General features: G+C 48.1%; 5 protein-coding genes, 1 long non-coding RNA gene and 2 pseudogenes across 8 annotated transcripts; 6 read left to right on the top strand and 2 right to left on the bottom strand.

The window, feature by feature from the left end:
• Positions 1-218: 218 nt before the first annotated feature.
• Positions 219-4396, top strand: LOC141407365 (uncharacterized; annotated as a pseudogene).
• Positions 4397-8925: 4529 nt separating this feature from the next.
• LOC102123665 (uncharacterized) lies at positions 8926-16476 on the bottom strand. Its single transcript, XM_065547574.1, has 9 exons — positions 16429-16476; positions 14936-15016; positions 14642-14770; positions 13500-13550; positions 13319-13412; positions 13117-13223; positions 11666-11724; positions 11195-11336; positions 8926-10870 (listed from the first exon to the last, which is right to left on the bottom strand). Exons 1-9 carry the CDS (start codon positions 16474-16476, stop codon positions 8930-8932), a joined length of 2652 nt encoding a protein of 883 aa, XP_065403646.1. The 3' UTR covers positions 8926-8929.
• Positions 16477-23398: 6922 nt separating this feature from the next.
• Positions 23399-48068, top strand: LOC135971759 (E3 ubiquitin-protein ligase HERC2-like). 2 transcript variants are annotated; one of them, XM_065547684.1, is made up of 8 exons: positions 23399-23528; positions 24087-24187; positions 42512-42621; positions 43217-43306; positions 44328-44501; positions 46610-46798; positions 47430-47528; positions 47642-48068. In XM_065547684.1, exons 2-8 carry the CDS (start codon positions 24166-24168, stop codon positions 47735-47737), a joined length of 780 nt encoding a protein of 259 aa, XP_065403756.1. In that variant the 5' UTR covers positions 23399-23528; positions 24087-24165; the 3' UTR covers positions 47738-48068. The 2 variants fall into 2 exon arrangements, with proteins under 2 accessions (XP_065403756.1, XP_065403757.1); XM_065547685.1 differs by lacking the exons at positions 23399-23528; positions 24087-24187 and having other exon boundaries at positions 42584-42621; positions 43134-43306.
• A 4829-nt stretch (positions 48069-52897) lies between these two features.
• LOC135971758 (uncharacterized) lies at positions 52898-55593 on the bottom strand. The gene has a single exon (XM_073995408.1). It carries the CDS (start codon positions 54800-54802, stop codon positions 52976-52978), a length of 1827 nt encoding a protein of 608 aa, XP_073851509.1. The 5' UTR covers positions 54803-55593; the 3' UTR covers positions 52898-52975.
• Positions 55594-56613: 1020 nt separating this feature from the next.
• On the top strand, positions 56614-60982 carry LOC141407165 (uncharacterized). The gene is made up of 2 exons (XR_012414727.1): positions 56614-57429; positions 58501-60982. It is a non-coding gene; the product is annotated as an uncharacterized lncRNA (long non-coding RNA).
• Positions 60983-64687: 3705 nt separating this feature from the next.
• On the top strand, positions 64688-84450 carry LOC123566800 (uncharacterized). The gene is made up of 5 exons (XM_065547573.1): positions 64688-64741; positions 66912-67233; positions 68091-68195; positions 77149-77290; positions 80936-84450. The coding sequence occupies exons 1-5, from the start codon at positions 64688-64690 to the stop codon at positions 81048-81050; spliced, it is 738 nt and encodes a 245-aa protein (XP_065403645.1). The 3' UTR covers positions 81051-84450.
• A 4819-nt stretch (positions 84451-89269) lies between these two features.
• LOC135971757 (E3 ubiquitin-protein ligase HERC2-like) lies at positions 89270-95233 on the top strand. 2 transcript variants are annotated; one of them, XM_065547682.2, is made up of 6 exons: positions 89270-89968; positions 90482-90654; positions 91676-91849; positions 93965-94153; positions 94785-94883; positions 94995-95233. In XM_065547682.2, the coding sequence occupies exons 2-6, from the start codon at positions 90547-90549 to the stop codon at positions 95088-95090; spliced, it is 666 nt and encodes a 221-aa protein (XP_065403754.1). In that variant the 5' UTR covers positions 89270-89968; positions 90482-90546; the 3' UTR covers positions 95091-95233. The 2 variants fall into 2 exon arrangements, with proteins under 2 accessions (XP_065403754.1, XP_065403752.1); XM_065547680.2 differs by having other exon boundaries at positions 89726-89968; positions 90565-90654.
• A 17185-nt stretch (positions 95234-112418) lies between these two features.
• LOC141407364 (uncharacterized) lies at positions 112419-118635 on the top strand (annotated as a pseudogene).
• Positions 118636-121896: the final 3261 nt, after the last annotated feature.

The raw sequence follows: 121896 nt of genomic DNA, 5'->3' as shown, positions 1-121896 counted from the left end.
ACAGGCGCCCGCCACCTCGCCCGGCTAGTTTTTTGTATTTTTTAGTAGAGACGGGGTTTCACCGTGTTAGCCAGGATGGTCTCGATCTTCTGACCTAGTGATCCACCCGTCTCGGCCTCCCAAAGTACTGGGATTACAGGCTTGAGCCACCGCGCCCGGCCAGTGTTGTTGTTTTTAAAGACCATCTGTCTGTCTAGATGCCAGATGATAGCAAAAGGATGTCGAGGGAGCGATATGAAAGCAAGCCTGAGAGTCCTGGAGAGAAGGTGGCCGAGCTGCTCTTTGAAGGTGGTCACTCCCTCAGACCCTGCCCTTCCTGCCTTGTTCCTCCAGTTGTCAGATTTGCTATTGGGGCCCTCACGGGGGAGGAGGTGAGGCTGGACTGGGAGGGAGATGGAGAAGCTGCCAGGTGCCCTTTTGGATCCAGAATGGAGGCAGCAGTTCCAGCCAGGTCGGAAGGTGGGGGCTGGCCCCAGCCCCCAAGGGAATGGTACTGATTCCAAAACGTGGCGAGAACTCCCTGGTCGGGAAAAGGAGGTGCTTGCTCCCTTGAATCACCTGAGCCCAGGCTGGAAGGCCCAAGGGGGAGGATGAGGCCAGCTCACTCCAGCTCCATCCCCTCCCCTTAACCCTGAGCTACTCACCCTCTCAGATTGCAGTCCCTTTTCCTAAGTGCCCTCCCTGCAAAGTGTGCACAGAGCAGCACTCCCTTGTGCCAGCTCACCCCACACTGTCCTTTCTGTCAGCAACCCCATGGGTATGAACTTGACATGATTCATTTTCCTAAAAGCCTCTTTGGGCTGAGGGAAGGTGTGGGTGGCTCCACGAGGTCTGGACTGGGGCTTCCTCTTCTCAGAGCCACTGTAAGGGCCAGGGCCACCTTCCCTGGTGGGTGTCTGTGGCCTGGGCAGCGGTGCTGGATGGCACCAGTTTTGCAGGCAGCCCGGGTCATCCCCAGCAGTCTGGGAGGCTGGCGCTGCACCGGCCCCCACTCCTGATAGGGCCGAGGCTCCTTTCTCACCTAAGAGCTGACTGTCTTGAAAAGTGGGCACAGAGGAGCCGGCAACCTGGGCGGTGTAGGCACCTGGGAGAACATCTGCAGCTCAGTCTCAGAGAGAAGTCTCCTCCAACACAGCTATTGTAGAGATGGGGAAACGAGGCTGAGAGGGAAGGGGGCGTGCCCAAATCACCAGGCCTGGAATGTTTTGAGCTTTGGGGGTGGATCTCCCAGGAAACGTGTTTTATGGCACCACCGCCTCTGGTCACCCACCCCGAGGTATGGTGGGCCTGGACAGCCAGCTTGACTGAGGGCCGGGCTGGTGAAGTCAAACCTACCACTCAGGAAGGAGACCCAGACCTTCTCCAGAGTTGAAATGTGAGGACTCCCTTCTTTGGGCCTCAATTTCCCCGCCTGAATTCCAAAGACCCTTCTAGCTCCTACACTCTGGGCCAAGCTTTTTCTCTGAGCCCCAATCAGTCTAGAGGACCAGGGCTACATCTTCCTTGGACAGAGACCCACCATAGGGGCAGCAGGAGGTAGGGGTGGGGGTGGGCAAGGTTCCTGTAGGGAGGTGGAGCTGTCATCAGAGATGGTGTCCGCAGGCAGTGGGTGTGTCGTGGCTCTGCTACTACTTGCTGGGTGACCCTGTGCCATTTCTTTCCCCACTCTGGACCTCAGTTTTCCTATCTGTTCTATGGAGATGAGATGCCTGCCTACGTATTTGGGGACTTGGATGTGTGTGTGGGGCAGTTGCAGTGTTTCTTGGGTGTGGTCCTGGGGCAGCCTGCACCACCCCATAGAGATTTCCGGGCCCCACCCTAGGCTCACAGGACCAGAGTCTCTGGGAATGAAGCCTGGGAACTTGCATTTACACAGGCATCCGGGTGATTCTGACATGATTGAAAAAGCACTCATAGTATGTGGCAAGTTCTTTATAAAAGGTAAATTCATAGCTGCCTTTTTTTTTTTTTTTTGAGACGGAGTCTCGCTCTGTCGCCCAGGCTGGACTGCAGTGGCGCAATCTCGGCTCACTGCAAGCTCCGCCTCCCGGGTTCACGCCATTCTCCTGCCTCAGCCTCCCGAGTAGCTGGGACTACAGGCGCCCGCCCCTGCGCCCGGCTAATTTTTTCTGTTTTTAGTAGAGACGGGGTTTCACCATGGTCTCGATCTCCTGACCTTGTGATCCGCCCACCTCGGCCTCCCAAAGTGCTGGGATTACAGGCGTGAGCCACCATGCCCGGCCCATAGCTGCCTTTTACTAAGCATAAATCTCACCTTCCCTTCCTCAGTGAAGGACACACACCCCAGTTGAAAGTCACTGTGCCTTTCCAGATGCAGAATCTGACCTTTCCAATAAGATTCTGTTAACTGTTGCTTTCTGTAGTTTGTATTCCAAAACAAGGGGAATAGCTTTCCATTTTTTCAATATAAATGTTGAAGTCGGATATGCTTTTTCAAACTAGACACACACTCACACAGTTTAGAATTTCAGCTACGGCTTCCTCTCAAATTATCAGCCCATTTCTGCCAGGGAGCAGTTTTTCCAGACAAGACCCTGGACAGAGGCTGGGGGGGGGGGCCCTCCTCATCAGAATCACTGGATCATGACTGACCCCTAGAGGCGACTTCTCTGCTTAACTGTCAGCCCGTGGGCTGGGATGTGACCCCCAAAGCTGCAGCAGAAGCTTCCACCCATCCTGGGCCTCCCTGTCATCTGTGGGGAAAGGCCTGTTCCTTGTCTTCTGAGCCCAGCCGGCCTCCCAGTCATTCCGCAGATTCCAGGTGAAGCATGTGCTGTGCTTGGCTGGGCTCTCCTGCGCTCCTTTTTGGGGTGAGGCGGAGTGCATTCCAGCCCCAGCATCCCTGCCGTTTATTCCCACTCCTCATCCCCACGCTCATACACACTCACAAGTACAAACACAGGCACAGTCATGGGCACACACCGCCCTGGACAGCACCATTTCCAGCCTCGGCGGGGCAGTCTCCTTACAGGGAAGTTAATGAGGCACTAAAAAAGGCCAGGGGACAGGGAGAATCTCTGTTGAGAAGAGGTTCCTAGACCCGGTTCTGCCTCTGACTTGCTGGGGGTCCTTGAGAAAGTTGCTTCCCCTCTCTGGTCTCAGTTTCCTCAGCTGAGAAATGTGGCGGGCGGGGCGGGGCGGGGGGGCAGGCGGCAAATGGTCTAAGGTTCTGGGAACCTGTAAGTCAGAGCCCGTAGCTGGTGGTCAAGATGAGGGAGAGGCCCTCAGGGTCAGCTGAATGCCAGAGAGGCAGGACAGGCCCAAAGGTGAGCAACCTGAGCACATCAGGTGGGCTCAGAGCTGGCGCATGAGCCCCACAGCCTGCAGAGCAGGCCTGGACTTGGGAACCTGCTCGCACCAGCCCGGGGGGACTTCAGAGATGTGGGTCCAGCCTCTCCTACTATTGCAGGGCTGGGGCCCGGGAGCTGCAGATTCTGTCCCCACAGCTGCCTTGGACATGCCAGATGGGCTGGGGCAAGACACACCCCTCTCTACGAAATGAGCAGTCAGTCCAAATAGATGCACTAAAGAAGGGCTGTGGGATGGACCCAGCTGTAGCCCGGGCTACAGACAGGCTCCCAGGATACTCAAGCAGCTGGCCTCTGGGGTAGCAGCCCCGGGTGTGAGAGGCAGGACTCAGAATCTAGGCCAAGCCTTCACAGGAATCCCCTCTGGAGAGCCCGGGCACTCTGCAGGAGGGGCAGCAGGCAGCAGGTGCACCAGGAGCACGTTTCACAAGGTGCCCAATATTGCATCTGTTCAGATAGACAGCGAGTTGGAAAGTGGACGCAGTAGGCAGGGTGGCGGCTGCTCCCCACAGCCAGGAGTCCAGCCCAGCACCCACCTGAGTCTGCCTCAGTCCTGCTCAGTTGGGTCATCCGTGCTCTGGGCCCTCTGGTCCCAGCCACAGAGGGAGGGCTTTGGGGCGACCAGGTGAGCTGGCCCTTGTGGGAGGATGTAACTGACTCCTGAGCCTGGCGAGCCAGGCAGCCCCTTGCCAGCATCCCTACCCCCACCTCTCCAGCCCCCTCATTCCCTGATCCTCCCATCCGCTCCCCTGCCCCAGCAGTTTCCTCTACTCACGCTCATCTCTTTTTCTGCTCCCAGGCTCGCCTGGTCATGTGTCCTTCACTCTCCTCTGAGTCTCCCTCTTTCCAAGCCGCCTCCACTCTACTTGACACATTCTCCATTAAGACACCAGAGTACACAAGCTCAAGTCCCTGCACCTCACCTTTACTCCCAGACATGGGAGGGAGATGACATGAAGAACCAAACGCCACTTGGCAAGGGCTCTGGGGTACACAGAGGGGCAGATCTGAGGCTGTGGAAGCTCCAGGGGCTCCCTGCAGGAGGCTGCATTTCAGCTGGCTATTGAATGTGGCTCTGAGCTGACACCTCTCCTTGAAGCTCCAGACCAGGAGCCAGCTGACAGCTGGACCCTGCATTTGGTGTCTCGGAGAAACCTTGCACTCTGTAGGTCTAACTCTGAACCCAGAACATCTCCCCATCTCAGTCCTGTCTCTTCTTAGGGAAAGCACCACCTCAGACCCAGTTCAGCACCAAACCCACATTTGAGTCAGGGGCTCCTGCCCCGCACTGTGAGCGCTCTGGAGAAGCCAGTGCCGAGGGGGAAAGAGCTCTGAATGTCAAACCATGAGTTTCAACTCCACCTCCAGCTCTGAGAGCTGTGGGCAGGGAAGGGCGCTAGTCCAGTGTGCTGTAGAAAGACCAGTCTGCCACTGTATGGCACATGGATGGCGGGGACAGAGTGCAGGTGGAGAGAACAGAAGGTGGACAGGGCAGGGGAGGCAGGGACATGGCTGTAGCCGTGGAGATGGGAGGACAGACAGGACTTGGTGGCCACTTGGATGAACCGATGGAGGAGTCTGGAAGAGACACCCAGTTTCATATCAGATGTGTAGAGCGTGGGATGCTGTTCACTGATCGAGGGAGGAGGAGGAGGAAGAGGTGTGGCATGGGAGGAGGTAACTGAGCTATTAATGAATGAATAACCATTCATGAATGTCATTTGAAGTCCCCAGGGAGAGCCAGAACCCCAGCACCTTCACTGCTTCAGCCGGTCCTCAGGGTGCCTGTACTCCTGGCTCTCTCAGTTCCCACTTTGTAGCTGTCAGCTGCAGTGGGGGACAGTTGCACAAGGGCCCAGCATGTCTGTGTTCTTAGCCAGGGGACTGCCGCGTGGCCCATGCTGAGCAGAAGCTGATGGATGACCCTCTGAACAAAACCCATTACAACATCCTGATCCACCCAGCCACCAACTCCTCACAGCTCATCTCCATCGAGACGGAGCTGTCCCTGGCCCAGTGCATCAGTTGGTAGGTGCAGAGGACACCTGTGGCTCAGGCTCAGGTGAAGAAGCAGCTCATGCCCAAGCCCCAGGCAATCAGTGTCCAGAGGAATGAAATGACTAGAGTTGACTTAGACTCACCAATACATGGCGGGGAGGCTGGAGGAGGGTCCATGAGGTTTATAGGTTTCCAATATTTAATGCGGTCATGGTTTTGTTAACAAAGAAGAAACGAGGGTGGGAGCGGGATCACCACTGGCTAGGCAGCCAATGGGCCTGCATAGACTCTGCTCTGCTGAGTCTCCAGCACGACCATAAGCTTCTCCTCCTCATCCTCCCAGCCCCACCCTACTCTCTCCCCCAGCTTGCTCAGCAGGTGACCTTACAGGCTCCCTAGTTGTTGGGGGAAATAAGAACCAGACTGGGGGAACTGATGGGTACAGAGGCCCAGGTGTAGGGGCAGGACCCCAGGCAGTGCAGCCTCTACTGAGCCAGGTGGGTGAGGGTCTGGAGAGTGGGCATGGCTGCTGCAGGCATGGAAAGGAGGCACAGATGGCAGCACTCCCAGGGACCACCATTGGGGTCTCTATATGTGGATGTGTGCAGAGGTAGGTGCTGAGGGAGGAGGTGTAGGGAATTTCTCATCTTCTCTCCACTGCCTCTGAGTTGGAGATGTCAGAGGGAGCCATGGCCCACTGTAAACTAACACAGTGTCCCCACCCACAGTGTTATTACCCCTCCCCTGGAAGCGGCTCTGAGGGGAGCAGTCACATGTGGAGAGTGCAGGGCACTGTGTCCAGCCAGGGGAAGGAGGTCACCAAGGGGGTTGACTCTCCTCTGGCCAGGTGGCTGCCTTCTGACACACCAGCCTCTCTCTCTAGCACGGTGGCCCCCACACACCCAGCCTGTCAAACCTACAGCCCTCAAGAAGGCTTTGGCCAAATGAATGAACAGCTCCGTCTCCCAGGAGGAAGCACAGCTGAAGGATGCGGAGGGCAGTAGAGTTGTGGATGCTCCCCCCGCCCCTCCACAGTCGGACCGGAAAGAAGGGGGCTTTCAGCCAGGCTCACCCAGGCTGGGGTCTGAGTGTCACTGTCCAGCTATTGGCCTCTTGCTTAACAGGTGAGCCCAGCTGCTCCGGTGCACCTGCCACCCTAGTGAGGGTGAACCAGCAGGCGAGTGACATGTCTGATAGTTTGGGGTTACAGGAAAGATTAGGTTGTGGGCTGCTGGGCCAGGAAGGGGTGTTTATTTTCAGGGTTTATCTACTGACTTGACCAGGGAGGGTTATAGGTACAACCAGTTTAAAGATGGAAATCTTGAGAGAGCAGGCAGGGACTTAGTGCTGGGTAAGGCAAGCAGGCTTGTCAAAGCAGCTCTTTTGGGGAGGCCAGAATCCTGTACCAATGTCGTCAGCACGTTCATCAGCTGCTGGGGGAGTGCCGGACAGGGTTAAAGCACAGGAGAACCTTCTGGATGATAGGAATGTTCTATATCTTCAAAGGAGGTGGGATACATGGGTAATGCATTTGTTGAAATTCATCAAAATATATACCAGATCTGTGCATTTCACTGAAGATAAATTATACCTCAAATTAAAAACATTTTTTAAAAGACAGATGGGCCGGACGCAGTGACTCACGCCTGTAATCCCAGCACTTTGGGAGGCCGAGGCGGGTAGATCACCTGAGTCAGGAGCTCGAGAGCAGCCTGGAAAACATGGTTAAATCCTGTCTCTATTAAAAATACAAAAATTAGCCAGGCATGGGGACACAGGCCTGTAGTCCCAGCTGCTCGGGAGGCTGAGGCAGGAGAATTGCTTGAACCCAGTAGGCGGAGGTTACAGTGAGCAGAGATCACGCCACTGTACTGGAGCCTGGGCAACAGAGCGAGACTCCATCTCAAAAGAAAACAAAAAAACCAGACAGATGAAGGTTCTCAACTTTCACTAAAGGCAGAGTAGCTTGTTATAGATTAGCCTGCCCCCAAAAGCAGTTAGAGAAACTGGACAAAAATGTGCCCCCACCACCAAAAACAACTGTTTGAAGGTAATTGGAGACCTCAGTCAGGACTTGAGTGACCAGGCCTAGGAGGTGACCTTGACAGTCTGTAGTGCTTTTCCGACATTTGGTGATTGGTAAACACTAGAGGGCTAAGAGGTTAAGAAACTGAGTCTGAAGTGGTGGTTAAGAGGCTGGAGAGCCTAGCTGAATGTGTGGCACTCACAGGGCTGAAATGACCTCATGAGAATTTGGGTCCCAGTAAGGAGATGGGACCTTGGTGGGAACGCTGGAAGGGTCACCCCTAGGAGTCCAAATGAATAAAAAATAGACCAGCCCTCACAAAAACTAAAACCTGCTTTGAACCAGCTTAGTTCCAAACTAGATGAAGGTGATCTGCGCTTACTCCAATTGTGTGCCATAAAGTCAAAGTCAATACTCTCTGGAGGCAGATAAAATTTTACTAGCAATGCCATAAGACAAGACAAGACTAAATGAGAAAGAACAAGAAAAAAAAACAATAGAAACATACAAGAAAAAAACCAATAGAAACATACATGTAAGGAAGATAAGGAAGAAATTTTTTTTGTTATTTTTGTTTGTTTGTTTTTTTGTTTTGTTTTTTTTTTTTGGAGACGGAGTCTCGCTCTGTCACCCAGGCTTGAGTGCAGTGGCACGATCTCAGCTCACTGCAACCTCTGCCTCCCAGGTTCGAGCGATTCTCCTGCCTCAGCCTCCCAAGTAGCTGGGATTACAGGCATGCGCCACCATGCCCGGCTAATTTTTGTATTGGCCAGGCTGGTCTGGAACTCTTGACCTCAGGTGGTCCATTCACCTCAGTCTCCCAAATTGCTGGGATTACAGGCATGAACCACTGTGCCTGACCAGTATTTTGCCTCAATTTAAAATAAATAATTTTTTTTTTTTTTTCAGGTTTGGGCTCAGACTATATTCTAAACAGTCACATGGCAGCTGACTCTTCTCCAGGCCTTGCTGCCGGGTTTTACATGTTTATTGTTTTTGCCTTCTTGTCATGTGCTCGGTAGATGGCAGCTTCCAGGTGCTCCTAAGGGGCCAGAAAAGAGAGTGAGAAGGCACGGAGGCTGCCAGGTCATCCCCCTCGGGGCCTCACCCTCATCAACTCCCTCAACTGGGTCTCCTGCAACTATTGGGGGGCTACCTCGGCCACCGCTTTGCCCTGAGCTTCCTGCTGCTGCAGCTGGGCAGAGCCTCCTTCTCAGAGGCCAGCTGCTGATAGGCGGCCAGGTACTGCTGCAGTGGACCCAGGGAATGGTCTCGCTGCTGCTGCAGACTCTGAGCCTCTTGGCTCTTCAGCTCCACCTGCAGGATAGGTGTCAGGGTAGGCAGTGGCTGGCTTCCAGATTCTGGGCCCATAAACAGGGTGGCGAGGGCACAGTGGGGCTCTGTTATCTGCCCAGGCCCCTGGCCCCTGGCCCCTTCCTCCAGGCCTAAGTCACTGCCTCCCTTGCCTAGAGGCCCATGCCTCCCTCCCCAGCCTCAAATCTCAAGCCCTTCTTCCCACCATTGAAGCTGTACGCCACAGACTGATGGAAAAGCAGAGGGAGCCAACCACTATCTGCTAAGTTGTGGTGAGGGCGTTCTGTATGATCTCCAGGGTTTGCACCCACCTCCGCCTGCTCCCCCAGAGTTTGGCCTTCCGCCCCAGCTCCCCCAGCCTCTCCTCCAGCTCCTGCAGCCTCACCTCCTGCTTCTGCATCTTCTCCTCCTGCTGCCACAGCCTCGTTTCCTGCTCCCGCATCTTCTCCTCCTGCCTCTGCATCTTCTCCTCCTTCTCCCGCATCTTCTCCTCCTGCCTCCGCATCTTCTCCTCCTGCTCACGTATCTTTTGCTCCTTCTCCCATATCACCTCTTCCTGCTTCCACATCTTCTCCTCCTGCTCCCACATCTTCTTCTCCTGCTCCCGCATCATCTCCTCCTGCCTCCACATCTTCTCCTCCTGCTCCCCTAGCTTCTTCTCTTGCCTCCACATCTTTTCCTCCTGCTCCCACATCTTCTTCTCCTGCTCCCACAGCTTTTCTTCCTGCTCCCGCAGCATATCCTCCTTCTCCCCCAGCTTCTCCTCCTGCTCACACATCTTCTCCTCCTGCTCCCACAGCATATCTTCCTTCTCCCCCAGCTTCTCCTCCTGCTCACACATCTTCTCCTCCTGCTCCCGCATCACCTCATCCTGCTCCCGTATTATCTCCTTCTGCTCCCGTATCTTCTCCTCCTGCCTCCATATCTTCTCCTCCTGCTCCCGCCGCTTCTCCTCATGCTCCCGTATCTTCTCCTCCTGCCTCCATATCTTCTCCTCCTGCTCCCGTAGCTTCTCCTCTTGCCTCCGCATCTTCTCCTCCTGCTCCTGCCTCTTCTTCTCCTGCTCCCATATATTCTCCTCCTGCTTGTGTATCTTATCCTCCTGCTCCCGTATCTTCTTCTCCTGATTGTGCATATTCTCCTTCTGCTCCTGTATCTTCTCCTCCTGCCTCCACATCTCCTGCTCCCGTATCTTCTCCTCCTGCTCCCGTATCTTCTCTTCCTGCTCCTGTATCTTCTCCTCCTGCTCATGCATCTTCACCTCCTGCCTCCAAATCTTCTCCGCCTGCTCCCACATCTTCTCTTCCTGCTCCCGCCTCTTCTCCTCCTTCTCCTGTGTCTTCTCCTCCTGCTCATGCATCTTCTCCTCCTTCTCCTCCTGCTCCTGCCTCTTCTTCTCCTGCTCTTGTATCTTCTTCTCCTGCTCCTGTATCTTCTCCTCCTGCTTGTGCATCTTCTCCTCCTGCTCCCTTATCTTCTCCTCCTGCTCATGCATCTTCTCCTCCTGCTCCCGTATCTTCTCTTCCTGCCTCCACATCTTCTCCTCCTGCTCCTGCCTCTTCTTCTCCTGCTCCCGTATCTTCTCCTCCTGCTTGTGCATCTTCTCCTCCTGCTCCCTTATCGTCTCCTCCTGCTCATGTATCTTCTCCTCCTGCTCCCTTATCGTCTCCTCCTGCTCATGTATCTTCTCCTCCTGCTCCTGTATCTTCTCCTCCTGATCGTGCATCTTCTCCTCCTGCTCCTGTATCTTCTCCTCTTGCCTCCAAATCTTCTCTTCCTGCTCCTGCCTCCTCTTCTCCTGCTCCCATATGTTCTCCTCCTGCTCATGCATCTTCTCCTCCTGCTCATGCATCTTCTCCTGCCTCCACATCTTCTTCTCCTGCTCCTGCCTCTTCTTCTCCTGCTCCCGTATCTTCTCCTCCTGCTCCCGTATCTTCTCCTCCTGCCTCCACATCTTCTCCTCCTGCTCCCGCCTCTTCTCTTCCTGCTTCTGTATCTTCTCCTCCTGCTCTTGCCTCTTCTCCTCCTGCTCCCGTATCTTCTCTTCCTGCTCCTGTATCTTCTCTTCCTGCCTCCACATCTTCTCTTCCTGTTGCTGGTACAGGTGGTTCCACAACTTGTTCTCTTCCACCTGGGCTTGGAGCTTCGCGGACACACTCTGCAGCTCCTTACCCAGGTGGTCAGCCTCCTCCTGCAGCTGCTGCTGGAACAGTGAAAGTGTTGGTTTGAACCTCAGAAGGAAACAGACTCATGGGATAGTCATATAAATGTAATCTATCAAACAATGGTTTTCACGCATGATCCTTTAAAATATATATTTTTAAGCCCTAACTCTGAGATTCTGATTCCCCAGGCAGGGCCCCACTTTGTAGATTTTTAGCACACTCTAGAGGATTCTATGGTGGGACCAGAACAAGGGCCCAAATTTTCCAGCTCTTGACTGGAGCCTCCCCATAGCCTGCATGATCCTAGACCATGGTCCCAGCCGGACGGGGATCCCACAACCCCCGGGGCTGTAGCTGCTTGCCTGTGGCAGCAGGAGCTTGGCCTTCTCCAGCTTCCTTTCTAGCTCCTTTACATTGAGCTGGATCTCAGACTTCTCAGATTCTACAAGTCGAAGTTTTTCTTGTAGTTCGGCATTTTTCTCCTTCAGCTCATCATCGGTTATGCTACAACCAGAGGCAGTAGATAAAGGAATGAACAAAGAACAGAAAGGACCGCTGTGGTGATCAACCCTCTGCTTTCACCCCACAACCACAGAACCGTGGCATTGGATGGGACCCCAGGAATTTAAAGCCCCACGTGGCAGGCCAGAGAGAAGACATGAGTTGCCTGAGGCTACCCCATGAGTCAGTGGCACAGCCGGCACTAGAGCTTCCCTGTGCACACATGAAAACCTGTATGAGCCTCTCACCATGCTCACCTGTACCCCCACCTCCCAGCACACCCCCCACGCTACGAACCCCCAGACCTCCCATCCCACGATCCCCCATCCTACGTGTTCCTGTACAGTTCCAGACTCAGGGCATCCCTCTCCTTTGTTAACTCCTCGATGTACTGCAAATAGAGAAAGGTGAAGTCAGGATAGAGCAGGCAGAGGAGCGGCTGGCCGACCAGGAACAACAGCCACCGTGACCACTCCACACACCACTCCCCACTCCCAGTCACACCTGACATGCTCTCAAGGCACTTCCAAGCCCAGGGTCTCCTTTGGTTTTCTTTTTTGTTTTGTTTTGTTTCTTTCTTTCTTACTTTTTCTTTTTCTTCAGGCAGAGTTTGACTCTTGTTGCCCTGACTGGAGTGCAATGGCGCAATCTCAGCTCACCACAACCTCCGCCTCCCGGGTTCAAGCAATTCTCCTGCCTCAGCCTCCTGATTAGCTGGGATTATAGGCATGTGCCACCACACCCGGCTAACTTTATATTTTTAGTAGAGATGGGGTTTCTCCATGTCCGTCAGTGTAGTCTTGAACTCCCAACCTCAGGTGATCCGCCAGCCTCGGCTTCCCAAAGTGCTGGCATTACAGGCATGAGCCAGAGCACCTGGCCCTCATTTGTCTTTCAAAGAACTCAGTAAAGGTGGAAGGGACAGGGAAAGAGACTGAATTCATAGCTGGCTAACAGGGGCCCAGAGAGATCAGATAATATTGCTATTGTTCTTACTGTTACTACTACCACTGTTGGAACCTTTACTGACTGCTTCACCAGGCACTGCGCTAACAATCCCATTTAATCCTCACAACCTCCACAGGAGACGGTTACCATTATTACCTCTATCGTATAGATGAAAAACATGGGGTATTAAGGGTGAAGTGCTTGCCTAAGATCACGTAGAGCTGGGATTTCAACACCCAGGTATATCTGATTCTCTAAGCCCATTCTTTCACTGGGGGTAGGGGCAAAGATAAGAAGGAGGAAATTAATCATTTGTTGACATTTTGAACGGATGATACATTTGAATCGTCCAAAACTCAGAAAGTACAGAAGGGAAACATCTCCCCCCAACACTGTTCCTCTCTCCTGAGATGTTTATGAATCCTTACAAACATATTTATTGTATATTCCCATAATACACACACACACACACACACACACAGGCTCCCTCTCTCAACACAAATAATAACATACTCAAGCTACTCTTCTGTACCTTTATGGTACAAGTATCCTAACCGCCACTTAGGACTTGGCCAAGTCCACAGTGAAATATGGGCAGGGCGGGCACTTGGCCTGTGAGCTCTATGTCCGGTGCTCACTCCCCACGGCGCCCCCCAACTCACCCACAGCAGCTGACTCAGCCCCTGTCAGCCTCTAACCACCACACACAAAAGCAGCAAGAAATGGCCATGCTGTTTTCTGGGCAGGACACTCCATCCTGCAGAAGGGACTTTTAGGCTCACTCCTCCATCTGTGAAGCCGGGCTCCCAGGGGATGGGGCAGGTGGTGGACTCACCCTGTCAGCCTTCTTCTTCTGTGTAGCAACAGCAGAGAGATCCCGCTCTAAATCTCTTGCAAAATTCCATGAATCATGCAGGCGGCCGACCAGATGCCTGCACTCTCCTGGAATGAGAGACATTCAGATGCGGCCCAAAGGACTCCCCATAAAGGCCTGTCAAAGTGCCAGGTTGAAGGATGATGGGGTACCAGATTCCCACCTTGCAACTGCTGGACAGCACGCTGGCTGTAATAGAGTGCCGTCTGAAGCTCAGTTTTCTCACATGTAAGGATTCGTATGGTATGAACCTGGGCCTTTGGGGAAAAAAAAAGCAAGTGCTGAAAGAGAAGCAAAGAAACCTTCTCCAGAGGACAGGAGGGAACTTCACACCCTCCACTCACCTCTAGCTCCCTCCTTAGGGCATCCTGATGTTGGTGGCTTGCCTTCTTTTCCTATAGAAAGAGGAAGACAGAGCTCTTACTAGGGGGAAACAGAGATGGCACAGCAAGAGACATGCCCCCAGAACGGCACCACTGCCCCAGGACAGGCCCACCCATGGGACCAGGTTATCAGGAACCCTGTGGGGACGGGGTGGGATCTGGGGGGTGAGCCTTCTTCCCCAGGCTGGGAGTGGGCAAGAGGAGACTGGGGCCTCTACTGCTGAGTGCTTCTAAAACCCAGCAGTCATGTCATGATCAAACAAAGAAATCACGTCACTTCTTCCAGCTGGGCTCGGTTCTGCTGTTTCTGTGGGGAGAATCAAAGGAAGGTGACTGAGGGTGGCCCCTTTGACTCTATTCCCCAGGCCAGGAAGCGGTAGGCAGGGGCCAGGGATGGATTTTAAAGGTAAAGTTCTCAGACCCAATGGGAACACAAACTGGTAAACTCTCCTCAACTCCCAAAGAAAAAGGACTTGGGTCTTTGTTGGTTTGTGCCCACAGCCACAGAACTCAAATTATGAAACTAGATTCTCTCGAAAAGACAGTCACAGAAACCTTCAGAGATGGAGTGTGAGAAAAGCCCACCCTTCTGCCAGCCTGTGATTTAGAAAGGTGCCTTCATTCAACAGACATTGACTGAGCACATACGGGCCAGAGACGGTTCTTCACAGCGGGAGAACAGGATGGAAAAGGCAGACAGAAACCCTCGGTCCCGAGGTTTCCATTCTAGTGGGCCTTTAACTCTCCGACTCTCAGAGCTAACAGACACCTCTGATACTCTCTAACTCTACCTCAGGAAACACAAGCCGAGAAGGAGACTTTACAGTAGGCTGTGGACTAGGGATTAACATAAAAACAACAATGATAAATCTCATTTAAACTTCACCAATGTAGGTAAAACCACACCACTCCTATTTTACAGATGTGAGAAGAGAGGCTCAAAGAGCTCAAGGAATTTGCCTCTATCATATCCCCAGTAGATGGAGAGGATTCAAACCCAGAATTCTTAAGCAGTGCCTGGGAGTTCTTCCACAATCTTAACAATTACCCTCCACCACCCCTTGGGCCCTCTGTCCCCAGGAGCCTGGCCAGCCAAGACTCACATCCTCAGGAGAGTGGCAACCACCAGAAGTGGTTGTCTCAGGGTTAGCGCCGTTATTTATGTTCTTCTTTTTGGTGTCGCTTGCTCCTGTACCAACACTAGGGTTGGCCTGGGGATGGTAGTCTCTCAACTGTGGAAAGGAAGAGCAGTGATATTCATGAGAACTACAAGCTCCTATAGTCACATCCTGCTTTACAGTTTCTACAAAATACTCTTATGCACCATCTGATTTAATGCCACCAACAACTGTAGGAAGTGTTGTCACAATCACTTAGTGACTGAGAGGGATTGATACCATGGCTGAACAGAAGGCACTAATGGAACTGAAACTCAGTCTTCTGACTCTGAGCTCGGGGATTTTGCCACAAGTCAGCAGCTGCCAGGGACCAAAATCAGAGGCAAAGGCAGAAAAGCAAATATCAGGTAGGCAGGAACTGTACACTGTGTGGTTTAGAGTCATACACCCTCACACGTCTGTTAATGTGAAGAAGTGCACCAGTACTTCTCAAAATTTATATTAATGTATCTTCATGGCAGAAGGCAGCCTTTCTGTGAAATCTGGGAATTTAACACAAAGAGGACAACCCAACCCTCATTTCAGAGAGAAGTCTTGTATATTCTTATACATCTATGTGACTGTCACCCCTAAGTACATTAATGTTTTGTCTCTCGGTAGAATCAAGGGAAACTGATGCTTCAGAAAGATGCCCCACATTTATCCTGTGGCACTCAAAGTACCCCAGGTGGAGATGAGATGAGGAAGAGTGAAGCTGTCAAGTTCAGTTTCCCAAGATCTGTTCCACAGAAGATAGGCAGATCTCACTCCAGCAACCACTGACTGAGGGGCACTCTGGTCCCAGAACAATGGAGAATTCAAGTCTGAGGTGGAGAACTCAGAAACAATGTTCGAGTCTCTCTGGAGAGTAGAAGCCTGGGAGAAAATCAAACTAAACCCGTTCTCCCATTGCCACCCAGAACACCGTCAATGTGTTGAGCTCATGGGGGAGGTGCAGGCTTTTCACACTGTCAACGTCTGTGTTAAGGAAGTAAGGCAGCCTGAAACCTCTCTCTCCTACGTCCCACAGTCCCCAATCTCCTTCCAGCTGGAAACCTGTGCTACAACCAGAGGAACCAGAAATGGGCAAGAACACTTAGGGGACTGGGTCCTAAGACCAAAGACCGGTCTCGTGGCAGTAATGACAGTTCCTAGAGGGACTGCGACATCACTACATTCCACTCCTCGGTGGAGTGGTGGGGGGGGACACAGGAGTGCAATGCCCAAGTTGCCGCTTTGAGATTGGGGAGTGGGGGTCACAGGATTGGGACCCAGGTCCTTGGAGATGGAAGCCCAAAGAGCCCAGGGAGGTCAGGCTTTGGGTGGCGGGAGGTGAGGGCCGAGTATGGAGCGGGGAGCCCCAGGAGTCACCTGTCCAAAGTGACCAGGGGACAACTGGTGAGGGCAGGTTCTAGGGCACCCAGGTCCTTGGAGACGTGAGCCCAAAGAGCCCAAGAAGGTCGGGTTTGGGGTAGCAGGAGGTAAGGGCAGAGTATGGAGTGGGAAGCCCTGGGAGTCACCAGCTCAAAGTCACCCTGGGGTGGCTGGTGAGGGCAGAGGCAGGACTCACGAGGGGGTTGGGCTGGCTCACAAGATTTTGGTGTGGGGAGCCCAGGGGCACTGGGGGGTTCCCAGCCTAGTGTGCCTCAGCAGTGGCACAGACTCTGGCAGCAGCTTGACTGTCAGAGGGCGCCTGGGGCTGGGTTGGGGTGCCACAACCTGGTGCATTTTACCTTTTCCTTGGCCTTGGCCAATTTGATCGGTTGGGTCTCTTTGGACATCATGGGATGGGTAGGGCGGTGGGGTTGGGGCCACATCAGCACAATCCAGGCGAGGACAACTATACACCTCCAGTCACCTACCAGGTAGCTGTGTGACTGAGCCAGAGGAGGCGTAACCAGGGCCACACTAGAATGCAGAATGGGGCGTGGCCTTAATGCTTCAAGCCTATTGGTCAATGAGAAAGATGCAAGGGAAAGGAGGCGTGGCCAGACAGCAGCCTGTCCTGAAGAACCTGTGATGTCACAAGGAAAGCTGCCATGTAACCTCTGTCCCCGCCCACTCCAGGATAGGGGCGGGGCTGGCTTTCACTTTAAAGACTTTAAAACTGGATTACCTCAATTGAGGTACAAATCCTATTAAAATGGAAATTTTATAGTGTGCTTGATGATTGATAAAGCAGACTATATTATCCAACATTCCACTAAGATAAATAATCACAATGATTTCTCTTTTTTGGAAAACCTTTCTCTTATTCTCCTACATTATTGTTAAGGGTTTTTTGTTTTTCTAAAAATACAAAACAAAACAACAAAAAAGAAAACAAGAAACATGTCTAATATCTTTAAAAACATAAAGCTTGTGAGCCAGGTGTGGTGGCTCACGCCTGCAATCCCAGCACTTTGGGATGCTGGGGTGGGTGGGTCACCTGAGTTCAGGAGTTCAAAATCAGCTTGGCTAACATGATGAAACCCTGTCTCTATTAAAAATACAAAACTAGCTGGGCATGGTGGCAGGTGTCTGTAATCCCAGCTACTTGGGAGGCTGAGGGAGGAGAATCCCTTGAACCTGGGAGGCAGAGGTTGCAGTGAGCCAAAATCATGCCACTGCACTTCAGCCTGGGCTACAGAACAAGACTCTGTCTCTAAATACACACACACACACACACACGGACACACACACACATACACACACACACACGGACACACACACACATACACACACACACACACACATACACACACATACACACACACACGCACACACACACTCACAGAAAGCTTTCCATTTAATAAGCACTCAAAGTTCTTTACAAGTTTAAAACAAATACAGGACCCTCTAAAGTAAGGCTAAATGCTAAGTGATGGGGGAGTGAAAAAGGACATAAATAACTCCTACTCTCATGAGGTTAATCACTAAATCCTATTTTTCTAGAATCACCTGGCCTCTCTAATCCCTGAAAATGAAACTGAATTTCTCACTTGATACTTGGCTATGACTTGCAATCATGAAAACCAAGAGTTGTGTTCTGTCACTGTGTAGTGCTTGCTACCTGGGATCAAGGATTGACTTTTTCATGATTTGCTCCATTACCTGTGTGCTTCTTATCCCAGACCAAAGTAAGCTTTTTTCTAAAGTTCTACAATTTACAGTTAGTACATAAGAGTGATTCTCAAAAATATAGTCTCTGAACCAGGAGCACTTGGGAATGTCTTATAGATGTAAATTCTCAGGCCCCTCCCTAGACTTGATGAATCAGAAACTCTGGAGTGGGGCCCAGCAATCCAGGCTGCAATAAGCCCTCCAGGTGTTCAGGAACCGCTGGCATACAGCAGGTAGAAAAATGTGTTTCCTTCTGTAGGTCCAAAGCCAGGGATACTATATGTTCTGTCTCGATACGAAGCAATGACATGCAATTAAAAGACATAAATCTCCTTCCTACTTCCACCCTCCAGCCAATGTGTTTTATTTTTACAAGTTCAAAAGAAACCGAATGGCAATCAGAGATTCATCTAAAAAGTATGTTTACAAGTATCAGTTCTCATCCAGCCTGATCTCATCTAGTACCATTTATATCCTCTTATATGTAATATTGTAGAAAAGGATCTTCACAATGTAAGACTCGGGCACACTAGAAGTTCTATGATAAAAGACCAACTAGATCTGAATGTCCAAACTTACTAGAGAAGAAAAGTGGAATCACTCGATCTCCTGACCTCGTCCTCTGCCCGCCTTGGCCTCCCAAAGTGCTGGGATTACAGGCATGAGCCACGGCGCGTGGCCTTATTTTGTTTCGAGGAGTGCCTTTTGGTAAGGGTGCCCAGGAGGAGGATGACTGTGGAGATGGGCAGGTGCCCTCCCTGCTGTGCAACTGGCTGACGTCCTGGCCCGGGGCTCTGCCCAGGACTGCCGTGTGCCCTTTTTGCAGTTCCCTTGGCGGTGGGTGAGCCCAGTTCTCTCCACCAGCTGAGGCCCAGGCTGCAGTGGTGCTGGCCAGAGAGAACGGAGTTAGCGGCCCGGGACCTGCGGCAATCCACAGCAGGAGTCAGAGCCTGACTTTCCTGTCTGGGGAGTGAGACGGTGGATCTCGTGGTTTTCAAGGATTCATCCAGCTCTGTTTTCCTGGGCCAAGGGTTTGTCCCAAGACCTGTGGCTGATGCCCTGGGCTCCAGCCTCTCTATCCAAGGGAGCAGGGCCAAGCTGAAGTCGGCCTCCACATGCCTGGCTTTTCATCCCCATCCTGAGCTGCCTGTCTCTGGCTTCCCCATCAGTGCTGGTGCCCCTTGAGGAGAAGCCTCCCAGAGGAAGAGTTGGCCAAAAGGGGTGTTTATGTGTGACTTGGAAGGCAGAAGGAAAGAGACAGCAGTGGCTGTCTGGAAGCGGCCGTGGCTGTCCAGCGTCACTGGCCAGGTCGAGGTCCATTCTGCCTGTACACAGCAAATCTATCACTGCGACACGGGTTTTGCAAAAGAAAAAAGATTCACAAGACCGCCAAGTGAGGAGGTGGGAGAACAGCACTCAAATCCTTATCTCCCTGGAGATAAGGCTGAGGGCTGTTTCTAGGTTAGGGAAGTGTGATGGTCTAAAATGTGGGGGGAGGTGATTGGCAGTGGGGAAAAATGAAGTAACAGGTTCATTTTGTGCAAGTGTTATCAGGCAGCTGGCCGAACTCGGTGGCTCATGCCTGTAATCCCAACACTTTGGGAGGCAAAGGCGGGCAGATCACCTGAGATCAGGAGTGTGAGACCAGCCTGGCCAACATGGTGAAACCCCGTCTCTACTAAAAATACAAAAATTAGGCTGGACACGATGGCTCATGCCTGTAATCCCAGCACTTTGGGAGGCCGAGGCAGGTGGATCAGGAGGTCAGGAGATCGAGACCATCCTGGCTAAAACAGTGAAACCCCATCTCTACTAAAAAAAAAACAAACAAACAAACAAAAAAAAAAAATTAGCCAGGCATGGTGGTGGGCACCTACAGTCCCAGCTACTCGGGAAGCTGAGGCAGGAGAATGGTGCGAACCCACGAGGCGGAGCTTGCAGTGAGCTAAGATAGCACCACTGCACTCCAGCCTGGGTGACAGAGCAAGACTCTGTCTCAGAAAAAAAAAAAAAAAATACAAAAATTAGCTGGGCGTGGTGGTGTGCACCTGTAATCCCAGCTACTCGGGAGGCTGAGGTGGGAGAAGTGCTTGAACTCAGGCGGCAGAGGTTGCAGTGAGCTGAGATCGCGCCACTGCACTCCAGCCTGGGCGACCGAGCCAGACTGTCGAAAAAAACCCAAAAAGCCTGGGTGCGGTGGCTCATGCCTGTAATCTCAGCATTTTGGGAGGCCGAGGCGGGCTGATCACCTGAGGTTGGGAGTTTGAGATCAGCCTGACCAACATGGAGAAACCCCATCCCTACTAAAAATACAAAATTAGCCAGGCGTGGTGGTGCATGACTGTAATCCCAGCTAGTTGGGAGGCTGAGGCAGGAGAATCGCTTGAACCCAGGAGGCGGAGGTTGCGGTGAGCTGAGTCACACCATTGCACTCCAGCCTGGGCAACAAGAGCCAAACTCCATCTCAAACAACCAACCAACCGAACGAAAAACAAAACAAAAGAAAAAACACAGTGTAACAAGTTATTATAAAGTCACTGCTCAGGGACCAGCTTGCCCGTCCTGTGCCTTTAGAGGGAAGCTCCCGCCCACTGTTCTTCAGTTTTATATCTTAAGTACAGGAGTCACCAAACTAGGCCTATGCACCACAGCTGGCACCCAGGCTTTATTTATTTATTTTTTGAGATGGAGTCTCTGTCCCCCAGGTTGCAGTGGAGTGGCACGATCTCTGCTCACTGCAACCTCCGCCTCCTGGGTTCAAGCAATTCTCCTGACTCAGCCTCCCAAGTAGCTGGGATGACAGGTGCATGCCACCACGCCTAGCTAATGTTTGTATTTTTGGTAGAGATGGGCGTTGGCCTCTCAAAGTGCTGGGATTACAGGCATGAGCCATGATGCCTGACCCAGCCTTTTTGAAAATGAAGGTTTTGGCCAGCACAGTGGCTCACGTCTGTAATCCCAGCACTTTGGGAGGCCAAGGCAGGCGGATAACCTGAGGTCAGGAGTTCGAACCCAGCCTGGCCAACAAGATGAAACCCCGTCTCTACCAAAAATACAAAAATTAGCCAGGAATGATGGCATGCACATGTAATGCCAGCTACTTGGGAGCCTGAGGCAGGAGAATCACTTGAACCCAGGAGGCAGAGTTCGCAGTGAGCCGAGATCACACGATTGCACTCCATCCAGCCTTGGCAACAAGAGCGAAACTGCATCCCAAAAAAATAAAAAATGATGTCTTTTTTTGCATCTCAACCCTTTTTTATTTTTTTTATTTTGAGACAGGGTCTCACTCTGTTGCCCAGGTTGGAGTGCAGGAGCCTGATCTTAGCTCACTGCAGCCTCGACCTCCCCAGCTCACATGATCCTCCCCCCTCAGCCTTCCAAATAGCTGGGACCACCGGTGGGCACCACCATGCCCGCCTAATTTTTGTATTTTTTGTAGAAATGGGATTATGCCATGTTGCCCAGGCTGATCTTGACTTCAGGGCTCAAGTAATCTCTCTGCCTCCACCTCCCAAAGTGCTGGGATTATAGGCGTGAGCCACCATGCCCAGCCCTGCTTTAAATTAAAGTGTATTTCACTTGATATTAGTACAGCCACTTTGGCGGTTTTTTGCTATTTAAATGTTGTATCTTTGTATCCTTTTACTTTCAATCTGTTTAATTTAAAATGTTTATCTTGTAGATAGCACATTGATGGATCATATTTTCTTTTTTAATCCTTTCAGCCAGTCGGCTTTTCTTTTTTTGTGAGACAGAGTTTTGCTCGTCACCCAGGCTGGAGTGCAATGGTGCGATCTCAGCTCACTGCAACCTCTGCCTCCTGGGTTCAAGCGATTCTACAGCCTCAGCCTCCTGAGTAGTTGGGATTACAGGCGCCTGAAACCATGCCTGGCTAATTTTCGTATTTTTAATAGAGACGGGGGTTTCTTCATGTTGGTCAGGCTGGTCTTGAACTCCTGACCTCAGGTGATCCACCACCTCAGCCTCCCAAAGTGCTGAGATTACAGGCGTAAACCACCGCACCCGGCCAAAGTGAATTTTTTTTCTCAGAAAATCTATTCCATTCTTTTTCCAGAAACCAAGTTTGTACAACTAAAATAAATATTTATACTCTACTTTTTTTGTTCTGAGGTCTTACTGAGTTTTAATAGAATTTCATCTTTACATGTTTAGAAAAATTAGAAAATACAGATAAAACATAACTAAGTAAATAATAACATTTTTTCCTTCTGTTCAAAGTTCATTACTATTAGCCGAGTGCAGTGGCTCACACTTGTAATCCCAGCATTTTGGGAGACAGAGGCGACAGATCACTTGAGCCTAGGAGTTCGACACCAGCCTGGGCAACATGGCAAACCCCGATCTCTACAAAAAATACAAAAATTAGCTAGGCGTGGTTGCTTGTGCCTGCAGTCCTAGCTACTGGCAAGGCTGAGGTTGAGAACCACGTGAACCCGGTAAGTCAAAGCTGCAGTGGTGCAGCCTCTGTCCCCCAGGCTGGAGTGCAGTGGTGCAATCTCGGCTCACTGCAATCTCCGCCTCCCAGGTTCAAGCAATCCTCCTGCCTCAGCCTCCCAAGTAGCCGGGATTACAGGCGCTCACCACCACACCTGGCTAATTTTTGTATTTTTAGTAGAAAGGAGGTCTCACCATGTTGGCCAGGCTGATCTTGAACTCCTGACCTCAAATAATCCACCTGCCTCGGCCTCCCAAAGTGCTGGGATTACAGGCGTGACCACCATGCCCTTTTTCCTTCTTAGAGGCAGGATGTCACTCTGTCGCCCAGGCTGGAGTGCAGTGGCATGATCTCAGCTCACTGTAGCATTGACCTCCCAGGCTGAGGCGATTCTCCTGCCTCAGCCTCCCGAGCAGCTGGGATCACAGGTGTGCACTACCACACCTGGCTAATTGTTAACTTTTTTTTGGAGATGGGGTCTTGCTATGTTGCCCAGTCTGGCAACATGGGATCCTCCAACTCCTGGCTTTGAGGGATCCTCCCACTTCGGCCTCCCAAAGCCCTGAAAATTACAGACATGAGCCACCATGCCCAGCCTATATTGTTGCATATTTCTTCCATTGTGTTTTGTGGTCGCTGGAGGTCTGTTTCTTCTTGGATTCCCTGCACAGTGTTCCACAGCTGCTCCACATAATCTGCCCAAGACTTCTGCTGCATTCAGTTGAACACACAGGAGGAAACTTCACTCCCCAGCCGACCACACAAAGATCCGTTCTCATCCCCAGGGCAGCTGCTCTCGCCACTCCACCCGCGACCTGGATGGCTCCAGTTGCTGTGAGCGCGACCACCCGCCGCGTGATTAAGAGCGCTCCGGCCGGGCAGTCTCCCGTGGGAGTGGGGGCGTGGGTGAGTGCGACGGAAATCCCTCCTTCCGGCGCCCGCGCTTGACCCTGGCCTCAGAAGGTGAGCTCCAAGTAGGAAGATGAGCGGGATTGCGGGAAGCGGGAGAGCCCGGCGGACAGCGAAGCGCTCGTCTTCACCATTGGCTGCGCCCGCGGAGCAGCCTCGTTGCGATTGGCCGTACGCGGGGGGCGGGGGGGGGGGGCGCGGGAGTGTCGCCTCGGCCCGCCGCTAGGGCAGTTAGAGGCGCGGGGATCCGGGCTGAGCCGGCGGCTGCTGGGAGGCTGTGTCCGGGCGCCGGCGGGGCCACGCGGCCCGGCTCTGCTTGTCCGGTCCTGGTCTGGGGCACCCGGGCGGCCGGCGGCGGAGGCGGTGCGGGCGCGGGGCTGGCTGGCGGCCGAGCCTGGGAGGCAGGGGTGGGCGCGGCGGCCGCACCGGCGCCTGCGCGGATAGCCCGCGGGGCAGTCTCCGGCCTCTCTCCATCTCTTAAGTGCTGGTGGCTGTGGGTTTTTCTGCAGGCGATCGTTTTGAGTAATTTGTTTTACGCACGCGCCGTGCTGTGGGGTAAATGCTGCTTTCATGTGTCCGTTGAAACGGTGGGTTTCCTGTCGTGTGTGTGTACCTTTTGCATTTGAGGGCAGATGACATTGTGACTTGGTCTCCTGTGACCGTCCATTCTCAAGGTCTCGCCGGCGTGGTGCGGAAACCCGGCCCACCCTGCTTACCTTGGAAGGAGGCTTTCCCTTCCCCACCTCCCTTTCCCCTCCATCTCTTCCCTGTTTCCCTCTCTGCCCTCACTCCTGTCCCCCAGCTCTTCTCTGCCCTCTTGCTGTTCGCTCTCGCTCTCTTTTTTCTGCATTAAACATTTCGGGAGTGTCTTTGTAAATTATTAAAAAGCGTTAGGTATTAAACATGTGTGTTTACTTGCAGGCCTGAGAACCGGGAGGACGCTGGAGAAAAGCTGCCCTCTGAATCTTTGTTTGGCTGCCCAGGCTCGCCTTGACTCCAAATGGTTGAAAACAGATGCACAGGTGGGGTTTGCCATGTCTTTTTCTTGGGGTGTTTCTGCTTCCATGTTTAAATTTCTCGTGTAAGGCTGTTTTTTTTTAGGGCATGTAGGGGAAGTTAGTTGTATCTTCCTATGTTAGAGGAGCAGGTTTATTTCCTCCTATAACTTAAAATGTAGCAGTCTTGGCCGGGGGCGGGGGCTGACACCTGTAATCCCAGCACTTTGGGAGGCCGAGGCGGGTGGATCACGAGGTGAGGAAATGGAGACCATCCTGGCTAACACGGTGAAACCCCGTCTCTACTAAAAATACAAAAAAATTAGCTGGGTGTGGTGGCAGGCGCCTGTAGTCCCAGCTACTCGGGAGGCGGAGGCAGGAGAATGACGTGAACATGGGAGGCGGCGGAGCTTGCAGTGAGCCGAGATCTCAGCACTGCACTCCAGCCTGGGCGACAGAGCGAGACTCCGTCTAAAAAAAAAAAAGGTAGCAGTCTTTATGGCTGTTTTTGTAGATTGTGCACAGCTGCCTTTTAATTAGTTTCTTGCGAGTGCACTACACTTGAGATCTATTAATAGGCAAAATTTTTTACCTATTTATTATTACTGGCTAAGAAATCTGCCACACTCCTCACCATATCATGATGACTGTTATTTGTTACTGATAGTATTTGAGCTGTTTAGTTAACTGTGGAGGGGAAAATTGGAGAAGTCAGTTGCAGTAATTATGGCCGATAGAAACTCACTCATTTTATGAGGTCTTGTGTTTGTGTTTCTGGAGAGACAAGAGTGAGTTCAGTTGAGCTGTTTGTTTTGTATTTGTAACCAATACAAGGACTAAGGACAGTTGTGTTGAAACTGAGGTCATGATGTTAGGATCTTGAGGGCTGAAGGTTCCAAATCAATGGTGTGTATATAGAATTCTATCTGACTTGAAATTTCCCCTTTCTGGACCTCCGGATGCTGAGGCTGACAGTGTCCATGTGACAGTGCCTTCCCTGACAGGAATCAGCAACCTTTTCTTTTTTTTTTTTGCACGTGTCAGTAATTCATTATATTTTTAAAACTTTTCACCTCTTCCTCCTAGTCCTCAAATACTGATTTGTTAATGAATTAAAACGTTTCCCAAAGTGTTTTCTGTGAAAGAATAGTTGCAAAAGATACTCAAAGAAAAGTTAAGTACATGGAAAACTCCAAAGTGTATGTTTTATTCATTACATTTGATGAATTTTTTTGTTGTACTTTTTCCTCTCGAGAGGGCGTCTTGCTCTGTCGCTCAGGCTGGAGTGCAGTGGCTTGATCCTGGCTCACTGCAACCTCTGCCTCTTGGGTTCAAGCAGTTCTCTGCCTCAGCCTCCTGAGTAGCTGGGATTACAGGCACCCTCCGCCTCACCCAGCTAATTTTTTTTTTTTTTTTTTTTTTTTTGAGGTGGAGTCTCGCTCTGTCGCCCAGGCTGGAGTGCAGTGTCACCATCTCAGCTCACTGCAAGCTCCGCCTCCGGGGTTCACGCCATTCTCCTGCCTCAGCCTCCCAAGTAGCTGGCACTATAGGTGCCTGCAACCACACCCGGCTAATTTTTTGTATTTTTAGTAGAGACGGGGTCTCACCATGTTAGCCAGGATGGTCTCAATCTCCTGACCTCGTGATCCACCTGTCTTGGCCTCCCAAAGTGCTGGGATTATAGGCGTGAGCCACTGCGCCCAGCCCTAATTTTTGTATTTTTAGTAGAGACGGACTTTCACCATATTGGCCAGGCTAGTCTTGAACTCCTGACCTCATGATCCACCCACCTCGGCCTCCCAAAGTGCTGGGATTACAAACGTGAGCTTCCACGCCCAGCCCATGTTTGATGATTTTTTTTGTCCTTTGTTCTTGTAAAAATCATGGTTAGAAAGCAGAGCATAATTGTTCTTTACATAGATCCCAACTGATTAGGGTTTTTAGGGAGTTTTTTTTGGCATTCAGTAAATGTTTTTATTTTTAGTGTGGAATGTTGTGTGTTTTTTATTATTAGAAAATATTTGTAGATTTGTACATATCAAATTCCATTCTTTTTTTTTTTGTTTGAGAAAGAATCTCACTGTGTTGCCCAGGCTGGAATGCAGTGGTGCCATCTCGGCTCACTGCAACCTCCGCCTTCCGAGTTCAGGGGATTCTGCCTCAACCTCCCAAGTAGCTGGGATTACAAGTGTCTGCCACCACACCTGGCTAATTTTTTTTTTTTTTTTTTTTTTGAGATGGAGTCTCGCTCTGTCGCCCAGGCTGAAGTGCAGTGGTGTGATCTCGGCTCACTGCAACTTCTGCCTCCCGGGTTCAAGCAATTCTCCTGCCTCAGCCTCCCGAGTAGCTGGCATGACAGGTACCCGCCACCACTAACCTCCACCTCCCAGGTTCAAGCGATTCTCTGCCTCAGCCTCCTGAGTAGCTGAGATTACAGGCGCATGCCAGCACTCCTGGATAATTTTTGACTTTTTAGTAAAAACAGGGTGTCACCATGTTGGTCAGGCTGGTCTTGAACTCCTGACCTCGTGATCCACCCACCTCGGCCTCCCAACGTGCTGGGATTACAGGCGTGAGCCACATTTTTAGTAGAGACGAGGTATCACCATGTTGGTCAGGCTGGTCTCGAACTCCTGACCTCAAGTGATCCTCTCACCTCGGCCTCCCAGAGTGCTAGGATTACAGATTTGAAGTACTGCACCCAGCCTAATTTTGTATTTTTAGTAGAGACGGGGTTTTGCCATGTTGGCCAGGCTGCTCTAGAACTCCTAGGTTCAAGTGATCCTCCTGCATTGACCTCTCAAAGTGCTAGGATTACAGGCGTGACCACCACACCTGGCCAGTGGGAGGTCTTCCTTCCCTTCTCTCCAGCATTCTATAAGCAATGTTTTTGGGCAATGTGCGTTCAATTTTCTCTATATATACTTTGAACCCTACAGTAGTGAAAGGAAGAGTAGACAAATATTGAAGCTGATGTAGTGTGGTGTTTGAGCTGCTGGTGCATGCTTGTTTTCATGGCCTTCAATGACTTCATCCTGCTTTTGCTGTTGTAAAGTGTTGTAATTTATGCTCCTGAGAATAACACTTGAGGTGTACTTGGGGTTCTTGTCTGCTTCGTGGTGACTGTCGAAGCTTTTCATCTTGAAGAAGGGAGATGACCAGTGTTCCAGTGTACTGAGTTTAAAGAATTTTGCATTTTTTTATTTGTAAAGTTTATAGCCAGATGTAGGATAGGGGTGACATGCTTTCTCTAAAGGGCCAAATAGTAAATATTTTAAGCCCTCAATGGACCATATGGTCTCTGTCATAGCCATGGGCCCTTGCAGCTGTAGTGCCAAAGCAGCCACAGATATACTATGTCTGTGGGCAGGGGAAGTTCATTCTGTAAACTTTATTTATGGACACCAAAAGATGAAGTTCACAGAATGTTTGCAAGTCACAAAATACTGTTTTTCTTTTGATTATTTTTGAATCATTAAAACATAAAATACGGTAGCCGGGCGTGGTAGGTCACACCTATAATCCCAGCACTTTGGGAGGCCGAGGCAGGCGGATCACCTGAGGTCAGAAGTTCGAGACCAGCCTGGCCAACATGGTGAAATCCTATCTCTACTAAAAACAAAAAATTAGCCAGGCATGGTGGTGCATGCCTGTAATCTCAGCTACTCGGAGGCTGAGGCATGAGAATCACTTGAACCTGGGAGAATCACTTGAACCTGGGAGAATCACTTGAACCTGGGAGGAGGAGGTTGTGGTGAGCCAAGACTGTGTCTCAAAAGAACAAAAGTAAAATACTTTCTTTCAGACCATACATGAAGAGGCTGTGGGCTGGGTTTGGCCCCTGAGCTGTGGTTAGTGACCACACACACACACACACACACACACTGTGGTTAGTGACCACACACACACACATACACACACACACACACACACACAGGGCAGTCTGGCATTTAGAGCCAGCACCTGTGTTCTCAGCTGAGCTGTGTTCCTGGCTGGGTTCTACTCTCTATTCCGGGCCCTGAGGTGTCTACCTTGGTAAACTGGAGACAGCAAAGCCTGCCTGCTTCCAGGTTGGTTGTGAAGATTGAAAAGGGTCATGTTTTCTTGTCAGGCCAGATGCTTTCTATAGGACATGTTAGGTTAGTTTCACTTTTTTTTTCTTTTTTTTTTTTTTTTGAGATGAAGTCTTGTTCTGTTGCACAGGCTGGAGTGCATGGAGTATAGTGGCGAGATTCCAGCTCACTGTAACCTCCGCCTCCCGGGTTCAAGCAATTCTCCTGCCTCAGCCTCCTGAGTTGCTGGGATTTACAGGTGGCTGCCACCACGCCCGGCCAATTTTTATATTCTTAGCAGAGATGGGGTTTCACCATGTTGGCCAGGCTGATCTCGAACTTCTGACCTCAAGTGATCCGTCCACCTCGGCCTCCCAAAGTGCTGGGATTACAGGTGTGAGCCACCGCACCTGGCCCATTTTCACTTTTCATTAGCTGCTTTTTTCCCCCGTTTATTTCCTACCTTTCTGTGAAGGATTTCTGAATTAAATGTATTTCATGTCTTAACCTTCTGAATTGTTTGTTCTCTCGTTTTCCATGTTGCTGAGGAAAATAACAGGCTACGCGAGACATATTAAATTTGTATGTAGTTGCTCAGATCAGGAGAAATGCTCACCTGGTGCAGAATGGGGCTCTGCTCTTGCTTCACCCAGGATGCGTTTCCTAGTTCCTTACTAGGGTGGGGACACACCATACTCCAGCCCTCCGGACCCCGCTCCCCGCTCTGGCATGATTCCACCAGACTATCTTCCAGCTGTCCTCCCGGGACCTAGATGTTTTTTTTTTTTTTTTTCTTTCTTTGAGATGAAATCTCACTCAACGGTCCAGGCTGCAGTGCAGTGTCACAATCTCAGCTCACTGCAACCTCCACCTCCCAGGTTCAAGTGATTCTTCTACCTCAGCCTCCCAAGTAGCTGGGATTACAGGTGCCTGCCACCACGCCCAGCTAATTTTTGGAAGACAGGGTTTCACGAAACATTTAGATCTTGAACTCCTGACCTCAAGTGATCCGCCCGCCTCGGCCTACCAAAGTGCTGGGATTACAGGCGTGAGCCACCCCGCCCAGCCCCTGACCTAAATATTTTCTCTGACCCTTTCCAAAGCCTGATTTGCATCGATTAGTTATATGTGTGTGATAGGTTTTTCTAAAGTTTTTTTAGAAGTTACCTTTTTACTTTAGTATAAAAGTGCTTTGAATATGCTGAATGTTAAATACATGTTTGTTGAATTTCTTTGAAACTTTAATATTAACGAGAACCATTAACTTTTTTTTTTTTTGAGATGCACTCTCGCCTTGTCGCCTAGGCTGGAGTGCAGTGGCATGATCTCAGCTCACTGCAACCTCCGCCTTCCAGGTTCAAGCAATTCTCCTTCCTCAGCCTCCCGAGTAGCTGGTATTACAGGCGTGAGCCACCACGCCTGGCTAACTTTTGTATTTTTAGTAGAGACGGGGTTTCACCATGTTGGCCAGGCTGGTCTCGAACTCCTGACCTTGTGATCCGCCTTCCTTGGCCTTGCAAAGTGCCGGGTTTACAGATGTGAGCCACTGCACCTAGCCAACTTTTTTTTAATTAAAAAAGTTATATAAAATTTATTTTATTGTGGTATCTCGTTCAGTAAATTTTGACCTCTGTAGATTCATGTAACCCCCGCCATCATCAGGATGGAGAAGTTTCATCACCCCAAAACCTCCCTTGTGCTGCTCCTTTTTATCACACGTTCCCTGGCCTCGTCCCCTGGCAACCACTGATCTGTTCTCCATCAGGATAGGGTATTCTTTTTGACAATGTCATGTAAGTGGAACTGTATTTTAAGTAATGTTTTGAAACCACCTTCATTTACTTCTAGTTATATGTTTGAGATTTCTCTGCTGTTCTGTGTATTAACAGTTCTTTTTATTGCTGAATAGTGTTTCATCATTTGGATGTACCACGTTGTGTTTATCCATTCTGCTATTGTAGGACCTTGTGGTTGTCGCCATTTTTCTTTCGCGATTGTATTCCTGCTATGAGCGTTTCTCTACAGATGTCGTGTGAATGTAGTTTCCATTTCCCTAGGATAGAAACCTAGTGGTGGGAAAGTTGGGTCGTGTGCTGAACTGTTTTCCAGAGTGGCTGATTTAGTTTGCATTCCCACCGGCAATCTGTCATGTTTCTGTTGCTCTGTGTCTTAGTTAGCTCTTGGTGTTATCGGTGATTTTTAGTTGAGCCATTCTAATAAGTCTAGTGAGATCTCATTGTGGTTTAAATTTGCATTTCCATAATGGCTAACGATGCTGAGTATCATGTTCTTCTTTGCCACTCTTGTATCCTCTGTGAAGTTTCTGTTCAGATCTTTTGCACGAAAAAGCTGTATCATGGAACCAGTAAAATAACCAAGGAGAGGTTGATTAAAGTTCTGTTTATAACCCCAGAAGATTCCTGCCCTAGGGATATGGGATGGCTGAACATAGGATGCCGACACTGGACAGATGAAATAGCAGTTTATTAGTCACGCGTGCTCACAGCCCTGGAGGTGGGGGACGCCGCATGCCACACGGGGGCTGCACTTGGGAACAGAGTGAGCCACCAGGGGCTGTGGGAGGCACATTTTATAGTAAGAAGAGGGTGAGATGACCTTGCTTCCATGGACAGATGTGATTGGCTTGTTTGAATACCTCTGGGGTGGCAGGGATGAGCAGGTTGGGGTCGGTTCTCTGTGATAAGGAGGGTTGTTTGGCTTTGGAACCTTATCCGTGGGAGCAGAGCTCGGGGGAGACCTTGTGGTTAGGCTATTTGAGGCCTTCTTGATTTTTCCGACGTCAAGGCAGCATGTAATATTTAGCCTTAATTTCAGGCCACACAATACCTTCTTCTATATCTACTTTCTGTGGCACTTTCAAAAGGTTTTTGTCCTTAGTGTTTAGCAGCTGATTACGATGTGCATAGTCATGGCTTCCTTTGGATTTATGATGTGTGGGCTTTGCACAGATTCTTCCATCTGCCTCGGTTTATGTCGTTTGCTGAACTTAGGAAGTTTTCAGCCATTAGTTCTTTGGATATTTTTTTCAGCATTGTACCTTTTCTCTCCTGTTATTAACCAGTGGGGTCTGTGCTAATTCTGGGTAGTTAGTTTCAGAATTGAATTGCACTGTGGGACACATAGCTGGGTGTCCCAGAGAACTGGAGAATTGCCTGGTGCAAAAGTCCATCCATTTGGTGTCAGAAGTGTTGCAAACAGAGGAACTGTTTCCTTAGAGATTTTTAGATACTCATTATTTGTAATCTGGATGGGATATCATGTCTTCCACCGATTTGGATACATTTTTGTAATTATGTTGTTTAGACGGTTAGTAACAGCCTTGTGTGATGGAACGTGTTTACACGTCAAGATTAAGGTTACTTCTCTCTCCTCTTGGCTTACTATGTAAGGAGTTTCATGACAGTTGTTTTGACGGAAACTTCACATTGTCAGTGGCCTAAAGTCATTGTTCTCAGCTTTTCCTTTGTGTCCCAGTGCTCTTGAGTTATGCTCTCACTGATAGCGCCCCTGCATAGCAGTGCCTCTCAGTTGGCAGTGGAGTAGGGCCTCGTAAGGAGTTAAAAGATTTTTGATTTATGCTCCTATTCTACACCCTCCCTTTCCCCATGGATACACAAGCATTGGGCCACACTGGATAAAGCAATTGGTGTGAAATTGAAGTAGGTGAATATCAAAGACTAATTTTGTCAGTTGTGAAATCTACTAGGAAGTTAATGAAATATCATTTTGGAAGACATGCTTTAAGTAATTTGATATATTGGTTTCTTTTTTTTTTTTGAGACAGAGTCTCGCTCTGTCACCCAGGCTGGAGTGCAGTGGCACAATCTCAGCTCATTGCAAGCTCCACCTCCCAGGTTCACACCATTGTCCTGCCTCAGCCTCCTGAGTGCCTGGGACTGCAGGCTCCCTCCACCACGCCCGGCTAATTTTTTGTATTTTTAGTAGAGACGGGGTTTCACCGTGTTAGCCAGGATGGTCTCGATCTCCTGACCTCGTGATCCACCCGCCTCAGCTGCCCAAAGTGCTGGGATTACAGGCACGAGCCACCGCTCCCGGCCGATATATTGGTTTCTTTATGAAAATTGTACTGGATCTGTAACAGATATGATTGATGTATTTTATTTTATTTTATTTTATTTTATTTTATTTTATTTTATTTTTTTTTTGAGACGGAGTCTCACTCTGTCCCCCTTGCTGGAGTGCAGTGGCCGGATCTCAGCTCACTGCAAGCTCCGCCTCCCAGGTTCAGGCCATTCTCCTGCCTCAGCCTCCCGAGTAGCTGGGACTACAGGCGCCCACCACCTCGCCCGGCTAGTTTTTTTGTATTTTTTAGTAGAGACGGGGTTTCACTGTGTTAGCCAGGATGGTCTCGATCTCCTGACCTCGTGATCCACCCGTCTCGGCCTCCCAAAGTGCTGGGATTACAGGCTTGAGCCACCGCGCCCGGCCTGTATTTTATTTTTAAGTTGTCAAACATTCAGTTAATGATGTGTGTTGTAACTTTTCGGGGAGGGACATTTGCAGAGACTGACTAATGGTATGACATTGTGAAAAGCGGTTACAGATTAAACATTTTTTATTTTTGCAGATGATAGTGCGGAACAAAGTGGAACAAAGAAAGAAGATCTGGATGACAAAGAGGAAAATGATGAAGAAGAAATTCCTGCACCTGTGCACAGCGCAGTCAGTTCTGCACAGCGGGTTATGGGGCAAGCAACCAGAGAATCTGGTGCGTTTTCACACTTAGGAAAGCTTAATCTGACGCTCCTTATCTAAATAACTTGGATGGATTATTAGTATTTTTGGTAACAATTTTTTTGTGTTGTTTTTTTTTGAGGCGGAGTCTAACTCTGTCGCCCAGGCTGGAGTGCAGTGGCACAATGTCGGCTCACTGCAAGCTCCACCTCCCGGGTTCAAGGGATTCTCCTCCCTCAGCCTCCCGAGTAGCTGGGACTGCAGGCGCCCGCCACCACGCCCGGCTAATTTTTTTGTATTTTTAGTAGAGACGGGGTTTCACCGTGTTAGCCACGATGGTCTCGATCTCCTGACCTCGTGATCTGCCTGCCTAGGCCTCCCGAAGTGCTGAGATTACAGGCGTGAGCCATTGCGCCCCGCCTGGTAACAATTTTTTAAAATGTAATTTAAAAAAATTAAATATTGTGGTAAAATATACATACCATAAAACTTACCGTTTTAAACATTTTTATGTGTACAGTTCATCGGCATGAAGTATATTCACATTGTTCCCCAGCCATCACCACCATCCATCTCTAGAACTTTTGCATTTTCTCGGACTGAAACTCTGTATCCATGAAACACTAACTCCTTGCTGCCCCCAAGCAAACGCCGTTCTACTTTTGTCTCAGAATTTGATTACTCAAGGTGTCTCCTGTAAGGGGAATCATCCACTATTTGTCCTGTTGTGACTGGGTTCTTGAACTTCTTAGGTCTTTGGGGTTCATCCGCATGTGTCAAAATTTTCTTCCTTTTAAAGGCTCAATAGTAGTCCTTTATATATGTAAGCCACATGTTATCCCTTCATCATTGGCCACTCAGGTTGCTTTCATCTCTTGACTGTTGTGAGTAATGCTGCTATGAACATTGGTTTACAAGTGTCTTCTTGAGTCTCTGCTTTTAATTCTTTGTGTCTATACCTAGGAGTGGAATGGATCAATAATGTGTAGGCCTTTTGTTATTATTTTTTTTTTTTTTTGGAGAATGAGTCTCGCTTTGTCGCCCAGGCTGGAGTGCGGTGGTGCAATCTTGGCTCACTGCAAGCTCCACCTCCTGGGTTCATGCAATTCTCCTGCCTCAGCCTCCCAGTAGCTGGGACTACAGGTGCCCACCACCACTCCCGGCTAATTTTTTGTATGTTTAGTAGAGATGGAGCTTCACTGTGTTAGCCAGGATAGTCTCGATCTCCTGACCTTGTGAGCCACCACGCCTGGCCCAGTATACATCTTTAACTTGTGACTGTCCACTTTCTATTTTTTTTTTTTTTTTTTGAGACAGAGTCTCGCTCTGTCACCCAGGCTGGAGTGCAGTGGCACGATCTCGGCTCATTGCAAGCTCCACCTCCCAGGTTCATGCCATTCTCCTGCCTCAGCCTCCCGAGTAGCTGGGACTACAGGCGCCCGCCACCACACCCTGCTAATGTTTTTGTATTTTTGTAGGGACGGGGTTTCACCGTGCCAGCCAGGATGGTCTCGATCTCCTGACCTCACAATCTGCCCACCTCGACTACCCAAAGTGCCAGGACCACAGACGTGAGCCATAGTGCCCGGCCCACTGTCCACTTTCAAATGGTATTACACTGCCTGAGCCGCGGAGCAGTGCTCTGACCACAGCTTCCTGCTTCTGACCTGTTCTTGGTTGGTTGTGTTGCTGTATCATATGTCCAAGTGAAACATGGTATAAACCCCACAATATGCTGTTTCTGTTTTTGCTTTAAATAGGCATTTACATTTTTTCTCCTCAAATTCGAAAAGAGAAAAAAAAAGTCTGGTTTTTTTGAGACAGACTTTTGCTCTTGTTGCCCAGGCTAGAGAGCAATGGCATGATCTTGGCTCACTGCAACTTCCGCCTCCTGGGTTCAAGCGATTCTCCTGGCTCAACTGGGATTACAGGCATGTGCCACCACACCTGTCCAGTTTTGTATTTTTTGCGTAGAGACAGGGTTTCATCACGTTGGTTGGGCTGGTCTCGAACTCCTGACCTCAGATGGTCCACCCACCTCAGCCTCCCAAATAGCCACCGCGACTGGCCAAAAGTGTTTTCTGTTCACCTACATGTTTACCATTTTGGGCCCATAAGGTTTTGTTTCTATCCCAGCTGCCTTCTGGTATCATTTTCCTTCAGTTTGGAGATGCCCCTTTACCATTTCTAGATCTGCTGGCCGAGAAGCTTTTTAGTCTGTCACGGTATCAATTTTGGCTTTATCTCTGACTCCACACAAATAACTTCGTCTCACCTTGGGCCTGTGATGTATAAAATAGGAATAAGTGGCCGGGCACGGTGGCTCACGCCTGTAATCCCAGCACTTTGGGAGGCCAAGGCAGGCAGATCATGAGGTCAGGAGACCGAGACCATCCTCGCTAAGGGGGTGAAATCCCGTCTCTACTAATAATACAAAAAAAATTAGCCAAAAAAATCAGCTGGGCGTGGTGGCAGGGGTCTGTACTCCCAGCTACTCCGGAAGCTGAGGCAGGAGAATGGCGTGAACCTGGGAGGCGGAGCTTGCGGTGAGCAGAAATCGCACCTCTGCACTCCAGTCTGGTGGCAGAGCGAGACTCAGTCTTAAAAAAAAAAAAAAAAAAAAAAAAAAAAGGCCGGGCGCGGTGGCTCAAGCCTGTAATCCCAGCACTTTGGGAGGCCGAGACGGGCGGATCACGAGGTCAGGAGATCGAGACCATCCTGGCTAACACGGTGAAACCCCATCTCTACTAAAATATACAAAAAAAAAAAAAAAAAAACTAGCCGGGCGCGGTGGCGGGCGCCTGTAGTCCCAACTACTCAGGAGGCTGAGGCAGGAGAATGGCGGGAACCCGGGAAGCGGAGCTTGCAGTGAGCTGAGATCCGGCCACTGCACTCCAGCCTGGGCGGCAGAGCGAGACTCCGTCTCAAAAAAAAAAAAAAAAAAAAAAAGGAATATAATGTAAATAATTAAAATTATATAATATATATAAAATAAGTGAAAGTCCTTACTCAGAGAGTTGCTGTGCAGATGACATGAAATAATACACTTGAAGCTCCTAAGTCAGTGCCTGGCACATACTATTTGATGTGATTTTAAAAATCTGTTGTTTTGCCTTTCTCCTTCTTTCCCCTCACCTAGGCATCAAAGTACCTACAGTTATGGGCGGGTAACTAGACCAAAAATATACCTTTCTTGCTCAGATTAAAGCCCAGCTTATTGACTCAGGGTGACTTTAATGAAGAGGGTTTTCTTTGGAAGCTCTGCTTGTTCACAGGTTCAGAGCTTTGGCAGAACCAGCTACCTACCTGGCAGCCTTGAAGGAGCTTGGATTAAAAGCATATTCTTGAGTCACATCATCTTTAATCAAACTGCAAGTGGAATTTGTATCTTTTATAATAGCTCCTATTACTTTCATTCCTTTTTTTCTTTTTTGCTCTTCCATCTCAACCTAAAAAGAAAAACACATTAATTTGAGCCATAGGAATTTAGAACTTGTTGTTTCTTTTGCTTAGATACGTTTGACTAAAGCTTCCTTTTTCACAGGTTCATTTTTTCCAACATTTTATGATGAAAAAAAATACAGAAAAGTTGGAGTTTTGCAGTGTGCACCCACATATTCACCACCTAAGACTGTGCCGCTGGCATTATCCCACGTGCTTTATCACAGCTCTCTCCACCTTTTCCTGCCTCTATTCGTCCATCAGTCCCTCACATTTTTTTTGCAATGTTTCCAAGAAGACCTCTGGACACTTGCTTCTCACCACTGCAGCGTGCAGGCCCTCAGCAGGAGTTCAGAAGTGCACATTTCACAGTGAACTTTCTGGGAGTGTTGACAGATGACAGCTTTCCTTTTTGTCTAACGAAAAGGGCTTGCTGGCCATTGGGTGTTGTAATCTCTTAGGACAGTAAACTTAGTGACTATCTACATCATTCTTAATGATTCTCTCTGCTGTGTAAAGTAGGTCTAGGAGGACCTTTCTGACATTGTTAGCGTAGGTTTTAGCTTAAGGTTTTGTAAATGCTGTTTATCAAGGTGATGAAGTTACCATTTGTTGCTATTTTCTGAGGATTTTTATCATGCATGAGTATTGAGTTTTGTCATTTGCTTTTTCTAAATCAATTGATATGTAATCATGCAATTTTTGTTCTTTAGCCTATTAATAGGGTGGGTTACATTAATTTTTGACTGTTGAACCAACTTCATTCCTGGAATGAAACTACTTGGTGATGATGTGTAATTCTTTTTATATATTGTTTAATTCTACTTGCTAATAATTCACTGAATTTTTTTTTTTTTTTTTTTTTTTTTTTTTTTGAGATGGAGTCTCACTGTGTCGCCCAGGCTGGAGTACAGTGACCCAATCTCGGCTCACTGCAAGCTCCGCCTCCCGGGTTCACGACATTCTCCTGCCTCAGCCTCCCAAGTAGCTGGGACTACAGGCGCCCGCCACCACGCCCAGCTAATTTTTTGTATTTTTAGTAGAGACAGGGTTTCACGTGTTAGCCAGGATAGTCTCGATCTCTTGACCTCGTCATCCGCCCGCCTCAGCCTTCCAAAGTGCTGGGATTACGGGCGTGAGCCACTGTGCCCAGCCAATTCAGTGAATATTTTTGTGTGTATATATATAAAGTCTATTGTTCTGTAGTTCGTACTGTCTTTAGGTTCGATATCATGCTAATAATAGCTTCTTAAAATGAATTGGGAGGTTGTTCCTCTTCTGGTTTCGAGAAGAGATTGTTTTGAGTCTGAATTGATTCTTTTTTCATGTTTGATGGAATTATCCAGTGAATTCATTTGGGTCTGGTAATTTCTTTTTTTCAGGATTCTTAGAATTATGAACTCAGTTTTCTTGATAGTCATAGGGCTTTTCAAATGATCTACTTTATATTTGGTGAGTTGTGGTAATTTGTATTATTTGAGGAATAAGTCCATTTTGCCCAAGTTGTCAAATTTGTGTGTGTAGAGTTGTTCGTAGTAACTCCTAATTATCTTTTTTGATATCTTTAGAGCCTGTGTCATCACTAATGTTGGTAATTTATGTCTGTTCTTTCTTTTTTTTTTTTTTTTTTGGTCAGTCTTGCTTAGAGAGGTGTGTCAGTTTTATTGATCTTTTCAGAGAACCAGCTTTTTGCTTTACCGTTTATTGTTTTTCTGTTTTCACTTTGTTTCTGCTCTTACCTTCATTATTTCTTCCTTTCTGCTTACTTTTGGGTTTATTTTGCTATTTTTTTTCTCTTTTAGGTTGTCAAGCCGGGCACTTATATTATTGATTTGTTTCCAAGTTTCTAATGTACCATTTATTTAGTGCTGTAAATTTCTCTCTCATCACCCACTGCGGCTCTTTCCCGTACATTTTGATGTATAGTACTTGCATTTTCTCTCAGTTCAGAATCTATTTTAAAATTTCCCTTGAGACGTCCTCTTGGATCCATGGGTTATTTAGAAGTTTAGTTTCTGAGAGTTAGGCAATTTTCCTGTAATTCTCGTTGACTTCTAATTTGTTTCCATTGTTGGAGGGAACATATGCTTGTGATTTTAATTTCAAAAAATTTGTTAGGTTTGTTTTATGCCTCAGAATATATTCTGACTTAGTATTCGTTTTGTGGATCCTTGAAAAGATTAAATATTCTGCTGTTATTGGCTGGAGAGTTCTATGAAATTTGATTGGATCTAGTTGATTGATGGTGATGTTGAGTTCTATATCCTGGTGGCTTTTCTGTCTCCTAATTTTATCAGCTGTAGAGAGAGATTTCGAGGTCTCCAACTCTAAAAGTATAGATGTCTTTTTCTCCTTTCAGTGCTGTTCATTGTTTTTTGTTTGTTTGGTGTATGCACGTTTCAAATTGCTGCGTCTTAATGGTGGATTGACCAGGTTCTCATTTTGTAACGTTGCCGTCTCTTCCTGGTAAATATATATATATATATATATATATATATAGGGACGGAGTTTCGAAGTTTCGCTCCTTTAGCCCAGGCAGGAGTGAAGTGGTGCAATCTCAGCTCACTGCAGCCTCCAACCCCATCGAGTTCAAGTGATTCTCCTGCTTTTTCTGAGTAGCTGGGATTATAGGCACCCACCATCACACCCAGCTAATTTTTGTATTTTTAGTAGAGATGAGGTTTTGCCACGTTGGCCAGGCTGGTCTCAAACTCCTGAGCTCAGGTGATCCACCCAGCTTGGCCTCCCAAAGTGCTAGGATTACAGGCATGAGCCACTGTGACTGGCCCTCCTGGTAATTATCTGTGGTCTGAAGTTTACTTTATTTGATGTTAATGTAGCCTACTTCTGCTGTCCTTTCAGTAATGTTTGCATGATCTTTCTTTTTCTATACTTCTATTTTCAGTTTGCCTGTTTGAAGTCACTTTGTTATGGACAACATGTAGTTGGATGATATTCTCTCGTCTACTCTCCCAGTGTCTGTCTTTTAACTGATGTATTTAGACTGTTCGCATTTAACTTAATGTCATTATTGGTAAATTGAGGCTTAACACTGCCATTTTGTTTTGTATTTTCTATTTCTTCTGTTTTTCATTTTTTCAGTTTGGTTCTTCCTTGGTCTCTGTGGTTTACTTGAACATTTTTAGCATTCTATTTTGATTTATCAGTAGTGTTTCAGAATATATCTTTTTGTAGAGTTTTTTTAGTAGCTTTTCTAGGTAATATATTACATACAGATTGAGCATCTCTAAACCCAAAATGCAAAATCTGAAATGCCCCAAAATTGGAAACTTTTTGGCACCCCAGCATGACACCCCCAAGTAGAAAATTCCATTCATAAGTAGTTAGCATGAACTTTGTTGTGAGGAAAGAGAGAGACCCTCTCACGTTGTTTTATGTTGTTTTATACTCAGTACCTGTTTTAAGAAAAAACAATGAAGTAAAACCAAAGGCAGCAGCCCGGCGCCAGGCCCGGAACCAGGCCTGGGTCTGCCTGACCTAAACCCAGTCGTTAAAAATCACCTCATGACTTAGAAACCGACGTTCCTGACATTGTATAGAAGAACCTTGTGAAACTCATAGAAGAACATCGTGAAACTCCCGGCCCTGTTCTGTGTCACTCTGACCACCGGTGCATGCAGCCCCTGTCACATACCCTCTGCTTGCTCAAATTAGTCACGACCCTTTCATGTGAAATCTTCAGTGTTGTGAGCCCTTAAAAGGGACAGAAATTGTGCACTCGGGGAGCCTGGATTTTAAGGCAGCAGCTTGCCGATGCTCCCAGCTGAATAAAGCCCTTCCTTGGTCAACTTGGTGTCTGAGAGGTTTTGTCTGCGGCTCGTCCTGCTACAGTTTCATGCACAAAATTACTAAGAATACTATATAAAATTACCTTCAGGCTCTGTGTATAAGGTATATATAAAACATAAATGAATGTATTTAGACTTGGGTCCTATCCCCAAAATATCTCATTACTTATATGCAAATATTCCTAAATCTGATAAACATCTGAAATGTGGAACACTTGTGCTCCCAAGCGTTTTGTAAGGGACACTCCGCCTGTGTGTGTATGAACACTCATTAGATTGTACCTGGTGTTGTCATTTACCAGTTTCAGGGATATAGAAGCTACCTCCCTTGATGTTCCTTTATGTTCTCCTGTTTATAATATACTTGCCTTAAATATTTCATTTGCTTACATTTTTTTTTTTTTTTTTTTGAGACGGAGTCTCGCTCTGTCACCCAGGCTGGAGTGCAGTGGCCGGATCTCAGCTCACTGCAAGCTCCGCCTCCCGGGTTCACGCCATTCTCCTGCCTCAGCCTCCCGAGTAGCTGGGACTACAGGCGCCTGCCACCTCACCCGGCTAAGTTTTTGTATTTTTAGTAGAGACGGGGTTTCACTGTGTTAGCCAGGATGGTCTCGATCTCCTGACCTCGTGATCCGAGGAGAATATATTGGAGAAAATAGTCTATAGTAGCAATACTGTAATATACATATATTAGAAATATGGTGTAAAGTGTAAAATACAATTACTTGCTGTGTATGATTGAGGTGAGATTATGCATTTTTGTATTCTAGCCTTTTCTCTCTTGTACAGGGTGGTTTTTATGGTGTACCATTTGCATAACCTTTTACAACATGCGGAATGAAACTGTGACTTGTGAAATTAACACACTCAAGTAGTGAAAAGCTTAAAAAGACACAGGAGGGTGATGAGCACTCCCCTCAGAAGAGGGTGGCTCCCAACGGGGTGGGTCAGGCACACAGGGCTTCACCGCGGCCAGGAGCAGGCCCCGAGTGGAGGACGCCAGAGCTGGGGTGAGCCAGGCTACCCTGTGCGGCTCTGCTGCTCTTCTTCCAGCTCCTCTCCGGCCTGGTCTCCCATGTGGGGTGAGTTCTTTCCTTTCTTGCCTTCTGCACGCAGACAGCTGGCCTGCTGGAGGCTGGTTCTTACCACCCTCGCTTTAGAGCTAAGAAGCCTAGTAGGTTGGTTTCCCACCTCTGTTTTCAGCGAGCTCTCGGTGCCGTGATTCCGGGTCTGGGTTCTCAGCTTTTCAGGCAGTTTGATTTGTGATCCTCTGACGAGACCCAGGAAGCTGTGATACAAAATGAGACGGACGAGGGAGGATGCTTAGAGATTTGGCCATCAGTCATTTGTGCAGGGTTGAGCGCCGACATTGTGCGTCTCTCTGTGATGATTAGGAGCTGCCGTCCTGAGTGCAGAGTGGTGCTTGGTTTGAAGTCTTATAGATAATGTAGGAGTAAACAACTACTCAAGATCAAATTGTTTAGTCCTGTAGCTGGTCTTTTCAGTATAAAAAGTTTTGAATAGGAATCATTTGTGTGTAAGGAAAAACATGAACTCTGGTTGTGGGTGCTATGCATTCTTGTTAAGGTTTTTAAATTTAAAGAAAATCTAAAATTCAACAGGAAGGACGGTGCAGAGGAAAAGTGAGGCCACTCCTCACTCTTCTTGCCAGAGGTCAGCACGGTGCCTTCCTGCAGCCGGCAGGGGGCCTCGGGCGTTCACGGACGTCCCCGGCTGAGTCCAGTCCTGAGCCTGCTGGTGAAGGCGTCGCCACAGAGTTCTAACGCTGGAGGCCCTGAACTTAGGCTTGGAGTTGATTTCAAAACTTCAGCTGTAATATTGATGCCATAAGATCTTTTCTTTGCAGTCTTGGGATAGGATTTTAAAATATTTCATTGATGAGAGATAACAATTAGTGTAGGCATTTTGCCTCCAGATTCTCAGGTGGTTTCAGAAATTGTTTCTCTGATTCTGTAGGAGAATGTTGATACTGTTACAGTCTTACATGACATTGAAACTAGAAAACATAGCTAGATACTCTTCTACTCATGTTTTGGATAATGAGATAAATTATTTTATGCTTTACACACTTGGAGTATGTCATCTACTGTAATATAGTATCTGAATGAATACTTCAAATACATTTTTGTAAGCTAGTTGTACACTTTAAAGCCTCTGAATAAATTTGAGTAGCAAGTCTCAGAAACTTGATTCTAAATATTAAAAATACATCCTTCCTTGGGAGGGAGCGTGTAGGAAACGTGCAGTGTGATTGTAAGCATGCTGTCTGTCTGGAGGTCGCTTTGTTCCTGCATCCTCTGCTTTCATTTCAGGGATGTTCACGGAACGCCAGGCACCAAAGGACCAGAAGCGTCCCCCTGCAGGACCAGCACTTGGCCCTGGTCATCCTGCTGGAGCTGGCTGTGCAGAGAGGCACGCTGAGGTGAGGGCTGGCGCAGACTGGGAACGCTTTGGGGAAGTGTGTCTGTATCCACATACCTGTAGCACTGTGTGCATTTCACTGAATGGTTTGTGACTGCAGCAGATGTGTGGTGCTCTGTAACCAGAGAACCACGTCCCAGAGCTCGCTCTCTCTTTACCTTTTCTTCACCTCCTTTTTTATGCTCGTTTTTCTAGTCTGGGAACTGTTCTTTTTTTTTCTTTCAGTTTTCCTCATTTAATTGTTTTTATTCCATAAATTTAAGATCCTAGAGCTTTCATGTAAATGTGCTCTTTGGGCTTCTTAACTGGTCTTTCCTATCAGCAGAAGGCGATATTGTGTGCTAAAATCTCAGTGTCAATTCAGTGATTTAATTACCACAGCTTTACTTTCATTTCCTTCCAGATCCCAAGTATTTGTTCACTTCTATCTAGCTGTTTGCTTTTATTTTTGATTAACCATGAAAAAAAAAAGTTAATGTGTTTTTACTAGGAATGAATATCTTTTCTCCTTAGCCAAATGTTGTCTACCATCCTGTTGTTGGTTCAGCTGTGGGACAGCGGGGCACAGGAGACTGACAATGAGCGTTCCCACCCAGGGCACCAACGCCCCGCTTTTGCCCTTGCTGCAAAGGTTCCAGAGCATCATTTGCAGGAAGGATACACCCCACTCCGAGGGCGACATGCACGTGAGTGTGTATGATGGAACTTTGTGTTTAGGTGGCACTGGATTCTAGTTATTTTTTAAGCAAGACCAGCGTGCGTGTCCACAGCAGTGTTTTTTTTGGTGGAAACAGCAGCGAGTCACATGAGACAGGTGTGGGAGGTCACTTGTTTGTGGAGAAGACTTGAATCAGTGAACACCGACTTCCTTGTCAGCACAGAACCAAGCTTGAAACACGCACGTTTAAATCAGTACCGGAAAAGAACAACGAAAACAGTGGCCTGCTTTGTTGGCCCTTCCTGTGTACTGGGCTCTGTGCAGGGCATGTCACCTGAGCTGTCACTCTGTTGAGTACCAGTTCCCCACTTAACAGGTGTGGATGCCGCGCTCGGGGAGGAGCAGGTGTGCGGGGCCCTGGGCCTAAACCTCCAGGACTGCTGGTCCTTGCAGGTCAAGTACAGGTTGGATTTTGCCAGTCTTTTTGGGAAAGTCTTAGGCATTCCAGTATCGTGCTTTGGTTTAATTTTTCTATTATTTGGCAGTCTTGAATAATCATCGGGCTCTTCTGCCTATAGAAGAATTAGAATTATGATTTAATTTGCAAATGAAAATAGGTGTTTTCCAGAGTGGGCAAGGTTTAGATTAAAGTAAAGGTTTTGGTTTTGGATTTCAAGGCCAGCTTGAGATGCTGCGCTGGGTTCCCCCAGAGGTGGTTCTGCCTTTCTCCAGGGGTCCTAGGCCTGCGGGGTGGTTTGGTTGTGTTGGTAATCTGTGTGGACTCAACTTACTGTGGTATCATAAGTGTATACATGCACCGTCAATGTTGTGGACGTGTATATAGCAAATTTAGACATTTGTGCAGTCAGTTTATATGCTGCATAAATATATAGATGTGTAGTATAACTGTATCATCGACATGGTCATTTGATGGGCCACATGAGTAAATACCAAAATATAAAGAGTGGTTTTTTATTTTCTTAAGGGCTAATTGTATTACTTTAATTTTTGCCACCATTTCTGAATGTCTGTTTACTTTTCCTTTCTAGCTTTTGTCTGGCCCTCTGAGCCCCAGCGAGAGTTTCCTGAGGTACCTCACCCTTCCCCAAGACAGCGAGCTTGCCACTGATCTGCGACAGACCGTGGTTGTCGTCATGGGCCATTTAGACCGTCCGGCTACGCCCTGTTTGCCTCCGCTGTGTAGCGCTCCGACGTCTCATAAGGTGTGTGCAAGAACCACGTTCTCCGTGTGTTTTGTGGCTAGTACCGCCTCTAGGTTCTCATCCTGGGCCCGTGTGGAGACTTGGTTTTCTGGTGTTGATGGGGGAGCTGGCTTGTGGTTTTAAATGTGTTTGCAGTTGAAGGTGTTCCCCGTGTGGAGAGTGAGTGATGAGCAAGCTGAGGTGCAGAGGCCTAGGGACCCAACCTGGGGGCCCAGTTTCCAGGTTCAGGTAGCACAGCCCCAGAGAGCTTCCCCTTATCCGCAGCCCCAGGCCCTCCCACCTTCTGCAGGGGGTTCCACAGCCTTCTTTATACTCCGAAGGCGGGCTGTCTTAGTATGTAATGCTGGTTATGGTAGTGACAGTATAATTCTATATTCTATCTGTCATGTAATAGTAATGGTAATAGTAGTGATTTGCGTGTGTGGAGCACCTGTAGGGTGCAGGCCCGCTGAGGACCTCATGCATGCTGTTGTATCTCATTATGTCAATGAGAAAACTGGCTTTGGGAATGGTGGTGAACTTTGCCAGGGTATAACAGTAATCTTAGTTTTGAATCGATTTTTATAACATTTTATTTCTAATATGAAGAGTCTTTATTTTGTTTTACAGTCATTAAAAAAAAGGCCCCACGTGGTGGCTGATGCCTGTAATCCCAGCACTTTGGGAGGCCGAGGTGGGCGGATCACAAGGTCAGGAGATCGAGACCATCCTGGCGAACACGGTGAAACCCTGTCTCTACTAAAAATACAAAAAATTAGCCAGGCGTGGTGGCGGGCGCCTGTAGTCCCAGCTACTCGGGAGGCTGAGGCAGGAGAATGGTGTGAACCCGGGAGGCGGAGTTTGCACTGAGCCAAGATCCTGCCATTGCACTCCAACCTGGGTGACAGAGCCAGACTTTGTCTCAAAAAAAAAAAAAAAAAAAAAAAGGAATACAGTCACATGGTTCGAAAATCAAACCTAGGCAGAGACACACTGTTGCTTTCCCTGCCCACCCCTTCTACCCAGTTTCCCACCTGCTCCCTCTGACTTTCCAGTCTCCTCTGTAACCTCCTTGTTCTCTGGAATGAGTACCTAGTGGTAGCAGGTTGCATTACTTGTGGTGTGTTTTTTACTAATCATACGTACTGGAGTACTTTATCAGAGTGTCGCTCTTTGTTTTTATAAAGCAACTTAGTATTCAGTGTGCGGATGTGAGTTTTATGTATCTTTGTTTAGTGAGTCTCTTACTGGTGGACACTTGGGCTTATTGCCACAATGTTGCTATACAAATAGTGCTGAGGGCCTGGTGTGGTGACTCACGCCTGTAATCCCAGCACTTTGGGAGGCCGAGGTGGTGGGATCACCTGAGGTTGGGAGTTTTAGAACAGCCTGGCCAATTTGGAGAAACCCCATCTCTACTAAAAACTACAAAAATTAGCCGGGCATGGTGGCACATGCCTGTAATCCCAGCTACTCGGGAAGCTGAGGCAGGAGAATCACTTGAACCCGGGAGGCGGAGGTTGCAGTGAGCCGAGATGGCACCGCTGCACTCCAGCCTGGGCAATAAGAGTGAAACTCCTTCTCAAACAATAATAACAACAACAATAAAACAAACACAAATAGTGCTGCAGGGCCTGCCCTGGAACACGTGTGCTGCACATGTGCACGCGTGTGTGCCCGTGCCCATGTGCAGGTGGGGATGCACCCAGTGTGGCCTGGTTGTCACCAGGTTGCTCCTGCACGACTTGATTTCTCTCACCGCCAACACGGATGCTGGTCTCCCAGCCTCGTGTGTGGGCTTTTGGGATTTTGCCTCCTAAAGCACAAAATGGTGACCCTGATGTAGTTTGAGCATTTTAAAGTATATTAGTATTTAAGGGCTATTGATACTACTTTTTAATGGACTCTCTTAAAATGAAATGCGATGGAAATGGAAAACTAACCTGTTCAGTCGCCTCATCATACCTGTTAAATGAGGTGGTATGGTGTGGTACCAGCTATTTTGATGTTTTGAAGCAGCATATTTTCATTTGCTTTTTTTTTAGCTTATAATATCTCAGTGTTACTCCCAGTCTTTTTTTTTTCTTTTGCTATTGTAAAAAAAAAAAGTTTACTTTCTTATCTTACAGGGATCATTGCAAGAGGTCATAGGTTGGGGGTTAATAGGATGGAAATACTATGCCAATGTGATTGGTCCGATCCAGTGCGAAGGCCTGGCCAAGCTGGGAGTCACACAGATTGCCTGTGCAGAGAAGCGCTTCCTGATTCTGTCACACAATGGCTGGGTGCACACACAGGCCTACAATAGTGCCACACTGGTGAGTGTCTGGGCACTGTGCCTGCAGTGTTCCCTTGGCGGGCAGGGTCTGTACTGCAGATGCACAAGCTCTGGTCTTTCTTGAAGCCATTTGATTTGTGAAGATTGATAAGCTTCTGTTTATTGTATATTATGTTTAATGGTCTCAGCTGTAATATTGTCAAGATTTGGGTTGTGAAGGTTAGGAAGTCCTTACAGTGAAACTCATTGCTAATCATGAGATTCCCCTTTGTAAATTCATGTTCCATGTGTAAACTCATTTGACTTTGTGGCCAGGCAGGTGACAGATGAGGGAGTTGGGCCTCATGGGGATAATGGCACATTGGGACGTGGCATGTTTTTATTAAAGCAGGGTGTTCCTCCCTGTCGGCTGCACGTCTCTGTCGCAAGGAGTAGCCTGCCCTGCCCCCGCATCGGCTCTGGTCTTGCCACAGAGCACTTGGAGGCTGCCCGCTGTTCTGTTGGTGCTGGGTGGGAAGGGCTGGAGAGCCGGCCCCGTGGCCCGCAGAGACTTATGCCCCACTTCCGGTTAGAGCAGGGTTTGCTCAGAGATACATGATAAAGGAGAGCTGCGCTGATTTCATTTTCCTTGGACTGATGATGACTTTTCTTCCTATTTTTCTTTTTTTTAGGCCCCACCGCTGGTCCAAGGCCTTGCCTCCAGAAACATTGTAAAAATTGCTGCCCATTCTGATGGTCACCACTGCATAGCCTTGGCTGCCGCTGGAGAGGTATACTCCTGGGCTTAGGGGACGGCGGACGGCTGGGCCATGGGGACACTGTGTATGTATCGCTCATTCCTGCAGGGACACACTCCTCTTTTATGTTGCCATATCCTCGACAGGCTGGAGCGCAGGAGTGTGTGCAGGTGTTTTCCAGCTGCCCCGACGTGCAGCGCTGGGGTGGAGCGGGACACTGTGATATGCCCCCTCCTTGGTGACGGCTTCGGAACTCTCTGCCCATGTGTGGAAGGCAACGGGAATCGGCCTTTCTGCTCTTCTCCACCCCATGCAGCCTTGGCCGCCTTCTCTCTACTCAAACCGCATCCCCACTGTGGAGTTTGCCAGGACAAATCCCGCAGCACTGTTCCTTCCTTCACAAACAATTCCCCCTGTCTCCCATAGATAAGGTTCTCACCCTTTCCTTGAACCATTAGATTATTTTTACAGGAACAAAAGTCAGCAGTTTCTTCGTAATATCATCCTATTCGGTGGAATCTTTTATTGTGAAAGAACAGAAATAAAGTTGTTATAAATGCCAGGTTGTAAAAATTGGGAGGTCTGCCAGCCCCATGAGTGATGGGAACCGTCTTGTACTTTGCTGTTGTGCGTGGAACTCTGGCATTAGGTTTAAATGAGGGATGTATGTACACATCAACCCAGCAAGCCCATTTCATGCGGGCCGGAGCCCTGAGCAGGGAGCGGACAGTGCAGAATGTGCAATGAGCGTAGTCATGACTGCCCTTGTGTCCTTGAGAGGAGCCTGGAGGGCAGGGGCCATGCACACCACAGGGTGGAGTTGAGGGCATCATTGCCAATGGCATCTGCTGGGAAGATCCCAAACTGGGAGAAAAGCAGAGTGATGCGTATTGTGCAGTACATGTATGCCAAGCTCAGAACAGCCCAACCCTGACAGTGTTGTAAGGGATTCAGACAAATGTAAAACGAGTGAAAAAGAAAAGATCGATCTCCATGGAATTTATAGCTGTCATTGTCACACTGGATCCTAAGGGCTGGGATTGACATGGGGTACACGGGACTTGAAAGGCATTGAGGTACAGGACAGGGTGGTATGTCTGCTTATTTCCTTTAGGTATTTATTACTGACTTTGTATAAAATATTTCATAGTAAAACAATTCTCAGTGCAGAGTAAGTGCTAGGATGAGTAACTTATCCCTTCTTCTAGGACTTCAAGGAAGGAAGAGAGATCAGTGCAGATGGCAGAAGCTGGAGATAACCTTTTGGGGAAGTTGAAACTTAAGCTGAATAAGGGAGAGATTGTACTAGGGTAGAGTCATTGCACTGTCGCTGTGTGCGCCTGTGCCACTGTGTGTATTTTGCAGACTAGTAGGTCACAAAGTGAGTAAACCATGCCTTTGGAGAGGCCTGGCTTGTATAGATTCTCAAGAAAATGTCATCCATCATAGGAACGTATCCTGGATCCTAAGAATAGGATATTTTGTTAACTTTGCAATTTCTTCAACTAGTAAGACTTCTCTACCCTAATCCCTGTTGCCTCATACTTTTCATTTGTAAGATACAGACTGCAGAGTGCTGGCTTCATTCCAGCCACATTCATTTAACAAATACATATAAATGTCAGTCAGCTTTGAGGCTTACGTACAACCAGATGACTGAGTTTCAGGTGTAGAGTTGGATGGGTTTTGGCCAGTGCCCTCAGCTGGGGAGTCACCACCATCAAGACATGGGGCGTTCCCGTCGCTTCCAGGGCCCTGTTTGTACCCTTTGAGTTGATCCCCACTTCCTCCCTCCAGTTCCTGACAACCTCCGCTCTGCCCTCTGTTGTTACTATTTTGTCTTTTCCATAATTGAAGGTAAACAAAGCCATACAGCATGTGGTGTTTTGTTTCTGGCATCTTTCACGTAGCATGATGTCCTGAGATCCAGCCGCATTGCTGGGTGTGTGGGTAATTCCTTCCTTCTGTTGCGGATGGACCGTGGTTTTGGGCCATTGTGAAGAAAGCTGCAATGGACTTTACTGTACAAGTCTCCTTTTTTGAGATGGAGTTTTGCTCTTGTTGCCCACGTTGGAGTGCAATGGTGTGATCTCAGCTAACTGCAACCTCTGCCTCCCGGGTTCAAGCGATTCTCCTGCCTCAGCCTTCCAGTTAGCTGGGCTTACAGGGGCCCACCACCATTCCCAGCTAATTTTGTATTTTTAGTAGAGACGAGGTTTCACCACGTTAGCCAGGCTGGTCTCAAACTCCTGACCTCAGGTGATCCGCCCACCGCAGCCTCCCACAGTGCTGGGATTACAGGTGTGAGCCACCGTGCCCAGCCTATTGTACAAGTCTTTCACCCTGTTTTTGTAATTCTACTGGATACCACGCTTGGCGTCGGGTTCCAACTTAACAAAAAGTCATGGAGGTGTTAGGTGTTCAAATTCTCTCTTCCTTATTTTATAAGATTCCTGGAAGGTGAAACTGGCCTGATGCTCTCATGGTCTCCATTTGGATAGTGAATTTCCTTTGCTAACACTAATAAGAACACCAAGAAGAAGGGCATTCATGTTTATTCTCTTCCTCCCCAAGGCTTCTGGAGGAGCCTAAGGTGATCTCCGCCTTCTCTGGAAAGCAGGCCGGGAAGCATGTGGTGCATATCCCTTGCGGGAGCACTTACAGCGCGGCCATCACTGCGGAGGGGGAGCTGTACACCGGGAGCCGCGGGAACTATGGCCGGCTGGGCCACAGTGCGTCTGCCCTGCATGAGTGGGAGCATGCAGCAGGAGGTGGCCTCTCACAGGACTTAGGAACAGCCGTCCTATCTGTTTGAAGGCTCCAGTGAGGACGAGGCCATTCCAATGCTGGTAGCTGGGCTTAAAGGACTGAAGGTCATCGGTAGAGTTGTGGATGCTCCGCCCCCTCTCTCCACAGTCGGACCGAAAAGAAGGGGGCTTTCAGCCAGGCTCACCCAGGCTGGGGTCTGAGTGTCACTGTCCAGCTATTGGCTTCTTGCTTAACAGGTGAGCCAGCTGCTCCGGTGCACCTGCCACCCTAATGAGGGTGAACCAGCAGGCGAGTGACATGTCTGATAGTTTGGGGTTACAGGAAAGATAAGGCTGTGGGCTGCTGGGCCAGGAAGGGGTGTTTATTTTTAGAGTTTATCTACTGACTTGACCAGGGAGGGTTATAGGTACAACCAGTTTAAAGATGGAAATTTTGAGAGAGCAGGCAGGGACTTAGTGCTGAGTAAGGCAAGCAGGCTTCTCAAAGCAGCTCTTTTGGGAAGGCCAGAATCCTGTACCAATGTCGACAGCACGTTCATCAGCTGCTGGGGGAGTGCCGGACAGGGTTAAAGCACAGGAGAACTTTCTGGATGATAGGAATGTTCTATATCTTCAAAGGAGGTGGGATACATGGGTAATGCATTTGTTGAAATTCATCAAAATGTATACCAGATCTGTGCATTTCACTGAAGATAAATTATACCTCAAATTAAAAACATTTTTTAAAAGAGAGATGGGCCAGACGCAGTGGCTCACGCCTGTAATCCCAGCACTTTGGGAGGCCGAGGCGGGTAGATCACCTGAGTCAGGAGCTCGAGAGCAGCCTGGAAAACATGGTTAAATCCTGTCTCTATTAAAAATACAAAAATTAGCCAGGCATGGGGACACAGGCCTGTAGTCCCAGCTGCTCGGGAGGCTGAGGCAGGAGAATTGCTTGAACCCAGTAGGCGGAGGTTACAGTGAGCAGAGATCACGCCACTGTACTGGAGCCTGGGCAACAGAGCGAGACTCCGTCTCAAAAGAAAACAAAAAAAACAGACAGATGAAGGTTCTCAACTTTCACTAAAGGCAGAGTAGCTTGTTATAGATTAGCCTGCCCCCAAAAGCAGTTAGAGAAACTGGACAAAAATGTGCCCCCACCACCAAAAACAACTGTTTGAAGGTAATTGGAGACCTCAGTCAGAACTTGAGTGACCAGGCCTAGGAGGTGACCCTGACAGTCTGTAGTGCTTTTCCGACATTTGGTGATTGGTGAACAGTAGAGGGCTAAGAGGTTAAGAAACTGAGTCTGAAGTGGTGGTTAAGAGGCTGGAGAGCCTAGCTGAATGTGTGGCACTCACAGGGCTGAAATGACCTCATGAGAATTTGGGTCCCAGTAAGGAGATGGGACCTTGGTGGGAACCCTGGAAGGGTCACCCCTAGGAGTCCAAATGAATAAAAAATAGACCAGCCCTCACAAAAACTAAAACCTGCTTTGAACCAGCTTAGTTCCAAACTAGATGAAGGTGATCTGCGCTTACTCCAATTGTGTGCCATAAAGTCAAAGTCAATACTCTCTGGAGGCAGATAAAAGTTTACTAGCAATGCCATAAGACAAGACAAGACTAAATGAGAAAGAACAAGAAAAAAAACAATAGAAACATACAAGAAAAAAACCAATAGAAACATACATGTAAGGAAGATAAGGAAGAAATATTTTTTTGTTACTTTTTTTTTTGTTATTTTTTTTTATTTTTTTTTTTTTGGAGACAGAGTCTCGCTCTGTCACCCAGGCTTGAGTGCAGTGGCACGATCTCAGCTCACTGCAACCTCTGCCTCCCAGGTTCGAGCGATTCTCCTGCCTCAGCCTCCCAAGTAGCTGGGATTACAGGCATGCGCCACCATGCCCGGCTAATTTTTGTATTGGCCAGGCTGGTCTGGAACTCTTGACCTCAGGTGGTCCATTCACCTCAGTCTCCCAAATTGCTGGGATTACAGGCATGAACCACTGTGCCTGACCAATATTTTGCCACAATTTAAAATAAATAATTTTTTTTTTTTTTCAGGTTTGGGCTCAGACTATATTCTAAACAGTCACATGGCAGCTGACTCTTCTCCAGGCCTTGCTGCCGGGTTTTACATGTTTATTGTTTTTGCCTTCTTGTCATGTGCTCGGTAGATGGCAGCTTCCAGGTGCTCCTAAGGGGCCAGAAAAGAGAGTGAGAAGGCACGGAGGCTGCCAGGTCATCCCCCTCGGGGCCTCACCCTCATCAACTCCCTCAACTGGGTCTCCTGCAACTATTGGGGGGCTACCTCGGCCACCGCTTTGCCCTGAGCTTCCTGCTGCTGCAGCTGGGCAGAGCCTCCTTCTCAGAGGCCAGCTGCTGATAGGCAGCCAGATACTGCTGCAGTGGACCCAGGGAATGGTCTCGCTGCTGCTGCAGACTCTGAGCCTCTTGGCTCTTCAGCTCCACCTGCAGGATAGGCGTCAGGGTAGGCAGTGGCTGGCTTCCAGATTCTGGGCCCATAAACAGGGTGGCGAGGGCACAGTGGGGCTCTGTTATCTGCCCAGGCCCCTGGCCTCTAGCCCCTTCCTCCAGGCCTAAGTCACTGCCTCCCTTGCCTAGAGGCCCATGCCTCCCTCCGCAGCCTCAAATCTCACACCCTTCTTCCCACCATTGAAGCTGTACGCCACAGACTGGTGGAAAAGCAGAGGGAGCCAACCACCATCTGCTAAGTTGTGGTGAGGTCGTTCTGTATGATCTCCAGGGTTTGCACCCATCTCCGCCTGCTCCCCCACAGCTCGGCCTTCCGCCCCAGCTCCCCCAGCCTCTCCTCCAGCTCCTGCAGCCTCACCTCCTGCTTCTGCATCTTCTCCTGCTGCCACAGCCTCGTTTCCTGCTCCCGCATCTTCTTCTCCTGCCTCTGCATCTTCTCCTCCTTCTCCCGCATCTTCTCCTCCTGCCTCCGCATCTTCTCCTCCTGCTCACGTATCTTTTGCTCCTTCTCCCATATCACCTCTTCCTGCTTCCACATCTTCTCCTCCTGCTCCCACATCTTCTTTTCCTGCTCCCGCATCATCTCCTCCTGCCTCCACATCTTCTCCTCCTGCTCCCCTAGCTTCTTCTCTTGCCTCCACATCTTTTCCTCCTGCTCCCACATCTTCTTCTCCTGCTCCCACAGCTTTTCTTCCTGCTCCCGCAGCATATCCTCCTTCTCCCCCAGCTTCTCCTCCTGCTCACACATCTTCTCCTCCTGCACCCACAGCATATCCTCCTTCTCCCCCAGCTTCTCCTCCTGCTCACACATCTTCTCCTCCTGCTCCCGCATCACCTCCTCCTGCTCCCGTATTATCTCCTTCTGCTCCTGTATCTTCTCCTCCTGCCTCCATATCTTCTCCTCCTGCTCCCGCCGCTTCTCCTCATGCTCCCGTATCTTCTCCTCCTGCCTCCATATCTTCTCCTCCTGCTCCCGTAGCTTCTCCTCCTGCCTCCGCATCTTCTCCTCCTGCTCCTGCCTCTTCTTCTCCTGCTCCCATATATTCTCCTCCTGCTTGTGCATCTTATCCTCCTGCTCCCGTATCTTCTCCTCCTGATTGTGCATATTCTCCTTCTGCTCCTGTATCTTCTCCTCCTGCCTCCACATCTCCTGCTCCCGTATCTTCTCCTCCTGCTCCCGTATCTTCTCCTCCTGCTCCCGTATCTTCTCCTCCTGCTCCCGTATCTTCTTTTCCTGCTCCTGTATCTTCTCCTCCTGCTCATGCATCTTCACCTCCTGCCTCCAAATCTTCTCCGCCTGCTCCCACATCTTCTCTTCCTGCTCCCGTCTCTTCTCCTCCTTCTCCTGTGTTTTCTCCTCCTGCTCATGCATCTTCTCCTCCTTCTCCTCCTGCTCCTGCCTCTTCTTCTCCTGCTCCTGTATCTTCTCCTCCTGCTTGTGCATCTTCTCCTCCTGCTCCCTTATCTTCTCCTCCTGCTCATGCATCTTCTCCTCCTGCTCCCGTATCTTCTCCTCCTGCCTCCACATCTTCTCCTCCTGCTCCTGCCTCTTCTTCTCCTGCTCCCGTATCTTCTCCTGCTTGTGCATCTTCTCCTCCTGCTCCCTTATCATCTCCTCCTGCTCATGTATCTTCTCCTCCTGCTCCCTTATCGTCTCCTCCTGCTCGTGTATCTTCTCCTCCTGCTCCTGTATCTTCTCCTCCTGATCATGCATCTTCTCCTGCTCCCATATCTTCTCCTCTTGCCTCCAAATCTTCTCTTCCTGCTCCTGCCTCCTCTTCTCCTGCTCCCATATGTTCTCCTCCTGCTCATGCATCTTCTCCTGCCTCCACATCTTCTTCTCCTGCTCCTGCCTCTTCTTCTCCTGCTCCCGTATCTTCTCCTGCTCATGTATCTTCTCCTCCTGCTCCCGTATCTTCTCCTCCTGCCTCCACATCTTCTCCTCCTGCTTCCGCCTCTTCTCTTCCTGCTTCTGTATCTTCTCCTCCTGCTCTTGCCTCTTCTCCTCCTGCTCCCGTATCTTCTCTTCCTGCTCCTGTATCTTCTCTTCCTGCCTCCACATCTTCTCTTCCTGTTGCTGGTACAGGTGGTTCCACAACTTGTTCTCTTCCACCTGGGCTTGGAGCTTCGCGGACACACTCTGCAGCTCCTTACCCAGGTGGTCAGCCTCCTCCTGCAGCTGCTGCTGGAACAGTGAAAGTGTTGGTTTGAACCTCAGAAGGAAACAGACTCATGGGATAGTCATATAAATGTAATCTATCAAACAATGGTTTTCACCCATGATCCTTTAAAATATATATTTTTAAGCCCTAACTCTGAGATTCTGATTCCCCAGGCAGGGCCCCACTTTGTAGATTTTTAGCACACTCTAGAGGATTCTATGGTGGGACCAGAACAAGGGCCCAAATTTTCCAGCTCTTGACTGGAGCCTCCCCATAGCCTGCATGATCCTAGACCATGGTCCCAGCCGGACGGGGATCCCACAACCCCCGGGGCTGTAGCTGCTTGCCTGTGGCAGCAGGAGCTTGGCCTTCTCCAGCTTCCTTTCTAGCTCCTTTACATTGAGCTGGATCTCAGACTTCTCAGATTCTACAAGTCGAAGTTTTTCTTGTAGTTTGGCATTTTTCTCCTTCAGCTCATCATCGGTTATGCTACAACCAGAGGCAGTAGATAAAGGAATGAACAAAGAACAGAAAGGACCGCTGTGGTGATCAACCCTCTACTTTCACCCCACAACCACAGAACCGTGGCATTGGATGGGACCCCAGGAATTTAAAGCCCCAGGTGGCAGGCCAGAGAGAAGACATGAGTTGCCTGAGGCTACCCCATGAGTCAGTGGCACAGCCGGCACTAGAGCTTCCCTGTGCACACATGAAAACCTGTATGAGCCTCTCACCATGCTCACCTGTACCCCCACCTCCCGGCACACCCCCCACGCTACGAACCCCCAGACCTCCCATCCCACGATCCCCCATCCTACGTGTTCCTGTACAGTTCCAGACTCAGGGCATCCCTCTCCTTTGTTAACTCCTCGATGTACTGCAAATAGAGATAGGTGAAGTCAGGATAGAGCAGGCAGAGGAGCGGCTGGCCGACCAGGAACAACAGCCACCGTGACCACTCCACACACCACTCCCCACTCCCAGTCACACCTGACATGCTCTCAAGGCACTTCCAAGCCCAGGGTCTCCTTTGGTTTTCTTTTTTGTTTTGTTTTCTTTCTTTCTTACTTTTTCTTTTTTTTCAGGCAGAGTTTGACTCTTGTTGCCCTGACTGGAGTGCAATGGCGCAATCTCAGCTCACCACAACCTCCGCCTCCCGGGTTCAAGCAATTCTCCTGCCTCAGCCTCCCGATTAGCTGGGATTATAGGCATGTGCCACCACACCCGGCTAACTTTGTATTTTTAGTAAAGATGGGGTTTCTCCATGTCCGTCAGTCTAGTCTTGAAATCCCAACCTCAGGTGATCCGCCAGCCTCGGCCTCCCAAAGTGCTGGCATTACAGGCATGAGCCAGAGCACCTGGCCCTCATTTGTCTTTCAAAGAACTCAGTAAAGGTGGAAGGGACAGGGAAAGAGACTGAATTCATAGCTGGCTAGCAGGGGCCCAGAGACATCAGATGGTATTGCTATTGTTCTTACTGTTACTACTACCACTGTTGGAACCTTTACTGACTGCTTCACCAGGCACTGCACTAACAATCCCATTTCATCCTCACAACCTCCATAGGAGACGGTTACCATTATTACCTCTATTGTATAGATGAAAAACATGGGGTATTAAGGGTTAAGTGCTTGCCTAAGATCATGTAGAGCTGGGATTTCAACACCCAGGTATATCTGATTCTCTAAGCCCATTCTTTCACTGGGGGTAGGGGCAAAGATAAGAAGGAGGAAATTAATCATTTGTTCACATTTTGAAAGGATGATACATTCGAATCGTTCAAAACTCAGAAAGTACAGAAGGGAAACATCTCCCCCCAACACTTCCTCTCTCCTGAGATGTTTATGAATCCTTACAAACATGTTTATTGTATATTCCCATAATACATACACACACACACACACAGGCTTCCTCTCTCAACACAAATAATAACATACTCAAGCTACTCTTCTGTACCTTTATAGTACAAGTATCCTAACCGCCACTTGGGACTTGGCCAAGTCCACAGTCAAATATGGGCAGGGCGGGCACTTGGCCTGTGAGCTCTATGTCCAGTGCTCACTCCCCACGGCGCCCCCCAACTCACCCACAGCAGCCGACTCAGCCCCTGTCAGCCTCTAACCACCACACACAAAAGCAGCAAGCAATGGCCATGCTGTCTTCTGGGCAGGACACTCCATCCTGCAGAAGGGACTTTTAGGCTCACTCCTCCATCTGTGAAGCTGGGTTCCCAGGGGACGGGGCAGGTGGTTGGACTCACCCTGTCAGCCTTCTTCTTCTGTGTAGCAACAGCAGAGAGATCCCACTCTAAATGTCTTGTAAAATTCCATGAATCATGCAGGCGGCCGACCAGATGCCTGCACTCTCCTGGAATGAGAGACATTCAGATGTGGCCCAAAAGATTCCCCCTAAAGGCCTGTCAAAGTGCCAGGTTGAAGGATGACCGGGTGCCAGATTCCCACCTTCCAACTGCTGGACAGCACGCTGGCTGTAATAGAGTGCCGTCTGAAGCTCAGTTTTCTCACATGTAAGGATTCGTATGGTATGAACCTGGGCCTTTGGGAGAAAAGACAAGCAAGTGCTGAAAGAGGAGCAAAGAAACCTCCAGAGGACAGGAGGGAACTTCACACCTTCCACTTACCTCTAGCTCCCTCCTTAGGGCTTCCTGATGTTGGTGGCTTGCCTTCTTTTCCTATAGAAAGAGGAAGACAGAGCTCTTACTAGGGGGAGGCAGAGATGGCACAGCAAGAGACATGCCCCCAGAAGGGCACCACTGCCCCAGGACAGGCCCACCCATGGGACCAGGTTATCAGGGACCCTGTGTGGACGGGGTGGGATCCGGGGGGTGAGCCTTCTTCCCCAGGCTGGGAGTGGGCAAGAGGAGACTGGGGCCTCTACGGCTGAGTGTCCTCCAAACCCAGCAGTCATGTGAGCAAACAAAGAAATCACGTTACTTCTTCTAGCTGGGCTTGGTTCTGTTGTTTCTGTGGGGAGAGTCAAAGGAAGGTGACTGAGGGTGGCCCCTTCAACTCTATTCCCCAGGCCAGGAAGCAGTAGGCAGGGGCCAGGGATGGATTTTAAAGGTAGTTCTCAGACCCAATGGGAACACGAACTGGTAAACTCTCCTCAACTCCCAAAGTAAAAGGACTTGAGTCTTTGTTAGTTTTTGCCCACAGCCACAGAACTCAAAGTCTGAAACTAGATTCTCTCAAAAAGACAGTCAGAGAAACCTTCAGAGATGGAGTGTGAGAAGAGCCCACGCTTCTGCCAGCTTGTGATTTAGAAAGGTGCATTCATTCAACAAACATTAACTGAGCACATACGGGCCAGGGACGGTTCTTCACAGCGCAGATATAGGACGGAAAAGGCAGATAGGAACCCTCGGTCCCGAGGTTTCCATTCTAGTGGGCCTTTAACTCTCGGACTCTCAGAGCTAACAGACACCTCTGATACTCTCTAACTCTACCTCAGGAAACGCAAGCCCGAGAAGGAGAGTATACAGCAGGCCGTGGACTAGGGATTAACATAAAAACAACAATGATAAATCTCATTTAAACTTCACCAATGTAGGTAAAACCAAACCACTCCTATTTTACAGATGTGAAAAGAGAGGCCCAAAGAGCTCAAGGAATTTGCCCTCTATCATATCCCCAGCAGATGGAGAGGATTCAAACCCAGAATTCTTAAGCAGTGCCTGGGAGTTCTTCCACAATCTTAACAGTTACCCTCCACCACCCCTTGGGCCCTCTGTCCCCAGGAGCCTGGCCAGCCAAGACTCACAGCCTCAGGTGAGTGGCAACCACCAGAAGTGATTGTCTCAGGGTTAGCACCGTTATTTATGTTCTTCTTTTTGGTGTCGCTTGCTCCTGTACCAACACTAGGGTTGGCCTGGGGATGGTAGTCTCTCAACTGTGGAAAGGAAGAGCAGTGATACTCATGAGAACTACAAGCTCCTACAGTCACATCCTGCTTTACAGTTTCTACAAAATACTCTTATGCACCATCTGATTTAATGCCACCAACAACTGTAGGAAGTGTTGTCACAATCACTTAGTGACTGAGAGGGATTGATACCATGGCTGAATAGAAGGCACTAATGGAACTGAAACTCAGTCTTCTGACTCTGAGCTCTGGGATTTTGCCACAAGTCAGCAGCTACCAGGGACCAAAAGCAGAGGCAAAGGCAGAAAAGCAAATATTACGTAGGCAGGCACTGTACACCGTGTGGTTTAGAGTCATACACCCTCACACGTCTGTTAGTGTGAAGAAGTGCACCACTACCTCTCAAACTTTTATATTAATGTATGCTCATGGCAGAAGTCAGCCTTTCTGTGAAATCTGGGAACTTAACAGAAAGAGGAGAACCCAACCCTCATTTCAGAGAGAAGTCTTGTATATTCTTATAAATCTATGTGACTGTCACCCCTAAGTACATTAATGTTTTGTTCCTCAGTAGACTCAAAGGAAACTGATGCTTCAGAAAGATGCCCCATATTTATCGTGTGGCACTCAAAGTACCCCAGGTGGAGATGAGATGAGGAAGATTCAAGCTGTCAAGTTCAGTTTCCCAAGATCTGTTCCACAGAAGATAGGCAGATCTCACTCCAGCAACCACTGACTGAGGGGCACTCTGGTCCCAGAACAATGCAGAATTCAAGTCTGAGGTGGAGAACTCAGAAATAATGTTCGAGTCTCTCTGGAGAGTAGAAGCCTGGGAGAAAATCAAACTAAACCCGTTCTCCCATTGCCACCCAGAACACCGTCAATGTGTTGAGCTCATGGGGGAGGTGTAGGCTTTTCACACTGTCAGCGTCTGTGTTAAGGAAGTAAGGCAGCCTGAAACCTCTCTCTCCTACGTCCCACAGTCCCCAATCCCCTTCCAGCTGGAAACCTGTGCTACAACCAGAGGAACCAGAAATGGGCAAGAACACTTAGGGGACTGGGTCCTAAGACCAAAGACCGGTCTCGTGGCAGTAATGACAGTTCCTAGGGGGACTGCGACATCACTACATTGCACTGCTCGGTGGAGGGGTGGGGGGGACACAGGAGTGCAATGCCCAAGTTGCCGCTTTGAGATTGGGGAGTGGGGGTCACAGGATTGGGACCCAGGTCCTTGGAGATGCAAGCCCAAAGAGCCCAGGGAGGTCAGGCTTTGGGTGGCGGGAGGTGAGGCCCGAGTATGGAGCAGGGAGCCCCAGGAGTCACCTGTCCAAAGTGACCAGGGGACAACTGGTGAGGGCAGGTTCTAGGGCACCCAGGTCTTTGGAGACGTGAGCCCAAAGAGCCCAAGAAGGTCGGGTTTGGGTAGCAGGAGGTAAGGGCAGAGTATGGAGTGGGAAGCCCTGGGAGTCACCAGCTCAAAGTCACCCTGGGGTGGCTGGTGAGGGCAGAGGCAGGACTCACGAGGGGGTTGGGCTGGCTCACAAGATTTTGGTGTGGGGAGCCCAGGGGCACTGGGGGGTTCCCAGCCTAGTGTGCCTCAGCAGTGGCACAGACTCTGGCAGCAGCTTGACTGTCAGAGGGCGCCTGGGGCTGGGTTGGGGTGCCACAACCTGGTGCGTTTTACCTTTTCCTTGGCCTTGGCCAATTTGATCGGTTGGGTCTCTTTGGACATCATGGGATGGGTAGGGTGGTGGGGTTGGGGCCACATCAGCACAATCCAGGCGAGGACAACTATACACCTCCAGTCACCTACCAGGTAGCTGTGTGACTGAGCCAGAGGAGGCGTAACCAGGGCCACACTAGAATGCAGAATGGGGCGTGGCCTTAATGCTTCAAGCCTATTGGTCAATGAGAAAGATGCAAGGGAAAGGAGGTGTGGCCAGACAGCAGCCTGTCCTGAAGAACCTGTGATGTCACAAGGAAAGCCGCCATGTAACCTCTGTCCCCGCCCACTCCAGGAGAGGGGCGGGGCTGGCTTTCACTTTAAAGACTTTAAAACTGGATTACCTCAATTGAGGTACAAATCCTATTAAAATGGAAATTTTATAGTGTGCTTGATGATTGATAAAGCAGACTATATTATCCAACATTCCACTAAGATAAATAATCACAATGATTTCTCTTTTTTGGAAAACCTTTCTCATTCTCCTACATTATTGTTAAGGGTTTTTTGTTCTTCTAAAAATACAAAACAAAACAACAAAAAAGAAAACAAGAAACATGTCTAATATCTTTAAAAACATAAAGCTTGTGAGCCAGGTGTGGTGGCTCACGCCTGCAATCCCAGCACTTTGGGATGCTGGGGTGGGTGGGTCACCTGAGTTCAGGAGTTCAAAATCAGCTTGGCTAACATGATGAAACCCTGTCTCTATTAAAAATACAAAACTAGCTGGGCATGGTGGCAGGTGTCTGTAATCCCAGCTACTTGGGAGGCTGAGGCAGGAGAATCCCTTGAACCTGGGAGGCAGAGGTTGCAGTGAGCCAAAATCATGCCACTACACTTCAGCCTGGGCTACAGAACAAGACTCTGTCTCTAAATACATACATACACATACACACACACACACACACGGACACACACACACATACACACACACACACACGCACACACACACACACGGAAAGCTTTCCATTTAATAAGCACTCTAAGTTCTTTACAAGTTTAAAACAAATACAGGACCCTCTAAAGTAAGGCTAAATGCTAAGTGATGGGGGAGTGAAAAAGGACATAAATAACTCCTACTCTCATGAGGTTAATCACTAAATCCTATTTTTCTAGAATCACCTGGCCTCTCTAATCCCTGAAAATGAAACTGAATTTCTCACTTGTTACTTGGCTATGACTTGCAATCATGAAAACCAAGAGTTGTGTTCTGTCACTGTGTATTGCTTGTTACCTGGGATCAAGGGTTGACTTTTTCATGATTTGCTCCATTATCTGTGTGCTTCTTATCCCAGACCAAATTAAGCTTTTTTCTAAAGTTCTACAATTTACAGTTAGTACATAAGAGTGCTTCTCAAAAATATAGTCTCTGAACCAGGAGCACTTGGGAATGTCTTATAGATGTAAATTCTCAGGCCCCTCCCTAGACTTGATGAATCAGAAACTCTGGAGTGGGGCCCAGCAATCCACGCTGCAATAAGCCCTCCAGGTGTTCAGGAACGGCTGGCATACAGCAGGTAGAAAAATGTGTTTCCTTCTTTAGGTCCAAAGCCAAGGATACTATATGTTCTCTCTCGATACGAAGCAATGACATGCAATTAAAAGACATAAATCTCCTTCCTACTTCCACCCTCCAGCCAATGTGTTTTATTTTTACAAGTTCAAAAGAAACCGAATAGCAATCAGAGATTCATCTAAAAAGTATGTTTACAATATCAGTTCTCATCCAGCCTGATCTCATCTAGTACCATTTATATCCTCTTATAAGTAATATTGTAGAAAAGGATCTTCACAATGTAAGACTCGGGCACACTAGAAGTTCTATGATAAAAGACCAACTAGATCTGAATGTCCAAACTTACTAGAGAAGAAAAGTGGAATCACTCGATCTCCTGACCTCGTCCTCTGCCCGCCTTGGCCTCCCAAAGTGCTGGGATTACAGGCATGAGCCACGGCGCGTGGCCTTATTTTGTTTCGAGGAGTGCCTTTTGGTAAGGGTGCCCAGGAGGAGGATGACTGTGGAGATGGGCAGGTGCCCTCCCTGCTGTGCAACTGGCTGACGTCCTGGCCCGGGGCTCTGCCCAGGACTGCCGTGTGCCCTTTTTGCAGTTCCCTTGGCAGTGGGTGAGCCCAGTTCTCTCCACCAGCTGAGGCCCAGGCTGCAGTGGTGCTGGCCAGAGAGAACGGAGTTAGCGGCCCGGGACCTGCGGCAATCCACAGCAGGAGTCAGAGCCTGACTTTCCCGTCTGGGGAGTGAGTCGGTGGATCTCGTGGTTTTCAAGGATTCATCCAGCTCTGTTTTCCTGGGCCAAGGGTTTGTCCCAAGACCTGTGGCTGATGCCCTGGGCTCCAGCCTCTCTATCCAAGGGAGCAGGGCTGAGCAGAAGTCGGCCTCCACATGCCTGGCTTTTCATCCCCATCCTGAGCTGCCTGTCTCTGGCTTCCCCATCAGTGCTGGTGCCCCTTGAGGAGAAGCCTCCCAGAGGAAGAGTTGGCCAAAAGGAGTGTTTATGTGTGACTTGGAAGGCAGAAGGAAAGAGACAGCAGTTGCTGTCTGGAGGCGGCCGTGGCTGTCCAGCGTCACTGGCCAGGTCGAGGTCCATTCTGCCTGTACACAGCAAGTCCATCACTGTGACGCGGGTTTTGCAAAAGAAAAAAGATAGATTCACAAGACCGCCAAGTGAGGAGGTGGGAGAACAGCGCTGAAATCCTTATATCCCTGGAGATAAGGCTGAGGGCTGTTTCTAGGTTAGGTAAGTGTGATGGTCTAAAATGTGGGGGGAGGTGATTGGCAGTGGGGAAAAATGAAGTAACAGGTTCATTTTGTGCAAGTGTTATCAGGCAGCTGGCCGAACTCGGTGGCTCATGCCTGTAATCCCAACACTTTGGGAGGCAAAGGCGGGCAGATCACCTGAGATCAGGAGTGTGAGACCAGCCTGGCCAACATGGTGAAACCCCATCTCTATTAAAAATACAAAAATTAGGCTGGACACGATGGCTCATGCCTGTAATCCCAGCACTTTGGGAGGCCGAGGCAGGTGGATCAGGAGGTCAGGAGATCGAGACCATCCTGGCTAAAACAGTGAAACCCCATCTCTACTAAAAAAAAAAAAAAAAAAAAAAAAATACAAAAAATTAGCCAGGCATGGTGGTGGGCACCTATAGTCCCAGCTACTCGGGAAGCTGAGGCGGGAGAATGGTGCGAACCCATGAGGCGGAGCTTGCAGTGAGCTGAGATCGCACCACTGCACTCCAGCCTGGGTGACAGAGCGAGACTCTGTCTCAGAAAAACAAAAAAAAAATACAAAAATTAGCTGGGCGTGGTGGTGGGCAACTGTAATCCCAGCTACTTGGGAGGCTGAGGTGGGAGAAGTGCTTGAACTCAGGTGGCAGAGGTTGCAGTGAGCTGAGATCGCGCCACTGCACTCCAGCCTGGGCGACCGAGCCAGACTGTCCAAAAAAAACCAAAAAGCCTGGGTGCGGTGGCTCATGCCTGTAATCTCAGCATTTTGGGAGGCCGAGGCGGGCTGATCACCTGAGGTTGGGAGTTTGAGATCAGCCTGACCAACATGGAGAAACCCCATCCCTACTAAAAATACAAAATTAGCCAGGCGTGGTGGTGCATGACTGTAATCCCAGCTAGTTGGGAGGCTGAGGCAGGAGAATCTTTTGAACCCAGGAGGCGGAGGTTGCGGTGAGCTGGGTCACACCATTGCACTCCAGCCTGGGCAACAAGAGCCAAACTCCATCTCAAACAACCAACCAACCGAACGAAAAACAAAACAAAAGAAAAAACACAGTGTAACAAGTTATTATAAAGTCACTGCTCAGGGACCAGCTTGCCCATCCTGTGCCTTTAGAGGGAAGCTCCCGCCCACTGTTCTTCAGTTTTATATCTTAAGTACAGGAGTCACCAAACTAGGCCTATGTACCACAGCTGGCACCCAGGCTTTATTTATTTATTTTTTGAGATGGAATCTCTGTCCCCCAGGTTGCAGTGGAGTGGCACGATCTCTGCTCACTGCAACCTCCGCCTCCTGGGTTCAAGCAATTCTCCTGACTCAGCCTCCCAAGTAGCTGGGATTACAGGTGCATGCCACCACGCCTAGCTAATGTTTGTATTTTTGGTAGAGATGGGCGTTGGCCTCTCAAAGTGCTGGGATTACAGGCATGAGCCATGATGCCTGACCCAGCCTTTTTGAAAATGAAGGTTTTGGCCAGCACAGTGGCTCACGTCTGTAATCCCAGCACTTTGGGAGGCCAAGGCAGGCGGATAACCTGAGGTCAGGAGTTCGAACCCAGCCTGGCCAACAAGATGAAACCCCGTCTCTACCAAAAATACAAAAATTAGCCAGGAGTGATGGCATGCACATGTAATGCCAGCTACTTGGGAGCCTGAGGCAGGAGAATCACTTGAACCCAGGAGGCAGAGGTCGCAGTGAGCCGAGATCACACGATTGCACTCCATCCAGCCTTGGCAACAAGAGCGAAACTCCATCCCAAAAAAATAAAAAATAAAAAATGATGTCCTTTTTTGCATCTCAACCCTTTTTTATTTTTTTTATTTTGAGACAGGGTCTCACTCTGTTGCCCAGGTTGGAGTGCAGGAGCCTGATCTTAGCTCACTGCAGCCTCGACCTCCCCAGCTCACATGATCCTCCCCCCTCAGCCTTCCAAATAGCTGGGACCACAGGCGGGCACCACCATGCCCGCCTAATTTTTGTATTTTTTGTAGAAATGGGATTATGCCATGTTGCCCAGGCTGATCTTGACTTCAGGGCTCAAGTAATCTCTCTGCCTCCACCTCCCAAAGTGCTGGGATTACAGGCGTGAGCCACCATGCCCAGCCCTGCTTTAAATTAAAGTGTATTTCACTTGATATTAGTACAGCCACTTTGGCGGTTTTTTGCTTACTATTTAAATGTTGTATCTTTGTATCCTTTTACTTTCAATCTGTTTATTTTAATTTAAAATGTTTATCTTGTAGATAGCACATTGATGGATCATATTTTCTTTTTTAATCCTTTCAGCCAGTCGGCTTTTCTTTTTTTGTGAGACAGAGTTTTGCTCGTCACCCAGGCTGGAGTGCAATGGTGCGATCTCAGCTCACTGCAACCTCTGCCTCCTGGGTTCAAGCGATTCTACAGCCTCAGCCTCCTGAGTAGTTGGGATTACAGGCGCCTGAAACCATGCCTGGCTAATTTTCATATTTTTAATAGAGACGGGGGTTTCTTCATGTTGTTCAGGCTGGTCTTGAACTGCTGACCTCAGGTGATCCACCACCTCAGCCTCCCAAAGTGCTGAGATTACAGGCGTAAGCCACCGCACCCGGCCAAAGTGAATTTTTTTTTCTCAGAAAATCTATTCCATTCTTTTTCCAGAAACCAAGTTTGTACAACTAAAATAAATATTTATACTCTACTTTTTTTGTTCTGAGGTCTTACTGAGTTTTAATAGAATTTCATCTTTACATGTTTAGAAAAATTAGAAAATACAGATAAAACATAACTAAGTAAATAATAACATCTTTTCCTTCTGTTCAAAGTTCATTACTATTAGCCGAGTGCAGTGGCTCACACTTGTAATCCCAGCATTTTGGGAGACAGAGGCGACAGATCACTTGAGCCTAGGAGTTCGACACCAGCCTGGGCAACATGGCAAACCCCGGTCTCTACAAAAAATACAAAAATTAGCTAGGCGTGGTTGCTTGTGCCTGCAGTCCTAGCTACTGGCAAGGCTGAGGTTGAGAACCACGTGAAACCGGTAAGTCAAAGCTGCAGTGGTGCAGCCTCTGTCCCCCAGGCTGGAGTGCAGTGGTGCAATCTCGGCTCACTGCAATCTCCGCCTCCCAGGTTCAAGCAATCCTCCTGCCTCAGCCTCCCAAGTAGCTGGGATTACAGGCGGGCACCACCACACCTGGCTAATTTTTGTATTTTTAGTAGAAAGGAGGTCTCACCATGTTGGCCAGGCTAATCTTGAACTCCTGACCTCAAATAATCCACCTGCCTCGGCCTCCCAAAGTGCTGGGATTACAGGCGTGACCACCATGCCCTTTTTCCTTCTTAGAGGCAGGATGTCACTCTGTCGCCCAGGCTGGAGTGCAGTGGCATGATCTCAGCTCACTGTAGCATTGACCTCCCAGGCTGAGGCGAGTCTCCTGCCTCAGCCTCCCGAGCAGCTGGGATCACAGGTGTGCACTACCACACCTGGCTAATTGTTAACTTTTTTTTGGAGATGGGGTCTTGCTATGTTGCCCAGTCTGGCAACATGGGATCCTCCAACTCCTGGCTTCGAGGGATCCTCCCACTTCGGCCTCCCAAAGCCCTGAAAATTACAGACATGAGCCACCATGCCCAGCCTATATTGTTGCATATTTCTTCCATTGTGTTTTGTGGTCGCTGGAGGTCTGTTTCTTCTTGGATTCCCTGCACAGCGTTCCACAGCTGCTCCACGTAATCTGCCCAAGACTTCTGCTGCATTCAGTTGAGCACACAGGAGGAAACTTCACTCCCCAGCCGACCACACAAAGATCCGTTCTCATCCCCAGGGCAGCTGCTCTGGCCACTCGACCCACGCCCTGGATAGCTCCAGTTGCTGTGAGCGCGACCACCCGCCGCGTGATTAAGAGCGCTCCGGGCCGGGCAGTCTCCCGTGGGAGTGGGGGCGTGGGTGAGTGCGACGGAAATCCCGCCTTCCGGCGCCCTCGCTTGACCCTGGCCTCAGAAGGTGAGCTCCAAGTAGGAAGATGAGCGGGATTGCGGGAAGCGGGAGAGCCCGGAGGACTGCGAAGCGCTCGTCTTCACCATTGGCTGCGCCCGCGGAGCAGCCTCGTTGCGATTGGCCGTACGCGGGGGGGCGCGGGAGTCTCGCCTCGGCCCGCCGCTAGGGCAGTTAGAGGCGCGGGGATCCGGGCTGAGCCGGCGGCTGCTGGGAGGCTGTGTCCAGACGCCGGCGGGGCCAGGCGGCCCGGCTCTGCTTGTGCGGTCCTGGTCTGGGGCACCGGGGCGGCGGGAGGCGGAGGCGGTGCGGGCGCGGGGCTGGCGGGCGGCCGGGCCTGGGAGGCAGGGGTGGGCGCGGCGGCCGCACCGGGGCCTGCGCGGATAGCCGGCGGGGCAGTCTCGGGCCTCTCTCCATCTCTTAAGTGGTGGTGGCTGTGGGTTTTTCTGCAGGCGATCGTTTTGAGTAATTTGTTTCACGCACGCGCCGTGCTGTGGGGTAAATGCTGCTTTCATGTGTCCGTTAAAACGGTGGGTTTCCTGTCGTGTGTGTGTACCTTTTGCATTTGAGGGCAGATGACATTGTGACTTGGTCTCCTGTGACCATCTGTTCTCAAGGTCTCGCCAGCGTGGTGCAGAAACCCGGCCCACCCTGCTTACCTTGGAAGGCGGCTTTCCCTTCCCCACCTCCCTTTCCCCTCCATCTCTTCCCTGTTTCCCTCTCTGCCCTCACTCCTGTCCCCCAGCTCTTCTCTCCCCTCTTGCTGTTCTCTCTTGCTTTCTCTTTTTTCTGCATTAAACATTTCGGGAGTGTCTTTGTAAATTATTAAAAAGCGTTAGGTCTTAAACATGTGTGTTTACTTGCAGGCCTGAGAACCGGGAGGACGCTGGAGAAAAGCTGCCCTCTGAATGTTTGTTTGGCTGCCCAGGCTCGCCTTGACTCCAAATGTTCCGTTGAAAACATATACACAGGTGGGGTTTGCCATGTCTTTTTCTTGGCGTGTTTCTGCTTCCATGTTTAAATTTCTCGTGTAAGGCTGTTTTTTTTAGGCCATGTAAGGGGAAGTTAGTTGTATCTTCCTATGTTAGAGGAGCAGGTTTATTTCCTCCTATAACTTAAAATGTAGCAGTCTTGGCCGGGCGCGGGGGCTCACGCCTGTAATCCCAGCACTTTGGGAGGCCAAGGCGGGTGGATCACGAGGTGAGGAGATCGAGACCATCCCGGCTAACACGGTGAAACCCCGTCTCTACTAAAAATACAAAAAAATTAGCCGGGCGTGGTGGCAGGCGCCTGTAGTCCCAGCTACTCTCGAGGCGGAGGCAGGAGAATGGCGTGAACACGGGAGGCAGCGGAGCTTGCAGTGAGCCGAGATCTCACCACTGCACTCCAGCCTGGGCGACAGCGCGAGACTCCGTCTAAAAAAAAAAAAAAGGTAGCAGTCTTTATGGCTGTTTTTGTAGATTGTGCACGGCTGCCTTTTAATTAGTTTCTTGCAAGTGCACTACCCTTGAGATCTATTAATAGGCAAAATTTTTTTCCTATTTATTATTACTGGCTAAGAAATCTGCCACACTCCTCACCATATCATGATGACTGTTATTTGTTACTGATAGTATTTGAGCTGTTTAGTTAACTGTGGAGGGGAAAATTGGAGAAGTCAGTTGCAGTAATTATGGCCGAGAGAAACTCACTCATTTTATGAGGTCTTGTGTTTGTGTTTCTGGAGAGACAAGAGGGAGTTCAGTTGAGCTGTTTGTTTTGTATTTGTAACCAATACAAGGACTAAGGACAGTTGTGTTGAAACTGAGGTCATGATGTTAGGATCTTGAGGGCTGAAGGTTCCAAATCAATGGTGTGTATATAGAATTCTATCTGACTTGAAATTTCCCCTTTCTGGACCTCCGGATGCTGAGGCTGACAGTGTCCATGTGACAGTGCCTTCCCTGACAGGAATCAGAAACCTTTTTTTTTTTCTTTTTTTTTTTTTTGCACGTGTCAGTAATTCATTATATTTTTAAAACTTTTCACCTCTTCCTCCTAGTCCTCAAATACTGATTTGTTAATGAATTAAAATGTTTCCCAAAGTGTTTCCTGTGAAAGAACAGTTGCAAAAATACTGAAAGAAAAGTTAAGTACATGGAAAAATCCGAAATATATGTTTTATTCATTACATTTGATGAATTTTTTTGTTGTTGTTTTTTCCTCTTGAGAGGGCATCTTACTCTGTCGCTCAGGCTGAAGTGCAGTGGCTTGATCCTGGCTCACTGCAACCTCTGCCTCTTGGGTTCAAGCAGTTCTCTGCCTCAGCCTCCTGAGTAGCTGGGATTCCAGGTGTCCTCCACCTCGCCCAGCTAATTTTTTTTCTTTTTTTTGAGGTGGAGTCTCGCTCTGTCGCCCAGGCTGGAGTGCAGTGTCACCATCTCAGCTCACTGCAAGCTCCGCCTCCCGGGTTCACGCCATTCTCCTGCCTCAGCCCCCCAAGTAGCTGGGACTACAGGCGCCTGCCACCACACACGGCTAATTTTTTGTATTTTTAGTGGAGACGGGGTTTCACTGTGTTAGCCAAGATGGTCTCGACCTCCTGACCTTGTGATCCACCTGTCTTGGCCTCCCAAAGTGCTGGGATTACAGGTGTGAGCCACCGCGCCTGGCCCTAATTTTTGTATTTTTAGTAGAGACCGACTTTCACCATATTGGCCAGGCTGGTCTTGAACTCCCGATCTCATGATCCGCCCACCTCGGCCTCCCAAAGTGCTGGGATTACAGACGTGAGCTTCCACGCCCGGCCCATGTTTGATGATTTTTTTTTGTCCTTTGTTCTTGTAAAAATCATGGTTAGAAAGCAGAGTATAATTATTCTTTACATAGATCCCAAATGATTAGGGTTTGTAGGGAGTTTTTTTTGGCATTCAGTAAATGTTTTTATTTTTAGTGTGGAATGTTGTGTGTTTTTTATTATTAGAAATTATTTGTAGATTTATACATATCAAATTCCATTCTTTTTTGTTTGAGACAGAATCTCACTGTGTTGCCCAGGCTGGAATGCAGTGGTGCCATCTCAGCTCACTGCAACCTCTGCCTCCCGAGTACAAATGATTCTCTTGCCTCAGCCTCCCAAGTAGCTGGGACTATAGACGCCTGCCACCATGCCCGGCTAATTTTTGTATTTTTAGTAGAGATGGGGTTTCACTATGTTGGCCAGGCTGGTCTTGAACTCCTGACCTGGTGATCCACCCACCTTGGCCTCCCAAAGTGCTGGGATGACAGGTGTGAACCACCGTGCCTGGCCTCAAATTCCATTTTTCAGACTATGAATATTTTATTTTATTTTCTGAGACAGGGTCTTGCTCTGTTGCCCAGGCTGGAGTGCAGTGGTGCTGTCTTGGCTCACTGCAACCTCTGCCTCCCGAGTTCAAGGGATTCTGCCTCAACCTCCCAAGTAGCTGGGATTACAGGTGTCTGCCACCACACCTGGCTATTTTTTTTTTTTTTTTTTTGAGATGGAGTCTCGCTCTGTCGCCCAGGCTGAAGTGCAGTGGTGTGATCTCGGCTCACTGCAACTTCTGCCTCCCGGGTTCAAGCAGTTCTCCTGCCTCAGCCTCCCGAGTAGCTGGCATGACAGGTACCCGCCACCACTAACCTCCACCTCCCAGGTTCAAGCGATTCTCTGCCTCAGCCTCTTGAGTAGCTGGGATTACTTACAGGCGCACGCCAGCACTCCCGGCTAATTTTTGACTTTGTCATAGAGACAGGGTGTCACCATGTTGGTCAGGCTGGTCTTGAACTCCTGACCTCGTGATCCACCCACCTCGGCCTCCCAAAGTGCTGGGATTACAGGTGTGAGCCACATTTTTAGTAGAGACGAGGTATCACCATGTTGGCCAGGCTGGTTGCAAACTCCTGACCTCAAGTGATCCTCTCACCTCGGCCTCCCAGAGTGCTAGGATTACAGATATGAAGTACTGCATCCAGCCTAATTTTGTATTTTTAGTAGAGACGGGGTTTTGCCATGTTGGCCAGGCTGCTCTAGAACTCCTAGGTTCAAGTGATCCTCCTGCATTGACCTCTCAAAGTGCTGGGATTACACGCGTGACCACCACACCTGGCCAGTGGGAGGTCTTCCTTCCCTTCTCTCCAGCATTCTATAAGCAATGTTTTTGGGCAATGTGTGTTCAATTTTCTCTATATATACCTTGAACCCTACAGTAGTGAAAGGAAGAGTAGACAAATATTGAAGCTGATGTGATGTGGGCTTTGAGCTGGTGGTGCTAATTATTGTTTTCATGGCCTTCAATGCCTTCATCCTGCTTTTGCTGTTGTAAAGTGTTCTAATTTATGCTCCTGAGAATAACACTTGAGGTGTACTTGGGGTTCTTGTCTGCTTCCTGGTGACTGTCGAAGCTTTTCATCTTGAAGAAGGGAGATGACCAGTGTTACAGTGTACTGAGTTTAAAGAATTTTGCATTTTTTTATTTGTAAAGTTTATAGCCAGATGTAGGATAGGGGTGACATGCTTTCTCTAAAGGGCCAGATAGTAAATATTTTAAGCTCTCAATGGACCATATGGTCTCTGTCATAGCCATGGGCCCTTGCAGCTGTAGTGCCAAAGCAGCCACAGATATACTATGTCTGTGGGCAGGGGAAGTTCATTCTGTAAACTTTATTTATGGACACCAAAAGATGAAGTTCACAGAATGTTTGCAAGTCACAAAATACTGTTTTTCTTTTTTTTTTTTTTTTTTTTTTTTTTTTGAGACGGAGTCTCGCTCTGCCACCCAGGCTGGAGTGCAGTGGCCGGATCTCAGCTCACTGCAAGCTCCGCCTCCTGGGTTCACGCCATTCTCCTGCCTCAGCCTCCCAAGTAGCTGGGACTACAGGCGCCCGCCACCTCGCCCGGCTAGTTTTTTGTATTTTTTAGTAGAGACGGGGTTTCACCGTGTCAGCCAGGATGGTCTCGATCTCCTGACCTCGTGATCCGCCCGTCTCGGCCTCTCAAAGTGCTGGGATTACAGGCTTGAGCCACCGCGCTCGGCCACAAAATACTGTTTTTCTTTTGATTATTTTTGAATCATTAAAACATAAAATACGGTGGCCGGGCGTGGTAGGTCACACCTATAATCCCAGCACTTTGGGAGGCCGAGGCAGGCGGATCACCTGAGAACAGAAGTTCGAGACCAGCCTGGCCAACATGGTAAAATCCTATCTCTACTAAAAACAAAAAATTAGCCAGGCATGGTGGTGCATGCCTGTAATCTCAGCTACTCGGAGGCTGAGGCATGAGAATCACTTGAACCTGGGAGAATCACTTGAACCTGGGAGGAGGAGGTTGTGGTGAGCCAAGACTGTGTCTCAAAAGAACAAAAGTAAAATACTTTCTTTCAGACCATACATGAAGAGGCTGTGGGCTGGGTTTGGCCCCTGAGCTGTGGTTAGTGACCACACACACACACACACACACACTGTGGTTAGTGACCACACACACACACACACACTGTGGTTAGTGACCACACACACACACACACACACACACACACAGGGCAGTCAGGCATTTAGAGCCAGCACCTGTGTTCTCAGCCGAGCTGCGTTCCTGGCTGGGTTCTACTTTCTTTTCCGGGCCCTGAGGTGTCTACCTTGGTAAACTGGAGACAGCAAAGCCTGCCTGCTTCCAGGTTGGTTGTGAAGATTGAAAAGGGTCATGTTTTCTTGTCAGGCCAGATGCTTTGTGTAGGACATGTTAGGTTTCACTTTTTTTTTCTTTTTTTTTTTTTGAGATGGAGTCTTGTTCTGTTGCACAGGCTGGAGTGCATGGAGTATAGTGGGGAGATTCCAGCTCACTGTAACCTCCGCCTCCCGGGTTCAAGCAATTCTCCTGCCTCAGCCTCCTGAGTCGCTGGGATTTACAGGTGGCTGCCACCACGCCCGGCCAATTTTTATATTCTTAGCAGAGATGGGGTTTCACCAGGTTGGCCAGGCTGATCTCGAACTCCTGACCTCAAGTGATCCGTCCACCTCGGCCTCCCAAAGTGCTGGGATTACAGGTGTGAGCCACCGCACCTGGCCCATTTTCACTTTTCATTAGCTGCTTTTTTCCCCCGTTTATTTCCTACCTTTCTGTGAAGGATTTCTGAATTAAATGTATTTCATGTCTTAACCTTCTGAATTGTTTGTTCTCTCATTTTCCATGTTGCTGAGGAAAATAACAGGCTACGCGAGACATATTAAATTTGTATGTAGTTGCTCAGATCAGGAGAAATGCTCACCTGGTGCAGAATGGGGCTCTGCTCTTGCTTCACCCAGGATGCGTTTCCTAGTTCCTTACTAGGGTGGGGACACACCGTACTCCAGCCCTCCGGACCCCGCTCCCCGGTCTGGCATGATTCCACCAGACTATCTTCCAGCTGTCCTCCCTGGACCTAGATGTTTTCTTTCTCTTTTTTTTTTTCTTCGAGATGAAGTCTCACTCAACGGTCCAGGCTGCAGTGCAGTGGCACAATCTTGGCTCACTGCAACCTCCACCTCCCAGGTTCAAGTGATTCTTCTACCTCAGCCTCCCAAGTAGCTGGGATTACAGGTGCCTGCCACCACGCCCAGCTAATTTTTGGAAGACAGGGTTTCACCATTTAGATCTTGAACTCCTGACCTCAAGTGATCCGCCCGCCTCGGCCTCCCAAAGTGTTGAGATTACAGGCGTGAGCCACCGCGCCCAGCCCCTGACCTAGATATTTTCTCTGACCCTTTCCAAAGCCTGATTTGCATCGATTAGTTATATGTGTGTGATAGGTTTTTCTAAAGATTTTTTAGAAGTTACCTTTTTACTTTAGTATAAAAGTGCTTTGAGGATATGCTGAATGTTAAATACATGTTTGTTGAATTTCTTTGAAACTTTAATATTAATGAGAACCATTAACGTTTTTTTTTTTTTTTTTTTTTTTTTGAGATACAGTCTCGCCTTGTCGCCTAGGCTGGAGTGCGGTGGCGTGATCTCAGCTCACTGCAACCTCCGCCTTCCAGGTTCAAGCAATTCTCCTTCCTCAGCCTCCCGAGTAGCTGGTATTACAGGCGTGAGCCACCACGCCTGGCTAACTTTTGTATTTTTAGTAGAGACGGGGTTTCACCATGTTGGCCAGGCTAGTCTTGAACTCCTGACCTTGTGATCCGCCTTCCTTGGCCTCCCAAAGTGCTGGGTTTACAGATGTGAGCCACTGCACCTAGCCAACATTTTTTTAATTAAAAAAGTTATATAAAATTTATTTTATTGTGGTATCTAGTTCAGGAAATTTTGACCTCTATAGATTCATGTAACCCCCGCCATCATCAGGATGGAGAAGTTTCATCACCCCAAAACCTCCCTTGTGCTGCTCCTTTTTATCACATGTTCCCTGGCCTCGTACCCTGGCAACCACTGATCTGTTCTCCATCAGGATAGGGTATTCTTTTTGAGAATGTCATGTAAGTGGAACTGTATTTTAAGTAATGTTTTGAAACCAGCTTCATTTACTTCTAGTTATATGTTTGAGATTTCTCTGCTGTTCTGTGTATTAACAGTTCTTTTTATTGCTGAAAAGTGTTTCATCATTTGGATGTACCATGTTGTGTTTATCCATTCTGCTATTGTAGGACCTTGTGGTTGTCGCCATTTTTCTATCGCGATTGTATTCCTGCTATGAGCGTTTCTCTACAGATGTCGTGTGAATGTAGTTTCCATTTCCCTCGGATAGAAACCTAGTGGTGGGAAAGTTGGGTCGTGTGCTGAACTGTTTTCATTTCAAAGTGGCTGATTTAGTTTGCATTCCCACTGGCAATCTGTCATGTTTCTGTTGCCCTGTGTCTTAGTTAGCTCTTGGTGTTATCGGTGATTTTTAGTTGAGCCATTCTAACAAGTCTAGTGGGATCTCATTGTGGTTTAAATTTGCATTTCCATAATGGCTAACGATGCTGAGTATCATGTTCTTCTTTGCCACTCTTGTATCCTCTGTGAAGTCTCTGTTCAGATCTTTTGCGTGAAAAAGCTGTATCATGGAACCAGTAAAATAACCAAGGAGAGGTTGATTAAAGTTCTGTTTATAACCCCAGAAGATTCCTGCCCTAGGGATATGGGATGGCTGAACATAGGACGCCGACACTGGACAGATGAAATAGCAGTTTATTAGTCACGCGTGCTCACAGCCCTGGAGGTGGGGGACGCCGCATGCCACACGGGGGCTGCACTTGGGAACAGAGTGAGCCACCAGGGGCTGTGGGAGGCACATTTTGTAGTAAGAAGAGAGTGAGATGACCTTGCTTCCATGGGAAGACGTGATTGGCTTGTTCGAATACTTCTGGGCCGGCAGGGATGAGCAGGTTGGGGTCTGCTCTCTGTGATAAGGAGGGTTGTTTGGCTTTGGAACCTTATCCGTGGGAGCAGAGCTCGGAGGAGACCTTGTGGTTAGGCTATTTGAGGCCTTCTTGATTTTACCAACGTCAAGGCAGCACGTAATATTTAGCCTTAATTTCAGGCCACACAATACCTTCTTCTATATCTACTTTCTGTGGCACTTTCAAAACGTTTTTGTCCTTAGTGTTTAGCAGCTGATTACGATGTGCATAGTCATGGCTTCCTTTGGATTTATGATGTGTGGGCTTTGCACAGATTCTTCCATCTGCCTCGGTTTATGTCGTTTGCTGAACTTAGAAAGTTTTCAGCCATTAGTTCTTTGGATATTTTTTTCAGCATTGTACCTTTTCTCTCCTGTTATTAACCAGTGGGGTCTGTGCTAATTCTAGGTAGGTAGTTTCAGAACTGAATTGCACTGTGGGACACATAGCTGGGTGTCCCAGAGAACTGGAGAATTGCCTGGTGCAAAAGTCCATCCATTTGGTGTCAGAAGTGTTGTAAACAGAGGAACTGTTTCCTTAGAGATTTTTAGACACTCATTATTTGTAATCTGGATGGGATATCATATCTTCCACCGATTTAGATACATTTTTCTAATTATGTTGTTTAGATGGTTAGTAACAGCCTTGTGTGATGGAACGTGTTTACATGTCAAGATTAAGGTTACTTCTCTCTCCTCTTGGCTATGTAAGGAGTTTCACGGCAGTTGTTTTGACAGAAACTTCACATTGTCAGTGGCCTAAAGTCATTGTTCTCAGCTTTTCCTTTGTGTCCCAGTGCTCTTGAGTTATGCTCTCACTGATAGCGCCCCTGCATAGCAGTGCTTCTCAGTTGGCAGTGGAGTAGGGCCTCGTAAGGAGTTAAAAGATTTTTGATTTATACTCCTGTTCTACACCCTCCCTTTCCCCATGGATACACAAGCATTGGGCCACACTGGATAAAGCAATTGGTGTGAAATTGAAGTAGGTGAATATCAAAGACTAAGTTTCTCAGTTGTGAAATCTACTAGGGAGTTAATGAAATATCATTTTGGAAGACATGCTTTAAGTAATTTGATATATTGGTTTCTTTTTTTTTGAGACAGAGTCTCGCTCTGTCACCCAGGCTGGAGTGCGGTGGCACAATCTCAGCTCATTGCAAGCTCCGCCTCCCAGGTTCACACCATTGTCCTGCCTCAGCCTCCTGAGTGCCTGGGACTGCAGGCTCCCGCCACCATGCCCAGCTAATTTTTTGTATTTTTAGTAGAGACGGGGTTTCACCGTGTTAGCCAGGATGGTCTTGATCTCCTGACCTCGTGATCCACCCGCCTCAGCTGCCAAAAGTTCTGGGATTACAGGCACGAGCCACTGCTCCCGGCCGATATATTGGTTTCTTTATGAAAATCGTACTGGATCTGTAACAGATATGATTGATGTATTTTATTTTTAAGTTGTCAAACATTCAGTTAATGATGTGTGTTGTAACTTTTCGGGGAGGGACATTTGCAGAGACTGACTAATGGTATGACATTGTGAAAAGCGGTTACAGATTAAAATTTTTTATTTTTGCAGATGATAGTGCGGAACAAAGTGGAACAAAGAAAGAAGATCTGGATGACAAAGAGGAAAATGATGAAGAAGAAACTCCTGCACCTGTGCACAGCGCAAGTCAATTCTGCACAGCGGGTTATGGGGCAAGCAACCAGATAATCTGGTGCGTTTTGACACTTAGGAAAGCTTAATCTGACGCTCCTTATCTAAATAACTTGGATGGATTATTAGTATTTTTGGTAACAATTTTTTTGTGTTGTTTTTTTTTTGAGGCGGAGTCTAACTCTGTCGCCCAGGCTGGAGTGCAGTGGCGCAATGTCGGCTCACTGCAAGCTCCACCTCCCGGGTTCAAGGGATTCTCCTCCCTCAGCCTCCCGAGTAGCTGGGACTACAGGCGCCCGTCACCACGCCCGGCTAATTTTTTTGTATTTTTAGTAGAGACGGGGTTTCACCGTGTTAGCCAGGATGGTCTCGATCTCCTGACCTCGTGATCTGCCTGCCTAGGCCTCCCGAAGTGCTGAGATTACAGGCGTGAGCCATTGCGCCCCGCCTGGTAACAATTTTTAAAATGTAATTTAAAAAAATTAAATATTGTGGTAAAATATACATACCATAAAACTTACCGTTTTAAACATTTTTATGTGTACAGTTCATCGGCATGAAGTATATTCACATTGTTCCCCAGCCATCACCACCATCCATCTCTAGAACTTTTGCATTTTCTCGGACTGAAACTCTGTATCCATGAAACACTAACTCCTTGCTGCCCCCAAGCAAACGCTGTTCTACTTTTGTCTCAGAATTTGATTACTCAAGGTGTCTCCTGTAAGGGGAATCATCCACTATTTGTCCTGTTGTGACTGGGTTCTTGAACTTCTTAGGTCTTTGGGGTTCATCCGCATGTGTCAAAATTTTCTTCCTTTTAAAGGCTCAATAGTAGTCCTTTATATATGTAAGCCACATGTTATCCCTTCATCATTGGCCACTCAGGTTGCTTTCATCTCTTGACTGTTGTGAGTAATGCTGCTATGAACATTGGTTTACAAGTGTCTTCTTGAGTCTCTGCTTTTAATTCTTTGTGTCTATACCTAGGAGTGGAATGGATCAATAATGTGTAGGCCTTTTGTTATTATTTTTTTTTTTTTTTGGAGAATGAGTCTCGCTTTGTCGCCCAGGCTGGAGTGCGGTGGTGCAATCTTGGCTCACTGCAAGCTCCACCTCCTGGGTTCATGCAATTCTCCTGCCTCAGCCTCCCAGTAGCTGGGACTACAGGTGCCCACCACCACTCCCGGCTAATTTTTTGTATGTTTAGTAGAGATGGAGCTTCACTGTGTTAGCCAGGATAGTCTCGATCTCCTGACCTTGTGAGCCACCACGCCTGGCCCAGTATACATCTTTAACTTGTGACTGTCCACTTTCTTTTTTTTTTTTTTTTTTTGAGACAGAGTCTCGCTCTGTCACCCAGGCTGGAGTGCAGTGACGCAATCTCAGCTCACTGCAAGCTCCACCTCCCAGGTTCATGCCATTCTCCTGCCTCAGCCTCCCGAGTAGCTGGGACTACAGGCGCCCGCCACCACACCCTGCTAATGTTTTTGTATTTTTAGTAGGGACGGGGTTTCACCGTGCCAGCCAGGATGGTCTCGATCTCCTGACCTCACAATCTGCCCACCTCGACCACCCAAAGTGCCAGGACCACTGTCCACTTTCAAATGGTATTACACTGCCTGAGCCGCAGGGCAGTGCTCTGACCACAGCTTCCTGCTTCTGACCTGTTCTTGGTTGGTTGTGTTGCTGTATCATATGTCCAAGTGAAACATGGTATAAACCCCACAATATGCTGTTTCTGTTTTTGCTTTAAATAGGCATTTACATTTTTTCTCCTCAAATTCGAAAAGAGAAAAAAAAAGTCTGGTTTTTTTTGAGACAGACTTTTGCTCTTGTTGCCCAGGCTAGAGAGCAATGGCATGATCTTGGCTCACTGCAACTTCCGCCTCCTGGGTTCAAGCGATTCTCCTGGCTCAGCTGGGATTACAGGCATGTGCCACCACACCTGTCCAGTTTTGTATTTTTTGCGTAGAGACAGGGTTTCATCACGTTGGTTGGGCTGGTCTCGAACTCCTGACCTCAGATGGTCCACCCACCTCAGCCTCCCAAAGAGCCACCGCGACTGGCCAAAAGTGTTTTCTGTTCACCTACATGTTTACCATTTTGGGCCCATAAGGTTTTGTTTCTATCCCAGCTGCCTTCTGGTATCATTTTCCTTCAGTTTGGAGATGCCCCTTTACCATTTCTAGATCTGCTGGCAGAGAAGTTTTCAGTCTGTCACGGTATCAATTTTGGCTTTACCTCTGACTCCACACAAATCACTTCGTCTCACCTTGGGCCTGTCATGTATAAAATAGGAATAAGTGGCCGGGCACGGTGGCTCACGCCTGTAATCCCAGCACTTTGGGAGGCCAAGGCAGGCAGATCATGAGGTCAGGAGACCGAGACCATCCTCGCTAAGGGGGTGAAATCCCGTCTCTACTAATAATACAAAAAAAATTAGCCAAAAAAATCAGCTGGGCGTGGTGGCAGGGGTCTGTACTCCCAGCTACTCCGGAAGCTGAGGCAGGAGAATGGCGTGAACCTGGGAGGCGGAGCTTGCGGTGAGCAGAAATCGCACCTCTGCACTCCAGTCTGGTGGCAGAGCGAGACTCAGTCTTTAAAAAAAAAAAGGCCGGGCGCGGTGGCTCAAGCCTGTAATCCCAGCACTTTGGGAGGCCGAGACGGGCGGATCACGAGGTCAGGAGATCGAGACCATCCTGGCTAACACGGTGAAACCCCATCTCTACTAAAATATACAAAAAAAAAAAAACTAGCCGGGCGCGGTGGCGGGCGCCTGTAGTCCCAACTACTCAGGAGGCTGAGGCAGGAGAATGGCGGGAACCCGGGAAGCGGAGCTTGCAGTGAGCTGAGATCCGGCCACTGCACTCCAGCCTGGGCGGCAGAGCGAGACTCCGTCTCAAAAAAAAAAAAAAAAAAAAAAGGAATATAATGTAAATAATTAAAATTATATAATATATATAAAATAAGTGAAAGTCCTTACTCAGAGAGTTGCTGTGCAGATGACATGAAATAATACACTTGAAGCTCCTAAGTCAGTGCCTGGCACATACTGTTTGATGTGATTTAAAAAATCTGTTGTTTTGCCTTTCTCCTTCTTTCCCCTCACCTAGGCATCAAAGTACTTACAGTTATGGGCGGGTAACTAGACCAAAAATATACCTTTCTTGCTCAGATTAAAGCCCAGCTTATTGACTCAGGGTGACTTTAATGAAGAGGGTTTTCTTTGGAAGCTCTGCTTGTTCACAGGTTCAGAGCTTTGGCAGAACCAGCTATCTACCTGGCAGCCTTGAAGGAGCTTGGATTAAAAGCATATTCTTGAGTCACATCATCTTTAATCAAACTGCAAGTGGAATTTGTATCTTTTATAATAGCTCCTATTACTTTCATTCCTTTTTTTCTTTTTTGCTCTTCCATCTCAACCTAAAAAGAACAACACATTAATTTGAGCCATAGGAATTTAGAACTTGTTGTTTCTTTTGCTAGATACGTTTGACTAAAGCTTCCTTTTTCACAGGTTCATTTTTTCTAACATTTTATGATGAAAAATATATACAGAAAAGTTGAAGGAGTTTTGCAGTGTGCACCCACATATTCACCACCTAAGACTGTGCCGCTGGCATTATCCCACGTGCTTTATCACAGCTCTCTCCACCTTTTCCTGCCTCTATTCCTCCATCAGTCCCTCACATTTTTTTTGCAGTGTTTCCAAGAAGACCTCTGGACACTTGCTTCTCAACACTGCAGCGTGCAGGCCCTCAGCAGGAGTTCAGAAGTGCACATTTCACAGTGAACCTTCTGGGAGTGTTGACAGATGACAGCTTTCCTTTTTGTCTAACGAAAAGGGCTTGCTGGTCATTTGGTGTTGTAATCTCTTAGTGACTATCTACATCATTCTTAATGATTCTCTCTGCTGTGTAAAGTAGGTCTAGGAGGACCTTTCTGACATTGTTAGCGTAGGTTTTAGCTTAAGGTTTTGTAAATGCTGTTTATCAAAGTGATGAAGTTACCATTTGTTGCTATTTTCTGAGGATTTTTATCATGCATGAGTATTGAGTTTTGTCATTTGCTTTTTCTCAATCAATTGATATGTAATCATGCGATTTTTGTTCTTTAGCCTATTAATAGGGTGGGTTACATTGATTTTTGACTGTTGAACCAACTTTGCATTCCTGGAATGAAACTACTTGGCGATGATGTGTAATTCTTTTTATATATTGTTTAATTCTACTTGTTAATAATTCACTGAAAAAAATTTTTGTTTTTTGAGACAGAATCTCACTGTGTTGCCCAGGCTGGAGTACAGTGACCAAGTCTCGGCTCACTGCAAGCTCCACCTCCCGGGTTCACACCATTCTCCTGCCTCAGCCTCTCAAGTATTTGGGACTACAGGCACCCACCACCACGCCCAGCTAACTTTTTGTATTTTTAGTGGAGACAGAGTTTCACGTGTTAGCCAGGATGGTCTCGATCTCCTGACCTCGTGATCTGCCCGCCTCGGCCTCCCAGAGTGCTGGGATTACAGGCATGAGCCACTGTGCCCAGCCAATTCACTGAATATTTCTGTGTGTGTATATATATAAAGTCTATTGTTCTGTAGTTTGTACTGTCTTTAGGTTCGATATCATGCTAATAATAGCTTCTTAAAATGAATTGGGAGGTTGTTCCTCTTCCGGTTTCCAGAAAAGATTGTTTTGAGTCTGAATTAATTCTTTTTTCATGTTTGATGGAATTATCCAGTGAATTCATATGGGTCTGGTAATTTCTTTTTTTCAGGATTCTTAGAATTATGAATTCAGTTTTCTTGATAGTGGTAGGACTTTTCAAATGATCTACTTTATATTTGGTGAGTTGTGGTAATTTGTATTATTTGAGGAATAAGTCCATTTTTCCCAAGTTGTCAAATTTGTGTGTGTAGAGTTATTCCTAGTAATTTCTAATTATCTTTTTTGATATCTTTAGAGCCTGTGTCATCACTAATGTTGGTAATTTATGTCTGTTCTTTTTTTCTTTCTTTTTTTTTTTTTGGTCAGTCTTGCTTAGAGAGGTGTGTCAGTTTTATTGATCTTTTCAAAGAACCAGCTTTTTGCTTTACTGTTTATTATTTTTCTGTTTTCACTTTGTTTCTGCTCTTACCTTAATTATTTCTTCCTTTCTGCTTACTTTTGGGTTTATTTTGCTATTTTTTTTTATTTTAGGTTGTCAAGGTGCACACTTATATTATTGATTTGTTTCCAAGTTTCTAATGTACCATTTATTTAGTGCTGTAAATTTCTCTCTCATCACCCACTGCAGCTCTTTCCCTACATGTTGATGTATAGTACTTGCATTTTCTCTCAGTTCAGAATATATTTTAAAATTTCCCTTGAGACTTCCTCTTGGATCCATGGGTTATTTAGAAGTTTAGTTTCTGAGAGTTAGGCAATTTTCGGGTAATTCTCGTTGACTTCTAATTTGTTTCCATTGTTGGAGGGAACATATGCTTGTGATTTTAATTTCAAAAAATTTGTTAGGTTTGTTTTATGCCTCAGAATATATTCTGACTTAGTATTCGTTTTGTGGATCCTTGAAAAGATTAAATATTCTGCTGTTATTGGCTGGAGAGTTCTATGAAATTTGATTGGATCTAGTTGATTGATGGTGATGTTGAGTTCTATATCCTGGTGGCTTTTCTGTCTCCTAATTTTATCAGCTGTAGAGAGAGATTTTGAGGTCTCCAACTCTAAAAGTATAGATGTCTTTTTCTCCTTTCAGTGCTGTTCATTGTTTTTTGTTTGTTTGGTGTATGCACGTTTCGAATTGCTGCGTCTTAATGGTGGATTGACCAGGTTCTCATTTTGTAACGTTGCCGTCTCTTCCTGGTAAATATATATATATATATATATATATATATATATATATATATATAGGGACGGAGTTTCGAAGTTTCGCTCCTTTAGCCCAGGCAGGAGTGAAGTGGTGCAATCTCAGCTCACTGCAGCCTCCAACCCCATCGAGTTCAAGTGATTCTCCTGCTTTTTCTGAGTAGCTGGGATTATAGGCACCCACCATCACACCCAGCTAATTTTTGTATTTTTAGTAAAGATGGGTTTTGCCATGTTGGCCAGGCTGGTCTCAAACTCCTGAGCTCAGGTGATCCACCCAGCTTGGCCTCCCAAAGTGCTAGGATTACAGGCATGAGCCACTGTGACTGGCCCTCCTGGTAATTATCTGTGGTCTGAAGTTTACTTTATTTGATGTTAATGTAGCCTGCTTCTGCTGTCCTTTCAGTAATGTTTGTATGATCTTTCTTTTTCTATACTTCTATTTTCAGTTTGCCTGTTTGAAGTCACTTTGTTATGGACAACATGTAGTTGGATGATATTCTCTCGTCTACTCTCCCAGTGTCTGTCTTTTAACTGATGTATTTAGACTGTTCGCATTTAACTTAATGTCATTATTGGTAAATTGAGGCTTAACACTGCCATTTTGTTTTGTATTTTCTATTTGTTCTGTTTTTCATTGTTTCAGTTTGGTTCTTCCTTGGTCTCTGTGGTTTACTTGAACATTTTTAGCATTCTATTTTGATTTATCAGTAGTGTTTCAGAATATATCTTTTTGTAGAGTTTTTTTAGTAGCTTTTCTAGGTAATATATTACATAGAGATTGAGCATCTCTAAACCCAAAATGCAAAATCTGAAATGCCCCAAAATTGGAAACTTTTTGGCACCCCAGCATGACACCCCCAAGTAGAAAATTCCATTCATAAGTAGTTAGCATGAACTTTGTTGTGAGGAAAGAGAGAGACCCTCTCACGTTGTTTTATGTTGTTTTATACTCAGTACCTGTTTTAAGAAAAAACAATGAAGTAAAACCAAAGGCAGGCAGCCCGGCGCCAGGCCCAGAACCAGGCCTGGGTCTGCCTGACCTAAACCCAGTAGTTAAAAATCACCTCATGACTTAGAAACCGACGTTCCTGACATTGTATAGAAGAACCTTGTGAAACTCATAGAAGAACATCGTGAAACTCCCGGCCCTGTTCTGTGTCACTCTGACCACCGGTGCATGCAGCCCCTGTCACATACCCTCTGCTTGCTCAAATCAGTCACGACCCTTTCATGTGAAATCTTCAGTGTTGTGAGCCCTTAAAAGGGACAGAAATTGTGCACTCGGGGAGCCTGGATTTTAAGGCAGCAGCTTGCCGATGCTCCCAGCTGAATAAAGCCCTTCCTTGGACAACTTGGTGTCTGAGAGGTTTTGTCTGCGGCTCGTCCTGCTATAGTTTCATGCACAAAATTACTAAGAATACTATATAAAATTACCTTCAGGCTCTGTGTATAAGGTATATATAAAACATAAATGAATGTATTTAGACTTGGGTCCTATCCCCAAAATATCTCATTACTTATATGCAAATATTCCTAAATCTGATAAACATCTGAAATGTGGAACACTTGTGCTCCCAAGCATTTTGTAAGGGACACTCCGCCTGTGTGTGTATGAACACTCATTAGATTGTACCTGGTGTTGTCATTTACCAGTTTCAGGGATATAGAAGCTACCTCCCTTGATGTTCCTTTATGTTCTCCTGTTCATAATATACTTGCCTTAAATATTTCATTTGCTTACATTTTTTTTTTTTTTTTTTTGAGACGGAGTCTCGCTCTGTCACCCAGGCTGGAGTGCAGTGGCCGGATCTCAGCTCACTGCAAGCTCCGCCTCCCGGGTTCACGCCTTTCTCCTGCCTCAGCCTCCCGAGTAGCTGGGACTACAGGCGCCTGCCACCTCGCCCAGCTAAGTTTTTGTATTTTTAGTAGAGACGGGGTTTCACTGTGTTAGCCAGGATGGTCTCGATCTCCTGACCTCGTGATCCGCCCATCTCGGCCTCCCAAAGTGCTGGGATTACAGGCTTGAGCCACCGCGCCCGGCCCATTTGCTTACATTTTTATCCACATATGACAATGTTATAATTTTTGGTTGAGCTTTCAGACATAGTTTAGCAAAGTCAGAGGTGAGGAAAGAGTCTACTGTATTTATGCGTAGGTGTGCGTGTCATGCTCCACCTTCCGGAAGTTCCAGGGTTTTCTTCTTTTATGGTTGCCATTCTGCTTAGAGAACTTGCATTAGCCTTTCTTTTGGTGTGGGCTTTCTGGTGACTAATTCCGTTTTACTTCCTCTGAGAATGTTTTGCTTTCCTTTTCATTCCCGAAGGACATTTTTGCTGGATATAAGAATTCTGGGTTAATGGTTCTTTTCATCATTTGAAAAATATTTTATACTTTCAGCTGGCCTCCATGGTATCTGATGAGAAATTCGCTGTCATTTGACTTGTTAATCCATGATAGTTAAGGTACTGCTTTTGTTTAGTGGCTTTTGAAATGTTTTTTCTTTGTCTTTTGTTTTTTGGAGTTTGATTATGTATGATATGTCTTCGTTTGGATTTCTTTGGGTTCATCCTGTTTAGGGTTTGCTTACCTTAGATCTATAGATTCATGTCTCTTGCCAAATTTGGGAGCTTTGAAGCCATCACTTTTTAGAGTACAGTTTCAACCCCACCTTCTTTCTCCTGTCCCTTCCTGAGTTCAGTGACCGGAGTTGTTATAGTCCCATAGATGCCCGAGACTGTTTGTTTTTTTTTTTTTTTTTTAAGATGGTGTCTCTCCCCATTGTCCAGGCTGGAGTGCAATGGCACGATCTCGGCTCACTATAACCTCCACCTCCCAAGTTTAAACGATTCTCCTGTCTCAGCCTCTCGAGTAGCTGGGATTATAGGTGCCTGCCACCATGCCCAGCTAATTTTTGTATTTTTAGTAGAAATGGGGTTTCACCATGTTGGCCAGGCTTTTCTCAAACTCCTGACCTTGTGATCCACCTGCCTCCGCCTCTCAAAGTGCTGGGATTACAGTTGTGAGCCACCACGTCCCACCTTGGGGGCATGTGTTTCTTCTGTGTTATTCACATTGGGTAGCTTCTATCTTCTCCGTCACTGATTCTTTGCCCTTTTTCCTCCATTCTACTGCTGTGTCCATTCACTGAGCTTTTTATTTTGGTTATTGTATTTTTCAGTTCTAAACTTTCTATTTGTTGTTGTTGTTGTTTTGTCTTCCTTTTCTTGTCTTAGGCTGTTTTTTCATTTATTTCACATGTGTTTGTAATTGCTTGTTGGAGCCTCTTTATCAAGGCTGCTTTACATTATTTGCCATATTATTCCCACATCTTTTGTTGTGGTATTTCTATAATTGTTTTTTTAAATTTGGTTTCAGATCTTCCTGGTTCTTGGTATCATGAGTGACTTTCTCAATAGAACATGTTGTTAGGCGACTCCAGGTCTTACTTAGGTGTGAGCGGTTAGATCTTTCTGTGACCCTGCTCTGGCAGGGATAGGGCGTGCCCCACCTCATCACTGGCAGCTCGAGGTGAAGTCCAGGCTTCCCAATTTGCCTAGAGGCCCCTGGTTACTGGGAGGCAGGGGTGGGAGTTCTGACTCCCCACTGGTGTCCATGGTTTGTGTATTTTCTCACCCACTGTTTCAGAGCATGCGTGACTGATGACTGGACAGTCAGGATTGCGACGGAATAAGCAGGAGGGTGTCAGGGAGAAGGGCACGGGGGTGCTCAAGGGCGGAGCTGCCGTCTTGGAGCTTTGGGGTTGTTTCTGGGCTCCGCAGCCAAGCAGAAGGGAGATGTATTATTTAATACATCTTAACTGCTGGCAACCACTCATCTGTTCTCTGTGTCTATTATGTGATTTTTTGACATTGGTTTTTAAATTTTTTATTGTTATTATTGTAATTTTTGGAGACAGGGTCTCACCCTGATGCCCAAGCTGGAGTGCAGTGATATAGTCATAGCTCACTGCAGCCTCAAACTCCTGGGCTCAAGCTGTCCCCTCATTTCAGCTTCCTGAGTAGCTGGGACCACAGATGCACGACAACACACCCAGCTAATTTTGTATTTGTGCAGACCAGGGTCTTGTTATGGTTCCCAGGCTTGTCTTGAACTCCTGGCCTCAAGCAAGATTGACTTTTTTCACTCAGCATAATCCCCTTGACATTTTCCCAAGGGGGTCATTGCACGTGTCATTATTGCTGAGTAGTAGTTTTTTGGTTTTTTGTTTTTTGTTTTTGGAGGCAGAGTCTCGCTCTGTCGCCCAGGCCAGGCTGGAGTTCAGTGGCGCAATCTTGGCTCACTGCAGCCTCCACCTCCCAGGTTCAAGCAATTCTCCCTCAGTCTCCCAAGTAGCTGGGACCACAGGCGTGCACCACCACGCCTGGCTAATTTTTGTATTTTTAGTAGAGATGGGGTTTTGCCATTTTGGCCAAGCTGGTTTCCAACTCCTGACCCAAAGTGACTCGCCCACCTCCTCTGACCACACTTGACCCATGTGCTTTCTCTTGGAAGGACTGTGTGTCCTGTTACATGTCTGTGTCTTGTCACGTTCATATTTCTCATTTTGGAGCAAAGATTTCTGTCTTCCAGGTTCCCAGTGCCCTTCTCAGAGGTGCTTGTGTTTCCTGTCTGAGCTCCCAGTGCGTTATTCAGGCACTTGTGAATAAGTGTGTACGGTTGCCCCTGGCCAGCCATGTTCTTCTTTGCCATTTTTATGACACATTGTTTCTTGGGGGAGATCCTGCTATAACATCCCCCCACCTTTTTTTTTTTTTTTTTTTTTTTTTGTTGTTGTTGTTGCTGCTGTTGAGATGGAGTCTTGCTCTGCCTCCCAGGCTGGAGTGCAGTGCTGCGATCTTGGCTCACTGCAACCTCCGCTTCCCAGGTTCAAGCGATTCTCCTGCCTCAGCCTCGGAGTAGCTGGGATTACAGGGGTGCTGCCACCATACTTGGCTAATTTTTGTATTTTTAGTGGAGACAGGGTTTCGTCATGTTGGCCAGGCTGGTCTGGAACTCCATATCACCTGTTTTTATAGAATTTCCCCTGATCATGAACGCAAATTTTAGTAGATTTGGAAAATATAGTCTATAGTAGCAATACTGTAATATACATATATTAGAAATATGGTGTAAAGTGTAAAATACAATTACTTGCTGTGTATGATTGAGGTGAGATTATGCATTGTTATATTCTAGCCTTTTCTCTCTTGTACAGGGTGGTTTTTACGGTGTACCATTTGCATAACCTTTTACAACATGCGGAATGAAACTGTGACTTGTGAAATTAACACACTCAAGTAGTGAAAAGCTTAAAAAGACACAGGAGGGTGATGAGCACTCCCCTCAGAAGAGGGTGGCTCCCAACGGGGTGGGTCAGGCACACAGGGCTTCACCGCGGCCAGGAGCAGGCCCCGAGTGGAGGACGCCAGAGCTGGGGTGAGCCAGGCTACCCTGTGCGGCTCTGCTGCTCTTCTTCCAGCTCCTCTCCAGCCTGGTCTCCCATGTGGGGTGAGTTCTTTCCTTTCTTGCCTTCTGCACGCAGACAGCTGGCCTGCTGGAGGCTGGTTCTTACCACCCTCGCTTTAGAGCTAAGAAGCCTAGTAGGTTGGTTTCCCACCTCTGTTTTCAGCGAGCTCTCGGTGCCGTGATTCCGGGTCTGGGTTCTCAGCTTTTCAGGCAGTTTGATTTGTGATCCTCTGACGAGACCCAGGAAGCTGTGATACAAAATGAGACGGACGAGGGAGGATGCTTAGAGATTTGGCCATCAGTCATTTGTGCAGGGTTGAGCGCCGACATTGTGCGTCTCTCTGTGATGATTAGGAGCTGCCGTCCTGAGTGCAGAGTGGTGCTTGGTTTGAAGTCTTATAGATAATGTAGGAGTAAACAACTACTCAAGATCAAATTGTTTAGTCCTGTAGCTGGTCTTTTCAGTATAAAAAGTTTTGAATAGGAATCATTTGTGTGTAAGGAAAAACATGAACTCTGGTTGTGGGTGCTATGCATTCTTGTTAAGGTTTTTAAATTTAAAGAAAATCTAAAATTCAACAGGAAGGACGGTGCAGAGGAAAAGTGAGGCCACTCCTCACTCTTCTTGCCAGAGGTCAGCACGGTGCCTTCCTGCAGCCGGCAGGGGGCCTCGGGCGTTCACGGACGTCCCCGGCTGAGTCCAGTCCTGAGCCTGCTGGTGAAGGCGTCGCCACAGAGTTCTAACGCTGGAGGCCCTGAACTTAGGCTTGGAGTTGATTTCAAAACTTCAGCTGTAATATTGATGCCATAAGATCTTTTCTTTGCAGTCTTGGGATAGGATTTTAAAATATTTCATTGATGAGAGATAACAATTAGTGTAGGCATTTTGCCTCCAGATTCTCAGGTGGTTTCAGAAATTGTTTCTCTGATTCTGTAGGAGAATGTTGATACTGTTACAGTCTTACATGACATTGAAACTAGAAAACATAGCTAGATACTCTTCTACTCATGTTTTGGATAATGAGATAAATTATTTTATGCTTTACACACTTGGAGTATGTCATCTACTGTAATATAGTATCTGAATGAATACTTCAAATACATTTTTGTAAGCTAGTTGTACACTTTAAAGCCTCTGAATAAATTTGACTAGCAAGTCTCAGAAACTTGATTCTAAATATTAAAAATACATCCTTCCTTGGGAGGGAGCGTGTAGGAAACGTGCAGTGTGATTGTAAGCATGCTGTCTGTCTGGAGGTCGCTTTGTTCCTGCATCCTCTGCTTTCATTTCAGGGATGTTCACGGAACGCCAGGCACCAAAGGACCAGAAGCGTCCCCCTGCAGGACCAGCACTTGGCCCTGGTCATCCTGCTGGAGCTGGCTGTGCAGAGAGGCACGCTGAGGTGAGGGCTGGCGCAGACTGGGAACGCTTTGGGGAAGTGCGTCTGTATCCACATACCTGTAGCACTGTGTGCATTTCACTGAATGGTTTGTGACTGCAGCAGATGTGTGGTGCTCTGTAACCAGAGAACCACGTCCCAGAGCTCGCTCTCTCTTTACCTTTTCTTCACCTCCTTTTTTATGCTCGTTTTTCTAGTCTGGGAACTGTTCTTTTTTTTTTCTTTCAGTTTTCCTCATTTAATTGTTTTTATTCCATAAATTTAAGATCCTAGAGCTTTCATGTAAATGTGCTCTTTGGGCTTCTTAACTGGTCTTTCCTATCAGCAGAAGGCGATATTGTGTGCTAAAATCTCAGTGTCAATTCAGTGATTTAATTACCACAGCTTTACTTTCATTTCCTTCCAGATCCCAAGTATTTGTTCACTTCTATCTAGCTGTTTGCTTTTATTTTTGATTAACCATGAAAAAAAAAAGTTAATGTGTTTTTACTAGGAATGAATATCTTTTCTCCTTAGCCAAATGTTGTCTACCATCCTGTTGTTGGTTCAGCTGTGGGACAGCGGGGCACAGGAGACTGACAATGAGCGTTCCCACCCAGGGCACCAACGCCCCGCTTTTGCCCTTGCTGCAAAGGTTCCAGAGCATCATTTGCAGGAAGGATACACCCCACTCCGAGGGCGACATGCACGTGAGTGTGTATGATGGAACTTTGTGTTTAGGTGGCACTGGATTCTAGTTATTTTTTAAGCAAGACCAGCGTGCGTGTCCACAGCAGTGTTTTTTTTGGTGGAAACAGCAGCGAGTCACATGAGACAGGTGTGGGAGGTCACTTGTTTGTGGAGAAGACTTGAATCAGTGAACACCGACTTCCTTGTCAGCACAGAACCAAGCTTGAAACACGCACGTTTAAATCAGTACCGGAAAAGAACAACGAAAACAGTGGCCTGCTTTGTTGGCCCTTCCTGTGTACTGGGCTCTGTGCAGGGCATGTCACCTGAGCTGTCACTCTGTTGAGTACCAGTTCCCCACTTAACAGGTGTGGATGCCGCGCTCGGGGAGGAGCAGGTGTGCGGGGCCCTGGGCCTAAACCTCCAGGACTGCTGGTCCTTGCAGGTCAAGTACAGGTTGGATTTTGCCAGTCTTTTTGGGAAAGTCTTAGGCATTCCAGTATCGTGCTTTGGTTTAATTTTTCTATTATTTGGCAGTCTTGAATAATCATCGGGCTCTTCTGCCTATAGAAGAATTAGAATTATGATTTAATTTGCAAATGAAAATAGGTGTTTTCCAGAGTGGGCAAGGTTTAGATTAAAGTAAAGGTTTTGGTTTTGGATTTCAAGGCCAGCTTGAGATGCTGCGCTGGGTTCCCCCAGAGGTGGTTCTGCCTTTCTCCAGGGGTCCTAGGCCTGCGGGGTGGTTTGGTTGTGTTGGTAATCTGTGTGGACTCAACTTACTGTGGTATCATAAGTGTATACATGCACCGTCAATGTTGTGGACGTGTATATAGCAAATTTAGACATTTGTGCAGTCAGTTTATATGCTGCATAAATATATAGATGTGTAGTATAACTGTATCATCGACATGGTCATTTGATGGGCCACATGAGTAAATACCAAAATATAAAGAGTGGTTTTTTATTTTCTTAAGGGCTAATTGTATTACTTTAATTTTTGCCACCATTTCTGAATGTCTGTTTACTTTTCCTTTCTAGCTTTTGTCTGGCCCTCTGAGCCCCAGCGAGAGTTTCCTGAGGTACCTCACCCTTCCCCAAGACAGCGAGCTTGCCACTGATCTGCGACAGACCGTGGTTGTCGTCATGGGCCATTTAGACCGTCCGGCTACGCCCTGTTTGCCTCCGCTGTGTAGCGCTCCGACGTCTCATAAGGTGTGTGCAAGAACCACGTTCTCCGTGTGTTTTGTGGCTAGTACCGCCTCTAGGTTCTCATCCTGGGCCCGTGTGGAGACTTGGTTTTCTGGTGTTGATGGGGGAGCTGGCTTGTGGTTTTAAATGTGTTTGCAGTTGAAGGTGTTCCCCGTGTGGAGAGTGAGTGATGAGCAAGCTGAGGTGCAGAGGCCTAGGGACCCAACCTGGGGGCCCAGTTTCCAGGTTCAGGTAGCACAGCCCCAGAGAGCTCCCCGTTAGCCACAGCCCCAGGCCCTCCCACCTTCTGCAGGGGGTTCCACAGCCTTCTTTATACTCTGAAGGCGGGCTGTCATAGTATGTAATGCTGGTTATGGTAGTGACAGTATAATTCTATATTCTATCTGTCATGTAATAGTAATGGTAATAGTAGTGATTTGCGTGTGTGGAGCACCTGTAGGGTGCAGGCCCGCTGAGGACCTCATGCATGCTGTTGTATCTCATTATGTCAATGAGAAAACTGGCTTTGGGAATGGTGGTGAACTTTGCCAGGGTATAACAGTAATCTTAGTTTTGAATCGATTTTTATAACATTTTATTTCTAATATGAAGAGTCTTTATTTTGTTTTACAGTCATTAAAAAAAAGGCCCCACGCGGTGGCTGACGCCTGTAATCCCAGCACTTTGGGAGGCCGAGGTGGGCGAATCACAAGGTCAGGAGATCGAGACCATCCTGGCGAACACGGTGAAACCCTGTCTCTACTAAAAATACAAAAAATTAGCCAGGCGTGGTGGCGGGCGCCTGTAGTCCCAGCTACTCGGGAGGCTGAGGCAGGAGAATGGTGTGAACCTGGGAGGCGGAGTTTGCACTGAGCCAAGATCCTGCCATTGCACTCCAACCTGGGTGACAGAGCCAGACTTTGTCTCAAAAAAAAAAAAAAAAAAAAAAAAAAAAGGAATACAGTCACATGGTTCGAAAATCAAACCTAGGCAGAGACACACTGTCGCTTTCCCTGCCCACCCCTTCTACCCAGTTTCCCACCTGCTCCCTCTGACTTTCCAGTCTCCTCTGTAACCTCCTTGTTCTCTGGAATGAGTACCTAGTGGTAGCAGGTTGCATTACTTGTGGTGTGTGTTTTTTACTAACCATATGTACTGGAGTACTTTATCAGAGTGTCGCTCTTTGTTTTTATAAAGCAACTTAGTATTCAGTGTGCGGATGTGAGTTTTATGTATCTTTGTTTAGTGAGTCTCTTACTGGTGGACACTTGGGCTTATTGCCACAATGTTGCTATACAAATAGTGCTGAGGGCCTGGTGTGGTGACTCACGCCTGTAATCCCAGCACTTTGGGAGGCCGAGGTGGTGGGATCACCTGAGGTTGGGAGTTTTAGAACAGCCTGGCCAATTTGGAGAAACCCCATCTCTACTAAAAACTACAAAAATTAGCCGGGCATGGTGGCACATGCCTGTAATCCCAGCTACTCGGGAAGCTGAGGCAGGAGAATCACTTGAACCCGGGAGGCGGAGGTTGCAGTGAGCCGAGATGGCACCGCTGCACTCCAGCCTGGGCAATAAGAGTGAAACTCCTTCTCAAACAATAATAACAACAACAATAAAACAAACACAAATAGTGCTGCAGGGCCTGCCCTGGAACACGTGTGCTGCACATGTGCACGCGTGTGTGCCCGTGCCCATGTGCAGGTGGGGATGCACCCAGTGTGGCCTGGTTGTCACCAGGTTGCTCCTGCACGACTTGATTTCTCTCACCGCCAACACGGATGCTGGTCTCCCAGCCTCGCGTGTGGGCTTTTGGGATTTTGCCTCCTAAAGCACAAAATGGTGACCCTAATGTAGTTTGAGCATTTTAAAGTATATTAGTATTTAAGGGCTATTGATACTACTTTTTAATGGACTCTCTTAAAATGAAATGCGATGGAAATGGAAAACTAACCTGTTCAGTCGCCTCATCATACCTGTTAAATGAGGTAATATGGTGTGGTACCAGCTATTTTGATGTTTTGAAGCAGCATATTTTCATTTGCTTTGTTTTTAGCTTATAATATCTCAGTGTTACTCCCAGTCTTTTTTTTTTCTTTTGCTATTGTAAAAAAAAAAAGTTTACTTTCTTATCTTACAGGGATCATTGCAAGAGGTCATAGGTTGGGGGTTAATAGGATGGAAATACTATGCCAATGTGATTGGTCCGATCCAGTGCGAAGGCCTGGCCAAGCTGGGAGTCACACAGATTGCCTGTGCAGAGAAGCGCTTCCTGATTCTGTCACACAATGGCTGGGTGCACACACAGGCCTACAATAGTGCCACACTGGTGAGTGTCTGGGCACTGTGCCTGCAGTGTTCCCTTGGCAGGCAGGGTCTGTACTGCAGATGCACAAGCTCTGGTCTTTCTTGAAGCCATTTGATTTGTGAAGATTGATCAGCTTCTGTTTATTGTATATTATGTTTAATGGTCTCAGCTGTAATATTGTCAAGATTTGGGTTGTGAAGGTTAGGAAGTCCTTACAGTGAAACTCATTGCTAATCATGAGATTCCCGTTTGTAAATTCATTTTCCATGTGTAAACTCATTTGACTTTGTGGCCAGGCAGGTGACAGATGAGGGAGTTGGGCCTCATGGGGATAGTGGCACATTGGGACGTGGCATGTTTTTATTAAAGCGGGGTGTTCCTCCCTGTCGGCTGCACGTCTCTGTCGCAAGGAGTAGCCTGCCCTGCCCCCGCATCGGCTCTGGTCTTGCCACAGAGCACTTGGAGGCTGCCCGCTGTTCTGTTGGTGCTGGGTGGGAAGGGCTGGAGAGCCGGCCCCGTGGCCCGCAGAGACTTATGCCCCACTTCCGGTTAGAGCAGGGTTTGCTCAGAGATACATGATAAAGGAGAGCTGCGCTGATTTCATTTTCCTTGGACTGATGATGACTTTTCTTCCTATTTTTCTTTTTTTTAGGCCCCACCGCTGGTCCAAGGCCTTGCCTCCAGAAACATTGTAAAAATTGCTGCCCATTCTGATGGTCACCACTGCATAGCCTTGGCTGCCGCTGGAGAGGTATACTCCTGGGCTTAGGGGACAGAGGACGGCTGGGCCATGGGGACACTGTGTGTATCGTTCATTCCTGCAGGGACACACTCCTCTTTTATGTTGCCATTTCCTCGACAGGCTGGAGCGCAGGAGTGTGTGCAGGTGTTTTCCAGCTGCCCCGACGTGCAGCACTGGGGTGGAGCAGGACACTGTGATATGCCCCCTCCTTGGTGACGGCTGAGGAACTCTCTGCCCATGTGTGGAAGGCAACGGGAATCGGCCTTTCTGCTCTTCTCCACCCCGTGCAGCCTTGGCCGCCTTCTCTCTACTCAAACCGCATCCCCACTGTGGAGTTTGCCAGAACAAATCCCGCAGCACTGTTCCTTCCTTCACAAACAATTCCCCCTGTCTCCCATAGATAAGGTTCTCACCCTTTCCTTGAACCATTAGATTATTTTTACAGGAACAGAAGTCAGCAGTTTCTTCGTAATATCATCCTATTCGGTGGAATCTTTTATTGTGAAAGAACAGAAATAAAGTTGTTATAAATGCCAGGTTGTAAAAATTGGGAGGTCTGCCAGCCCCATGAGTGATGGGAACCGTCTTGTACTTTGCTGTTGTGCGTGGAACTCTGGCATTAGGTTTAAATGAAGGATGTATGTACACATCAACCCAGCAAGCCCATTTCATGCGGGCCGGAGCCCTGAGCAGGGAGCGGACAGTGCAGAATGTGCAATGAGCGTAGTCATGACTGCCCTTGTGTCCCTTGAGAGGAGCCCAGAGGGCAGGGGCCATGCACACCACAGGGTGGAGTTGAGGGCATCATTGCCAATGGCATCTGCTGGGAAGATCCCAAACTGGGAGAAAAGCAGAGTGATGCGTATCGTGCAGTGCATGTATGCCAAGCTCAGAACAGCCCAACCCTGACAGTGTTGTAAGGGATTCAGACAAATGTAAAACGAGTGAAAAAGAAAAGATCGATCTCCATGGAATTTATAGCTGTCATTGTCACACTGGATCCTAAGGGCTGGGATTGACATGGGGTACACGGGACTTGAAAGGCATTGAGGTACAGGACAGGGTGGTATATCTGCTTATTTCCTTTAGGTATTTATTACTGACTTTGTATAAAATATTTCATAGTAAAACAATTCTCAGTGCAGAGTAAGTGCTAGGATGAGTAACTTATCCCTTCTTCTAGGACTTCAAGGAAGGAAGAGAGATCAGTGCAGATGGCAGAAGCTGGAGATAACCTTTTGGGGAAGTTGAAACTTAAGCTGAATAAGGGAGAGGTTGTACTAGGGTAGAGTCATTGCACTGTCGCTGTGTGCGCCTGTGCCACTGTGTGTATTTTGCAGACTAGTAGGTCACAAAGTGAGTAAACCATGCCTTTGGAGAGGCCCGGCTTCTATAGATTCTCAAGAAAATGTCATCCATCATAGGAACGTATCCTGGATCCTAAGAATAGGATATTTTGTTAACTTTGCAATTTCTTCAACTAGTAAGACTTCTCTACCCTAATCCCCGTTGCCTCATACTTTTCATTTGTAAGATACAGACTGCAGAGTGCTGGCTTCATTCCAGCCACATTCATTTAACAAATACATATAAATGTCAGTCAGCTTTGAGGCTTACGTACAACCAGATGACTGAGTTTCGGGTGTAGAGTTGGATGGGTTTTGGCCAGTGCCCTCAGCTGGGGAGTCACCACCATCAAGACATGGGGCGTGCCTGTCGCTTCCAGGGCCCTGTTTGTACCCTTTGAGTTGATCCCCACTTCCTCCCTCCAGTTGCTGACAACCTCCGATCTGCCCTCTGTTGTTACTATTTTGTCTTTTCCATAATTGAAGGTAAACAAAGCCATACAGCGTGTGGTGTTTTGTTTCTGGCATCTTTCACGTAGCATGATGTCCTGAGATCCAGCCGCATTGCTGGGTGTGTGGGTAATTCCTTCCTTCTGTTGCGGATGGACCGTGGTTTTGGGCCATTGTGAAGAAAGCTGCAATGGACTTTACTGTACAAGTCTCCTTTTTTGAGATGGAGTTTTGCTCTTGTCGCCCACGTTGGAGTGCAATGGTGTGATCTCAGCTAACTGCAACCTCTGCCTCCCGGGTTCAAGCGATTCTCCTGCCTCAGCCTTCCAGTTAGCTGGGCTTACAGGGGCCCGCCACCATTCTCAGCTAATTTTGTATTTTTAGTAGAGACGAGGTTTCACCACGTTAGCCAGGCTGGTCTCAAACTCCTGACCTCAGGTGATCCGCCCACCGCAGCCTCCCACAGTGCTGGGATTACAGGTGTGAGCCACCGTGCCCAGCCTATTGTACAAGTCTTTCACCCTGTTTTTGTAATTCTACTGGATACCACTCTTGGCGTCGGGTTCCAACTTAACAAAAAGTCATGGAGGTGTTAGGTGTTCAAATTCTCTCTTCCTTATTTTATAACATTCCTGGAAGGTGAAACTGGCCTGATGCTCTCATGGTCTCCATTTGGATAGTGAATTTCCTTTGCTAACACTAATAAGAACGCCAAGAAGAAGGGCATTCATGTTTATTCTCTTCCTCCCCAAGGCTTCTGGAGGAGCCTAAGGTGATCTCCGCCTTCTCTGGAAAGCAGGCCGGGAAGCATGTGGTGCATATCGCTTGCGGGAGCACTTACAGCGCGGCCATCACTGCGGAGGGGGAGCTGTACACCGGGAGCCGCGGGAACTACGGCCGGCTGGGCCACAGTGCGTCTGCCCTGCATGAGTGGGAGCATGCAGCAGGAGGTGGCCTCTCACAGGACTTAGGAACAGCCGTCCTATCTGTTTGAAGGCTCCAGTGAGGACGAGGCCATTCCAATGCTGGTAGCTGGGCTTAAAGGACTGAAGGTCATGTCATCGATGTGGCGTGTGGGAGTGGGGACGCTCACACCCTGGCTGTCACTGAGAACGGTACATAGAGCTCTCGCCACCCAGGACCGGGCCTCGAGGACACGCTTGGCAGCTTCCCTGGAGGAAGTGAGCTGAGCACAGTGGGCCTTACGAGGCCGCCCACCCTGTCGCCCAGTGGGTGTGGGGTCAGTGGCATTGGTGAAGAGGCCGCGGTGGTTATTTATGTGTATACCTATTTATATTATTTTCTTCCCTATGCTTGCTTTGAGTTTATTTTGCTTTTGTTTATCTAAGTAGTTGAGGTGGGAGCTTATTGATTTCACAGGGCTTGTTTGCCTGGGGCCTGTCAGCAGATTAGCAGCTGTGTGGGCATTCCTGTGTGGGCATTTTATTTTTTTAAGAATGAGAGTTGGAATGGAATGATTGACACTCTGAATTGTCTCTGGTTAGTATTATTACATTTCTTAACGTTCGGCCACTCTTGATTCCGTGTGGTAATTCCTGCTAAGTCTTTCCGTGTTCTGTAGTCTGACGCTGCGGTGTCTGCTTGCTTTGAATTTTGCTTTTCGGTTTGTGTTCCTAACTGAGATCATCCTCATCTTTTTTCGAGGGTACATGATGAGGTTTGATGCTTAAAGTGACGTTAATTTTTTGGAAACGACTCGTCTGTCAGTATTGTGGGCCTCTGTCCTTGGCATCTTGTGTGTCTCTGGCGTTGTGGAGTCTTCCTGTGAAATCAGCTGGGGACCTGTCAGCTTGCTTTCTCTCCTGCAGAAGTTGAATGGCAGATTGATAATTGAGTGACTTTTGGGCATTTCTTAGGTCAAAGATGAAAAATCATTTCAGATACTTCCCTATATGTATAGGTCCCGCTGCCGTTGCCGGGACTGACATTGTCAGAGCCATCCTGTTTCTGCTACTGTGAGTCCTAGAGCAAAGGTGGTCTCCTCTGAAAGGCTCCTGCTCTCAAGGAGCTTTCAATTGGACATGTCGTCATTTATATCGAGTGAGTGGTAGACCTTAAAATATTTCCTGGTTAAAAGTTTTGTGAGGTCTGAGCTGTGTTAGGAGACTAGCCTGGCGTTCTTTAGTGTAGTTGCTACTTTAGGTGAAGTTTGTGATGATATGTTGAGTAAACTGCCTTGAACAGGCTGCGGACAGTGTCTTCCTCACACTGGTGTTTCTTTGGTGCAGATCTTGTAGGGAAGTGTCCCTGCTGTGCCGTTATTTTCTGAGGCGACAGTTACGGTAGAAGTATCCTACCCTGCAGTCTGGCCTTGGGGGACAGTGGGAAATGCCCAGGCGGGCTACGTGAACAGCATAATCTTCAGCACAGCGTGTGAAAGTGCACCTCTGATCTCTGTGTGCGGGTCTGCTGTGCTGCTTTCATTGACCACGTCATAGTGTGTCATCTCCAGTTTCCGGTTCGCTCGGGGTCGGCCTGCTTTTGCAGGTGGAGTTGTATTGGTGTGCAGGCCTGCCCACTCATTTACGCATTGTCTGTGGCTGCTTTCCTGTGACAGTGGCACAGCTGGGTTGTTGGGACAGAAAGCCCACAGAGGCTAAAAATATTTACCATCTGATCGTTGAGGAAAATACTTGCCTATCTTTAGTTATTACAAAATAGAATGTGGGAACTTGTGGAACAATCTGATATCTTATCTGATTTCTTTTTCCTGATCTTTTACAGTTTTCACCTTTATGTAATTTCACTTTTTTTTTTTTTTTTGGAAGACAGAGTTTCGCTCTGTCACCCAAGCTGGAGTGCAGTGGTGCAGTCTCGGCTCACTGCAACCTCCACCTCCTGGGGTCAAGCAATTCTCATGCCTCAGCTGGATTATGGATGTTCACCACCTTGCCTGGCTAATTTTTGTATTTTCAGTACAGACAGGGTTTCGTCATGTTGCCCAGGCTGGTCTCGAACTCCTGGGCTCAAGTGATCTGCCAGCCTCGGCCTCCCAGAGTGCTGGGATTACAGGCGTGGGCCACCGTGCCCAGCCTAACAATTCTGTTTTTTAACAATTCACTTTCATTAAGTTTTTGCAAAGTTTTCAGCTTATTTTTCATAGTAAAAATAAAACTATTTACTTTTGCAATTGTATTTTATCCCTTTATGTAATATTTAATCAACTTACATAATTATGCTGATATATGCAATTGGGAACACGTACAGTGGTACGGTTGACCAGCGGTCAGCACGGTGGCAACAGAAGCAGGCAGGCAAATGGGAGGGTGGTCCGCAAGCGTCTGCAGTGTGCCGGGCCCCAGTTACTGTGTCTCACGGAGGCAGTGGGCCTTTGGTTCTGTGAAGCAGTGAACATTGAGCCCAGGCTAGTAAGAGTCACGACTTGGTTCTTCATGTAATGAAAACAAAAAGAAAACTCCGCCTTCCCTTTCTTTCTTGCTTCTATATCAACCTCAGGTGTCACCTAGATTTCATTTGCTCAGTAGCCTCCCTTGTAGTATTAACTGTGCACACGGGTGGTCTACATTAGTGTGCGTTTTTCATTAGATTATTGTCAGTCATTTAAAATTTTTCATTAAAATGCACAGTTGTTATTTAAATGCATTTGTATTTTTTAGGACAAGTGTGGTCTTGGGGAGATGATGACTGTGGGAAACCGGGCAGAGGTGCTAGTGATGGCTGCAAAACCCCAAAGCTGATTGAAAAGCTGCAAGACTTGGATGTGGTCAGAGTCCGCTGTGGAAGTCAGTTTTCCATCGCTTTGACGAAAGATGACCAAGTTTATTCATGGGGAAAAGGTGACAACCAGAGACGTGGACACGGACCAGAGGGACATGTTCATTATCCAAAACTCTTAGAAGGCTTGTGAGGTGAGTGCAAACGTAAACTGTTAAAACCCTTCAGGACGGTTTCTTTAGTGATGTTTTAAAGTTTGCAGGTTTTGTGTTCTTGACCTGACATTCCGTGAATGGACTGTCATTAGAAATTTTGACAGCCGGCTTGGTGCAGGGATTGATACTAATTGGAAAGTGGGTGTGTCTCTATTACAAATGACTTTGAATTATTCTTACCAAATTTAATTTAAACCCATTGAGTTTTACAAACATCGCCACTTTCCGTGGCAGGCACCCATTCGTCCCTCAGCAGGCTGGACTCAGGAAGGGTTCCCTCTGCGTGGTGAGGTCACCTGTACTTGTACTGCAGACACACTGAGACCGTGAGGGTGCGTTGTGCTGTGGGGCCACATCAGGACGTGGGATTGGGTCCAGCTGGGACACTCTGATGTGAACTCGTCCTTGGTGGGGGCTTCCTGCTTGCTCAGTTGCAAAGGTGTCCCGCATGCATTGTGGTTGGAGGGAACAGATGGAAGCCGAGGTGTGTAGATATGAGTGCCGGCGCCTTCAGTGTGGGCTGCGGGTGCAGGCAGAGAGGATGGGGGCCTCCGCAAGAAGACCCTGAAATTCTTCTATGGTGTTCTCACTAGGGACGTTACGCTGCAGGAAGTTGGGGTGGGAGCCATCAAAACTGTGATGGCGGAGGGATTTTTCTAAGGTAAAACTGGACTTTTCTGTGCCACTTGGCCTAGTGGTTGGGAGGTAGTCTTCATCCTAGTCGAGAACTGGGGAAGGGCAGGCAAGCTGACAAGAAAGTAGGGAAGAAGGGGAAAGGCAGCGACAGGTACATCAGATGGACTCTTCAGGGTTCTCTCTCTCGGGGGTGGGCGGCCTTTTTCTTAAAGGGTCGGATTGTATTTGAAGCAGGCGGACGTGGCTGTGTTCCAACACCAGCGTCTTCACAGAAGCAGGCCTTGGGCTGCGCTCTGTGTGGGGGCTGTAGTTCGTTGGGTCCTGGTACTACACACATTGTTTGTGTGTTTGCTTCTTTACCAAGTGGGTTTGGAAGTGGGACTTTTAAGTGAGACTTGCCAGTTCTTTCCTCCATGAGTTTTATTTTAACGCATGTTAGTGTCTTGATGACTGAGAGTTTTGTGTGCCCATACGGTATGTATTATGTTCTGAGCTTCTGAGATAAGTGACAAAGTAATAAGTTTCCTCTGTGTCGTTGAATGGTGTTTGAATTTCATGTGCCTTCTTGTTTATATTCCCCTCCATTAGTATAGGAAAGCTACGATGGTCATTAGATATAGAAATCGTTTACTTTCAGAGTATTTAAATTATTGTTGATAAACACCTTTTGTTGTTGCTGATGTTAACTTACGGTAGGATCCTAGGATAGAATTGTTCCCCTTACTGCAGTGTGGTTTTTCAGCTGAGTTCTTTTATATGTTGACATTTCTGAGAAACACCCTTTGTGTTGGCCATGTTAGATTTACCAGGAAGGAAAAATAGAATATTTTGTGTTCCTGGTAAACACAATAAGTGTTTAAATAGAAACAATGTTTTAAATACTGATATCACCTAACTCTGAGAAAAAAATAGATTTCCTCTTAGGAAGCCTTCCTTAGTGAAGAGTGTGCTGTGTATTGTTATATCTGGGATGGGAGAATATGATCTAATAGTTAATTAAAAGCACCTTGTTTCTCTCTGAATGAAAATCTGAATAAGGAGGAGAAAAAAGAACAGATCGTTTTCATATCCCAGCATTACGATCTTTGTAGGCTGTGGGTCCTAACAAATTGTAGCTAACAAAATACAGGAGTTCTAATAACACACCCAAAGCAAATGAATTGTGCTTAATATTAAAGCAACAGATTATCCCCAAGAAGTTAATATTAAAAGCTTTCTGGCCTGAATGGCCGAGTGGAAATACCTGTCTTTCTTGCAGCAGAAGTCCTAGGCTTGAAGCTGCATCTGCATCCCTCTTTCCTTGTAGGGAAGAAGGTGATTGATGCGGCTGCCGGCTCCACCCACTGCCTGGCTCTGACTGAGGACAGCGAGGTCCACAGCTCAGGGAGCAACGACCAGTGCCAGCACTTTGACACCTTGCGTGTGACCAAGCCAGAACCTGCAGCATTGCCGGGACTGGACACCAAACACACAGTGGGAATTGCCTGTGGGCCTGCCCAGGTACGGAATATAGAGCTTGATTTGGTGTTTTGGAGGATTTTGGTTTCCAGTTGTTCATTACCAGTATATAGAAAATACCACTGAGTTTTGTTTGCTGTTCTTACGTCCCACAGTTGTGCTAAACTCATTTATTATGAGCTTCATTGTCGTTTCCTTGGGTTTTCTTCATGGACAATTATACTGTCTGTATAGAGGGGCAGTTCCATTTCTTCCTTTCCAATCTGCCTGCCTTTTATGTCTTTTCCCGGCCTGGTTGCCCTGGCCAGGACTTGCTGTGTGAAGCTGAGTAGGAGAGGTGACAGTGGGCGCCCCGCCTAGTTCCGGACTGTAGGGGAGGGCAGTTCAGTCTTTCACCGTCAGCTGTGATGTTGGCTGCGGGTGTTTATGTAGATGCCTTATTACCAGATTAAGGCAGTTTCTTTAATTCCCCCTTTAGAAGCTTTTAAAAAATCCTGAATGGATGTTAAAATTTGTTAAATGCTTTTAATCATCTCAAATGAAATAGTCCTGCAGTTTTCCTTCTTTAGTGTGTTAGTATGGTATATTACATTGATGATTTTTACTTTTTTTTTCTTCAACTTTTTTTTTCTTTTTTAGACATAAGGTTTCACTATGTTGCCCAGGCTGGTCTTGAACTCCTGAGCTCAAGTGATCTACCTGCCTTGGCCTCCCAAAGTGCTGGGATTACAGGTGTGAGACACCGCACCAGCCTGATTTTTAAATACTGACCAAGCCTTGTATTACTGGGATAGGCATCACTTGGCCACAATTTACCACCCTATTTCTTTTCTTTCTTTCTTTTTTTTTTTTTTGAGACAGAGTCTCACTCTGTCACCCAGGCTGGAGTGCATTGGTGCAATCTCAGCTCTCTGCAACCTCTGCCTCCTGGGTTCAAGCAATTCTCCTGCCTCAGCCTCCTGAGTAGCTCGGATTACAGGTGTGCAACACCACGCCTGGCTAATTTTTGTTTTTTTTTTTTTTTGGTAGAGATGGGGTTTCATCGTGTTGGCCAGCCTGGTCTCCAGCTCCTGACCTCAAGTGACCCACCCTCCTTGGCATCCCAAAGTGTTGGGATTAGAGGCGTGAGCCACCGCGCCCGGTCCTGTTCTGTTTCTATCTTGCTAACTTTGACTTGCTAATACGTTGTTGAGGATTTTTCTGTTGATGCTCATCAGGGATGTTGGTTTGTGGTTGTCTTTCTTTGTATTATACTGTCTTGTCTGACTTTCTGTCAGGGGAAACCTGACCTTATACAAAATATTGGCGTGTATTCTCTCTGTTTCCATTTTCTATAAAGGATTGTGTAGAATTAGTGTTATTTCTTTTTTTTTTTGTTTTTGAGATGGAGTCTTGCTCTGTCACCCAGGCTGGAGTGCAGTGGCCGGATCTCAGCTCACTGCAAGCTCCGCCTCCCGGGTTTACGCCATTCTCCTGTCTCAGCCTCCCGAGTAGCTGGGACTACAGGCGCCCGCCACCTCGCCCGGCTATTTTTTTGTATTTTTTAGTAGAGACAGGGTTTCACTGTGTTAGCCGGGATCGTCTCTCGATCTCCTGACCTCGTGATCCGCCCGTCTCGGCCTCCCAAAGTGCTGGGATTACAGGCTTGAGCCACCACGCCCGGCCTGTGTTATTTCTTCTTTACATGTTTTTGAATCCATCTGAGCCTGGAGATTTCTTTCTATAAGATTTTATGCCAGGCGCGATGGCTCATGCCGGTCATCCCAGCACGTTGGGGGGCCGAGGCGGGTGGATCATCTGAGGTCAGGAGTTTGAGACCAGCCTGGCTAACATGTTGAAACCCCATTTCTACTAAAAATAGAAAAAATGAGTCGAGCTTGGTGGTGTGCGCTGTAATCCCAGCTACTCAGGAGGCCAAGGCAGGAGAATCGCTTGAACCCGGGAGGCGGAGATTGCAGTGAGCCGGGATCGCACCATTGCACTCCAGCTTGGGCAACAAGAGCGAAACTCCGGCTCAAGGGAAGAAAAAAAAGATTTTTCAAATTCCATTTCTTTAACAGATACCGAATTATTCAGATTACCTGTTTGTTTCTAGGAGGATTTTCCTGGTTTGTGGCACTCAGACATTGCTTTACTTATCTACATTGTCTGATTTGTACGTGTCTAGTTTTCCGTGGTGACGTCTGTGAGGCCTGCAGTGATGTCCCTTCATTCATTCCTGATACTGATAAGTTGTATCTTTTCTGTTTTTTTCTTTGTCAGCTTTGCTAGAGTTTTTCAATTTTGTTGATCTTTTCAAACAACAATCTTTTAGTTTCATTAATTGATCCCTTGTTTTTTTTGCTTTCAATCTCATTGATTTCTGCTTTTATCTTGTCATTTTTCCCTTTGGCTTGTTTTGCGTTCACTTTGCTCTTTTTCTAGTTTCTTAAGGTGGAAGCATAGATTGCTGATTTACATCTATCTTTTTTGTAATATGTAATCATTTGAGGCTATAAATTTTCCTCTAAGCAGTGCTTTAATTAAACCCACAAATTTTGGTGTGTTTTCATTTATGTTCAAAATATTTGGTAATTTCTCTTGAGAATTGTTCTTTGACCCATGGATGATGATGATGATGATGATGATGATGATTATTATTATTATTATTATTTCAAGATGGAGTTTTGCTGTTGTTGCCCAGGCTGGAGTGCAATGACATGATCTCGGCTCACTGCAACCTCTGTCTCCCGGGTTCAAGTGATTCTCCTGCCTCAGCCTCCTGGTTAGCTGGGACTACAGGTGCCCGCCACCATGCTCAGCTAATTTTTTTGTATTTTCACTAGAGATGGGGTTTCTCCATGTTGGCCAGGCTGATCTTGAACTCCTGGCTTCAGGTGATCCCCCCGCCTTGGCCTCCCACAGTGTTGGGATTACAGGCGTGAGCCACTGCACCCAACCTGACCCATGGATTATTAAGTATGTTTTTAAATTTTGAAATGTTTGCAGATTGTTCTGTTAATGATTTCTTAGGGAAAACAAACTGTATATGATTTCATTTCTTTTAAATGTGTTAAGATATATGTCTCAGGATATGTTCTCTCTTAGCGAACATTCTGTATGTGCTTAAAAAGTGTATGTATGGTTCAGGCGCGGTGGCTCAAGCCTGTAATCCCAGCACTTTGGGAGGCCAAGGTAGGCACATCACGAGGTCAGGAGATCGAGACCATCCTGGCTAACACGGTGAAACCCCGTCTCTACTAAAAATACAAAAAAATTAGCCGGGCGTGGTGGTGGCCGCCTGTATTCCCGGCTACTCGGGAGGCTGAGGCAGGAGAATGGCGTGAACCCGGGAGGCGGAGCTTGGAGTGAGCCGAGATCTTGCCACTGCACTCCAGCCTGGGCAACAGAGCGAGACTCTATCTCAAAAAAAAAAAAAAAAAAAAAGTATACGTATTTTGCTGTTGTTGGATGAAGTGTTCTATAAATTAGATCCAATTTATCGATGGTGTTCTACAGTTCTCTTAGATTTTTGCCGATGACTTGTTCTCTCACTATGAAAGGTAGTGTGTGTGTTCTATGCATCTAACAATTCATTGTCTAGTTAGAGTTGCTATTGTACCACTTCAAGTGGATGGAGATCCTCATTGCCATCCATGAATGTGCATTTATCATTTTGAGAGTGAAAAGATTATTAAAATTGCTTTTACTTTTTTAGGTATGGCCAGATGAGATGGGGCTAGTGAAATGGGCGGGAAAATTGGAAGCTGACAGTGTGTGAGCTAGACACCCATGAATGCCTTTGGACTGGGCGGTGAGAGGGATGATAGGTGATAATGTAAGGCGGCTCCATCACACATGCTGGGGACTCCTGTTGAACAGAGCAGCAGCTGCATTTGGAGATTCATTTTCGATTGTCGCATTTCCTCTTAGAGCTTTGCTTGGTCATCGTGTTCTGAGTGGTCCATTGGACTCCGTGTCCCTTTTGTGGTGGACATTTGCTCAGTGACTTTTGAGCAGCTGGATCTCCTGCTGCGGCAGGTGAGGGAGGGGATGGACGGCTCCGCGGACTGGCCCCCACCCCAGGAGAAAGAGTGCGTGGCCGTGGCAACGCTGAAGCTTCTACAACTTCAGGTGCTCACAATTTCCCTTCTTCTTGCTCCTTTAAGTGTCTTAGGGATTTGTAAGAAGGTTTAGGTATTTTGAAAGGCATGGGTTTTATCCTATTCGGTGAAGTATTTTAAAGTAAGATTGTAATGCGCTTATAATGGATGCGAGGCTGAAACAACTTGATCTGATTATTTTATGTTTGTGCTGGAAGTCAGCCTCGGCACGCAGGAAGAGTGTGCATGGATTGTGTTATTTTTGCTATGATGAGTGTGTCAGCATTCTTCCTGTTTTACTGTTGTTGTGTGTGGAGAAGTGACTGGGTGAGATCACAGGTGATGGAGGGAGGCGGTGCTCAGCTGAGAGACCAGTGTTGGCCCCTCTCTCCTCTGTGCTGTGAAAACCCTGCTCCAGGAGTGTCCAGTCTTGGTTTCCCTGGGCCACGCTGGAAGAATTGTCTTGGGCTACACATAAAATACACTAACAATAGCTGATGAGCTTAAAAAAAAATCGCAAAGCATATCTCATAATGTTTTAAGAAAGTTTACTTTGGACCGCATTCAAAGCCGTCCCGGGCCATGTGCTGCCCTCAGGTTGTGGGTTGGACAAAGCTGATCTACTCAGTAAGCTCGGCTCCCTACAGCAATACCTTCCTTTCCTCACCATGAAGGTTATGGCTGCGGTCAAAATAAAAGCTACAAAAGTCTTCCTTCCTGGTAAAACTAAAGCTGAAGTCTTTGATCATCATATTTTCTTTGTCTTTGTCATAAAACCATATAACTTAATGATAAGAACCACGTTTTCTCGACATAGTAACTTCCCTTTTATTACACAATGATTTCTGTGTAACAACCCATCATGTCCCTGTTCCAGCCCCTCCACTTTTTGCCCTGCTTCGAGAATCTACAGAACTGAGTGTAGTGTTTGGTTGCAGTGATGAACTGAGCAGAGGTTTGGAGCGTGCTTCTCCTCCTGCAGTCCTCTGTAGCACTCATGTGTCGCCATACCTGTGGCGTCCTAGCGTTTGCATGGGTGCGCCCCTGGTGTTTGCTGCTCCTCCTGGTTTGCAGTGATGCTTCTGTTCTGGTCAGTGCTGTGGAGCGTGGCCTTGTGTATGTCTCAGGCTGTCGAGGTGTCCCAGCGTCTGGTTTTGCATTTGCCTCTCCGGGGTTCTGAGGGTTCTGTGGGTTTCACAGACCGTAGGTGAGTTTCAACGCTCATTTCCTGACCTGTGATATCTATACCTAGGTGAGCGATATGTTTTTGATTTCACTTCTACTCACAGGGCAAGGCCGGGTCTCTGATTTCTCGTGGGGTCTCTTGCTACCCAAAGCCCGGGACGGCAGTGTGTTGCGCCCTGGCTGTGGGTGGCTGGCAGGCAGGTGATCCTGAGCGGCTCCCAGCCTTCTGCAGGAAGCTGGGGTTCAGTGGGTCCTTGTGTGCATTCCCGTGTGGGAGGTTGTTCTGAAGCCTGGCGGCTTGTCTCTGCTTTCAGAGCCCGGAACCTCTTGACTCCTGCTGTGTGTGCCCGTGTGAGTTCGGTTTTGCACTTGAGGAGTTTCCTTGTGTACTCTCAGCTCCGCAATCTAATTTTTAGCAGCTTTTTTTTTTTTTTTTTTTTTTTTTTGAGACAGGGTCTCACTTTGTCACTCAGGCTGGAATGCAGTGGTGTAATGTTGGCCTCCCAGGTTCAAGTGATTCTCCTGCCTCAGCCTCCCAAGTAGCTGGGACTACAGGTGTGTACCGTCATGCCCGGCTGATTTTTTATAGACATGGGGTTTCACCATGTTGTCCAGGCTGGTCTTGAACTCCATCTCAAGTGATCTTCCCACCTCAGCCTCCCAAAGTCCTGGGGTTACAGGCATAAGCCACCGCCTGTGGCCGCTTTTTTGGTTACATCGTAGCCTTTCTTTCTGTGCTTGGTGCAGATTGTCGGGGCGGGCGGGGCAGGGGTTGCTGTTGCTGGTTGTTTAGCTCCTCCGCTCATCTTGAGCTTTTCCATATACGTGTTCATGGTGGGGTTAAAAAAATTCCTCTACAAAATACTTCAACTACTGTGGGTAAGAGGCTTTCTAGTCCAAGTTTTAAAAATACATAAACTGAGAAGTTACTTTATCTATTTAAATAATACTTCAAAGTGAGTTTTATTCCGTGTTTAATAAGACTTTGAAATTCACTCATTTTGAGGGGTTCTAAGTGAAAATCGTTTTTCTGCTGTCAGTTGCATGCTGCCATTAGTCACCAGGTTGACCCAGAATTGTGTGGTTTAGGTCTGGGCAGCGTCCTCCTGAACAGCCTGAAGCAGACGGCGGTGACCCTGGCCTGCAGCGCGGGCGTGCTGAGCACCGTGCAGTCGGCCGCCCAGGCCGTGCCGCAGAGCGGCTGGTCCGTGCTGCTGCCCAGCGCCGAGGAGCGGGCCCGGGCACTCTCTGCTCCCCTGCCCCGCGCAGGTGGGCTTGGGGAAGGAACAGGAGAGGGCATGGGTCACGGTGCTGGGAGGGGATGGCGTTTCACTCAAATTGGCACACACTTTCTATTTCAGTTTCAGGCAATGACGTGAACATAAGTCGAGGTTGTCAATTCATGAGTGATCTTCTGGTGGGCAGCTTGGTGGCTGCTGGAAGGTTGGAGTCAGCCTTACACGCAGCCATTACTGCAGAGATCCAGGTATGGCCTTGGAGGCTCACATGACCTGGTGGTGCTCTGAGATCGGAAATACCACACTCACACGAGAAGAATAACTGAAAACAGTAAAACTAAACTTGTCTCATATCCAAGTATTTTTTTAAACTCTTTTACGTGCTAACTTAAACAATTATTGAGATATGATTTAATTGTGCAATCCTGGGTGTTGTCTGTTTCAGTGAAGTTAACAGGTAACTTGTTCATCACGTAGACTGTTCCCGTCACCCGGGAAGATCCCTGTGCCCCTTGGCACTCACAGCCGGGACGCTCCCCTGCCCTCAGATGAGATTCATTTTCCTGCTCTGAGTGTTGCAGCAATGTAGCTGCAGAGGCTGCACTCTTTCCTGCGTTGCCTTGGAGAAGGATTTTCGGATTCACTCACACTGTTGTGTGTCTTGTGACTTGGTTTTTATTATTGGGAAGTTTTCCATTTTATAGGTGCAGTGCTGGTTGTTAGTTCATTCTCCTATTGAAGGACATTTAATTGTTTTTTGTTTGTTTGTTTGTTTGTTTGTTTGTTTTGAGAGAGGGTCTTGCTCTGTCACCCAGGCTGGATGGAGTGACCTGATCTTGGTTCACTGCAGTCTGGTCCTCCTCGGCTCAAATGATCCTCCCACCTCGGCCTCCTGTGTTGCAGGGACCACAGTCAGGTCACGATGCCCGGCTAGTTTTTTTGATTTTTTTGTAGAGACAAGGTTTCACTATGTCGCACAGGCTGGTCTCGAACTCCTGGGCTCAAGTGATCCCCCAACCTTGGCCTCCCAAAGTGTTGGGATTACAAGCGTGAGCCACCACGCCCAGGCTTTCTGGTTTTTGGCCGTGTAGAGCTGCCACGATTGTGCTGTGTGCAAGTACTTCAGTGAACATATGTTCTCCCTTAGGGTAAACACTTGGAGTGGAATTTGTTAGGTCCTGGGGTAAGTAGCTGTTCATGGTTTCCCAGAGTGGCTTTGCCGTTTACACTTGAACCAGTGTGTGTGAGAATTCTAGCTTCTTGTCCTCACAAAGCAGCTGGATGCTGCCTGTGTGGGGCGGATCCCATGGGTGTTTGTGAGAGCCAGGAGCAGAGTTAAGGATTTTAGGGACTTCACAGAAGGAGGCTGGAGAGCATCAGCAGAGGCCGCCTGGACCTTGGATCTGTAAAAAGAAGACACTGAAACTGCACAACTGAGTTGGGGTTTCCAACAGGGCAGGTGTGGGCCTTACACGGGTAGGTGTGTGCGGTGGCACACACAGGCTGGGATAGCTTGGCCCTGGGGTCAGGGCTCAGCCAGCCTGTGTGCCTTCACACCTGCTAATGAGATCCCTTGTAAACAGTGTCCGTTTATGAATTCCAGGATATTGAAGCCAAAAAAGAAGCACAGAAGGGAAAAGAAGTTGATGAACAGGAAGCGAATGCCTCAACATTTCATACAAGCAGGACGCCATTGGATTAAGACCTTGTTAATACGGGAATCTGTGAGTCTTCTGGCAAACGGTGTTTACCTCTGGTTCAGCTCATACAACAGCTTCTTAGGTAAATCGTATTAGCTGTATTGTATTGTATTGTATTGTATTGTATTGTATTGTATTGTATTGTATTTATTTACTGTTTTTTTTTTTTTTTTTTTTTTTTTAAGGCGGAGTTTCGCCCTTGTTGCCCAGGTTGGAGTGCAGTGGTGCAATCTTGACTCACCGCAACCTCCGCCTCCCGGGTTCTAGCGATTCTCCTGCCTCAGCCTCCTGAACAGCTAGGATTACAGGCGTGTGCCACTGCACCCGGCTAATTTTGTAGTTTTAGTGGAGACAGAGTTTCTTCATGTTGGTCAGGCTGGTCTTGAAATCCCGACCTCAAGTGATCTGCACGCCTTGGGCTCCCAAAGTGTTGGGATTACAGGCATGAGCCACCACGCCTGGCCTATTTATTTACTTATTAAAGTTTTTTTTTTTTTTTTTTTTTTTTTTTGAGACGGAGTCTCGCTCTGTTGTCCAGATTGGATTGCAGTGTCACGATCTTGGCTCACTGCAACCTCTGCCTCCTGGGTTCAAGCTATTCTCCTGCCTCAGCCTCCCGAGTAGCTGGGACTACAGGCATCTGCAACCACACCTGGCTGATTTTTGTATTTTTAGTAGAGACACGTTTTCAGCATATTGGTTCAGGCTCGCCTCCAACTCCTGACCTCAGGTGATCCACCTGCGTTGGCCTCTCAAAATGTTGTGATTACAGGCATTAGCCACTGTGCCTGGCCTGTATTGTGTTTTAATAGGTGATTATTGGTTTTCATATTAAGATAGTGAAATCCAGCACAAGGATCTCAAAAATCTGGTGATGGAAGGAATATTCTGAAAATTACGTAGTACAGATGTTAGGATAAAGAGCAGACCCTTTTCAACATAGGTGAGAGGAGAATTTGGAGGGTATGATGATATTCAAAAGTTTTTCACAGAAGAGAAATTGAGGTGTGCAGTAAACATGTAAAAAGATTCTTAGTAATAAGCACGTGGATACAAATAAAAATCATCATGGAAGGTTATTTCTAAAACTGGTTTTATCATTGCCTCACTTTATATACTATAGAGTTATACATACTACTTTGTAAGGTAATTTTTCTCTTCGAAACTAAAGTCCATGTGAAATACTGGTGAGCATTGTTCTGGAAGGCCGGACTAGGAGGAGGTGTGAAGAAGTCGGACTCAGCCTGCGGACAGAGGCTAACCTTGGCAGAAACCAAAACGGTCAGGCAGTGTTGTCTGAACATGATCGTTCAAGAAGAGCGGAAGAGCAAGGTGATTTGTGAAAGAGATTTATTAGACAATGAAACACATTTATACCTCTATTTCATAAAAGTCTGCAGTTTGTAAACTCGTGCTCCTGATTTTAGTTTCTACACATAGAGAAAGCAGAGCCTTGGCAGGTTGGATCAGGCAGCTGAGCACAGAGCAGGGAGCCCTTGGCAGTGGCCCCAGCTCTCAGCTGGCCTGTTCATGGGGCCATGGTAGGTCTGCAGCGTGGGGTGGGCCTACAGAGTGGGGTGGGCCTGCCGTCCACAGCCAGAAAAATGAACTTAGTGGACACAAGTGCTGGGATTACAAGCATGAGCCACTGCACCCGGCCATTATTACACTTAATTTGATGTGGTTTTTTGTTTGGTTTGTTTTGCTTTTTTCCCCTGAGATGGAGCCTCACTCTGTTGCCCGGACTGGAGTACAGTGGCGGGATCTCAGCTCACTACAGGCTCTGCCTCCTGGGTTCAAATGATTCTCCTGCCTCAACCTCCTGAGTGGCTGGGACTAAAGATGCGTGCCACCATACCTGGCTAATTTTTGTACTTTTAGTAGAGATAGGGTTTCACCATGTTGGCTGGGGTAGTCTTGAACTCCGAACCTCAGTTAATCTGCCCGCCTCGGCTTCCCAAAGTGTTGGGATTACAGGTGTGAGCCACCGCACCTTGCCATGTTTATTAAGACAGCTAAGAACATGTTGAATTGCACCTGTGGCTCCACTGGTGTCCTGGGCAGGTAGCTTTGTGCTGTCCACACAGGTTGTCTCCTGTGTCTTCATCTTCGCTGCGTGTGACTTTTTGGTTCTTTTGGCACGTGGGGTCCCGTATGGGACACTGGTTCTACAGTTGATTTATAATAAGGATGTACCTACTAAAAAAATAGAATAGAAACAAACATAGTTATCACCTCAGCAAAATTTTGGAAAGTAGAAAAAGAAAAATGCATTCACAGCTTTTTAGTAGCCGATAGTCCAGACCGTCTTCATAAGCGTGGATAATATGTCCGTCTCCCACACCGATAGACAATGTTTTCTCACCTTAAGTGTTTGTGATCGAAGGATTCTTGATGTGTTGACTTGGCGGATGCGGTTCTTGAACAGTAGTTTATCTAAAGATTGTAAGAGACTTTTGGATACATTTCATGTCCTTTTTTCCCTTGGAAGACCTGGGTTGAAGAAATTGCTGCTTGCCAAAAATAAGCTGTGAAACAGATTTCAGAGTAACTCTTTAGTTACATGCCGGCCAGGAGCCACAGAACACCATTTCCATTTGAAAATAGAGCGCCGTGAAGTTTTTGTAAGTAGTGAACCCCATCAGAATTACACGTTTTGATTATGGCTCTAAATTTTATACGAACGAAATAAATTAAAAATGTCACTGTATTGTATTACCGTCTCTTCCTCCTTCAGGTGTAGCTTCCACGCTAGATTCTAGCCCTGTTTCTTGTGTTACAGTGGGGTTATCCAGGCAGGTTATCAGGTAGTGAGGCTGAAAGGTGATGTCGAATGGTGTGGTGAGCCCAGTGAGGGCACATCCTTGTGTGTGTGATGAGGGCCTGTGGGTTGCTGTGGGATTCCCAAACCCTGGCTCCTCTGTCTCCTGCTTCTGTCCTTACTCACACTGTTGGTAGTTTTCTGGTGTAAGCCACAGGGCAAGTGAGATTGACAAGCCTGCTGTCACATTAGGAACCTGAGTTAAAGGGGAGCTGAAAGCATGTCTTCCTTTGCCTTTGATGTTGTGCAGAGAGCCACTTGTGCGCCTGGCTCAACGGGGCGGGTCTGGAACCAGGCCCCGGTTTGGCTCTCCTCCCCTCCATGTTGCCCTGTCCTGTCTGATTTGCTTTCACACTGACATGAGTTACTTTCCTCGGCCTCCCAAAGTGCTGGGATTACAGGCATGAGCTGCCATGCCCGGCCAACAGCCTTTGAAGTACTGGGGTCCACCCAAGCTCCCAGCTGGTCCCTCTTTATCCCAAAGGACCTGCCACCATCTTTGGTTTCCAAAGCCCAGCAGGGTCCAGGCTCTTCAGTCTCTAACTACTTTGCATTTCTTTTCTGCTTTTCATTCATGGAGATAATTATTAACTTATTTTTCAGCCTGGGCATGTCTTTTTTATTTACTTTATTTTTTATGTTTATTTTTTGAGATGGAGTCTCACTCTGTCACCCAGGCTGGAATGTGGTGGCGGGATCTCGGTTCACTGCAACCTCCAGCTGCCGGGTACGAGTGATTCTCCTGCCTCAGCCTCCTGAGTAGCTGGGACTACAGGTGTGCACCACTATGCCCAGCTAATTTTTACATTTTTAGTAGAGACGGGATGTTGCAATATTGGCCAGGCTGTTCTCCTGGCCTCAAGTGATCCTCTTACCTCGGCCTACCAAAGTGCTGGGGTTACAGGTGTGAGCCACCATGCCCGGCCTTTATTTACTTTCTATATCTCACCTATTACTCCTGCAGGTTGCAGAAGAGAGGATGCCCTCAACCCTAACTTCTCCAAACCATTCCAAAGGGGATGTCTGCTCCACGTCAACAGTGTTGTTGTTTTTAAAGACCATCTGTCTGTCTAGATGCCAGATTATAGCAAAAGGATGTCGAGGGAGCGATATGAATGCAAGCCTGAGAGTCCTGGAGAGAAGGTGGCAGAGCTGCCTTCCGAGGTGGTCACTCCCTCAGACCCTGCCCTTCCTGCCTTGTTCCTCCAGTTGTCAGATTGGCTGTTGGGGCCCTCACGGGGGAGGACGTGAGGCTGGACTGGGAGGGAGATGGAGAAGCTGCCAGAGGTTCTTTTGGATCTAGAATTGAGGCAGCAGTTCCAGCCAGGTCTGGAGGTGGGAGCTGCCCCCCAGCCCCCAAGGGAATGGTACAGATTCCAAAACGTGGCGAGAACTCCCTGGTCGGGAAAAGGAGGTGTTTGCTCCCTTGAATCACCTGAGCCCAGGCTGGAAAGCCCAAGGGGGAGGATGAGGCCAGCTCACTCCAGCTCCATCCCCTCCCTTTAACCCTGAGCTGGTCAGCCTCCCAGACTCCAGTCCCTTTTCCTAAGTGCCCTCCCTGCAGAGTCTGCACAGAGCCGCGCTCCCTCGCGCCAGCTCACCCCGTACTGTCTCGTCTTTCAGCAACCCCATGGGTTTGAACTTGAGATGATTCATTTTCCTAAAAGCCTCTTCGCGCTTAGGGAAGGCATGGGTGGCTCTGCGAGTTTTGAAGTGAGGGCTGCCTCTTCTCGGAGCTGCTGCGAGGGCCGGGGCCACCCTCCCAGGCGGTGTCTGTGGGCTGGGCAGCAGCTTTGCAGGCAGCCTGGGTCATCCCCACTGGTCTGGGAGGCTCAGGGACACCAGCTCCTACTCCTGATAGGGCCAAGGCACCTTCCTCACCTAAGAGCTGACTGTCTTGAAGAGTGGGCACAGAGGAGCCAGCAACCTGGGCGGTGTAGGCACCCGGGAGAACATCTGCAGCTCAGTCTCAGAGAAAAGTCTCCTCCAACACAGCTATTGTAGAGATGGGGAAACGGGGCCGAGAGGGAAGGGGGCGTGCCCAAATCACCAGGCCTGGAATGTTTTGAGCTTTGGGGGTGGATCTCCCAGGAAACGTGTTTTATGGCACCGCCGCCTCTGGTCACCCACCCTGAGGTGTGGCGGGCCTGGACAGCCAGCTTGACTGAGGGTCAGGCTACTGAAGCCAAACCTACTACTCAGGAAGGAGAATCAGACCTTCTCCAGACACAGTTCAAATCTGAGGACTCCCTTCTTTGGGCCTCAGTTTCCCCACCTGAATTCCAAGAACCCTTCTAGCTCCTACGTTCTGCGCCAAGCATTTCCTCTGAGCCCCAGTCAGCCTAGAGGACCAGGGCTACATCTTCCTTGGACAGAGACCCACCATAGGGGCAGCAGGAGGTAGGGGTGGGGGTGGGCAAGGCTCCTGAAGGGAGGTGGAGCTGTCATCAGAGATGGTGTCCGCAGGCAGTGGGTGTGTCGTGGCTCTGCTACTACTTGCTGGGTGACCCTGTGCCATTTCTTTCCCCACTCTGGACCTCAGTTTCCCTATCTGTTCTACGGAGATGAGATGCCTGCCTACGTATTTGGGGACTTGGATGTGTGTGGGGGGCAGTTGCAGTGTTTCTTAGGTGTGGTCCTGGGGCAGCCTGCACCACCCCATAGAGATTTCTGGGCCCCACCCTAGGCTCACAGGACCGGAATCTCCGAGAATGAAGCCTGGGAACTTGCATTTACACAGGCATCCGGGTGATTCTGACATGATTGAAAACGCACTAATAATATGTGGCAAGTTCTTTATAAAAGGTAAATTCATAGCTGCCTATTACTAAACATAAATCTCACCTTCCCTTCCTCAGTGAAGGACACACACCCCAGTAGAAAGTCACTGTGCCTTTCCAGATGTAGAATCTCACCTCTCCAATAAGATTCTGTTAACTGTTGCTTTCTGTAGTTTGTATTCCAAAACAAGGGGAATAGCTTTCCATTTTTTCAATATAAATGTTGAAGTCGGATATGCTTTTTCAAACTAGACACACACTCACACAGTTTAGAATTTCAGCTACGGCTTCCTCTCAAATTATCAGCCCATTTCTGCCATGGAGCAGTTTTTCCAGACAAGACCCTGGACAGAGGCTGGTGGGGCCCCCTCCTCATCACAATCACTAGATCATGACTGACCCCTAGAGGCGGCTTCTCTGCTTAACTGTCAGCCCGTGGGCTGGGATGTGACCCCCAAAGCTGCAGCAGAAGCTTCCGCCCATCCTGGACCCCCCTGTCATCTGTGGGGAAAGGCCTGTCCTTGTCTTCTGAGCCCAGCCAGCCTCACAGGCATTCCGCAGATTGGAAAGTGGAAGCATGTGCTGTGCTTGGCTGGGCTCTCCTGCGCCCCTTTTTGGGGTGAGGCAGAGTGCATTGCAGCCGCAGCATCCCTGCTGTTTATTCCCACCCCTCATCCCCACCCCCATACCCACTCACAAGTACAAACACAGGCACAGTCACGGACACACACCGCCCTGGACAGCACCATTTCCAGCCTCAGCAGGGCAGTCTCCTTACAGGGAAGTTCATGAGGCACTAAAAAAGGCTCAGGGTACAGGGAGAATCTCTGTTGAGAAGAGGCTCCTAGACCCGGTTCTGCCTCTGACTTGCTTGGGTCCTTGAGAAAGTTGCTTTCCCTCTCTGGTCTCAGTTTTCTCAGCTGAGAAATGGGGGAGGGGGCGGGCCAAATGGTCTAAGGTTCTGCGAACCTCCAAGTCAGAGCCCATAGCTGGTGGTCAAGATGAGGGAGAGGACCTCAGGGTCAGCCGAATGCCAGAGAGGCAGGACAGGCCCAAAGGTGAGCAAGCTGAGCACATCAGGTGGGCTAAGAGCTGGTGCATGAGCCCCACAGCCTGCAGAGCAGCCCTGGGCTCAGGAGCCCGCTCGCACCAGCCCGGTGGGACTTCAGAGATGTGGGTCCAGCCTCTCCTACTGTTGCAGGGCTGGGGCCTGGGAGCTGCAGATTCTGACCCCACAACTGCCTTAGACATGCCAAATGGGCTGGGGCAAGACACACCCCTCTCTATGAAATGAGCAGTCAGTCCAAATAGATGCACTAAAGAAGGGCTGTGGGACGGACCCAGCTGTAGCCTGGGCTACAGACAGGCTTCCAGGGTACTCAAGCAGCTGGCCTCTGGGGTAGCAGCCCCGGGTGTGAGAGGCAGGACTCAGAATCTAGGCCAAGGAATCCCCTCTGGAGAGCCCGGGCACTCTGCAGGAGGGGCAGCAGGCAGCAGGTGCACCAGGAGCACGTTTCACAAGGTGCCCAATATTGCATCTGTTCAGATAGGCAGCGAGTTGGAAAGTGGATGCAGTAGGCAGGGTGGCGGCTGCTCCCCACGGCCAGGAGTCCAGCCCAGCACCACCTGAGTCCACCTCTGTCCTGCTCAATTGGGTAATCCATGTTCTGGGCCCTCTGGGCCCACCCACAGAGGGAGGGCTTTGGGGCGACCAGGTGAGCTGGCCCTTGTGGGAGGATGTAACCGACTCCTGAGCCTGGCGAGCCAGGCAGCCTGGCGCCAGCATCCCCACCCCCACCTCTCCAGCCCCCTCATTCCCTGATCCTCCCATCCGCCCCCTGCCCCAGCAGTTTCCTCTGCTCACGCTCATCTCTTTTCCTGCTCCCAGGCTCGCCTGGTCAGTGTCCTTCACTCTCCTCTGAGTCTCCCTCTTTCCAAGCCACCTCCACTCTACTTGACACATTCTCCCTTAAGACACTAGAGTACACAAGCTCAAGTCCCTGCACCTCACCTTTACTCCCAGCCATGAGAGGGAGATGACATGAAGAACCAAATGCCACTTGGCAAGAGATCTGGGGTATGCAGAGGGGCAGAGTGAGGCTGTGGAAGCTCCAGGGACTCTCTGCAGGAGGCTGCATTTCAGCTGGCTATTGAATGTGGCTCAGAGCTGACACCTCTCCTTGAAGCTCCAGACCAGGAGCCAGCTGCCAGCTGGACCCTCCATTTGGTGTCTCGGAGAAACCTTGCACTCTGTGGGTCTAACTCTGAACCCAGAAAAGCTCCGCATCTCAGTCCTGTCTCTTCTTAGGGAAAGCCTATGACCCAGTTGTGCACCACACCCACATTTGAGTCAGGGGCTCCTGCCCCGCACTGTGAGCGCTCTGGATAAGCCAGTGCCGAGGGGGAAAGAGCTCTGAATGCCAAAGCATGAGTCTCAACTCCACCTCCAGCTCTGAGAGCTGTGGGCAGGGAAGGGCGCTAGTCCACTGTGCTGTAGAAAGACCAGTCTGCCACTGTATGGCACATGGATGGCGGGGACAGAGTGCCAGTGGAGAGAACAGACGGTGGACAGGGCGGGGGAGGCAGGGACATGGCCGTAGCCGTGGAGATGGGAGGACAGACAGGACTTGGTGGCCACTTGAATGAACCAAAGGAGGAGTCTGGAAGAGACACCCAGTTTTGTATCAGATGTGTGGAGCGTGGGATGCTGTTCATTGATTGAGGGAGGAGGAGGAGGAAGAGATGTGGCATGGGAGGAGGTAACTGAGCTCTGTCATGAATGTCATTTGAGGTTCCCGGGGAGCGCCAGGCCCGCCAGCGCCTTCACTGCTTCGGCCGGCCCTTGAGGTGCCTGTGCTCCCTGGCCCTCTCGGCTCCCACTTTGTAGCTGTCAGCTGCAGTGGGGGACAGCTGCTCAAGGGTCCAGCATGTCTGTGTGTTTACCCAGGGGACTGCTGAATGGCCCATGCCGAGCAGAAGCTGATGGATGACCCTCTGAACAAAACCCGTTACAACAACCTGATCCACCCAGCCACCAGCTCCTCACAGCTCATCTCCATCGAGACGGAGCTCTCCCTGGCCCAGTGCATCAGTTGGTAGGTGCAGAGGACACCTGTGGCTCAGGCTCAGGTGAAGAGGCAGGTCATGCCCAAGCCCCAGGCAATCAGTGTCCAGAGGAATGAAATGACTAGAGTTGACTTAGACTCACCAATACATGGCGGGGAGGCTGGAGGAGGGTCTATGAGGTTTATAGGTGTCCAATATTTAATGTGGTCATGGTTTTGTTAAAGAAGAAACGAGGGTGGGAGCGGGATCACCACTGGCCAGGCAGCCAATGGGCCTGCATAGACTCTGCTCCGCTGAGTCTCCAGCACGACCATAAGCTTCTCCTCCTCATCCTCCCAGCCCCACCCTACTCTCTCCCCCAGCTTGCTCAGCAGGTGACCTTACCGGCTCCCTACTTGTTGGGGGAAATAAGAACCAGACTGGGGGAACTGACGGGTACAGAGGCCCAGGTGTAGGGGCAGGACCCAGGGCAGTGCAGCCCCTACAGAGCCACGAGGGTGAGGGTCTGGAGAGGGCATGGTTGCTGCAGGCATGGAAAGGAGGCGCAGATGGCGGCACTCCCAGGGACCACCGTCAGGGTCTCCATATGTGGATGTGTGCAGAGGTGGGGGTGCTGAGGGAGGGGGTGCAGGGAATTTCTCATCTTTTCTCCACTGCCTCTGAGTTGGAGATGTCAGAGGGAGCCATGGCCCACTGTAAACTAACACAGTGTCCCCACCCACAGGGTTAGAACGCCTCCCCTGGAAGCGGCTCTGAGGGGAGCAGTCATATGTGGGGAGTGCAGGGCGCTGTGTCCAGTCAGGGGAAGGAGGACACCAAGGGGGTTGACCCTCCTCTGGCCAGGTGGCTGCCTTCTGACACACCAGCCTCTCTCTCTAGCACAGTGGCCCCCACACACCCAGCCTGTCAAACCTACAGCCCTCAAGAAAGCTTTGGCCAAATGAATGAACAGCTGCGTCTCCCAGGAGGAAGCACAGCTGAAGGATGCGGAGGGCAGTAGAGTTGTGGATGCTCCGCCCCCTCTCTCCACAGTCGGACCAGAAAGAAGGGGGCTTTCAGCCAGGCTCTCCCAGGCTGGGGTCTGAGTGTCACTGTCCAGCTATTGGCTTCTTGCTTAACGGGTGAGCCCAGCTGCTCCTGTGCAGCTGCCACCCCAGGGAGGGTGAACCAGCCGGCGAGTGACATGTGTGATAGTTTGGGGTTACAGGAAAGATTAGGTTGTGGGCTGCTGGGCCAGGAAGGGGTGTTTTTTTTCAGGGTTTGTTTATCTACTGACTTGATGAGGGAGGGTTATAGGTACAACCAGTTTAAAGATGGAAATTTTGAGAGAGCAGGCAGGGACTTAGTGCTGAGTAAGGCAAGCAGGCTTGTCAAAGCAGCTCCTCTGGGGAGGCCAGAATCCTGTACCAATGTCCTCAGCACATTCATCAGCTGCTGGGGGAGTGCCGGACAGGGTTAAAGCACAGGAGAACTTTCTGGATGATAGGAATGTTCTATATCTTCAAAGGAGGTGGGATACATGGGTAATGCATTTGTTAAAATTGATCAAAATATATACCAGATCTGTGCATTTCACTGAAGATAAATTATACCTCAAATTAAAAACATTTTTTAAAAGACAGATGGGCCGGACGCAGTGACTCACGCCTATAATTCCAGCACTTTGGGAGGCCGAGGTGGGTAGATCACCTGAGTCAGGAGCTCGAGAGCAGCCTGGAAAACATGGTGAAATCCTGTCTCTATTAAAAATACAAAAATTAGCCAGGCATGGGGGCACATGCCTGTAATCCCAGCTACTCGGGAGGCTGAGGCAGGAGAATTGCTTGAACCCAGTAGGCGGAGGTTACAGTGAGCAGAGATCACGCCACTGTACTGGAGCCTGGGCAACAGAGCGAGACTCCATCTCAAAAGAAAACAAAAAAACACAGACAGATGAAGGTTTTCAACTTTCACTAAAGGCAGAGTAGCTTGTTATAGATTAGCCTCCCCACAAAAGCAGTTAGAGAAACTGGACAAAAATGTGCCCCCACCACCAAAAACAACTGTTTGAAGGTAATTGGAGACCTCAGCCAGGACTTGAGTGACCAGGCCTAGGAGGTGACTCTGACAGTCTGTAGTGCTTTTCCCACATTTGGTGATTGGTGAACAGTAGAGGGCTAAGAGGCTAAGAAACTGAGTCTGAAGTGGTGGTTAAGAGGCTGGAGAGCCTGGCTGGATGTTTGGCACTCACAGGGCTGAAATGACCTCATGAGAATTTGGGTCCCAGTAAGGAGATGGGACCTTGGTGGGGACCCAGGAAGGGCCACCCCTAGGAGTCCAAATGAATAAAAAATAGACCAGCCCTCACAA

This window comes from Macaca fascicularis, chromosome 7 (assembly GCF_037993035.2).
Source record: "Macaca fascicularis isolate 582-1 chromosome 7, T2T-MFA8v1.1".
NCBI lineage: Eukaryota > Metazoa > Chordata > Mammalia > Primates > Cercopithecidae > Macaca > Macaca fascicularis.
Note: the sequence above shows the minus strand (reverse complement) of the source record. Positions and strands in the feature narration are given on the sequence as shown.

What these genes read in the sequence shown, in the direction of transcription:
- LOC102123665 (XM_065547574.1), bottom strand. Translation starts at nt 16,476, where the DNA reads ATGTCCAAAGAGACCCAACCGATCAAATTGGCCAAGGCCAAGGAAAAG. An exon ending in TGGCCAAGGCCAAGGAAAAG is followed by an intron (nt 15,017 to 16,428) that starts GTAAAATGCACC and finishes GGTCCCTGGCAG; the next exon opens with CTGCTGACTTGTGGCAAAAT. An exon ending in CCAAGCTCCTGCTGCCACAG is followed by an intron (nt 10,871 to 11,194) that starts GCAAGCAGCTAC and finishes TCACTGTTCCAG; the next exon opens with CAGCAGCTGCAGGAGGAGGC.
- LOC135971759 (XM_065547684.1), top strand. Translation starts at nt 24,166, where the DNA reads ATGGTTGAAAACAGATGCACAG. An exon ending in GTGCAGAGAGGCACGCTGAG is followed by an intron (nt 42,622 to 43,216) that starts GTGAGGGCTGGC and finishes GTTCCCACCCAG; the next exon opens with GGCACCAACGCCCCGCTTTT. An exon ending in CCTACAATAGTGCCACACTG is followed by an intron (nt 46,799 to 47,429) that starts GTGAGTGTCTGG and finishes TCTTTTTTTTAG; the next exon opens with GCCCCACCGCTGGTCCAAGG.
- LOC135971758 (XM_073995408.1), bottom strand. Translation starts at nt 54,802, where the DNA reads ATGTGGAGGCAGGAAGAGAAGATACAGGAGCAGGAAGAGAAGATACGG.
- LOC123566800 (XM_065547573.1), top strand. Translation starts at nt 64,688, where the DNA reads ATGCCTGACCCAGCCTTTTTGAAAATGAAGGTTTTGGCCAGCACAGTG. An exon ending in TGGCCAGCACAGTGGCTCAC is followed by an intron (nt 64,742 to 66,911) that starts GTCTGTAATCCC and finishes TGGTCGCTGGAG; the next exon opens with GTCTGTTTCTTCTTGGATTC. An exon ending in CTTGACCCTGGCCTCAGAAG is followed by an intron (nt 67,234 to 68,090) that starts GTGAGCTCCAAG and finishes GTTTACTTGCAG; the next exon opens with GCCTGAGAACCGGGAGGACG.
- LOC135971757 (XM_065547680.2), top strand. Translation starts at nt 89,861, where the DNA reads ATGTTCACGGAACGCCAGGCACCAAAGGACCAGAAGCGTCCCCCTGCA. An exon ending in CCTACAATAGTGCCACACTG is followed by an intron (nt 94,154 to 94,784) that starts GTGAGTGTCTGG and finishes TCTTTTTTTTAG; the next exon opens with GCCCCACCGCTGGTCCAAGG. An exon ending in CCTTGGCTGCCGCTGGAGAG is followed by an intron (nt 94,884 to 94,994) that starts GTATACTCCTGG and finishes TTTCCTCGACAG; the next exon opens with GCTGGAGCGCAGGAGTGTGT.